The sequence below is a fragment of the Pleurodeles waltl genome, chromosome 8, assembly GCF_031143425.1.
Source record: "Pleurodeles waltl isolate 20211129_DDA chromosome 8, aPleWal1.hap1.20221129, whole genome shotgun sequence".
NCBI classification, from domain to species: domain Eukaryota; kingdom Metazoa; phylum Chordata; class Amphibia; order Caudata; family Salamandridae; genus Pleurodeles; species Pleurodeles waltl.
In genome coordinates, this window is record NC_090447.1 from 952,262,748 (window position 1) to 952,406,926 (window position 144,179).

Sequence of the window (144,179 nt, forward strand, 5' to 3'; positions counted from 1 at the left end):
AAGGAGTGTGAAGATCTTCTACAACTTCCACCCAAATGTACACAATGTTATTATACTTGAAGGTGTGCACAAGGATTGACAAGGTTTAAAAAAAATGTTGCTCACTGGTGCAAGTCAAACTCTGGTTGACCAACTAACCTTGCAGATGAATTTATCATGGTCAGGAAGGTTGGATGGCTGTGATACTCCCGTAAGACTTCTAGGGGTGATTGTGTCTAGATAAACTCTAGAAACCCTTATTTGGTAAGCCAATTATTACACAGACTGGATCATTGCACAAAAGGAACGGACAAGATTCATGTATTGTCACTGGGATTTTTCTACCAAACTGCCTCAATAAACCAATGGCCTGCCAAGCTCCTTGTCTAGGCTCTAATTTAGTTATTCAGTCTATCCTTTCCTTTGCCCATCAACACTGTTTTACGGTTCTCGCAGGTTTGTCAGGTGTAGAGTGACTGGCTGAGCTCATGGCCAACCTCCTCTTCCCCCTTTTTGGTCCTAAGTCTCATAAGGAAGAAGCCTCTAGCAAATCCCTCAACCTGGAAGGTACTCCTAGATCAAATTTCCAGGATACAGCAGGCATTATTAAAAATATAGGGCCGTATTCATACTTTTTGGCTCACAACTGTGCCAACGCAGTTGTGCGTCAAAAAATGTAACGGCGGCTAACGCCATTCTGAAGCGCCATGCGGGTGGTGTATTTATTCAATGACGTTAGCCGGCGTTAGCCAGCGGAAAAAAATGACTTACACCAGGCAGCGCCGGCGTAGGGGAAAATGGAGCTTGGGCGTCAAAAAATGGGGCAAATCAGGCTGAGGCAAAATTTTCGCCTCAACCCGATTTGCTTCATTTTTTTTGACTCCCAACTCCCATTGAAATGACTCCTGTCTTAGAAAAGACAGGAGTCATGCCCCCTTGCCCAATGGTCATTGGGCATAGTGGCATGTAGGGGGGCACAAATCAGGCCCCCCTATGCCACCCAAAAAAAAAATATATATATACTTACCTGAACTTACCTTAAGTTCCCTGGGATGGGTCCCTCCATCCTTGGGTGTCCTCCTGGGGTGGGCAAGGGTGACAGGGGGTGTCCCTGGGGGCATGGGAGGGCACCTCTGGGCTCCTTCCAAGCCCACAGGTTCCTTAACGCCTGCCCTGACCAGGCGCTAAAAAACGACGCAAAAGCGGCTGGATATCATTTTTTTTGACCCGCCCACTCCCGGGCGTGAGTTTTGCCCGGGAGTGTAAATACGGCGCACATGCCTCGGAGTCAATTTTTTAGATGGAAACGCCTACCTTTCATATCATTAACGCAAAGTAGGTGTCCATGCTAAAAAATGACGCAAACTCCATGGACTTTGGCGCTAGACGCGTCTAATGCCAAAGTATAAATATGGAGTTAGTTTTGCGTCGGATTTGCGTAAAAAAAAACTACGCAAATCTGGCGCAAACAGAGTATAAATATGCCCCATAATGACTGGCTGGAATTAAACAAAGCATATGACATATTGTATTGTCAAGAGATGTTGGTTCTTGAGGACATCTATGTAATTGAATTCCAAACTGTCTATGTAGCTGCAACATCAACCTCATCAGGCAGAGTAAAGGGGGCAAGGGGTTCTCTTCTTTCTAAGTAATAGCAACCTGTAAGTTGAAAAGCTATTGCCTAAACCCTGTTTACACATTTTACACATTTTACATCTGCTATTCCCTGGGATTTTGGATGTTTTATTAATCAATTATTATTTCAATTAATTTACTAACCATCCTATTGATTTGATAAGTGAACTGGATCAATTCATAATGGACTACTGCATAGGATACCCTGATAGAGGGGACATTCTTTGGATGGGTTATTTTAACATTTCCACTTTTCTTTTCAGAGGTGGCAGTGTTTGTGGGGTTATTGACTGGCTAGGTAAAAACATAATGCACTTTACCCATATTGCATATGAGACTGAACTGGAATGGAGTAAAATACAGTTTAATTTACTTTTTAGCTCAGATTTTTTCAATGAAGGTGCTTCTATCCTGCCAACCGTTACAGGTAAAGGCAAGGGTTCCAAAATTGATTTTATCTTCCTTTCATTAACATTGTTTTTTATGTATCGTCCCTTCCAATTTAAGTGATCACAATCCAATTTATGTTATTTTAACATGCCTTCTATATAAACCACAAATACATAGCTTTTCCTCAATCTCCAGTTTCCCAAAAATAATTGTATCTTCTTCAAACAGGAAAAAAAGTAGGCCATGAAAAATTCCTGGAAAGCCTATTTTCTCTAAAGCAAAATTAAGTTATGGGATGCTTACCCGAGGAGACAAAGGTTGAGGGTGTTAGGGAGAGCTTTGATGCTCTTTATAAATATGCAGCTGGCTTGCTGTTTACAAAAGTAAAGTGAAAGGAACCTTGCTCTTATAAATGGTTCACTTTGGCTTGTGCTGCTGTATTCAAATAGTTAAGAGAGGCCTTAAAAGTGTCTCCTTGCAATATGGATGAGGTTAGATGTTTTAGATCCATTTATAAATCCATGATGGATATTAGAGAACAGGGCATAGGAAGATCTGCAAGAGGCTTGTGTACTTAGGGACTCCAGGGCTTTTTTGGGAGTAATTAAAAGGCCCTCCTTCACAGATGACAATCAGCTCAGAATAGAACATTACATTCCTACCGAGGAGTGGGACTGTCATTTTTCAAACATTTTGATTCAAGACTCACCATCTGATGCCACAATGGAGGTACTGATTCCCTCTCCTGTTGAAATTATAGCTTTAAGTAATTCTATTGAAGTAAATGCAGCACCTTGAGCAATTTTATAATTACATGCTGGAAGGGCGTCAGATCAGGATGCGGTTCCCATTGACGTTTATAGACAAAATCCCTCCTTCTGGGCATCCCTGCTAACAAATGTTTTCCAAGCAGTGGCAAGAGATGACATCCCTAATTCTTGAAAGGAGTCTATCACCGTCCTCATTGTTAAAAAAGGAAACAGAAGCCAACCCTCATGTTATTCACCTATCTCCCTCCTGGACTCTTCTGTTCAGATACTCAGGTGGGTAGTCCTGCAAATATTGGAAGACTGAGCTGTACGACGGGCAACATGGTGTCGGCGTAGAGGAGAGGCTCGTAAGCCCCACCCACCGGAACCAAGCTCCAAGCACACAGCCGTTGCTGCTTCCCCTGTCGCTGCAACCACCGCAACGAGGATCGCCTTCGCCAGGAACCCGGTGTACCACCGCTGCCGCTGCTGCGGCTGCAATGAGGATCGCCCTCGATCCTTCAGAAAAGAACACGGGGGCGTCCGGCCGTCATCTTTTTTAGTTGGAGAAGACGCGGTCAATGCTGAATTGGCGTTTGGAGTGAGGACGCCGAAAATGCCGCGCGGCGGTAGGGAAAAAAAAAACTTTCAAAGTACAGGGAATTATTTTGAGCTGGTGAGCGCGCGGTTCCCCTAGGAGACCCCTGGACTTTGTTGTTTGTTTCAGGAAAGCTGTGAAAAAAAGGTTTTATTCTGGCTTTCACCTAAGGGGAGAAAGGGCTCGAGGAACCTGGGATATCCCTCTGGCTCCAAAAATTGATTATTTGTTGAGCTGCAGCAACCAGGCACATGGAGGACGGTAAATGATAGCTTTCCAAAAATTTGCTCAGTAACCAGCTAGTTTCTTATTCTAAAAAAAAAAAAAAAAAGGAGGGGGGGAAGAGAGATGTATCAAATAGTTGTGGAATGTTTCTAAAAATAAAAATATATATATATATTTTCTCTCCAACACTGATACAGATATATAGACATTGAGGATTGGCGGTTTCTTTTGACCATCAAATAAAGTACTTTAAACAAAGGAAAACGATATCAGCTAATAGCATCGGATTTTCCCGTTTGATACTGCTCTTTTCTCTCATTTCCGGGAAATAGAGGAGTGGGGCTAAGACTTTTAAAAACAAATAAAATCAGGGGGGGATAAAAGAAGAACTGAAAGCCTTAGGGGGCTTTAATGTTGTCGGGCATACAATGCAATGCATCTTGGCATCTGTTTACTCCCTCACGGCCTCTGAGGAGTGTGATTGAACAAACAATATCGGATGTGCTAGCGGTAGCAGCGGGAGTTACAAGATTTATTAGACTGTTATCTCATGCTGTAAAAACAAATATGGCACCCAAAACTATTCGGAATCTTGGAGACAAGAGTGAGGGAGTTAAGACGACACGTATTGGCAGGGATAAAGGAGAGACAGTAGGTGCAAATAAACGCTTGACGTCAATAACTGGGAAAGCGGCTGGGAAGAATACATTGGGATTGATGAAAGATGCCAAGATGAGTGACAGTACTACCACCCCGTCGGAAATTAAGTTGAAAGGCAAAAGCCAGTCTACTATTACGGCTTTTCTTGCAGGCGGGGCGCAAGATAGTCTTCCTGTACATATAACCCCCTCCTCGGAAAGCAATGTGTTAGGGAAAGAACCTACTCCTCCATGTACCTGTGACAAAAAGTCATGTATCGAAAATAAGGAATTCTTTATTAAAACCACACAATATGTAGAGAGCCTTTCAGAGATTGAAGACAGTAACAGAGAGATAAGCAAGAAGGTGCTTGGCCTCACCAGGAGCAGGCAGTCCCAAACACAACAAGTTGATCAAAGTGAGCAGCTGGAGTGTCAAAGTAAGGAAGGAACTGTAAGTACACCAGGACCTACAGTAGAAAAGGACGACTTAACCAACCCTTTAGGAAGCCCTAAAAAATGGGACAAAGTAACATGGAAAAGACCCCCAACTCATGGATTGGGGTAAAGATAGTAGCAATAAATTTTACTCCTTGACAGAAGAGTCCGATCTCAGTAGTGTCGATCACAGTTTCAGTGAATCTGAAGGGAGTGAGACATCCGAGGCTGGCAATAAATCTGCAAGTAATGAACTTACAGTACGGCAGTACTGACAACGGAAACTTGTTAAAACACGCCCTGGCTCTCAGGAGGGTTTCGAAAATGCAGCATCTATGAGTGGTAGGACCTTAAAGTGGGACTATTCTGGTATTGGCCTAGCAGATATTCCTACCATTGGCACCCAGGGCCCTGTTAATGATCAAATTGAAATCGACACGGGAGCTTCTGCTGGTAACCCTGGCAACGAGTATGCAATGGGCACCGAGGCAGGGATCCTGCAGTCAATATATAGTTCAATTAAAGAGCTTCAAACTGAGACTAGGATCGAAAGCCGGCGTGCAAGGATTGCTACAAAGACTGCAGGGGAAGGTCCGTAAGGTAGCGAAATCATGTACGGAGATTGAAGCTAAGCTATGCTCAATGGAAGAAAGGATAGTGGCGGTTGAGGAGGATGTGGATACTCTTAACCCCTTCGCTGCCAGGCCTTTTCTCCCTCCTGTGCCAGGACTTTTTTTGCCTATTTGGGGCAGTTCGCGCTTAGGCCCTCATAACTTTTTGTCCACATAAGCTAACCAAGCCAAATTTGCGTCCTTTTTTTCCAACATCCTAGGGATTCTAGAGGTACCCAGACTTTGTGGGTTCCCCTGAAGGAGGCCAAGAAATTGGCCAAAATACAGTGAAAATTTCGTTTTTTTCAAAAAAATTGGAAAAAGTGGCTGCAGAAGAAGGCTTGTGGATTACCCCCTGAAAATGGCATCAACAAAGGGTTTGCAGAGCTAAACTCAGCAGCTTCCCAGCTTTCAGGAACAGGCAGACTTGAATCAGAAAACCCCATTTTTCAACACAATTATGGCATTTTACTAGGGCATACCCCATTTTTGCAATTTTTTGTGCTTTCAGCCTCCTTCCCGTCAGTGACAGGAATGGGCATGAAACCAATGCTGGATCCCAGAAACCTAAACATTTCTGAAAAGTAGACAAAATTCTGAATTCAGCAAGGGGTCATTTGTGTAGATCCTACAAGGCTTTCCTACAGAAAATAACAGCTGAAAAAGAAAAATATTGAAATTGAGGTGAAAAAACCATCAATTTTTCTCTACGTTTTACTCTGTAACTTTTCCCTGCAATGTCAGATTATCGAAAGCAATATACCGTTACGTCTGCTGGTCTCCTCCGGTTGCGGGGATATATAGGGTTTGTAGGTTCATCAAGAACCCGAGGAACCAAGAGCCAATAAATGAGCTGCACCCTGCAGTGCGTTTTCATTTTATACCGGGTATTCAGCAATTCATTTGCTGAAATATAAAGAGTAAAAAATTGCTATCAAGAAAACCTTTGCATTTCCAAAAAGGGCACAAAATAAGGTGTTGAGGAGCAGTGGTTATTTACACATCTCTGAATCCCGGGGTGACCATACTAGCACGTGAATTACAGGGAATTTCCCAAATAGATGTCTTTTTTACACACTCTCCCATATTTGGAAGGAATAAATGTAGAGAAAGACAAGGGGCAATAGCACTTCTTTTGCTAATCTATGTTCCCCCAAGTCTCCCGATAAAAATGATACCTCACTTGTGTGGGTAGGCCTAGCGCCCGCGACAGGAAACGCCCCAAAACGCAACGTGGACACATCCCATTTTTTTTAAAGAAAACAGAGGTGTTTTTTGCGAAGTGCCTACCTGTAGATTTTGGCCTCTTGCTCAGCCGGCACCTAGGGAGACCTACCAATCCTGTGCATTTCTGAAAACTAGAGACCAAGGGGAATCCAAGGAGGGGTGACTTGCGGGGCTCGGACAAGGTTCTGTTACCCAGAATCCTTTGGAAACCTCAAAATTTGGCTAAAAAAACACATGTTCCTCACATTTCTGTGGCAGAAAGTTCTGGAATCTGAGAGGAGCCAAAAATGTCCTTCCACCCAGCGTTCCCCCAAGTCTCCCGATAAAAATGATACCTCACTTGTGTGGGTAGGCCTAGCGCCCGCGACCGGAAACGCCCCAAAGCGCAACGTGGACACATCCAAAATTTTGGAAGAAAACAGAGTTGTTTTTTGTGAATTGCCTACCTGTAGATTTTGGCCTCTAGCTCAGCCGGCACCTAGGGAAACCTACCAAACCTGTGCATTTCTGAAAACTAGAGACCTAGGGGAATCCAAGGAGGGGTGACTTGCGGGGTTCGGACCAGGTTCTGTTACCCAGAATCCTTTGCAAACCTCAAAATTTGGTTAAAAAAACACATGTTCCTCTCATTTCTGTGGAATAAAGTGCTGGAATCTGAGTGGAGCCACAAATTTCCTTCCACCCAGCGTTCCCCCAAGTCTCCCGATAAAAATGATACCTCACTTGTTTGGATAGGCCTAGCGCCCGCAACAGGAAACGCCCCAAAGCGCAACGTGGACACATCCAAAATTTTGGAAGAGAACAGAGGTGTTTTTTGCGAAGTGCCTACCTGTAGATTTTGGCCTCTAGCTCAGCCGGCACCTAGGGAAACCTACCAAACCTGTACATTTCTGAAAACTAGAGACCTAGGGGAATCCAAGGAGGGGTGACTTGAGGAGCTTGGACCAGGTTCTGTTACCCAGAATCCTTTGCAAACCTCAAAATTTGGCTAAAAAAACACATGTTCCTCACATTTCTGTGGCATAAAGTTCTGGAATCTGAGAGGAGCCACAAATTTCCTTCCACCCAGCGTTCCCTCAAGTCTCCCGATAAAAATGATACCTCACTTGTGTGGGTAGACCTAGCGCCCGCGACAGAAAACGCCCCAAAGCGCAACGTGGACACATCCAAAATTTTGGAAGAAAACAGAGGTGTTTTTTGTGAAGTGCCTACCTGTAGATTTTGGCCTCTAGCTCAGCCGGCACCTAGGGAAACCTACCAAACCTGGGCATTTCTGAAAACTAGAGACCTAGGGGGAATCCAAGGAGGGGTGACTTGCGGGGTTCGAACCAGGTTCTGTTACCCAGAATCCTTTGCAAACCTCAAAATTTGGCTAAAAAAACACATGTTCCTCACATTTCTGTGGCAGAAAGTTCTGGAATCTGAGAGGAGACACAAATTTCCTTCCACCCAGCATTCCCCCAAGTCTCCCGATAAAAATGATACCTCTCTTGTGTGGGTAGGCCTAGGGCCCGCGACAGGAAACGCCCCAAAGCGCAACGTGGACACATCCAAAATTTTGGAAGAAAACAGAGGTGTTTTTTTGCAAAGTGCCTACCTGTAGATTTTGGCGTCTAGCTCAGCCGGCACCTAGGGAAACCTACCAAACCTGTGCATTTCTGAAAACTAGAGACCAAGGGGAATCCAAGGAGGGATGACTTGCGGGGCTCGGACCAGGTTCTGTTACCCAGAATCCTTTGCAAACCTCAAAATTTGGCTAAAAAAACACATGTTCCTCACATTTCTGTGGCAGAAAGTTCTGGAATCTGAGAGGAGCCACAAATTTCCTTCCACCCAGCGTCCCCTCAAGTCTCCCGATAAAAATGATACCTCTCTTGTGTGGGTAGGCCTAGGGCCCGCGACAGGAAACGCCCCAAAGCGCAACGTGGACACATCCAAAATTTTGGAAGAAAACAGAGGTGTTTTTTTGCAAAGTGCCTACCTGTAGATTTTGGCGTCTAGCTCAGCCGGCACCTAGGGAAACCTACCAAACCTGTGCATTTCTGAAAACTAGAGACCAAGGGGAATCCAAGGAGGGGTGACTTGCGGGGCTCGGACCAGGTTCTGTTACCCAGAATCCTTTGCAAACCTCAAAATTTGGCTAAAAAAACACATGTTCCTCACATTTCTGTGGCAGAAAGTTCTGGAATCTGAGAGGAGCCACAAATTTCCTTCCACCCAGCGTTCCCCCAAGTCTCCCGATAAAAATGATACCTCACTTGTGTGGGTAGGCCTAGCGCCCGCGACAGAAAACGCCCCAAAGCACAACGTGGACACATCCAAAATTTTGGAAGAAAACAGAGGTGTTTTTTGTGAAGTGCCTACCTGTAAATTTTGGCCTCTAGCTCAGCCGGCACCTAGGGAAACCTACCAAACCTGGGCATTTCTGAAAACTAGAGACCTAGGGGAATCCAAGGAGGGGTGACTTGCGGGGTTCGAACCAGGTTCTGTTACCCAGAATCCTTTGCAAACCTCAAAATTTGGCTAAAAAAACACATGTTCCTCACATTTCTGTGGCAGAAAGTTCTGGAATCTGAGAGGAGACACAAATTTCCTTCCACCCAGCATTCCCCCAAGTCTCCCGATAAAAATGATACCTCTCTTGTGTGGGTAGGCCTAGGGCCCGCGACAGGAAACGCCCCAAAGCGCAACGTGGACACATCCAAAATTTTGGAAGAAAACAGAGGTGTTTTTTGCAAAGTGCCTACCTGTAGATTTTGGCGGCTAGCTCAGCCGGCACCTAGGGAAACCTACCAAACATGTGCATTTCTGAAAACTAGAGACCAAGGGGAATCCAAGGAGGGATGACTGGCGGGGCTCGGACCAGGTTCTGTTACCCAGAATCCTTTGCAAACCTCAAAATTTGGCTAAAAAAACACATGTTCCTCACATTTCTGTGGCAGAAAGTTCTGGAATCTGAGAGGAGCCACAAATTTCCTTCCACCCAGCGTTCCCTCAAGTCTCCCGATAAAAATGATACCTCACTTGTGTGGGTAGGCCTAGCGCCCGCGACAGAACACGCCCCAAAGCGCAACGTGGACACATCCAAAATTTTGGAAGAAAACAGAGGTGTTTTTTGAGAAGTGCCTACCTGTAGATTTTGGCCTCTAGCTCAGCCGGCACCTAGGGAAACCTACCAAACCTGGGCATTTCTGAAAACTAGAGACCTAGGGGAATCCAAGGAGGGGTGACTTGCGGGGCTTGGACCAGGTTCTGTTACCCAGAATCCTTTGCAAACCTCAAAATTTGGCTAAAAAAACACATGTTCCTCAAATTTCTGTGGCATAAAGTTCTGGAATCTGAGAGGAGCCACAAATTTCCTTCCACCCAGCGTTCCCTCATGTCTCCCGATAAAAATGATACCTCACTTGTGTGGGTAGGCCTAGCGCCCGCGACAGAAAACGCCCCAAAGCGCAACGTGGACACATCCAAAATTTTGGAAGAAAACAGAGGTGTTTTTTGCAAAGTGCCTACCTGTAGATTTTGGCGTCTAGCTCAGCCGGCACCTAGGGAAACCTACCAAACCTGTGCATTTCTGAAAACTAGAGACCAAGGGGAATCCAAGGAGGCGTGACTTGCGGGGCTCGGACCAGGTTCAGTTACCCAGAATCCTTTGCAAACCTCAAAATTTGGCTAAAAAAACACATGTTTCTCACATTCCTGTGGCAGAAAGTTCTGGAATCTGAGAGGAGCCACAAATTTCCTTCCACCCAGCATTCCCCCAAGTCTCCCGATAAAAATGATACCTCACTTCTGTGGGTAGGCCTAGCGCCCGCGACAGGAAACACCCCAAAGCGCAACGTGGACACATCCAAAATTTTTATAGAAAACAGAGGTGTTTTTTGTGAAGTGCCTACCTGTAGATTTTGGCCTCTAGCTCAGCCGGCACCTAGGGAAAGCTACCAAACCTGTGCATTTCTGAAAACTAGAGAGCAAGGGGAATCCAAGGAGGGGTTACTTGCTGGGTTCTGACCAGGTTCTGTTACACAGAATCCTTTGCAAACCTCAAAATTTGGCTAAAAAAACACATGTGCCTCACATTTCTGTGGCAGAAAGTTCTGGAATCTGAGAGGAGCCACAAATTTCCTGCTACCCAGCGTTCCCCCAAGTCTCCCGATAAAAATGATACCTCACTTGTGTGGGTAGGCCTAGCGCCCGCGACAGGAAACGCCCCAAAGCGCAACGTGGACACATCCAACATTTTGGAAGAGAACAGAGGTGTTTTTTGTGAAGTGCCTACCTGTAGATTTTGGCCTCTAGCTCAGCCGGCACCTAGGGAAAGCTACCAAACCTGTGCATTTCTAAAAACTAGAGAGCAAGGGGAATCCAAGGAGGGGTTACTTGCTGGGTTCTGACCAGGTTCTGTTACACAGAATCCTTTGCAAACCTCAAAATTTGGCTAAAAAAACACATGTGCCTCACATTTCTGTGGCAGAAAGTTCTGGAATCTGAGAGGAGCCACAAATTTCCTGCTACCCAGCGTTCCCCCAAGTCTCCCGATAAAAATGATACCTCACTTGTGTGGGTAGGCCTAGCGCCCGCGACAGGAAACGCCCCAAAGCGCAACGTGGACACATCCAACATTTTGGAGAGAACAGAGGTGTTTTTCTCGAAGTGCCTACCTGTAGATTTTGGCCTCTAGCTCAGCCGGCACCTAGGGAAACCTACCAAACCTGTACATTTATGAAAACTAGAGACCTAGGGGAATCCAAGGAGGGGTGACTTGCGGGGCTTGGACCAGGTTCTGTTACCCAGAATCCTTTGCAAACCTCAAAATTTGGCTAAAAAAACACATGTTCCTCACATTTCTGTGGCAGAAAGTTCTGGAATCTGAGAGGAGCCACAAATTTCCTTCCACCCAGCGTTACCCCAAGTCTCCCGATAAAAATGATACCTCACTTGTGTGGGTAGGCCTAGCGCCCGCAACAGGAAACACCCCAAAGCGCAACCTGGACACATCCAAAATTTTGATAGAAAACAGAGGTGTTTTTTGTGAAGTGCCTACCTGTAGATTTTGGCCTCTAGCTCAGCCGGCACCTAGGGAAACCTACCAAACCTGGGCATTTCTGAAAACTAGAGACCTAGGGGAATCCAAGGAGGGGTGACTTGCGGGGTTCGAACCAGGTTCTGTTACCCAGAATCCTTTGCAAACCTCAAAATTTGGCTAAAAAAACACATGTTCCTCACATTTCTGTGGCAGAAAGCTCTGGAATCTGAGAGGAGACACAAATTTCCTTCCACCCAGCATTCCCCCAAGTCTCCCGATAAAAATGATACCTCTCTTGTGTGGGTAGGCCTAGGGCCCGCGACAGGAAATGCCCCAAAGCGCAACGTGGACACATCCCAAATTTTGGAAGAAAACAGAGGTGTTTTTTGCAAAGTGCCTACCTGTAGATTTTGGCGTCTAGCTCAGCCTGCACCTAGGGAAACCTACCAAACCTGTGCATTTCTGAAAACTAGAGACCAAGGGGAATCCAAGGAGGGGTGACTTGCGGGGCTCGGACCAGGTTCTGTTACCCAGAATCCTTTGCAAACCTCAAAATTTGGCTAAAAAACACATGTTCCTCACATTTCTGTGGCAGAAAGTTCTGGAATCTGAGAGGATCCACAAATTTCCTTCCACCCAGCGTTCCCTCAAGTCTCCCGATAAAAATGATACCTCACTTGTGTGGGTAGGCCTAGAGCCCGCGACAGGAAACGCCCCAAAGCGCAACGTGGACACATCCAAAATTTTGATAGAAAACAGAGGTGTTTTTTGTGAAGTGCCTACCTGTAGATTTTGGCCTCTAGCTCAGCCGGCACCTAGGGAAAGCTACCAAACCTGTGCATTTCTGAAAACTAGAGAGCAAGGGGAATCCAAGGAGGGGTTACTTGCTGGGTTCTGACCAGGTTCTGTTACCCAGAATCCTTTGCAAACCTCAAAATTTGGCTAAAAAAACACATGTGCCTCACATTTCTGTGGTAGAAAGTTCTGGAATCTGAGAGGAGCCACAAATTTCCTGCTACCCAGCGTTCCCCCAAGTCTCCCGATAAAAATGATACCTCACTTGTGTGGGTAGGCCTAGCGCCCGCGACAGGAAACGCCCCAAAGCGCAACGTGGACACATCCAACATTTTGGAAGAGAACAGAGGTGTTTTTTGCGAAGTGCCTACCTGTAGATTTTGGCCTCTAGCTCAGCCGGCACCTAGGGAAAGCTACCAAACCTGTGCATTTCTAAAAACTAGAGAGCAAGGGGAATCCAAGGAGGGGTTACTTGCTGGGTTCTGACCAGGCTCTGTTACCCACAATCCTTTGCAAACCTCAAAATTTGGCTAAAAAAACACATGTGCCTCATATTTCTGTGGCAGAAAGTTCTGGAATCTGAGAGGAGCCACAAATTTCCTTCTACCCAGCGTTCCCCCAAGTCTCCCGATAAAAATGATACCTCACTTGTGTGGGTAGGCCTAGCGCCCGCGACAGGAAACGCCCCAAAGCGCAACGTGGACACATCCAACATTTTGGAAGAGAACAGAGGTGTTTTTCTCGAAGTGCCTACCTGTAGATTTTGGCCTCTAGCTCAGCCGGCACCTAGGGAAACCTACCAAACCTTTACATTTATGAAAACTAGAGACCTAGGGGAATCCAAGGAGGGGTGACTTGCGGGGCTTGGACCAGGTTCTGTTACCCAGAATCCTTTACAAACCTCAAAATTTGGCTAAAAAAACACATGTTCCTCACATTTCTGTGGCAGAAAGTTCTGGAATCTGAGAGGAGCCACAAATTTCCTTCCACCCAGCGTTACCCCAAGTCTCCCGATAAAAATGATACCTCACTTGTGTGGGTAGGCCTAGCGCCCGCGACAGGAAACACCCCAAAGCGCAACCTGGACACATCCAAAATTTTGATAGAAAACAGAGGTGTTTTTTGTGAAGTGCCTACCTGTAGATTTTGGCCTCTAGCTCAGCCGGCACCTAGGGAAACCTACCAAACCTGTGCATTTCTGAAAACTAGAGACCAAGGGGAATCCAAGGAGGGGTGACTTGCGGGGCTCGGACCAGGTTCTGTTACCCAGAATCCTTTGCAAACCTCAAAATTTGGCTAAAAAACACATGTTCCTCACATTTCTGTGGCAGAAAGTTCTGGAATCTGAGAGGATCCACAAATTTCCTTCCACCCAGCGTTCCCTCAAGTCTCCGGATAAAAATGATACCTCACTTGTGTGGGTAGGCCTAGATCCCGCGACAGGAAACGCCCCAAAGCGCAACGTGGACACATCCAAAATTTTGATAGAAAACAGAGGTGTTTTTTGTGAAGTGCCTACCTGTAGATTTTGGCCTCTAGCTCAGCCGGCACCTAGGGAAAGCTACCAAACCTGTGCATTTCTGAAAACTAGAGAGCAAGGGGAATCCAAGGAGGGGTTACTTGCTGGGTTCTGACCAGGTTCTGTTACCCAGAATCCTTTGCAAACCTCAAAATTTGGCTAAAAAAACACATGTGCCTCACATTTCTGTGGCAGAAAGTTCTGGAATCTGAGAGGAGCCACAAATTTCCTGCTACCCAGCGTTCCCCCAAGTCTCCCGATAAAAATGATACCTCACTTGTGTGGGTAGGCCTAGCGCCCGCGACAGGAAACGCCCCAAAGCGCAACGTGGACACATCCAACATTTTGGAAGAGAACAGAGGTGTTTTTTGCGAAGTGCCTACCTGTAGATTTTGGCCTCTAGCTCAGCCGACACCTAGGGAAAGCTACCAAACCTGTGCATTTCTAAAAACTAGAGAGCAAGGGGAATCCAAGGAGGGGTTACTTGCTGTGTTCTGACCAGGTTCTGTTACCCACAATCCTTTGCAAACCTCAAAATTTGGCTAAAAAAACACATGTGCCTCACATTTCTGTGGCAGAAAGTTCTGGAATCTGAGAGGAGCCACAAATTTCCTTCTACCCAGCGTTCCCCCAAGTCTCCCGATAAAAATGATACCTCACTTGTGTGGGTAGGCCTAGCGCCCGCGACAGGAAACGCCCCAAAGCGCAACGTGGACACATCCAACATTTTGGAAGAGAACAGAGGTGTTTTTCTCGAAGTGCCTACCTGTAGATTTTGGCCTCTAGCTCAGCCGGCACCTAGGGAAACCTACCAAACCTGTACATTTATGAAAACTAGAGACCTAGGGGAATCCAAGGAGGGGTGACTTGCGGGGCTTGGACCAGGTTCTGTTACCCAGAATCCTTTGCAAACCTCAAAATTTGGCTAAAAAAACACATGTTCCTCACATTTCTGTGGCAGAAAGTTCTGGAATCTGAGAGGAGCCACAAATTTCCTTCCACCCAGCGTTACCCCAAGTCTCCCGATAAAAATGATACCTCACTTGTGTGGGTAGGCCTAGCGCTCGCGACAGCAAACACCCCAAAGCGCAACCTGGACACATCCAAAATTTTGATAGAAAACAGAGGTGTTTTTTGTGAAGTGCCTACCTGTAGATTTTGGCCTCTAGCTCAGCCGGCACCTAGGGAAACCTACCAAACCTGGGCATTTCTGAAAACTAGAGACCTAGGGGAATCCAAGGAGGGGTGACTTGCGGGGTTCGAACCAGGTTCTGTTACCCAGAATCCTTTGCAAACCTCAAAATTTGGCTAAAAAAACACATGTTCCTCACATTTCTGTGGCAGAAAGCTCTGGAATCTGAGAGGAGACACAAATTTCCTTCCACCCAGCATTCCCCCAAGTCTCCCGATAAAAATGATACCTCTCTTGTGTGGGTAGGCCTAGGGCCCGCGACAGGAAATGCCCCAAAGCGCAACGTGGACACATCCCAAATTTTGGAAGAAAACAGAGGTGTTTTTTGCAAAGTGCCTACCTGTAGATTTTGGCGTCTAGCTCAGCCTGCACCTAGGGAAACCTACCAAACCTGTGCATTTCTGAAAACTAGAGACCAAGGGGAATCCAAGGAGGGGTGACTTGCGGGGCTCGGACCAGGTTCTGTTACCCAGAATCCTTTGCAAACCTCAAAATTTGGCTAAAAAACACATGTTCCTCACATTTCTGTGGCAGAAAGTTCTGGAATCTGAGAGGATCCACAAATTTCCTTCCACCCAGCGTTCCCTCAAGTCTCCCGATAAAAATGATACCTCACTTGTGTGGGTAGGCCTAGCGCCCGCGACAGGAAACGCCCCAAAGCGCAACGTGGACACATCCCAAATTTTGGAAGAAAACAGAGGTGTTTTTTGCGAAGTGCCTACCTGTAGATTTTGGCCTCTAGCTCAGCCGGCACCTAGGGAAACCTACCAAACCTGTGCATTTCTGAAAACTAGAGACCTAGGGGAATCCAAGGAGGGGTGACTTGCGGGGCTTGGACCAGGTTCTGTTACCCAGAATCCTTTGCAAACCTCAAAATTTGGCTAAAAAAACAGATGTTCCTCACATTTCTGTGGCATAAAGTTCTGGAATCTGAGAGGAGCCACAAATTTCCTTCCACACAGCGTTCCCTCAAGTCTCCCGATAAAAATGATACCTCACTTGTGTGGGTAGGCCTAGCGCCCGCGACAGAAAACGCCCCAAAGCGCAACGTGGACACATCCAAAATTTTGGAAGAAAACAGAGGTGTTTTTTGCAAAGTGCCTACCTGTAGATTTTGGCCTCTAGCTCAGCCGGCACCTAGGGAAACCTACCAAACCTGGGCATTTCTGAAAACTAGAGACCTTGGGGAATCCAAGGAGGGGTGACTTGCGGGGTTCGAACCAGATTCTGTTACCCAGAATCCTTTGCAAACCTCAAAATTTGGCTAAAAAAACACATGTTCCTCAAATTTCTGTGGCATAAAGTTCTGGAATCTGAGAGGAGCCACAAATTTCCTTCCACACAGCGTTCCCTCAAGTCTCCCGATAAAAATGATACCTCTCTTGTGTGGGTAGGCGTAGGGCCCGCGACAGGAAATGCCCCAAAGCGCGACGTGGACACATCCCAAATTTTGGAAGAAAACAGAGGTGTTTTTTGCAAAGTGCCTACCTGTAGATTTTGGCGTCTAGCTCAGCCTGCACCTAGGGAAACCTACCAAACCTGTGCATTTCTGAAAACTAGAGACCAAGGGGAATCCAAGGAGGGGTGACTTGCGGGGCTCGGACCAGGTTCTGTTACCCAGAATCCTTTGCAAACCTCAAAATTTGGCTAAAAAACACATGTTCCTCACATTTCTGTGGCAGAAAGTTCTGGAATCTGAGAGGATCCACAAATTTCCTTCCACCCAGCGTTCCCTCAAGTCTCCCGATAAAAATGATACCTCACTTGTGTGGGTAGGCCTAGCGCCCGCGACAGGAAACGCCCCAAAGCGCAACGTGGACACATCCCAAATTTTGGAAGAAAACAGAGGTGTTTTTTGCGAAGTGCCTACCTGTAGATTTTGGCCTCTAGCTCAGCCGGCACCTAGGGAAACCTACCAAACCTGTGCATTTCTGAAAACTAGAGACCTAGGGGAATCCAAGGAGGGGTGACTTGCGGGGCTTGGACCAGGTTCTGTTACCCAGAATCCTTTGCAAACCTCAAAATTTGGCTAAAAAAACAGATGTTCCTCACATTTCTGTGGCATAAAGTTCTGGAATCTGAGAGGAGCCACAAATTTCCTTCCACACAGCGTTCCCTCAAGTCTCCCGATAAAAATGATACCTCACTTGTGTGGGTAGGCCTAGCGCCCGCGACAGAAAACGCCCCAAAGCGCAACGTGGACACATCCAAAATTTTGGAAGAAAACAGAGGTGTTTTTTGCAAAGTGCCTACCTGTAGATTTTGGCCTCTAGCTCAGCCGGCACCTAGGGAAACCTACCAAACCTGGGCATTTCTGAAAACTAGAGACCTTGGGGAATCCAAGGAGGGGTGACTTGCGGGGTTCGAACCAGGTTCTGTTACCCAGAATCCTTTGCAAACCTCAAAATTTGGCTAAAAAAACACATGTTCCTCACATTTCTGTGGCAGAAAGTTCTGGAATCTGAGAGGAGCCACAAATTTCCTTCCACCCAGCGTTACCCCAAGTCTCCCGATAAAAATGATACCTCACTTGTGTGGGTAGGCCTAGCGCCCGCGACAGGAAACACCCCAAAGCGCAACCTGGACACATCCAAAATTTTGATAGAAAACAGAGGTGTTTTTTGTGAAGTGCCTACCTGTAGATTTTGGCCTCTAGCTCAGCCGGCACCTAGGGAAACCTACCAAACCTGGGCATTTCTGAAAACTAGAGACCTAGGGGAATCCAAGGAGGGGTGACATGCGGGGTTCGAACCAGGTTCTGTTACCCAGAATCCTTTGCAAACCTCAAAATTTGGCTAAAAAAACACATGTTCCTCACATTTCTGTGGCAGAAAGTTCTGGAATCTGAGAGGAGACACAAATTTCCTTTCACCCAGCATTCCCCCAAGTCTCCCGATAAAAATGATACCTCTCTTGTGTGGGTAGGCCTAGGGCCCGCGACAGGAAACGCCCCAAAGCGCAACGTGGACACATCCAAAATTTTTGAAGAAAACAGAGGTGTTTTTTGCAAAGTGTCTACCTTTAGATTTTGGCGTCTAGCTCAGCCTGCACCTAGGGAAACCTACCAAACCTGTGCATTTCTGAAAACTAGAGACCAAGGGGAATCCAAGGAGGGGTGACTTGCGGGGCTCGGACCAGGTTCTGTTACCCAGAATCCTTTGCAAACCTCAAAATTTGGCTAAAAAAACAGATGTTCCTCACATTTCTGTGGCAGAAAGTTCTGGAATCTGAGAGGATCCACAAATTTCCTTCCACCCAGCGTTCCCTCAAGTCTTCCGATAAAAATGATACCTCACTTGTGTGGGTAGGCCTAGCGCCCGCGACAGGAAACGCCCCAAAGCGCAACGTGGACACATCCCAAATTTTGGAAGAAAACAGAGGTGTTTTTTGCGAAGTGCCTACCTGTAGATTTTGGCCTCTAGCTCAGCCGGCACCTAGGGAAACCTACCAAACCTGTGCATTTCTGAAAACTAGAGACCTAGGGGAATCCAAGGAGGGGTGACTTGCGGGGCTTGGACCAGGTTCTGTTACCCAGAATCCTTTGCAAACCTCAAAATTTGGCTAAAAAAACACATGTTCCTCACATTTCTGTGGCATAAAGTTCTGAATTCCGAGAGGAGCCACAAATTTCCTTCCACCCAGCGTTCCCTCAAGTCTCCCGATAAAAATGATACCTCACTTGTGTGGGTAGGCCTAGCGCCCGCGACAGGAAACGCCCCAAAGCGCAACGTGGACACATCCCAAATTTTGGAAGAAAACAGAGGTGTTTTTTGCGAAGTGCCTACCTGTAGATTTTGGCCTCTAGCTCAGCCGGCACCTAGGGAAACCTACCAAACCTGTGCATTTCTGAAAACTAGAGACCTAGGGGAATCCAAGGAGGGGTGACTTGCGGGGCTTGGACCAGGTTCTGTTACCCAGAATCCTTTGCAAACCTCAAAATTTTGCTAAAAAAACACATGTTCCTCACATTTCTGTGGCAGAAAGTTCTGGAATCTGAGAGGAGCAACAAATTTCCTTCCACCCAGCGTTCCCTCAAGTCTCCCGATAAAAATGATACCTCACTTGTGTGGGTAGGCCTAGCGCCCGCAACAGGAAACGCCCCAAAGCGCAACGTGGACACATCCAAAATTTTGGAAGAAAACAGAGGTGTTTTTTGCGAAGTGCCTACCTGTAGATTTTGGCCTCTAGCTCAGCCGGCACCTAGGGAAACCTACCAAACCTGTGCATTTCTGAAAACTAGAGACCTAGGGGAATCCAAGGAGGGGTTACTTGCGGGGCTCGGACCAGGTTCTGTTACCCAGAATCCTTTGCAAACCTCAAAATTTGGCTAAAAAAAACACATGTTCCTCACATTTCTGTGGCAGAAAGTTCTGGAATCTGAGAGGAGCCACAAATTTCCTTCCACCCAGCGTTACCCCAAGTCTCCCGATAAAAATGATACCTCACTTGTGTGGGTAGGCCTAGCGCCCGCGACAGGAAACACCCCAAAGCGCAACGTGGACACATCCAAAATTTTGATAGAAAACAGAGGTGTTTTTTGTGAAGTGCCTACCTGTAGATTTTGGCCTCTAGCTCAGCCGGCACCTAGGGAAAGCTACCAAACCTGTGCATTTCTGAAAACTAGAGAGCAAGGGGAATCCAAGGAGGGGTTACTTGCGGGGTTCTGACCAGGTTCTGTTACCCAGAATCCTTTGCAAACCTCAAAATTTGGCTAAAAAAACACATGTGCCTCACATTTCTGTGGCAGAAAGTTCTGGAATCTGAGAGGAGCCACAAATTTCCTTCTACCCATCGTTCCCCCAAGTCTCCCGATAAAAATGATACCTCACTTGTGTGAGTAGGCCTAGCGCCCGCAACAGGAAACACCTCAAAGCGCAACGTGGACACATCCAAAATTTTGGAAGAAAACAGAGGTGTTTTTTGTGAAGTGCCTACCTGTAGATTTTGGCCTCTAGCTCAGCCGGCACCTAGGGAAACCTACCAAACCTGTGCATTACTGAAAACTAGAGACCTAGGGGAATCCAAGGAGGGGTGACTTGCGGGGTTCGGACCAGGTTCTGTTACCCAGAATCCTTTGCAAACCTCAAAATTTGGTTAAAAAAACACATGTTCCTCACATTTCTGTGGCATAAAGTGCTGGAATCTGAGTGGAGCCACAAATTTCCTTCCACCCAGCGTTCCCCCAAGTCTCCCGATAAAAATGATACCTCACTTGTGTGGGTAGGCCTAGCGCCCGCGACAGGAAACACCCCAAAGCGCAACGTGGACACATCCAAAATTTTGGAAGAGAACAGAGGTGTTTTTTGCGAAGTGCCTACCTGTAGATTTTGGCCTCTAGCTCAGCCGGCACCTAGGGAAACCTACCAAACCTGTGCATTTCTGAAAACTAGAGACCTAGGGGGATCCAAGGAGGGGTGACTTGCGGGGCTTGGACCAGGTTCTGTTACCCAGAATCCTTTGCAAACCTCAAAATTTGGCTAAAAAAACACATGTTCCTCACATTTCTGTGGCATAAAGTTCTGGAATATGAGTGGAGCCACAAATTTCCTTCCACCCAGCGTTCCCCCAAGTCTCCCGATAAAAATGATACCTCACTTGTGTGGGTAGGCCTAGCGCCCGTGACAGGAAACGCCCCAAAGCGCAATGTGGACACATCCAAAATTTTGGAAGAAAACAGAGGTGTTTTTTGTGAAGTGCCTACCTGTAGATTTTGGCCTCTAGCTCAGCCGGCACCTAGGGAAACCTACCAAACCTGTGCATTTCCGAAAACTAGAGACCTAGGGGAATCCAAGGAGGGGTGACTTGCGGGGCTCGGACCAGGTTCTGTTACCCAGAATCCTTTGCAAACCTCAAAATTTGGCTAAAAAAACACATGTTCCTCACATTTCTGTGGCAGAAAGTTCTGGAATCTGAGAGGAGCCACACATTTCCTTCCACCCAGCGTTCCCCCAAGTCTCCCGATAAAAATTATACCTCACTTGTGTGGGTAGGCCTAGCCCCCGCGACAGGAAATGCCCCAAAACGCACCGTGGACACATCCCATTTTTTGAAAGAAAACAGTGCCTACCTGTGGATTTTGGCCTGTAGCTCAGCCGGCACCTAGGGAAACCTTCCAACCCTGTGCATTTTTTAAAACTAAAGACCTTGGGGAATCCAAGATGGGGTGATTTGTGGGGCTCGGACCAGGTTCTGTTACCCAGAATCCTTTGCAAACCTCAATCTTTGGCTAAAAAAACACATTTTCCTCACATTTCGGTGGCAGAAAGTTCTGTAATCTGAGAGGATCCACAAATTTCCTTCCACCCAGCATTCCCCCAAGTCTCCCGATAAAAATGATACCTCCCTTGTGTGGGTGGGCCAGGTGCCTGCAACAGAATAAGGCCCAAAACTTGAAAAGATAGAAGGGATAGCACAGCGAGTTTATAAGGGCATATTCTTTTATACATCTTTAGACGGACTCTGCTTTGGGGACCCACATAAGTGAGGTGTCATTTTACTTGGGAGACTGAGGGGAAAACTGGGGAGTAGGAATTTTCTGCTGGAGCGGTGATCCTACTAGGAAAAGTCCGCAAAATATGCTTTTTTATGCAAATTTTGAGGTTTACAGAGGAGTCTGGGTAAGAAAATGTTGGGGGAGCCACACAAGCAACACCTCCCTGGACTCCTTGGGGTGTCTAGTTTTAAAAAATTTCTGGGATTTGTAGGTTTCCCTAGATGAAGGCCGCACCCAGGACCAAAAACATAGGTGGGCCCTCCCCCCCCCAAAACAGGTATTTTTGTAATATATCATATTGATGTGTGCACATACGTCCGTGATGTGCCAAACACTAAAATTGTGAAAAGAAACACACTTAGGTTATGTGAAGAAGACCCCTCACCCACCAACCAAGTTGGTGGCATGCTTCATCATTGGGGTCCCACCCGAGGCACCTACCGTGTCACAGGTGTGCTGCGACGCCTGATTACAGCGGAGCAGGTTTTGTCATTTTTACCACACATACTGGTTGCATTTGGCACGAGGGTGAGTGATGGTTCAGTGGATCAAATTTTATTAACAAGAGATTTTGCAAAAATGAAATGCACTGCTAATAACTGAAAGGCAAAAAACTGAACCAATGACTCACAGCTCGTGAGCTGTAAAGCCGCGACAAGGCACCAACCGCTTTACAGTCCATTCACACACCTTTCATACATGACACGCACAAGACCATTCACACCGCCAGCCACGGGCCCAGCACATTACAACATTCACATCGACAGACCGCGCCACTCAAGGGCCCATCACTTACATACGCCCACATGCCTGATACAAGAATCTCACCAGCTGATGGGAGTGTGGACTGGCGTTTGGCTGGCACCGCCAGCCAAGCGCCACCCCACGCACACCGCCAGCCAAGCGCCACCCCATGCACACCGCCAGCCAAGCGCCACCCTACGCACACTGCCAGCCAAGCGCCACCCCACGCACACCACCAGCCAAGCGCCACCCCACGCACACCGCCAACCAAGCGCCACCCCAGCCCACCACCAGCCAAGCGCCACCCCACGCACACCACCAACCAAGCGCCAGCCAAGCGCCACCCCAAGCACACCGCCAGCCAAGCGCCACCCCAAGCACACCGCCAGCCAAGCGCCACCCCAAGCACACCACCATCACTTTTTTTGTTTATAAACAACAAAGAAACCACTAATTATAAAATAAGCTCTAACTAAATACATGACAGAGATGCCAACCGTGAAACATATGAAAATATAAAACAGACAGCTTACGCTCAAGGTATTTCCCAGATTTTTTTTGGGGTATGGTAACTTCTGTAACAGCCGGGAACACACAGCCCAGGCTTTGAAGGGCATTCAGGGCAGTACATCCGGCTCTCCCTCCGGATTTATCTCCGGGCACATACTCTACATTTTTTTGTGGGCATGTCTTTTTTGGGAGTGGGAGGAATGTGATCTGGAAAGTGCCGATCTTTCAATCTAGCACATCCTCCACCACTTCTACTCTTGAAACTCTTGCCGGTTCAACCACAATAAGGCTTTCTATCACCGACTCCTGAAATTTAACAAATGTCATCCATGACTCAGGTGAACAATCCTTGTATACAATAAAGGCATTAAAAGTTGCCAAATGAAATAAATGTAGGGCCAACTTTTTATACCACACATAAGACTTACGAAGAGCAGTGTAAGGTTCCAACCTCTGATCTACTCTATCAACACCACCCATGTGCCTATTGTAGTCCAAAATGCACGCAGGTTTGCGCACTTCCGCAACCTGACCCCAAACAGCCACAGGGGAAGTACTCTCATCATGGATGGTCGATAGCATGTACACATCCCTCCTGTCTGAAAATTTCAGAGCTAGCAGCTCATTATTCCGCAAGGCAGTGCACTGTCCCCTCTCAAGTTTTTTACAGACAAGCTCCCTTGGATAGCCTTTCCGGTTAGAACGGATTGTGCCACAAGCTAGAGTGTCCACCCTAAACAACTCCTTGAACAACTGCACTCCAGTGTAGAAATTATCTACGTACAAATGGTGACCTTTGATAAACAGCCGTCTAGCAAGTTCCCACACAATTTTTTCGCTAACTCCAAAAGTGGCCGGACAACCAGGAGGGTCAATACTGGAATCCCTACCAGTGTAGACCCGGAAATTATACACATATCCTGTACTGCTTTCTGACAGCAGAAACAATTTAATCCCATACCGTGCCCTCTTACTAGGAATGTACTGCTTAAAAACTAAACGCCCCTTGAAAAGGACCAAAGACTCAACCACACTTATCTCTTTGCCTGGAACATAGACCTCTGAAAACCGATCTACAAAATGATCAAGGACAGGCCTAATCTTAAAAAGGCGGTCACAATCAGGGTGATCTCGTGGCAAGGCTAAAGCATTGTCTACAAAATGCAGCATACGAAGAAGAAGCAAATACCGATTACGTGTCATAGTTGCAGGAAATATAGCAGTTGCCATCAAGGGACTAGTAGACCAATAAGAAGCCAGTGATGGCTTCCTGATCAACCCCATCAAAAAAGACAAACCTAAAAACCTTTTCATCTCTTCCAGATATGTGGGAACCCAATGAGTAGCTCTAGACTGAGGCTTAAGTCTGGCAGCGTTGTCCCGCAAATATTGCTCTGCATACACATTTGTCTGCTCCACAATCTCTTCCAAAAATACATCGTCCATAAACAAGTGAAAGAAATGGACAGGCAGAAAGTTTTCCGTATTAACTCTACACCGTGGGAGACCAGTAAATGCAGGTAACTGTGGCTGCTCCATGTTTGGGGCAATCCAGGTGTCAGGTCTTCCAATGGGAAACCCTTCAGCCCCAGGCTGCTGCACTCTTGGCACATCAATGTCCTCCTCTAACACATGCCCTTCATCTGCACTGAGAGTAGCTTCCTCATCAGAAGAATACTCTCGGACAGAAAACTCACTTCCAGAATCGCCTACTTCCTCCTCTGCCTCAGATGCAGAGTCAGTGTCGTAATCATGGTCTGAAGACGACTCAAAGAGCATGCGAACAACCTGCTGAGCGGTCACTTTGCGGCTAGCCATTATCCTAACAACAAATGGATTGCCAACAACAACTAGCACTAAAATAAGTAATAAACAAAGTGTAGCTTTATCACAAAGAGTTATGTACTACAAAAAACTATACCACTCAGTTGCCTGAAATAGCTACTCACCAAGCAACTACTCTGCACAGACAAAGCAATCACCAATGATATCCCACTAAAAAGAAAAAAAAAAAAAGCAAATTAGACATATGACAACACAAACATCACTGTGCTCAAATCTAAGGACAATGTCAAACACACAATACTGCATTTAGTACACCACCTACAAAGATGTCATTCATGCATGTCAACAATACTCCTTTGGAGTAAATTGCTTTCACTTACCTAAAACATGCAACTATGCAAACCACAGGACAACTACTGCCAAAACCGCAAACATCCACAGCAAAGGACGAAAAGCGTTGAACTAGAAGAAAAAGAAGAAATAAATTGTTATAATCACAAATACAAATACTTTGCCAGTTGACAAACACCCCACCACCAAGAACTTAGAAGTTGTCCCTGGTACCTAAGTGGATCCTGCCCCCCTCGGGGGTAGATGGGCGTAAAAAAATTGGCCAATCTGCCCCCAAGGGGGGCAGAAATGGGCAACACCTCTGTACCCCCTTTTAGGGGACGACCCTTCCCAAAGGGGGCACCCCCAGCACAAAACAAAAAAATCCCTGCCGTATTGTGGTTTCTGTCCTCCTTGGGGGCAGATGGGCCTACAAAATTAGGGGAAGAGATGGCCAATACGATTTTCCCCACCTTAGGGGGGCGACCGTTGCCCAAGGGGTGCCCCCAAACACATACCACACACACACACACACACACACACAATCCCTGGCGCCTAGTGTGCTTCCACCCCCCGGGGCCAGATCGTCCAAAAAATGGCTGGTCTGCCATCGGGGGGGCCGAAACAGAAAAAAAAAATAGCTCCCCAGGGGAGAGACCCTTGCCCAAGGGGTTGCCCCCAAAATAAACAATAAAACCAAAATCCCTGGTGTCTAGTGGATTTCGCCCCCCCTCCCCCTGGCGGCAGATCAGCCCAAAAATTGACAATCTGACCCGGGGGGGGGCGAAATACTAAAAAATAGCCCCCCAGTGGGGCGCCCCTTGTCCAAGGGGTCGCCCCCCCAAAAAACTTTACAATAAAAATAAATCCCTGGTGTCTAGTGGTTTTCGCCCCCCCCTGGGGGCAGATCCGCCGAAAAAATCGGCGGATCTGCCCCCGGGGGGGGGCGAAATACCAAAAAAAATTGCCCCCAGGGGGGGCGACCCTTGCCCAAGGGATCGCCCCCAAAATACACACAAATAATAAATTCCCTGGTGTCTAGTGGTTTTTGCCCCCCCCCCCGGGGGCAGATCCGCAGAAAAATCGGCAGATCTGCCCCCGGGGGGGGTGAAATACAAAAAAAAATTGCCCAAGGGGTCGCCCCCAAAATACACATCAAACATAAACATCCCTGGTGTCTAGTGGTTTTCGGCCCCCCAGGGGAGATACCCTTGCCCAAGGGGTTGCCCCCAAAATAAACAATAAAAACAAAATCCCTGGTGTCTAGTGGATTTTTCCCCCCCGCCCCCCCTGGCGGCAGATCAGCCCAAAATTTGACAATCTGACCCCAAGGGGGGGGGGATGAAATACTAAAAATAGCCCCCCAGTTGGGCGCCCCTTGCCCAAGGGGTCGCCCCCCAAAAAAACTTTACAATAAAAATAAATCCCTGGTGGCTAGTGGTTTTCGCACCCCCTGGGGGCAGATCCGCCGAAAAAATCGGCGGATCTGCCCCCAGGGTGGGGCGAAATACCAAACAAAATTGCCCCCGGGGGAGCCACCCTTGCCCAAGGGGTTGCCCCCAAATATAAACAATAAAAACAAAATCCCTAGTGTCTAGTGGATTTCGCCCCCCCCCCAGCAGCAGATCAGCCCAAAAATTGGCAATCTGCCCCCGGGGGGGGGGGGGGCGAAATACCAAAAAATAGCCCCCCAGTGGGGCCCCCAAAATACACAACAAAAATAAAATCCCTGGTGTCTAGTGGTTTTTGCCCCCCCCCCCCGGGGGCAGATCCACGGCAAAATTGGCGGATCTGCCCCCGGGGGGGGCGAAATAAAAAATAAAATTGCCCCCGGGGGTGCGACCCTTGCCCAAGGGGTCGCACCCAAAATACGCTCAAGGTATTTCCCAGATTTTTTTTGGGGTATGGTAACTTCTGTAACAGCCGGGAACACACAGCCCAGGCTTTGAAGGGCATTCGGGGCAGTACATCCGGCTCTCCCTCCGGATTTATCTCCGGGCACATACTCTACATTTTTTTGTGGGCATGTCTTTTTTGGGAGTGGGAGGAATGTGATCTGGAAAGTGCCGATCTTTCAATCTAGCACATCCTCCACCACTTCTACTCTTGAAACTCTTGCCGGTTCAACCACAATAAGGCTTTCTATCACCGACTCCTGAAATTTAACAAATGTCATCCATGACTCAGGTGAACAATCCTTGTATACAATAAAGGCATTAAAAGTTGCCAAATGAAATAAATGTAGGGCCAACTTTTTATACCACACATAAGACTTACGAAGAGCAGTGTAAGGTTCCAACCTCTGATCTACTCTATCAACACCACCCATGTGCCTATTGTAGTCCAAAATGCACGCAGGTTTGCGCACTTCCGCAACCTGACCCCAAACAGCCACAGGGGAAGTACTCTCATCATGGATGGTCGATAGCATGTACACATCCCTCCTGTCTGAAAATTTCAGAGCTAGCAGCTCATTATTCCGCAAGGCAGTGCACTGTCCCCTCTCAAGTTTTTTACAGACAAGCTCCCTTGGATAGCCTTTCCGGTTAGAACGGATTGTGCCACAAGCTAGAGTGTCCACCCTAAACAACTCCTTGAACAACTGCACTCCAGTGTAGAAATTATCTACGTACAAATGGTGACCTTTGATAAACAGCCGTCTAGCAAGTTCCCACACAATTTTTTCGCTAACTCCAAAAGTGGCCGGACAACCAGGAGGGTCAATACTGGAATCCCTACCAGTGTAGACCCGGAAATTATACACATATCCTGTACTGCTTTCTGACAGCAGAAACAATTTAATCCCATACCGTGCCCTCTTACTAGGAATGTACTGCTTAAAAACTAAACGCCCCTTGAAAAGGACCAAAGACTCAACCACACTTATCTCTTTGCCTGGAACATAGACCTCTGAAAACCGATCTACAAAATGATCAAGGACAGGCCTAATCTTAAAAAGGCGGTCACAATCAGGGTGATCTCGTGGCAAGGCTAAAGCATTGTCTACAAAATGCAGCATACGAAGAAGAAGCAAATACCGATTACGTGTCATAGTTGCAGGAAATATAGCAGTTGCCATCAAGGGACTAGTAGACCAATAAGAAGCCAGTGATGGCTTCCTGATCAACCCCATCAAAAAAGACAAACCTAAAAACCTTTTCATCTCTTCCAGATATGTGGGAACCCAATGAGTAGCTCTAGACTGAGGCTTAAGTCTGGCAGCGTTGTCCCGCAAATATTGCTCTGCATACACATTTGTCTGCTCCACAATCTCTTCCAAAAATACATCGTCCATAAACAAGTGAAAGAAATGGACAGGCAGAAAGTTTTCCGTATTAACTCTACACCGTGGGAGACCAGTAAATGCAGGTAACTGTGGCTGCTCCATGTTTGGGGCAATCCAGGTGTCAGGTCTTCCAATGGGAAACCCTTCAGCCCCAGGCTGCTGCACTCTTGGCACATCAATGTCCTCCTCTAACACATGCCCTTCATCTGCACTGAGAGTAGCTTCCTCATCAGAAGAATACTCTCGGACAGAAAACTCACTTCCAGAATCGCCTACTTCCTCCTCTGCCTCAGATGCAGAGTCAGTGTCGTAATCATGGTCTGAAGACGACTCAAAGAGCATGCGAACAACCTGCTGAGCGGTCACTTTGCGGCTAGCCATTATCCTAACAACAAATGGATTGCCAACAACAACTAGCACTAAAATAAGTAATAAACAAAGTGTAGCTTTATCACAAAGAGTTATGTACTACAAAAAACTATACCACTCAGTTGCCTGAAATAGCTACTCACCAAGCAACTACTCTGCACAGACAAAGCAGTCACCAATGATATCCCACTAAAAAGAAAAAAAAAAAAAGCAAATTAGACATATGACAACACAAACATCACTGTGCTCAAATCTAAGGACAATGTCAAACACACAATACTGCATTTAGTACACCACCTACAAAGATGTCATTCATGCATGTCAACAATACTCCTTTGGAGTAAATTGCTTTCACTTACCTAAAACATGCAACTATGCAAACCACAGGACAACTACTGCCAAAACCGCAAACATCCACAGCAAAGGACGAAAAGCGTTGAACTAGAAGAAAAAGAAGAAATAAATTGTTATAATCACAAATACAAATACTTTGCCAGTTGACAAACACCCCACCACCAAGAACTTAGAAGTTGTCCCTGGTACCTAAGTGGATCCTGCCCCCCTCGGGGGTAGATGGGCGTAAAAAAATTGGCCAATCTGCCCCCAAGGGGGGCAGAAATGGGCAACACCTCTGTGTCCCCTTTTAGGGGACGACCCTTCCCAAAGGGGGCACCCCCAGCACAAAACAAAAAAATCCCTGCCGTATTGTGGTTTCTGTCCTCCTTGGGGGCAGATGGGCCTACAAAATTAGGGGAAGAGATGGCCAATACGATTTTCCCCACCTTAGGGGGGCGACCGTTGCCCAAGGGGTGCCCCCAAACACATACCACACACACACACACACACACACACACAATCCCTTGGCGCCTAGTGTGCTTCCACCCCCCGGGGCCAGATCGTCCAAAAAATGGCTGGTCTGCCATCGGGGGGGCCGAAACAGAAAAAAAAAATAGCTCCCCAGGGGAGAGACCCTTGCCCAAGGGGTTGCCCCCAAAATAAACAATAAAACCAAAATCCCTGGTGTCTAGTGGATTTCGCCCCCCCTCCCCCTGGCGGCAGATCAGCCCAAAAATTGACAATCTGACCCGGGGGGGGGCGAAATACTAAAAAATAGCCCCCCAGTGGGGCGCCCCTTGTCCAAGGGGTCGCCCCCCCAAAAAACTTTACAATAAAAATAAATCCCTGGTGTCTAGTGGTTTTCGCCCCCCCCCTGGGGGCGAAATACCAAAAAAAAATGCCCCCAGGGGGGGCGACCCTTGCCCAAGGGATCGCCCCCAAAATACACACAAATAATAAATTCCCTGGTGTCTAGTGGTTTTTGCCCCCCCCCGGGGGCAGATCCGCCGAAAAATCGGCAGATCTGCCCCCGGGGGGGGTGAAATACAAAAAAAAATTGCCCAAGGGGTCGCCCCCAAAATACACATCAAACATAAACATCCCTGGTGTCTAGTGGTTTTCGGCCCCCCAGGGGAGAGACCCTTGCCCAAGGGGTTGCCCCCAAAATAAACAATAAAAACAAAATCCCTGGTGTCTAGTGGATTTTGCCCCCCCGCCCCCCCTGGCGGCAGATCAGCCCAAAATTTGACAATCTGACCCCAAGGGGGGGGGGTGAAATACTAAAAATAGCCCCCCAGTTGGGCGCCCCTTGCCCAAGGGGTCGCCCCCCAAAAAAACTTTACAATAAAAATAAATCCCTGGTGGCTAGTGGTTTTCGCACCCCGATTTTTTCGGCGGATCTGCCCCCAGGGTGGGGCGAAATACCAAACAAAATTGCCCCCGGGGGAGCCACCCTTGCCCAAGGGGTTGCCCCCAAATATAAACAATAAAAACAAAATCCCTAGTGTCTAGTGGATTTCGCCCCCCCCCCAGCAGCAGATCAGCCCAAAAATTGGCAATCTGCCCCCGGGGGGGGGGCGAAATACCAAAAAATAGCCCCCCAGTGGGGCCCCCAAAATACACAACAAAAATAAAATCCCTGGTGTCTAGTGGTTTTTGCCCCCCCCCCCCCGGGGGCAGATCCACGGCAAAATTGGCGGATCTGCCCCCGGGGGGGGGAAATAAAAAATAAAATTGCCCCCGGGGGTGCGACCCTTGCCCAAGGGGTCGCACCCAAAATACACACAAATAATAAATTCCCTGGTGTCTAGTGGTTTTCGCCCCCCCCTGGGGGCAGATCCGCCGAAAAATCAGCAGATCTGCCCCCGGGGGGGGGGCGAAATACAAAAAAAAAATGTCCCCGGGGGGCGACCCTTGCCCAAGGGGTCGCCCCCAAAATACACATCAAACATAAACATCCCTGGTGTCTGGGGGGGGGAGGGGGATGCACGGGGGGGCGCGCTAGCGCTCCCCCAAGTTCCCCTGTGCCTAGGACGAGATGATCTCGTCCAAGGCACAGGGGAACTGTAGCCTTGGACGAGATGATCTCGTCCAAGGCACAGAACCGGTTAAAGAGCAGAGCGCTGCGAGAGACGGACAATTGACGGATGTGATGTGGAAAATGGAAGATTTGGAAAATAGACAGAGAAGGAACAATCTTCGATTTCTGGGCATACCAGAAGGGCTAGAAGGAAGTAATATACAGGCGTATATGGTCAACCTTTTGCGTGGGGCCTTTCCAGAACTGGGGAATTGGGATTGGGATAACGAGCTGCAGCAGGTCCATAGGTTTCCGACAACTCGACGGGAGGGGGGTCAACGGGCAGATTCTAAATATCCAAGAGCGATTTTGGTTTATTTTGGGAACTATTTATTACGACAGGAGATTTCTGTTAAAACTCGTCCTAGTACCCCACGCTCTCTGGATGGGGTTACTTTCTTTACTCGCCCCGATTTCTGCCATGCCACTGTGGAGCGGAGATGGCGGCTTCGACAGCTCATTAAGCATTCTTTGACAAAGGAGGGGAAGCATATTTGTTGGCCCCTGCCAGACTTAAAACAGTAATGAATGGAAAAGTAAAAGTCTTTACCTCAGAAATTAAGGCAAAAGAATATTTGATGGGGGTCAAGCAATATAGTGTAGAAACACAGGGGAGGTAGAGGAGCTTAGGAGACTGGTGGGTGGCTGGGCCGATGTATACACGACACCAATATTCAGACCATTGGTGGTCTGATTGCTCAACAGGGTGGGGGGCCAGTCCCGGGGAGGGAGGGAAGGATCTGGGGAGGGGGAGGGAGGAGACTGGTCCGTGGAGGTGGAAGGGGGGATGGGGAGGGGAATGGGAAGGAGGAGAGGGATAGAGGGGGAGGGATGGGGAAAAACGAGGGAAGAAAATGGAAAGGAAAGGATTAAGGGAAGTGAGAGAAATGGGGTGGAAAAATAAGAAGAGTGGAACAGGGAGAAAAGAGAACTCAAGAGAAGGTGCAGTTAGATATGAAGACCTGAGGGAGCAGAAAGAGAAAAAATGTGAAACAACAAAAATAGTAAATGGCTAGACTTAGAATTGTCTCAATCAATATATGTGGACTAAATGACCCTCGTAAAAGAAGGAGAGTGGCTGAAGAATTGAAAACCTTTAAGGCAGATATTTTTTGCCTACAAGAGACACATGTGTAATATAAAAATTCTGGGATCCTTGGTTCGCTTGGTATGAAAGTGATTGCTCGGTCAGAACAAGAGGCTAGAACTAAAGGAGCGGCAATCTTAGATCGGACCAATAAACTAAATATTACTCGGCAGAAGGCAGATACGGGCGGAAGATGGGTAATAGTAGAGTGTAGCTATGGATATAGTAGCTTTACATTATGCTCCCTATACGGGTAGTTACAGACGACCCAATAGTTGTAGATACTCTTGCCATCGAGCTAACAGGATGGGCCCCTCCCTATATTATATGTGGTGACTTCAACTTTAATGGATCTTGGGAGGGACTACAGGATTTATTAGCACCCACAACTAAGAAGTATCAGGGGCGTAAACCTCGGGTATATAAGGCAATGGTTGCTATCTAGCAAGAATTAGGATTAGTGGACGCTTGGGTGAAGCTGCGCAAGCCAGACCCTGGAAATATTTATTATTCGGCCCCTCATGTGAAACTAGTAAGACTCGATTATTTTTTAATCTCTCCCGTATTTCTGAAGCAGGGTAGGATTGAGTCACATTCACGGATTGTATCAGATCATAATCCTTTAGTTTTTGATTTAGAACTGGATGGGCTAGAACCAAAGGTTAGTAGATGGACATTTGAAAGAGGGTTCCTTAAGGACCCGGAATATTGTGAGCATATGAGAAAGTGGATAGTGGAATTTTTGGGGTTTAACCAGGGGTCAGCTTCAGTAGAGATAGTTTGGGATACCTTGAAAGCAGGAATTAGTGGTGAAACATTGAGTTTTAGTATTAAAAGGCAGAAGGATACCCAAGGTAGAACAAAAGAGTCCCAAGCGAAGCTGCGGGTGGCAGAAAGGCAACTTATTATAGCTATAGAAACTGAAGTCGATGTAAGGAGGGCTCAGGAGGAAGTTGCTATAGTAAAAGCAGCAATGAACAAGGCTACGGCCCAAAGAATAGCGGAGAAATATCTAGCACAGCGTGCACAAGGGTATGAGTATGGAGAAAAAGCTGGGCGTTTGCTAGCGATATGGGCAAGCCAGAAAACAGCATCTGGGGTTATTAGGGAGATTAAAGACTGGCAAGGTCAGATAGTATCAGAAGTGGATGGAATTAGAAAGGTGTTCCATAGATTTTATCAGGAACTATATAATGATATATCTGTATATCCTGAGGAAGAAATGTTGGAGTTTTTATACCCCATTAAGGTTGAGAAATTAGTTAAGAGTGACAATTTACGCCTGGGAGAGCGGATAGATATTTCGGAAATCGATATGGCAATGAGTGATCTACCTACTGGAAAAGCTACGGGGCCTGACGCGATCCCTTTAGAATTTTTTTAAGTATTATTACTCCCGGTAATGGCAGAGTTGTTTATTCAGGTACAGAATGGAGGGGAAATCCCCCCATCTTGGGATCTGGCTAATATAGTTATGTTCTTGAAGAAGGGGAAACCCCCGTTAAATCCGGCCTCATACCGCCCGATCACATTAATAAATAGTGATGTTAAAATATATTCAAAGATACTGGCCGCTCGATTATCGCTGGTGATCAAGAAGCTTGTCTCCCCTAGGCAGCATGGGTTTGTCCCAGGAAGAGATACTACTAATCATATCCAGAAAGTTCTAGCACTCTTTGATGCTACGGAGGTAGCAAAGGAACCTATGGTGGTCGCATTATTAGATGCAGAGAAGGCGTTTGACCGGGTGAACTGGAATTATCTATGGTATGTTATGGAATATTATCGGTTAGGGAAGAAATGTATTGTTGCAGTAAGGGCTCTATATAGATCACCAGCTGTGAAAATACAATTAATGGGAGGACAATCCGAGAGTATCCTGATCAGGAGAGGTACTAGGCAGGGATGCCCATGTTCCCCCCTCCTGTTTGCTTTGTATATAGACCCTTTGCTCAGACAGTTGGAGGCAAATGGCAAGATTCCACCAATACATAGGCAGGGATGGGATACAAAAGTCTTAGCATATGCAGATGATATAGCCATATTAACGCCCTCCCCCGATTCAGCACTGAGAGAGGTTGAAGAGGTGACGACAAAATTTGGAAGGTTTTCTGGATACCTGTTAAATAGAGCTAAAACGCAGCTGTTGGCTAATCAATATACAAATACTAAAGACACTCGGAGGGTGGATCATGCAGTATATTTAGGTATTAATATTACACCAATGGTAGACGAAATTGTTAATTTGAATATAGATCCTATACTTGCGAAAGCCAGAGAAGATATGTGCAGATGGAATAATCTACATTTGACTATTGTGGGGAGGTGTAATATGGTGAAAATGATTTTCCTCCCCAAGCTGCTGTATCTATTTCGTGCCATATCACCGAGCTTTACTAATCTCAGATTTAAAGAGATAGAAAGAGTGATTATGAGATTTATTTGGCCATATGGTAAGTGTAGAAGAGCAAGCAAATTTATGTCTCTTCCTCGAGAAAGGGGGGGGTGGTCTTTACCAAATATAAAATTATATCAAATGGCAGCAGCATTTCAGTACATGCGCCCATTATGGGGTCCCAAGAAAGAAGGAATCACGGAAGTGGATTGCCCCAATATATACGAGCTGTAGATAGGATCAGTAGCCAATGGGTGTCTGGTAACATATCATGAGCCTGGATATGGTAAGAAAACTAGATATGAGGTTTTAGGAGCGGCCTATAAGTGTTGGCGATTATGGTATAAGAAGAAAGGATTTGGTAGATATAATTATTATACCATGATTGAGAAGAATCCATTGCTCCCTGAAATTTTTCAGGACAAATATATGGCAAACTGGTCCTCTTTAGGCATAGTTAGATTAGGGATTTTTTTTAATAATTTTGGGGTTAAGGCGTTCGGAGATCGTCAGGAGCAGTATGGTCTAGAGCAAAGGGACTTCTTCAAATATTTACAGATACGGGATTTTCTAGGGAAAAAAAACAGGGGGTGTGCAGGGATTTAGAAGTAATCAATTGTTAAATGATATCCTGGCTAACCCCAATATAACCGTCAGGTCGGTTTACCCCTTACTGCTGGCGGATCAGCTAGATGATTTAGAGAAGAATAAGGAGAGGTGGAGCAAAAAGCTGGTGGATGGGAGTAATAACTTTATGAGGTCACTGGAGCTGGGATACACCATTCTATTATCTTCTTCCTTGCAAGCGCAACATTATAAGACCATGTTCGACCTGTATCATACTCCAGCTCACCTCGCCAAATGGGGGTGTTTGTCAGGAACAAACTGTCCAAGATGTGGGATGTATGGAACAGACATCGTACATATGATGGCTACATGTGGGGAATTAAAGGCCTTGAGAGAAGGTATTCAATCTGTTTTGAAGGAGGTTTTGGGATGTGATTTTGCCCTTACACCCGAGATCATGATTTTCGGGGTTGCTGGCGAAGTGGGTGGTCCACATAGAGCATTTATTTTTGTAGCTATGGCAGTATATCGAATATGTATATCATCCGCATGGCTGAATGTACGACCCCCGTCCTGGCAGCAATGGTTGGCTAGGCTGCTGTCTGTATACCATTTGGAGATGGCATTATATGAACGCAAGGGGAAACATGCTAGGAGGAAAGGGAAGGCAATATGGGGGCCATTTCAGGTCTGGATTCGGTCCCATAAAGATTAGCGTTTAAATTTAAAATTGTGCCATCCCCCTTCAATCTAGTTGGGTATTACTTCCAATCTGGATTAGTCGGGTGGTCACGCTCTGTATTATTTAGTTAGGCGATGTTCTTCTATTGTTTGTTTTTCTTTTTCCACTCTCTGTTCAGAATTTTATTTTTTCAGTGTAAAGTGATCTAAGAATATATTTGTTGTATGATTCCTTCCAATAATAAAAAAAAAAAAAAAAAAAAGGAAGACTGAGCTGAACACATTTTTCTTTGAGGCACAATATGGCTTCTGCCCAGGGGTCATTATTGTCAAGCAAGCACTGAACCTCCTCCTGATATCTGAGAAATATCTCCAAGCCAGGGTAGGGGCCCTTCATATGGCCTTCATGGACTTCTCCAGCGCTCTTGATCTGCTGGATAGGGGCAAGCAATGGTTTATGATGGAGAAAGCAGAGATTGACCCTGTCTTGATTGACCTATTAAAATATTTGCATTGTAGTATTAAGGCTCAGGTCTACTTTGATAAAAATGCACATTGTACTCCTTCCTTTTATTTTAGCAAGGGCATAAGACAAGGTTGCATTTCATCCCCCCTTTTTTCTTTTTTCATATGAACATTGTTCAGTCAGAGATTGTACCCAAAGGCCAGGATCTTCCCAGAATTGGAACCCTCCATTCCCAATTTTCCTCTACGCAAACAAAAAAGGTTTTAATTGCCCACACTGCCAATGACCTACATTTGCTCCTTGACATTTTTAATGATTTTATATGGGATCTAAATTTGAAAATAAACCACCAGAAGTCATGTATAACGATATGCAGACCCAAAAAGACCCATTCACAGAAAAACAATGTAGGTGGAATCCCTATTACTAAGGTGCAGAGCTTTAGCTACCCCGGGGTACTGATGGCTGATGATTTGTGTTGGGATAAGCTCCTTTAAGGAACAAATCACTCTGTCCAAAAGTAAATGTCTTTCTTTGGGGATCTATGGGGCTGGTGTTTGGGGTTACACTCCCCCTGGAAGTCTTCAAATGATCACAAACAACTTTGACTGCACTGCTACCACAAATTAATCTGAAGATACTTATTTAATTTTTATCCTGCAATTTCAAATTCCTTGACATTTACAGTATGTTTTTAAATGTTCAATTGTACATTTAGCCACTTTACAGAGACTTTATTAACCTGTTAATATTAGTTAATTTTCTAAGCAGTCCCAACCACTTGAGGAGGCTTTGTGGATCCCCAAGGGGCCCCGGACCACAGGTTGGAAACAACCACATTGAAGGATGTCACCAATTCTCTGTGTTTTGGGGTATCCCCTAAATACCCAAAGATCTCTACAAGTCATACCTCGACACTCCCCCAATAAAAAGCATTAAAACGTTTGTGATACCGTTTTTTTGTTCTGAGGGTCTTTATAGATGACTTTGTTGGTGAAAAGAAATCGAAATTTTTACATAACTGCTGTTGAGACGACCATGCTATACCTATGCTTGCATTAAAAAAAAATCTGAAATGAAGGTAACAATTTTTTGGTAGTGATCACATTTTTAAACTGCAAGTTGGTAATATGTAAATTCACCCACTCATTGATAATTCCATTGCTACAGTGAAAATAAATAGGGAAAAGCTTGAACAATGTAAATGACCATTTGGATGGGGAGAAAATAGTACTTCTGTAAAATATTTTGGGAATCAAATCACCAACGTAACAAAAAGACAGACAACACTTCACAGAGTACATGGGCTCTCTAATTCTTCCTAACTTCATGGCCATGTAGGCCTGAATGCAAAGTTCTTCTGTAAAAATAAGAATATTCTTTATTGTCTCATGTTAAAACCAAGTACACTAACCAGTTCTGTCACATATGGAATCACAGTGCAACAATTACAAAACCACAAAACATTTACATAAAACAACCTGCTATGTCTACCAAATATTAAACAGATCAATGGTCTAATATAGACGGGTTGGCAGGTTGTGGGTCCAGGACCAAGAGAGATCGTTAAGCAATAGAAGGGATATTTTGATATCCTAATATTTGTCTCCCACCAAGGGAACGATATTACTGTATGATCCAGAACATGTTTTGGTGTTCATTATATAATAATAAAGAGTCTAACAAACACTGCAAACAAAACTGGGGTTTTTTCAAAAAGTATGAGGTCATCAATTTAAGAGAATTAATAACCTCATATTAACTTAGCAAAATCAATGAACACTTGACACAGACACAAACAACCAGGTTGATATTATAACTAATGAAAAAAGGCTTGGCAACCAGATAGGCCTTCATTTTAACCCTGGCGGTCTTTTGACCACCAGGGTTAATGTGGCGGTATTACCGCCAACAGGATGGCAGTACATACTGCCACATTTTGAGTGTAGTGGGCCGCCACTTCTCCACTCATACCACCATGGCCATATGAGCCACCAGGCTGGAGATGTCAATCTCCGACCTGGTGCCTCACAGACTACCAGCGGCAGCATTATGAGCAGCCTATCATCATGGTTTCTGTGGCGTTAGCAACGCCGCGGAAACCATAGTGGTAGGCCCATTCCTTCCTGGTCACCGGTAGGCAGCTCCTCCACACCATAAACACTCACCAGACACTCCACCCATCCAAACACCTCCCTGACACCCCCCTTCCTGATTCAAACACCCTCCCGAATCAAACACCCCCTCACCCCCTCTGCTACGCGTATTCACCCACCACCTCTCCCATAAACGTTAGCGGCAGTCCTGTTGGCCTTTTTGTTTCCTACTCCCTATGTGTAGACGGTCTACCTGATTGTCTGCTCCTACTTTACGGGCAAGAATACATGTGAAGCTCTCTGTTTTCTCATTTTTTGCAGGATTTGCCTTTGGGCCACATCCCATCTCCTGTCTCTCTCAGTAGTCTTTCATATAGGAAGGGAGAATGGGCCTGCTGATGCTCTGAGTCAGTGAATTCAGTCCTCTGTGATGATGTGCCTGGATCTAGTGAAATTTCAGTTTATTCTTTATTGGTTCAGTGACCCATGGCTGTGTTTGTTTGCCTCTGAGGGTAATGTCGTTCTACCTGATTTTTAGTCTGATTCCTCCCTGAAGGGCTTGGGTGGCTATTCCCTGGCCCAGTAGTCTTCGTTCTTGTGTTCTGGCTATTCCCTGGCCCATTGGTCTCCTTTCTTGTTTTCCACCAATCCCTCTCCTTCCTTGGGTCATTCAGAAGGTGGTTCTGGAGATTCTGTCGCTTGTCCTAGTTTGATCGAGGCATGCTTGATTGCCTTGTCTTCTCCATCTGTCAGTCAAGTCCCATTGGGTTTTGGCATTCCACCTGTCCCCACTGCATCCATCACTTCTTCTGCTGGACACTCTTCACAGGTTGAGGATTGTGATTCGGCACTTGAGAGGCTGTCCCTCTTACAGCATGGATGTTCTTTGGATGTTGCTGGACAGATCCAACAACTCTGGCAACCATCTACCCTTATGGCTTATGGACGTCATTGGAATTATTTTTCCATCTGGTGTCAGGGGGTTGTCTTCTTCCTCTGGTATCCATGTTGCTGTGTTGAAGTTCCTTCAGGATGGTTTTCAACTTGGTCTGGTTGTGTCTCCCCACTCCCGTATTTAGTGAGCAGCTGTTCAGGCTTTCCGGGGGTCTGATGTTTTGCCTGTTGCCCCTCTGGTGGCTCGTTGCTGAGGAGCTGTTTTCTTATACAACCTGTTGTTCTTTTTCCTGGTACCGCTTTGGGCCCTGACTGTGATGCTTCAGGGTTTGCAGGAAACTCCATTTGTTCCTTTGGTGGTTAATGACTTCTTGTTTCATTAGACTATGGTTATTTTTCTGGTGATCCTTTTCTCTGGGAGATGGGTAGGGGAGATTGAGGCATTGTTGTCCTCCCCTCCGTTAGTTTATTTTTTTCCAGACAAGGTGGTGCTTCGTCCTGGTCTAATTTTTCTCCCTACAGTGGTGTCCTCTTTTCATTTAGATTCTGATGTTGTTTTGCCTACCTTTGTCTGTCTCCTGTGTATGACGAAGAGGTGCATTCGCATACCTTGATTTGCATAGTTCACTTTTCTGTGGATTTACAATGTATTCGCAATCCACTGCTATGTTTCACATGTCGTATGCTTTGTTTGTCTTGCATGGTTTGGCAAAGAGGAGTCTCGAGCCTTTTCTCACTACCTTGTCCCATTGGATTCTTTTGGCCATTTCTCTTTCCTATTCTTTGGCTGGCCTACCTGTCCCGAAGTCTTTCCTTGGGAGGTCAATTAAGGATGTTTCTGCCTCCTGGGTGGCATTTCCAGGGCTTCTCTTCTGCACATTTGTTTTGCTGCCACTAGGGTTTTGCCACACACATTTGTGACCCATTACCATTTGTAATTGGGGGTTGCAATATCCTCAGCTTTGGGACGGCTGTTTTGCATTCTGTGGGTCCACCTGCAGTTTGATGTTGTTTAGGTTAATGCATTGCATTCTTTTGTTTTCCTATATTTTTGGTGTGTTTGTGTATATCAGTTTCTTGGCTTGAGTACTTATTCATATGTAAGGACTGTGGGAGGAAGACGGGATAGGAGGTAATGCCTGGTTACTTACCGGTAATTCATTACTCTGAGTCCATGTCTTCCTTGTCAAAGTCCTGAGTTCCCATCCGTCTCTCTGTTGTTCAACTGATTTCTTTCTATGTTTGATTACTGCAGGAAGTCCTTAACAGGAAATGATATATTTATACTTATAGGTAAGAGGGCCATCTTAGATAGAGAAGGAAAAGTCAAGTTTGTTAATTATGTTCTTCATGAATGGAGATAATCTCATACTTAAGACTGTGGCAAGAAAGACGTGAACTTGGAGTAATTAAAATAACCAGTAAGTAACTGAGCATTCGCTGCAGTGTTAGGAAAAACACATATTGTGTGCCTTAACCTTCTTAAATGAAATGTAATCAAGAAATGTATTTACAAAACTGCTCTCATGTTATTTGAGTATATTTGCATTCAAATGACAGCAATTTATATAAAGTGTGCATTATTGCTTTAAGTTTCTTTAAAATGCACTTCTGTATTACATTTATGCTTATGTGTTAGTAAAGTCTGCATCCATATTAATTGTAACTTGCAATTTTGATTGAAAGAATATGTTTGACAAGTATATTAATAGAGAAATTGATATGTCCATATTATAACATTAATTTAAATGTGCATTAGCTTAACTTTAGATTGGGTAGATCTGAATTTCTTTAACGGGAGAAACTGTTTTTCATTTTCAGCTAACATCATTATATTGCAGGTGGATGCACATGAAATGTTAGTTTGGAAATAGATGTGCTGTTGTATTACTGATAGAGATCCTAAGCCAAAAGTCCTTGAAGATGGAATTTTAGGACATTGTGAGTGAAATGACTAGCCCTTATTCATGCATGTTGCAAAAGATATCCAGAGGACCAAGGACAGCAGCATTCTCAGGAGGACTGCTATGGACATTAAAGGTTATGTTACAAGTTACACTGTGGAACCAAAGAATACAATGGAACTGATAGTGGTTTGCTCAAGAAGACATGACTTGGATGAACTTTGTACTTTGAACTAGGACTTTCACTAATAAACTGTAGGACACTTTCCCCAGGACATTGAGAGGTACTTTCCCTTTTGTCCCCATGCCTTGCTGAGAGTGCCTTAGACATAAACTTAACTCTCTAAGAAGACTCTTGGACAAGCTTCTGAAATGCTGATACCTCCCTCTTCCTTTTTCCAACTCTTTTTGTCTTATTTTTATTCCTCATCTTTTGTCCTCATATTTTCAAGTTAGATTTTTCTTTTGCGAGTAAGAGTAGACTTTTATGAAGTTTCACTCAACTGCCCCTGCTTTAACTTAGCTAGATGATTTTAACTTACACTCATGTGTAAGAGAGATGGCCAGCATTTAATCTTAGAGCACCAAAATTGTTATTAATATTTTGTATTGCAGTAACTCAAATTTTGGTTTGGATTATGTTAATGTGCCTAAACATCTAAGCGTTGATCTCTCAGCCACGATGCAGGTGGAGCATTGATTTTAGCTGTGAAGCCAGCGGCACTCAGCCACATTGCTTCTGGTGCATCGTAAATGTCCCCGGACGGTATGCTGTGCATGGATTTTCACCTAGGGTCTGCAAATGTCAACTTTCAAGGGCCCATGGACTGGATAGGACTCCACCTGGTAGGGCAGGCATCTCAGCAGAGAGTCCAGAAGTTAGCAGAGGAAGTCTTTGATGGCCCTGAGACTTCAAGACAGGAGGTAAGCTCAACTCAAACCCTTAAAGATTCTTCACAAGCAGGAAAGCACAACAAAGTCCGGTCTTTGCCCCTTTTCACAGGCAGAAGCAGGATAGCCCAAAAAAGCACAGTCACAAGCAGGGGCAGCACTTCTCCTCAGCTCTTCAGATATTCTCCTTGGCAGACGTTTGCCTTGAATCCATAAGTGATCTAATTTTCACGGGTTTTGGGTCCAATACTTTTACCCTTTTCTGCCTTTGAAGTAGGCAGAATTCAAAGGAAAGTCCCTGTTGTTTACAAGATCCTGACTTGCCCAGACCAGGCTCCAGACACATACCAGGGGGCTGGAGACTGCATTGTATGAGGGCGGGCACAGCTCTTTCAAGTGTAAGTGACCACTCCTCCCTCCCCTCTTAGCACAGATGGATCATCAGGAAATGCAGGTTACACCCCAGATCCCTTTGTGTCACTGCCTAGAGGAGATTCACAAACATCCCAACTGTCAAAATGACCCAGACAGGCAATCCACAAACAGGGAGAGTCACAGAATAGTTAAAGCAACAAAATGTCTACTTTCTAAAAGTGTCATTTTCAAACTAACAATCTAAAAAATACTTCACTAAAATATGTATTTTTAAATTGTGAGTTCAGAGACCCTACACTCCTTATTCTAATCTGCTGTCAAGGGGAATCTGAATTGTGAAGTTATTTAAAGGCAGCCCCCATGTTACCATATGAGACAGATAGGCCTAGCAACAGTGAAGACTGAATTTAGCAGTGTTTCACTGTTAAGGTATGTATCACACAGCTACCAAGGACCTACCTTAGGGGTGCCTTACATGTATTGGGGAGATTTAGGCCTGGCAAGTGGGTACACTTGCCAAGTCAAATTGGCAGTTTAAAACTGTGCACACTTACACAGCAGTGGCAGGTCTGAGCATGTGTACAGGGCTACTAGTGTGGGTGGAACAACCAGTGCTACAGGGCCACTAGTAGCATTCGATTTACAGGCCCTGGGCACCTCTAGTGCACTTTACTAGGGAATTACTAGTAGATCAAATATGCCAATCATGGATAAGCCAATTTACACATACATTTTACATAGGAGCACTTGTGCTTTAGCATTTGTTAGTAGTGGTACAGTGCCCAGAGTATCAAAAACAGCAAACACAGAGTCCCAGCATACATCAACAACCTGGGAAGCAGAGGCAAAAAGTTAGAGGAGATCATGCCAAAGATGCCAAGTCTAACAATGTCTTCAGATGACTTGGTTACCTAATTGTTATTTTTGAATTTTTTAGCATGAGATCTATTTACATTAACCTGAATGTTAATTTGTGTTAAAACCCTTTAACTTTATTTCTGCATTGAGTCCCTATTGTGTGGCCAAATTGATTACACTGTAAATTAATGTTGATTGATTGTGACCTAATTTCCTAGTTAATCTCTTCGCACTGAAAGTGACTCTCCAGAGGCGCTAGGGGCTCTTAAATATGCCCCATATTGTCTCTTATATATGAGAAGGTGTTCAAAATATGTTTAATGTTTTTCTGCATTGGGTGGTCAGTTGCCTATTGCTCTTCTGGAGTAAATTGTTCTCTATTTGTTCATTACAGTCCAGGGAGACAATTGTGATACAATTTTGTGTGCAAGATAGGTGTCATAATTTCAATTATTGATTTCAGATTGTGTGACCCCTAACAACTTAATACATGCAGTCTGGTTAGACCAAAACACAGTTCTGATGGGATCTTTGCTCAACCCTTGGTACCTATAGCACAGGTACCATGTAATCTCAAGAGTAATGCTTGTTATCTTCAAACATTACTGTTAGAAACTGGATTATTGTTTGGGAGGGTGGAAACCCCAGTCAGGCAACAACCACAATACTTATCAGGGTGAACTACATAAGTCTCTAAATTAAACCCTCTGGTAGTTTGGCACAAAGTAGCCAGGGTTAACTTGGGGACAATGTGTAAGGTATTTATGCATCTCAGAAACACTAATAAAGTAAAAACATAACACAAGAAAAAATCCCAAACCAAATTAAAAAAACTGAAGAAACTTGAATAAATAATAAAGAAACCAGAACAACAAAAATCCCATCAATAGAACTGGAGTAATGATTTTTTAAATTTGTAGTGAAATTTAGTGCCAAAAGAACAAAACACGAACTGTGTGTATCTGGTCTTGCAACATAGGATCAATGTTAAGGATGACCGCAACAAAGTGCAGGTCATATACAAGGGGTGGATTGGGCCTGGTTTCAGCTTACCTTTGAAACTTAGAAGAAATATTTGAATAGTTCTAGAGAAGGTAATGTCTCAGCGGGGCACCAGGCTGTGTCCGTGGAAGAGTTATCAATGATGAGGAGCCAGTGCACAAATTCTTGGTGAGGCAGTCAAAGATGGCAGGAAAATCTCAGAGAGGAAAAAGCCATATTTTCAGGGCGAGGAGGTTGTTATCATCAATAAGGTACTGGTCATCATGGAGCCAGGTGAAAGTTTCTACCTTTGGACTTAAATGTTTTTCTGGAGCTCAAAATATCCCAGCAGGTTGAGACTGCAAGCTGTAAGCAAAAAGTGCTCCACTAGGCTGGACAAAGTTATTAAGAGACATAGCTGAAAGAGATTTACAAGAGAACAATGAAGTGAGAGCTGCAGGGAAGTCAGTCCTATTGGTGAAGTACCTTCCTTCGGATCACCTTGCAGGTATGTCCCGATCTCCTGTTAGTTTTCAAGTCAATTTCTGATTAAAAAAGGCCCAGGTTTTAGATATTGGTAGTGGTGGCTGCTTTATCACCACAACAAGGGTCCAGGACTTGTGGAGGCTCCACTTGGGAGTTCTGACTCACTCCAGCAGGAACCAGAAGCAGCAGGCATGTACGTTATAGAGTCTCTGGAGATTTGTATGCTCCTGTAGCAAACCCAGGAGGCCAGGAAGCTAGCATTTGGAGTCACTCTGCTGGTCCGAAGTTCAAGGAGCACATCCAGTGTTTCTTCTTCAGGCAGCGGGGCAGTTGGGCAACACCAGGCCTACTCCACTACCCTTCCTGGCTGTGGCTTTCAATTATCTTGGTGACAAAAGCTGGCTTTGGGTCTTTTCTTGTATGCTGCAGCCAAGGTATTTTAAAGTGTGAATCAGTCCTTGGCACAGCTGCTCCCACAGCCGTCCTACAAGGCTGGCCCCTGCCTTTCACACCAAAACGACCTCTGTCCCTATTTGTAGGAGGTATATGCATCCCACAGCAGGAGAGCCATTTACTGCCATGAGAGATGAGCTTTACAATCGTGAAAACCAACATTAGAGGCTTTTCGTTATTAGAACATGTACAGCTTAAACCCACATGTCCTACTGTTTAAACACCATGGACTCTGACATAGGAGATTTAAGGGCCTACTTTAGCACTAACCTATAAGTAATAAAAAGGTAGAGTTAGGCCAAAATGGTTTATTTTGCAAGGTAAAAATTACAGCTTAAAACTGCACTACAAGATGCAGTAGGATGCCTGAGACTTGATTTAGCGTGCTACTTTAGTGGGTGGCACAATGAGCACTGCATGCCAAACTAGCAGCATTTAATTTAGAGACTCTGGATACATGTACTACTATTTATTAGGGAGTCACAAATAAATTCAATGGTTGAATTAGATGTAGACCAATTTTAGTATGTTTTGAGGAGAGGGCACACACACTTTAACACTGGTGAGCAGTAGTAAATTGCACAGAGTCCCAAGGCCAACAAAAGGGAGTCAGCTAAATAGGAGGGGTGAATGCAACAAGTCTGGGGTGACCCTGCACAGAGTGGCAGATTCAGCAAGACCCAACAATTGCAATGTCAATGAACCAACATAAAAATTCCCCAATCTAATTTTTGGTCAAACATATCAAGACTGATATAATAGAATGAGGCAAACTGGAGTATACATATTTTTAAGGTTTTAAGTTGAAAAACACCTTTAAATAGTTAAGAGACATTGAAAAGTTTGTGGTTAACCAGGTCCTATGTGTTGTTTCAAGTCAACAGCAATTGACTGGGGTTTGAACACACCAAGCAGGTCATCCCAGTAAAATCTTTTGCTATCACAATTAGTTTTTGCAATTGAAGTCAAACTCCAGAAATAGGCCATGGTTCACGTCTGTGTTTGGCAGTGGCCCCCAGAGCCATATAACTCACTGTTTAGCTGCAGCTGAAGGCTTTGGTTTTAGCACCAAAAGCTCCAAATGTGACAAAACTGGATTTAGTGGCCATCAAGGGTGCTTTTCGGGTCTAATAGATTTCCTGCCTCTCTCCAGGGTCAGGTTTTACTTTCAGATCCCCCAGTAGTTCAAGGCAGGAGCCATAGGGGGTCATTCTGACTTTGGCGGGCGGCCTCAAGTTCCCCCGACAGAATACCGCAGCGCGGTCAAAAGACCGCCGCAGTAATTCTGAGTTTCCCGCTGGGCCGGCGGGCGACCGCCAGAAGGCCGCCCGCCCGCCCGCCCGCCCGCCCAGCGGGAAACCCCCTTCCACGAGGATGCCGGCTCCGAATGGAGCCGGCGGAGTGGAAAGGGTGCGACAGGTGCAATTGCACCGTCGCGATTTTCAGTGTCTGCTATGCAGACACTGAAAATCTTTGTGGGGCCCTGTTAGGGGGCCCCTGCAGTGCCCATGCCATTGGCATGGGCACTGCAGGGGCCCCCAGGGGCTCCATGACACCCGTTCCCGCCAGCAAGGTTCTGGCGGTCAAAACCGCCAGAACCAGGCTGGCGGGAAGGGGGTCGGAATCCCCATGGCGGCGCTGCCTGCAGCGCCGCTATGGAGGATTCCTCAGGCCAGGGGAAAACCGGCGGAAAACCGGCGGAAAACCGCCGGTTTCCCTTTTCTGACCGCGGCTTTACCGCCGCTGTCAGAATTGGCCTGGATGCACCGCCAGCCTGTTAGCGGTGCATCCGCGGTCCCCGGCCCTGGCGGTCTATGACCGCCATGGTCGGAATGACCCCATGGTCGCAATGACCTGACATGACTCCACAAGGCCAAACATTTTACTATGAGCTCCCGCTCAACTTTTCTTCAGAGTGCAAAAATGCTCCAAGCAGAAGGTACCTGATTTTCTTTGGTGTAACCACTTTGGGTAAACCTCAGCACCTTGTTCCAGTCCTCCAACTGCCAAATGCAGATAGCATGAGGACTGGTTAGGAAATATTGAAATATCCTCAAATATGATAGTGTGATTAAGAGAAGCGGTCAGAAAAAGACCCAAAATCATATACATAATGGTAATATGTTCACTTCCTGTGAGAAAGACAATTATTAACTGAGGTAAATGGTAGTCTACCACAAATAATAAGGTTGCTATCTTTGGCAGAGAGCATACAGGCTTAACTTTGAAAGGCATTTAAAAGTAACAAAGCAGTTATAAAGTCAAAAATACCACACAATAAGGCCCATATTTATACTTTTTGACACACAACTGCGCCAACGCAGTTGTGTGTCAAAAATTTTACCACCGGCTAACGCCATTCCAACGCACCATGCGGGCACCTTATTAATGGAATGATGTTAGCCGGCGCTGCGAACTGGTGTGCGTAAAAAAAAATGACTCACACCAGGCAGCGCCGGCGTATGGGAAAATGGGGGTTGTGCGTCAAAAAACTGTGCAAGTCAGGTCTGAGGCAAAATTCAGGCCTCAAACCGGATTGGCGCCATTTTTTTTGACGCCCAACCTCCATTGACATGACTCCTGTCTTAGCAAAGACAGGAGTCATGCCCCCTTGCCCAATGGCCATGCCCAGGGGATTTTTGCCCCTGGGCATGGCCACTGGGCATAGTGGCATGCAGGGGGGCCCAAATCTGGCCCCCCTATGACACTTAAAAAAAACGAAAAAAAACACTTACCCCAATTTACCTCAACTTCCCTGGGATGGGTCCCTCCATCCTTGGGTGTCCTCCTGGGGTGGGCAAGGGTGGCAGGGGGTGTCCCTGGGGGCAGGGGAGGGCACCTCTGGGCTCCTTCTGAGCCCACAGGTCCCTTAACGCCTGCCCTGACCCAGGCGTTAAAAAACGGCGCCCATCAGGCTGTGCGCCGTTTTTTAAGGCCCGCCCCCTCCTGTGCGTCAAAATGACGTCAGAGTATAAATATGGGGCACAGGCCTCAAAGTCATTTTTTGGAAGGGAACGCCTACCTTGCATATAATTAACACAAGGCTGGTTCCCCCTTAACTTTTTTTAAGTGGGTAATTTGCCTGTTAAAAGGGTTTATTTTTATAGATCGGATTACACATTTAAAACTGCTGCAGCAAGGTTAAATTGGTAGGTCTGTAGTAATGCTTGGCTTGCCTTTTCATATTAGTGAATTGCACAGCAGTGATGTATTTCATAGTGGTAGCTTTATAGTAGAGGTAAATATGCCAAATAAGATTTTTGCCAATGTCAATGTGTTTTAGGGGTCTGAGTACTTGTAATAGGGTCTGGAAATGGCAAATTGTCACTCCAAAAGTAAGATGCCACACCATTATACCTGTAATTCTTAGGGTGGTCTTACCCCAAGCTTTTTGCCTATTTGCCTAACATTCTTGCTGTACAATTTTATAGTCCTTAGGATTCAGAGCACTTTACCATTTCTGACCAGTGCTAAAGTGCATGTGCTTCTCCCCTAAATTTGGTAACATTGGTGTATACACAATTGGCATATTTAATTTACTTGTAAGTCCCTTGTAAAGTGGTATACTATATATCCAGGGCATTTGAACTAAATGCATCTAGTGGTCCTGCAGCGTGATTGTGCCATCCACCTAAGTAGTTCTTTAAGCATGTCTTAGGCCTGCCATTACAGAGCATGTGTGTGCAGTTTCATTGCCACTGCAACTTGGAATTTAAAACCTCTTGCCATTACTTAAACTCCTCTTTCATTACATATAAGTCACTCCTAAGGTACGCCCTCGGTAGCCCATAGGGCAGGGTGCTATGTAATTGAAAGACAGGACATCTACTTGTAAGTTTTTCTCCCAAAGTCGTTTTACACTGCGTGGTCTACTTCTCTCCTAGACCAGCACTGGGAATAGCTTAATATACTTTTAAGCTGTAATTCCTGATCAGAAAGGAGTAGCCATATCATGTTTTTTATCATTGGAATCATAACGATAAATCTTCTTTACTGGAAAAGTCGTATTTAACTTTACTATTTAAGAAATGCGACTTTTTACAAAGTGAACTTTTCTCTGCTCTCAGTGCTCTGTATGCCTTTCAGCCTGTCTCCAATGCATGTCTGGGCTGCGTGACAGCAACACTTTGTGCCTTCCCTTTAGACAACCACAAACATAGGAAGGTTAGGTGTGTCTGAGCACTCATCTTCATTCATATGCATTCTGATTGATCTTCCTCGGAAGGAAGGGTGGATAGGAGGTGACACTTACACTTGAATAGGGAGTGCCTGTCCCCACCCAAAGAGCTGATTACCCCTTATGACCATTTTCTGAAGCCACCACCACTTCAAAGACACATTAGGGTATAAGAACTGGGCCTCTGACCCTACCAAATTAGTACACTACTGAACCTGGGAAGAACTCTGCCAAGAGTAAGGACTGCCACACTGCTGAACTGCTTTCTACGAAGGACTGCTCTCTTCCTTGATGAGCACCCTGCTGTATGCTGATTTTTGCACTGCTGAGGAAGGACCGACCCCTTCACCTGACCCAGAGTGACTCAAGGGGCTTGCTGGCTTGCCCTCTGTTCTTCTGCAGTCTCAGGGACATCAAATACTTGCTGCTGATGGACTCTGCCATCTGTGAGTCCTACCTTTGTCTGTGGAGCCTTTCCAGTCCTGAGCCTTAGAAGTGTTTCTTTTTCAGCTCAGCTGTTCCTCTGCAAGAATCAATACATCCAAGCTGTTGCGTGGCTCAGACCTGGAGCTGTGCCCCTGACAAATTGCAGATTTGATGGTAACCCGGGACCCGACTGCAAGGTTTGACAATGATGCAGCACCAATCCAAGTCCATCATTGCTCAGCCTAAACACCACACATTGCATACATCTCCATGGAGTTTGACCCCAACACAGGACCAGACTGCGAGCCTCAAAACCTACTCATCTACCCGACTGTACGGATTGGAACCAATGCATAACTTTCACTCCTGGATGTCAAGGCTTGCTCCATCCAAGGTACTTTTCCAACAGGCTCTGCTTGAGTCATGTATCCAGCCTGTCCTCTCCTGCAGTGGGACAGAACTTTGGATCTACCCCGGTCTAGTATGACCTCAAGTATCCTTTTAGCTCTATTGACTTCTAAGCATTATTTCTGGTTTATGCTTTCAACATTGATATCTTGGCTTCTACTGAATTGATGTTTGTTTTTTTGGTCTCATTTTACTCAAATAAATATTCTCAATTTTCCTAAATCTATATGGAGTCCTTTTGTGGTTTTTGCATTGTGTTAATGTGTGTGGACCTCCACCGGATCACTACTAGAAGCTGGGGGCCCCCAAGCAATTTCTTCAATATAAATTTCAAATATTAAAACAGTAATTCACAAAAAATACACAAACAAGTTCATATCAAGTTCATATCAAACAACTACTGAAATTACTAAAGATATAGGCCCTCATTACAACCCTGGCGGTCAGTGTTAAAGCGGCAGTAATACCGCAAACAGGCTGGTGGAAAACAAAATGGGATTAAAACCGTGGCCGAAACCGCCAATATAGACAGCCACTTTAACACTCCGACAGCCACGTCGGTAGAAACAAACAGCGCAGCAGTCACCGCCAACGGACAGGCGGGAGACAAAGTACCGCCCACCCTATTACCAGAGGCCTATCTGCCACCTTTTCCAGGGCGGAACCAACGATATCAAAAGCACGGCGGAAACAGTACACAGAAGGGAAAACACTCACCTCTCCACACCCAACGAGGAACCAGGACGCCATGGAGCCCGAACTTCATGTGTTACCCATGTTGGTTTACCTACTCTTCTAGGAGGAGTTCGAACGGCGGCGGTGGAGACCACAGTGAGTACTGAACCTACAACACAGGGGAGGGGGGAGGAAACAGAGTAACACACACATGCAACACCCCCACCCTCACCACCACACACAACAGACACACAAATACATGCAGCAACATTACATATATACCCCCCATGCCCTGGAAGAACGCAAGGACAAAAGGAAATGATTGTAACCATTGTAATCAAGAAAAATCCAGTATTCAAAAGTCAAAATTCAGTATATACAAATATGTACACCAACTACACAAGTCCTGATAGTGTACTAATCATTGTTCATGGACCACTGGGCCCAAAATGCATGGGCGAGGCCCACACATGATAACTGACTCGAAACGGAGAGAACACTGCTGGGGCATCAGATCGAAAATATACAGGCACCTCAGGGAGAGGGGGGCACCTCAGCCTGATGAACGCACAATGCCACTGCTGCACGAGGATGCTCCATGCCCATTGATGTATCCTGGGGAGTGGAAAGCCACAGTCTCTCAAGTCTCACAAGTGGGTGGGTTGCCCACTGCTTTATCCTGGGGAGTGCAATGCCACAGTCTCTTAAGTGTCTCCAGTGGGTGGTTTGCCCACTGCTTTATCCTGGGGAGTGCAAAGCCATAGTCACTCAAGTCTCTCAAGTGGTGGGTTGCCCACTACTTTATCCTGGGGAGTGCAAAGCCACAGTCTCACAAATCTTTCCAGTGGGTGGTTTGCCCATTGCTTTATCCTTGGGAGTGCAAAGCCACAGTCTCTCAAGTCTCTCCAGTGGGTGGTTTGCTCACTGCTTTATCATGGGGAGTGCAAAGCCACAGTCTCTCAAGTGGATGTCATTCTCCACTGGATCTGGAGGGGGCATGGTGGCCAGAGTGTTCCACGTGCAGTGTGGCCAGTACAATTCCCTCACCTGGGTGTGCATGCCACAATATTTGCGAGGTTCATGGTACGCCATGGAGGCAGCAACATACCCCACACTGTTGTGGCTGCGCCTTCCACCTGCAGCTGTAAACAGAGATGGAAGAAATGCCTCATGGAAGCTGCCCAGGGTCCAGGAACTCTCCTCCGGCCTCAGATGACTGACCACTGGGGATGGTAGCCATGTCAGCGGTGGTGCCTGAGTCCGAGGATGCCGTGGGCCGGTGGCGGTGCTTGCGACGGTGTCTGTCTCGGCCGTGCTTGCGGCAGAGCTTGCGGTGGTGCTGGCGGCGGTGCATGGGTCAGCACCTGCAGAGGGACACAGCAGGACGTTTCCTGCAGCCTCGAATGGCTGCCCACTGGGGAAGATGCTGGGGACTGTCGCTGAGGCTGTAGACGTGCCGGGCGGTGCAGGTGGCGGTGCTTGCTGTGGTGTCTGTCACAGCGGTGCTTGAGGCGGTGCTTACAGCGGTGCTGGCAGCAGTGCATGGGTCAGCACCTGCAGAGGGACACAGCAGGACGTTTCCTGCAGCTTCGGATGGCTGTGCACTGGGGAAGATGCTGTGGACTGTCACTGAGGCTGTAGACTTGCCGGGGGGGGTGCAGGTGACGGTGCAGGTGACAGTTGTGGTGGCGGTTGTAGTGGCGGGGCAGCTAGCGGTGTTCGCCGCCGTACAGGTTGGCGTGGTCATGGACAGAAGGTGTGACATTGGTCCCTCAGTCAGTGCCACCATGCCCTCTCCTGACCTGCTCTTCAGCTTTTGGCCCTTTCCCAGCTTTGATGGTGCCGCAGTAGTCTTGCCACTATCCCCTTTGGTTTTTGCTGAGCCCTTGGTGGCTGGTACTTTCGGCTTCTCCCTCTGGGATGTTTGCACCTTTTTCACCTTGGCAGGTGGCGGAATGTCCTTGCCCTTGCTATGTGGCACACTGGCAGCCCCAATCAGTCCATGATCCCACAGTTGCTGGCACCACTGTGCCCGGGGAATTGGTGGTTGAGGTGCTGGGACCTGGAAAGCCTGGCCCTAGGGGATTGATGGGGGAGGTGTAGGGAAGAGGTCAATGTTAGCCAGGAAGAGTTTCTTAGACACACTGGGACGGGAAGATGGAGGGGGTTTGGGAGTGGAGGTAGATGTAGTGGTTGTAGGAGGTGTACGTCTGCTGAATTTGGGTGAAGGTGCATGGGCCTGCGCTTGTGTACTTTGGGAGGAGGGCTCACAGACACACTGGGAGAGGACACTGGGGATGTGTGCATGGCAGTGGGGGTGGTGAGTGCACGTGAGCGGTGTGTGGTGATCGGCGTGCTGGTGATGGAGGCAGTGGCTGAGGATGTCCTGCATGCAGTTGTGAGTGGAGCAGAGACTGGGAGGGAGGAGGAGGATGTGGAGGAGGGGGACACAGTGGAGGCTGTGGATGTTACTGTATCTGCATGGGGATAGTGCTTGTGTGAGTGCCTGTGGGATGTGTGGTGCTTATGTTTGCCTGAGCCACTCTTGTGTGTTGATGAGTGTGCATGCTGGTCTGATGGTGTGCTTGGGATAGGCTGAGGTACAGGGGATTGGGTCTGGGTGGAGGAAGTCAGAGGGGGGAGGCTGGACACAGGGACAATGGCTGCCATCAGTGCTGTGGCCAGAGCCTGAAATGCTCTCTGTTGGACTGCCTGCCCAGAATGAATGACATCCAGGTGTGCATTTGTTTGTTGCAAATGCCTCTCAACACCCTGGATGGCATTCACAATGGTAGATTGCCCAACAGTGAAGGATCTCAGAAGGTCAATAGCCTCCTCACCGAGGGCAGCAGGGCTGACTGGGGAAGGGCCTGAGGTGCCTGGGGCAAAGGAGATGCCCAACCTCCTGGGTGAGTGGGCACGGGACACACACTGAAGAGCTGCTGAGATGGCGGTGCTGGTAGGGGGGTGGTTCTGTACCTGTTGATGCGGTGGGCACAGAGGTGCCCGCCACCGCAAGGGAGCTCCCACCAGATGAGGAGTACTGTTACTGCTGTCTGCTTCTGTCCCCGCTGTGTAGCTCCCCTCGCCCACTGTCCCACTGGTGGCTTCAGACTATGTTATTTCGCCCTCCAGGGACAAGTGGGTTGCAGCTCCCTCCTGCTTCGGAACCAATGCCCCTCCGCCTGATGATGATATTGCACACAAAAACAGGGAGACCACAAAAAGGGGGGGGGAGACAGAAAAAATACATTTACATTGCACTACCTTTGGCGGACACAACACACATGGAGCAGCCCTCTGCACTACGCCATGCACTAACAGTTTCTAGACATTTCATCTGACCATGGGGTACGAAGCCTAAGACAAATTGCTGCACACCTGGAAGTCACGGGAGCCTGACTAGATGTAGATGGCCCTTAGCACTGGTGGGGTTGGGGTGCCACATAGCCTGCCTCACAAGGGACCTTGCCCACAAACTTCGCCCTGGCCTAGGGGAACCCACTGCCCACCTCCCCCACCCAGACACCTCGTAATGTGCGCTGAGTCAGCTGAATGAGAGTGTACTCACCCCCTGGTGGCTGCTGTGCTGCCCTCAAGAGCTTATCCAACTCTGGACGCGCCACCGCCAGGATCCGGAACATCAGGGGGGTCATGATGCGACGGGGACCCCTCCCACGTTGCGAGGCCATCCCCAGCTGGGCCTCTGCTGTTTTCTTGCTCCAGCGGCGCAGGTCCTCCCATCTTTTACGGAAGTGGGTGCTCCATCTGTGGTAGACCTCCAGGGTCCGGACGTCCTTGGCGATGGCACGCCAAATACCCTTCTTCTGGTGGGTGCTAACCTAGAGGAATGATACAGGGGGAAAAGGAAATTACTTACCCGTTTGGACCGTCATACTCATTGCCCCCCGTTCCCCCACCCTTGCCCTGATGCACATACACTCCCCATCCGCACATGCAGGCCTCAGCCCCCCATGTATCTTCCATCCACACCACTCAAAACAGGCATTGCCCATGCAGCATGCTCACAGTGTACTCACCTGTTTGTCTGGAGGACCGTACAGTTGCATGTACTGGGGAAGGACCCCATCCACTAGTTTCTCCAACTCCTCCAAAGTGACGGCAGGGGCCCTTTCCCCAGACACATGAGCAATCGTCGCTTCCAGACTGAGGTCACAGCAGCACTTGCAGTGTAGGTCCTCTCCTGTTGAAGGCCAGGTATCAAGTGAGTGGACAGACAGAAAATGGCGGTCACATCCGGGGCGGTGCGTACCGTCACCGCCGGCGTACCTCGTTATTAGCTCCTGGGACCCCTAGGGCCCAATGTTAACCAATGCTGATTTGCGCCGCGGTATTCGACCGCCCACCGCGACGGTTACCTCATATCCCCTTGTCCCACCTTACAGGTCAGGCAGCCGCCATTTCAGGAGGCCACATGGGATGGATGTTAACTGCGTCACACCTATCTAGGCTGGGAATATAGACAGATACAGGCACATTGCGGATTAATTACGTTTCTGAAAATAAGACATTGTGATACCTCAGTGTTGGATGACTCTCTGCTCGCTGTTCTCCTCCAGAGGGCACGTCCGCTGGGGCAGGTGATGAGGTGGCGGCATCCTCTGGTGCACAGACCACTGGTGGACCTGTCGACAATGGAAGAGAGACACATCCTGGTCACATACAGACTTGATCATGCAACAATCTAGGAACTGGGTGCCCAGTTGGAGCCAGACCTAATGTCAGCTATCCACCATCCCACAGGAATCCCCCCTCTAGTGCAGGTCCTGTCTGTACTCCATTTCCTGGCCAGTGGGTCTTTTCAAACAACAGTGCCCATGGCATCAGGGATGTCCCAACCAATGTTCTCAACCGTGTTGTCCAGAGTGTTATCTGCCCTGCTGAAACACATGCACAGCAACATCGTTTTCCCTCAGGTGGAGGATTTGCCCACTGTGAAAGGTGACTTCTATACCCTGGGACATATCCCCAACATCATTGGTGCCATTGATGGGACACATGTGGCGTTTGCCCCCCTCGCAGAAATGAACAGGTGTACAGAAACCGGAAGAGCTACCATTCGATGAATGTGCAGATTGTGTGTTTGGCAGACCAGTACATCTCCCATGTCAATGTCAAGTATCCTGGCTCTGTGAACGACACTTACATTTTGAGGAATAGCAGCATCCCTTATGTGATGGGCCATGTCCAGAGGCACAGTGTGTGGCTAATAGGTGAGGTCAAGGTCCCAATACAGTTGACATAGGTGTCTGGGTATGGGGTTGTCCCTAAGGGTTAGTGTGTGTCTAACAGTTGTCCCTCGACATTTGCAGGTGACTCTAGTTACCCCAACCTGTCATGGCTGCTGACCCCAGTGAAGAATCCCAGGACAGGGGCAGAGGAACGCTACAATGAGGCACATGGGTGAACTAAGAGGGTGATCAAACGCACCTTCGGCCTCCTGAAGTCCAGATTCTGGTGCCTCCATCTGACAGGTGGATCCCTCTACTACGCACCGAAGAAGGTGTGCCAGATAATCGTGGCCTGCTGTATGCTGCACAACCTGGCTTTGCGACACCAGGTGCCTTTTCTGCAGGAGGATGGGCCAGATGGTGGTCTTGTGGCAGCTGTGGAGCCTGTGGACAGTGAGGACGAAGAGGGATAAGAAGAGGCTATCGACAACTGAAACAACATCATCAGGCAATACTTCCAGTGAGACACAGGTAAGAAGATGCCACTGCTTCCCACATCTCATTCTATTGTTGGAACTAGCATGAGTGTGTTATTTTCATTTAGTGTATGGTCCCTGACTTGTCACTTTGAATTTCCATTTCACGGATTTTGGTCTCACTTTGTGCCCTCTGCTATGTTTACTGCTGGCCTACTGCTGTGTTACATTGGTATGTGAACAAGTATATTGACATTTCTATATTCTATTGTTATTGCAATTACACATTTGTGAAAGCACAGACTGACTGAAGATTGTTCTGTGATTGAAGTGTGTTTATTCCTGTGCTAATAAGTGGAGAGGGTTGTAAAATGGGATGATGTGATGGTGGAGGAAAATCCATGGCAGAGTCCAGTCTATTTGTTTCACAGGTGCATTGTTCAAAGGGGCATTGGAAGTGGAGCAATGGCAGTGTAAGGACGGACAGGGTGACATAGTGGGACAGAAGGGTGACATTCAGGGGGTCTCATTTCCTGGCAGAGGTCTTGGCAATGTTCTATGTCTTGTTCCTGGATCTCAGGGACCGTTTGTGGGTTGGTTTTCCATCTGCAGAGAGTGGGGTGCTGGTGTCCTGTTGTTCCTGTGGCGGTGCCTCCTGTCCACTATCGCCGGTGGAGGTGGAGGGCTGCTCATCATCCAGGCTAGTGTCAGGGGCCCCTTGTTGTGCCACTGTGTCCCTCCTGGTGTTGGTGAGGTTTGCCAGCACCCCTGCAATGGTGACCAGGGTGGTGTTAATGAACTTCAAGCCCTCCCTGATCCCAAGGTAGTGTTCCTCCTGCAGCAGCTGGGTCTCCTGAAACTTGGCCAGTACTGTTGCCATCGTCTCCTGGGAATGATGGTAAGCTCCCATGATGTTGGAGAGTGCCTCGTGGAGAGTGGGTTCCCTGGGCCTGTCCTCCCACTGTTGCACAGCAGTCCTCCCAGTTTCCCTGTTATCCTGTGCCTTTATCGTCTGAACTGTGTGCCCAATGCCACTGCCACCAGGTCCCTGATTTTCTTGGGTTGGTGGTTTTGCCTGGGTTCCCTATAGTGGTGGACACACTGCTGATTGGCGTGTCCTGGGGACAGAGGGATGGGCCCGCTGGGTGGGTGCTGTGCTGGTGTTTCCTGAGGGGGGGGCTCTGTGGTGGCTTGTGACAGTGTCAGGGAAACCGACTGTCCCGAGGTCCCAGATGGGCCGGGCTGGTCATCTTGATCCAGTTGTGTAGAGCTGCTGTCAGCACTGTGGGCCTCTTCTGTGGGAGGACTGGATATGTCTGGCACCTCCTGTCCAGTGACGTTGGGTAAGGGTCCTGTTGGGGTGTAAATGCATAATTATTGTATGTATGTTCCATCGTGTGCAATGGGTGGTTGACCCTGTACTCCAGTGCTTGCATTATTGGCTTGGTCCTTGTGTGATTGGTGATTTTGAGGCATGAGTGAGTCTCTGTAGTGGACATGCTAGGGTGATGGGTGTCCGTGCATTGGTGTCACATGCAGGGCTTGGTTTTGAAATGTGTGGGTTGTGTTGGTGGGGTATCTGTGGGTTGTTGGGTGTGAGGATAAGGGTGGGAGTATGTGATGGCATGCAGGTAGGGTGGGGGGATATAGTAGTAAAGATTTGACTTACCAGAGTCCAGTCCTCCTGCTAATCCTACGAGGCCCTCAGGATGCAGTATTGCCAAGACTTGCTCCTCCCTTGCTGTTTGTTGTGGGGGAGGAGGTGGGGGGTCCACCGCCAGTCCTCTGTACAGTAATCTGGTGTCTGGAGACCACGGAACGCACCTTCCCCCATAGGTCGTTCCACTTCGTTCTGATGCCATCCCTAGTTCTTGGATGCTATCCCACTGCGTTGACCCTGTCGACGATTCTTCGCCATAGCTCCATCTTCCTTGCAATGGACGTCTGCTGCACCTGTGATCCGAATAGCTGTGGCTCTACCTGGACGATTTCCTCCACCATGAACCTGAGCTCCTACCTCAGAGAACCTGGGTTGTCGTTGAGGTGCCATGATTGAGTGTGAGTGATGTGTGAGGTGGTGTTTGTTGTGATATGTGAGGGGGTGTGTTGGTGTGTGTTGTTTGAGGTGCGTGGATGTTGTGTAAGTAATGGCGTTGTGTGTCTGTGGATGCTGGTGTTGTTTTTGGTAGTGTGTCTCTCTGGCGTGCTTTCAAAATTCTGGTAGTAAGGTTTGTGGGTGATGTGGGTGTGTACTTTATATTGGATTGGGTGTGTGGGTGTGGTGTTTGTATGTGTATCAGGTGTGTGTATTTCGGATTGTCCAATGGTTGTGTTTTGTATATGTGTGTGTATTTTGAGTGCGGCGGTGTGTACCGCCAATGGTTTACCACGGTTGAAAGACCGCCACGTTGATTTGTGGGTCGTGATATTGTGGGGGTATTCCTGTTGGCGTGACGGTGTCGGTTTTGTAATCGCCAGTTTATCAGTGACCTTTGGTATGGCGGACTTGTGTGGGTGTCTGTATTGTGGCGGATTCCGGGCTGTGGGTCGCAATACCTGTAGCGGAATTCCACGGCCGCAGCGGTATGTTGGCGGTCTTCTGCACGGCGGTAAGCGGGATTTACTGCCAGGGTTGTAATGAGGGCCATAGTTATTTTGTATTGACAAAACATGCAAAAATGTAAATTGCTAATGGAAACGTTGGTGCTGCATCTCAGCAATTAACTTTTCAGAGTTTGGTTTTATTTAAGAAAGATGAATCCTCAGGTCAGATTCTACATTTTGTAAGAGATGTTTCTTTTTCTTTTTTAGGTACATAGGATCTGAGAAAGCTTTTTTATATAATATGTGGTATGGAAAGGAAGTAAAACCATAAGGGCATCTCATCTCTCCATAGCTCCTCTGTCACATGTATTTCATTTGTTTTATAGCACCTCTCATACCAGTGTAAGGTGTCAGAGAACTTTACAGGGGACTACAAGGTGTAGGATTCACATGACATCCTTACTGGTAGGCATTTTCCAAGAGTGCTTGGTCTGGACAAACAAAACCTCAGGATTCAGAACATAACAAAGTGGCTAGCGTTGACTTTAATTATAATATATTTCCTATGCAAGTAAATATATTTTTAGCAGCATAAGGATAATGAAAGACGGGAAAAACAGAACTTTCTAATTTGTTCCTTGCAGTTCTCTGTTGGCAGTTCATAGCTCACTGTGCTAGATTACAATTGTAACTTATGAATTGCACAATAACAAAAGAATCTCTGAGACAAAAGCAGTAATGCACTGTGCTACTGACATAAAATACTTTTCTTTGCATGACATCCATTCTTAGCAGCAGGCATATTAACCCTGTGTGCTACCTTAGATGAGTCAAAACTGTCACTAGATAAAACTCTCATCTCTCTCCTGCAAGTACATTAATCACTAGAGTTATCTTGATGCTTTTTTGACACAGAGCTTACAAGATACTTTGCAGTGCTATTAAAACTGCTCCACAAACAAACTAACAAATTCAAATACACGCATGGTTTTCTGTAGAGGCCCCAGCTGGAGAAGTGCCTTCCTGCTGGCCCAGGCCTGCAGACCCCCTGGGAATGTGTCACAGAGCTCTGGGGTCCACCGACCACAGGTTGGGAACTGCTGCTTTACACCTTGCCTTTTTAGATAAGCCTAACTGCTCTCTGCCGAGCTACCAGAGGGTGTGCACAGGTTATCACTAAGGGCCTCATTATGACATTGGTGGCGTGGTGACGGCCGCCAGCAGATCGCCACAGTGGCTACCATCCATCCGCCATATTATGAGCACTGCCTGACTTCCACCACAATAAGGGTGGAAATCCAACAGTGCTCTTGCTGGAGGATGGTGGTAAGCTGGTGCTGCTACCACATGCACCGCCCTGCCAGTAGAACAACACCAGCTATATTTTGACCAGAAATATGGCCTGGCAGTGTTCTGCTGGTGAGGCGCTGCTGGCGGTATCAGCACCCCTTCTACCTGACATCCTCGCCGGACAAGATAAGTCGAGTGTCCGATTGGGGGTGGTGGGAGGGTGGGGTTGTTGTGTGAGTGCGTGTGTGAATGTGTCTGTGTGTGTTCTGTAGTTTGCATGGTTGTATGCGTGTGAGTAAATGCGTGTAAGAATGATTAAATGAGTGCATGTCTGCATGTCAGTGTGATTGTGTAAGAATGTGTGTGAGTATGTCTGTAAGTATGCGTGTGATGATTGTGTGTATGCAGTGTTTGTATGAATGCCTGTATGCAGTGTGTGTAGGAATGCATGTATGCAGTGTTTGTATGAATGCGTGTATGCAGTGTGTGTATGAATGCGTGTATGGCAGTGTTAGTTAATGGGTGTATGTGTGGTGTATGTGGGTGTCTGTGTGTGTGTATGTGGGGAGGGGGTGGGGTGAGGGGCGCTGTGACTGGTGGGGAGAGGGGGTTATGTGTGCATGCCGTGGCTGTGAGCTGGGGTCAGTTGTGTGTGTGGTTTGTGCGTGTCTGCAGGTGTGTGCATGTATTGGAGGCAGAGGTTGTATTTTGAATCGAAGGGGTGGAGGGATAATTGAGTGGATTGAATGGGGTGGGGGTAGTGTTTGTGTATCGGGGTGGGGGTTAGTGTGTGTATGGGGTTAAGTTTGGATGTGGGGGTGGTAAGGGGCGTCAGGTGAGTGTTGGGGGAGTGGGGGAGCCGCCTGCCAGTGACAGGGAAGGAATTCCCTGTCACTGATAGGGCCTACCACCATGGCTCATAATGCCATGGGCGGTACTATGTTGGCCGCCCGGGGGGAGATAGACATCTCTGGCCCAGCGGCTCATACCACCATGGCGGTATGAGTGGAGAAGTGGCGGGTTGGCTGCCTGTTGGCGGTGCTATCGCCATATTAACCTTGACCGCCAGGGTCATAATGATGGCCTAAGTGTGTATCTAGCTTACTATGAATAGAAGTGTCCCTTCATGCTTGTACAGAGTACATTCTCTGACAAGCAGAAACCCCAGTTCTAACACATATACTGAAAACATGCTTAAGTAAATTGAAAACTAGTTGCATATTTCTTTTGTAAAGTAGCCCAGCCACCAAAGTCGCTGCTCTGTGTATTGCTATGTTGGAAGAGCAGGACCAAGCCATATCTACTTACATAATGCACTGCTGCTCTCTTCCTCTGAGATGGAACTCTTTTAGGCTGCCTAGATCCACATATGCATCTCTGCACCATAGTGAAAAGGTATATGAGTGATATCTCCTCATTCACCAATGGGAGATAGCCCTAATACTCAGGAGGAGACTTCAGAATTGCTGAAGAGGCTAACTTCTTTACTCTTGTTAAGGTCATAGCTGACCTTCCTCCGACCCACATTTATTGGGTCGGTCGTAATTCAGCCTTGTTCCTAATTTTGTGAGCAATACAGGAGAAATACAGGAAAGGAGAACATTCATCCACGATGAAATACAGTTATTTAGGAATGCCATTAGGACATGTGGCTTTTCTCAGTTTGCGTGATTGATCACATATCTCCTCCGCTTTCCACTCTGTAAGGAGTCAGCTTACTGTAATATTAAGGCATACTTAGCTCTGTGCAGGAGGAGGCAATTGTACTACATGTTCTGAGCGTTCCAAAGTGATAAAATGACGAACTGTGGATTCACAGACCTGAGCTCCAAACCACCCCATCGTCCAATTACTTATGACATGCACTCCTGCTTTCTTTCAAAGAACTCTCGCTGTTTCTAACTTTTATTTTTGCAATTATTAAAATACATTACATGTTGTAGAAATCCCTTTCCTATTAGGACACGTTTTACAGGGGGAACTTACTGAACAAATCGCGATAAACAGACACTGCGCTGGAGGAGACCATAAAATCACAGCGTTTGGAAACCTACTCTTGGACATAATTTGAAGACGCCGAGTTCTCTTGGGTACGTAATAGCGAGGCATGATTGTTGTGACTTGTAATTCAGTAGAATATCGTAAGGACTCTCATTTGAAGGGCATGCCGAGGCTATGAGGTGCAGCAAGCACAAAATGTAATCCTAATTAAAGATTGTTATTGAAAATATGAGAAAAGGTCAATGTACCATGCAGATTGCTTTTCAATGAGTCATCATTTCATAATGGAAAAAAAGAGCACTAGCCCATTCTTCAAAGATAATTACTTGTGATCATGCCATCACACTTTTGCTGCTTGCATTTCAACAGTAAATTGACGTGAAGCATGTTTTATTTGAATTCAAGTTTCTACTTATGAGACAGTCTTAGTCCTTAATCTCTTCTGGGGCAAGGAGATCGACGCATCCGTGCTGACTGCAGATAGGGGACATATGTTTCTTTCATTTTTACTCTGTGAGCAGTAAGCATTTTGAACGAAAGGAATGCTCTTTTGACTTTAATAAGTGATATTTTTTGCTTATTCATGTTTTTCAGGTTTGAAAGCAAAATGGATCTGGTTTGGGTTTCTAGCAGGTGACGTTTTCCACAAAATAACGTTATAAAAATATATGTATGCTGAGCAGAGAGCGGTATACAACCAAGGGCAATGGTTTGGGATAAATTAAACATGCACTATATTGTTTTTAAAATGTTAGAATATTCAAAAAAACTCCAGTGCCATTTTTCCAGGTGGGTATATTGGTCAAAAGACTTGACAAGGAAATGCTGCAGCTGCTGTGGCTGTGCCAAACAGACTACGGGGTCCAGTATTTTGGGGGTGAGGAGCAAAGTGGTAGGGTAGAGAAGTGGAGCAGGGGTGCAGAAATAGTGGTGAGCAGCAGTGTGTCCAGTGGGCTCAACAAACCCAGCCTGTCGCAGAAGTTGAAAGAGCCACTCACGTTCCCCACTCCCAGCTTCTAGCTCTCTACTCGCAGCCAAACCAGCGGAAGCCCAAGAGAGCATCCACACCTGCCTGCCACCAATCGCCTCCCCCTTCCCTCCCTTGGCCATCTCGGCACCCAGGACCCTGGTGTCGGACCCAGGCCTTCAGTTAAGGAAGACTCAGTCAATGCGACTGCAAGCCAGTGGCTCCCCACAAGGAGATAAAAACAAAAGAATGCAAAAGAAGTTTGGAGAGGGGCCCGAGACCCCCCTGGTTTCAGAGGAAGAGGGAAGACTTCTTGGCACCATACAGCACCACACAGTCAATGCCATAAAGTGTGTAAATTAGAACAGTGCTGTGGGGGTAGGTTCCTTTCCCTTGGTCGAGCCCTGTTGTCTGTGGAAGCCTTGGTGTGGGTTTGGCTTGCAGTCTGGGTGTGCTCCCCCACTCTCCAGTGTATACTTACCATGTGGGTGCAATTACTAAAGCCAGCCCCCATGTAAGCCTTTGTACCCCACATAAATGAGGCTTGCTCGTGTCCCTCCCCCACCTTCATTGCAACTAATATATGGGAAATGTCCTAAACAATGCATTCTAAACAACGCAGACATTTACCAGGCAAGCATAACAATACCTGCCGGTACAACAACTGTCTTTTTCCGTGCCTCAACCATGCATGTGCCAAATTACGAATATGTGTGGTTAAGGCAAAGAGCAGTCTAGTGGATCGAGAGAGGACTCGTTGAGGTAAGTGGGGCTGTGGGGCAGGGTTGGGGTAGATTGGGGGAATCAGGCTATTTTTTTTATAAAAGCTGAGGTGGCGGGTGGGGGGAAAGTTTAGTTTTTAGGATTTAGGGGGGGTGGGGGGACTGAGTAGTGTATTTTTTAGGGGTCAGGTGTGGGGTTGGAGTATTATTTTTAGGGCTTGGGTTTGGGGCAAGGTAGTTTATTTTTTAGAGGTGGGGACGGTTTAAAGAAGGGCAGGAGGAAAGAAGAGGAAGAAGGATCAGGAGAGGACGCAGTGAGGTAAGTTGGATTGGGGTGGGATTGGGGGTAGTTTTTAGCAGTCAGGTGTATTTAGGGCTTTTGGGGTAGTTTATTTGTTAGGGGCGGGAGTGGAGGGGTTGAGATAGTTTATTTTTGAGGGTATATAATGGGTGGGGGTAGTGGTAGTTTGCTTGTTAGGGTGTGGGGAAGGTTTCAGGGATCAGGGCGGGTGGGGTGGTCAGGGTAGTTTGGTTCTTAGGGTTGGAAGAAGGTTTTAGGGCTCAAGGTGGGTGGGGGTGTCTGGGTAGATTACTTATTAGGGGTGTGGTAGTTTTGGGCCTTAGGGTCGGTAGGGGGTACTTTTTTATGTTAAGGGAGGGTTGTATGACAGAAACACTCATGCCATTTCCACATATGCCTTTACTAAGCATGTTTTTACAACAAAACTCATCGTAAAGGCATGCGTGGAAAAGGTGCAGTTGAGGTTCTGACTGAGTTGTTAAGGCATGCTTTGTTCTGGCATTTGTGGTTCTGTCAAACAACCCTCATACATGTCTGCGGGTAGGTGAGGCGGCACCCTGTGGACTGTCACCATGCTACCGGGATGAAGATTCCAGTGTTAAAGGGTGTGCTATTGCTGTGGATCCTCTCACCAACCTCAGCCCCCATAAATCTTCTTACCCTACACAAATAAGGTGTGCTTGTGCCCTTCTCCCACCTTCACTTGCACTACAAAACATGTGAGGGGAGGTGAGGCATCGCTCAACTGACTAACATCAAGCCACACAGATTCCATTGTTAAAGGGGGCACTATTATTGTGGATCCTTTTACTAATCTCATGCACCTGCAAGAGGTGGGCCAACCAGGGACCAATAAGGTGCCTACAGATAAACAGCCCATGGTCAAAATCTTGAATACCCTTCAGATGAGAGGGCAGGCAGAGGGACAAACAGAGAGGAGCAAACTGAATGGCACAAAAAAAAACAAGTCACGCGGACACACATAACACATCACGAAACACCCTCCAAGGATCCTAGTAGTCCGCACGAAAGCTTCCTCAAGAAATGCTAGGATAACTAGACCCAGCAGGGGTTTTCACCCTTTTGCCATGGAGACTATACTACAGGATCATCTTATACAAGGGCCCTGTTATAATGCCCAAAAATAGGACACAGAACGCAGCAAAAAAAGAAAAAGGCAAGGACATAGAAAGGCACAGGAAGAAGTCCCCTTAACAAAGCCATGGCACAGGGTAAAATGGGTTGAGCTAGGTGGGCCATAATGTCCATCCCGGCTGACCTCCAGAGAAAGGGGAGCCCTAGCAATGTCAAGCATCATCAATAAACATGACACAGGGACAAAGACACAAACCTTGTTCGGGGTCTTGGGGCCCAAGGCACTCCACTCTCAGCATATATTCAACCTCAAGGCATGCCAGCAAGGCCAGCCATTCTAGTGGAAGAAAAAGGACACTCTCTTGTCCAAAACTAGGAGACCTCAATGGAAGAATCTGAATCATCGAGCTCTCTTCGAGTACATTAGATCTCTCAGCAACACCTCAGACGAGGAAGAATTCAAGTAATGTACTACCAGATCAACCAGTGATCCCACTCCTCAGCCTCAGCCCAGCTTATTGACGGGAATTAATCACTGTTCAAGTCCATCATAAGTTCCAGATTCATGAAAATGTAGTATAGAAGAGTGATTTCCCTGGGAACAGAGTGCAACCAGAAGACCTTGAAGCAAGTGGGGGCCCCTCAAATATCTGTTCATCTTCCAATGGGCAATGAAACTGGCCCAGCAGCCTCACCTCTGTCAGAGTCAACCGTCTTTGTACAAAGATTCGGAACCTTCCTACTACTCAAACTTTCCTACATGCAGGACATCCTGCTAAGGTCAATCAATACCTCCCTAAGAGAGACTACAAGTGACCTACCATGGCAATCACAAAGGTCTGAAATACAGATGGATATGCTCCAAGTAATGGCACTCACCATGGCGGACATGGCCAAAATGATCGATAAAATCAGTGAATCCAACAAAAGAGCAATACCAACACTGGAATGTCTAAATCCTGATATTGTGGACAAACTGGCCTTGCTTCCATTGATACTCGCCACATTAGTCACAGAATTGCAAGTCATAAATAACATGCAACTCTGTCCCCACAACCCAGGGGCAACCATGGATGGTGCCTACAAGGCAGACACAGGACTTATGCTAATAGTAGCCCACTCAAAAATTCAATCAACCACACAAACAGATTAACAGGAGGAATCATCAGCTCAATTAATTCCACATAGCCTCTCCAACAAACCAGGGGGCATATTTAGGAGTCCCTAGCGCCACTGGCACGCCACTTTTACATAACGCTCCAGTAGCTCTAAATTGTGCTCCATATTTACAAGGAGGTGTAACGCCACTTATTGTGGCATTATGCCTCCTTGTAAACATGAGCCCATCCGATGCAGTTCTCTGCATCAGAGGGGCTTGCAATGGGTGTTGGTGTGGGCATGCCACAGCAACTCACATTGATTTTTGACGTTGCCTCAGATTTATGAGATTTCAAAAATCTCAAACAGCACCAAAATCGAAGGCCTCAACGGGGTTGGCATTAGCAAGGCACAACGAGGAGGAACACTTTTATTCCTCCTTGTTTTTTGCTTTTTAATGCAGCACGTATAGAAAGAGCAAAATGACAGACATGATTGTTTATGTGCGGGAAGGTGTCCCTTTCTGCACATAAACAATCGTTTTAAAAAAATGACCCTTTGGGACTTCTGTGGGTGCAGCATTCTGTAGCACACACAGAAGTGCCAAATTGCCATTAATGATTGTTTATGTGCAGGAAGGGACACCTTCCCACACATAAGCAATCAGACCCCTCAACGCAGACATCGTTGCACAATGGTGCAAGTATAGCTCAATTTAGCACCAGCACAGGGGACAACACAGGGGTGCGCTGTATTCAATTACGTACGGCGCATCCCTGCATTGAGAAAATGACGGGGCACTGCGCTTTCTTTTAAATATGGTCCCAAGCGCGGTGCCTCATGCAGCTAATGTGGGGTGGGACAGTAATGAAGCAGGTGCACCCCCCAACAACACCTCCCACCCGATGAGTGAAGAAAAGATTAAAGAAATGTCAGAAGCAAGCAAACTAACAGACAATGAGAATGGCCTTGAGGAAAACCCGTGATAAAGCCCAAAATGAAACAACAGCGAAAGAAACTCACCCACCAATAACCACCTGATCTATCCTACTACTGTACCCAATATTTCAAACTGGCCCCACCAAAGGAAGTAACTATGGCTCTTCTATCAACAAATAAGTCAACCTTCTCACAGGTCATCCAGGGTCAGACCAGTGGCCACTGTGATCCAGTGCCAAAAGATGCAACTTCGGCTCTCATGCCATCAAACCAGCTGACTTATTCACAGGCGGTTCAGGGTTATACCAGCAGCCACCTCGACCTAGGGCCTTTCGGGGAAACATAAACTCCACATAGACAGGACACATCTCACGCAGCACACAGGCAGGTTGCCTAGTCATGGCACCCTTGGCAGGGATGTCCTCACTCAGGTAGTACACTGCATGACAGGGGCAGTAGCACTGGACCAACAGTGAAATGCTAGCCGTCTGCTCCATCAGGGATTTATTAGACCAACACGCACCTGGAAAACTTTACATAATTCCATAATCCGGAATACAAAGGAACCACCATGATGGCACGCAGTAAAGCAAACAACACAGGGAGGCCAGCAAAGCCCAAGGGAGGTACTGGGTGTGGTGAAATTGCAGTGAGAGAGTGGAACTGGTATCTCTCTGGCACAAGCAACACAGAATAAATTACATTAGAAACTGTCCCACAATCTCAAACACTCTGCTCCCATGAAGCCACATCAGGGATTCTTCAACCACATCTTCATTCCGACTTCCCAGAACAGATGTTTATTGCAAAACACTTCCAATGCCTTCTTATAATGCAGAAGGAGGTGGTTTCTCCCAAAAAACAATATTTACTCCACAATACACCTCTACAGGCAACACAGACATTCTTATTAGAGCTAACCTTCTAAGACTTCTGCCAAACATACCATCATTGTCGTACATCACCAGCAAAGACATGATCCAGGTACAGTTTGATGCCATTGCTCCAGATACAGGAGAGAGTCGACCATGGTAACGGTGCAATATCAGCACGCCCATAAAGGTGCTTAACAAAAAGGGGCAGTTTCCAGAGTGAGGGACTCAAATTCAGTTGATGGACAAATAAAACACACCAGCTGATTCTACTGTTCTAGCCTAAAAGTAGTCAGAAGAAGGGCATTTTAAAAGGGATGAAGAGAGGCAAGACTCTTCATGGCTGAGAGAACATCAACAGTCAGTGCAGACTAGACGGTCAGGATGGGGCTTGGCAAGTAACCACCCCCCAGAGCTCTGCAACCCATCACACACCAGACTCCAGCTACAATGGTTGGGTTGCCACAAGCCTTGCCTGAGACATTCATAGCATAGCACGCATGAATGACCAGGTCATGGCAAGCCAAATTACCGTCATCAACATTGAGACATGGAAAGTGGCCGGAATCAGAAAGATCCTCCAGAGCATGGCAGCGCTTGCACTTTTAGACAGAGAAGACATTGTCTGCCTACAGGAGACTTGGGCATTCACACCCACCCGGCTATGTGGAATTTCATACGCCCGCCAAAAAAACACACCTGTTCAGAAGGCCCAATAGAGGGATCTCCACTTACATTAAACATTCAATAAACTTGACTTTCTTCTAAACAACACTTTGCAAATGCTCCAAGTAGGCCTCTTAAAAGGCTTCATTGCCTTCCCTACCATCCTACCACCCGTCCACACTAATCACCAGTGTCTACTTCAATGCCCATGGTATGGGTATCCTAAAAAAAATAGCCCCAGCTGACCTGCCACCTGGAAAAATAATAACCCAGCACACAGGCTCGGAAATCATCTTATTGGGAGACTTCAACATGCATCATTTGGGAGAGGATGACACAAATATCAGGGCTCTCAGTGAATCAGTGAAATGTAACACCTTCAGACATACAATCTTTAGTCAGTGCATTCCATAGCTAAAAAGAACAATCTGTGGACTATATATCCACCCTACTTTAATAATCATACTACCCTTGACTATGTCTTCCTGCATCAGGGTTTAAGCAAACTAGCTATGAGGTGACCCAACTAAATAAAAGCTATCATGCCACCTTGCTGGTGTGCGTGGACATATCAGCTACAACCCACAACCCTCTATGCACACTAGGAAACAGTAATAGCGAAGAGCACTGCAAACTCCTGCAGATGCTCAAATGGTCAACAATGTCCATAGGTAAGTTCAAAGGTGGAAAGCAAGTTAGGAAGGTTGGCCCCTGTGTGCATCAAACAACAGCTATCATCAATGGCTGGTCCAGGCTGACATCAGAACTGCGTGCATTCCTTCAAGGAAAATCGTCAATCACTTTGAAAAACAACAAAACTGACATGCTAGGTCCAGCCCCAGAGATTAAAAATAGCACACAATGTTTAACCTATGCACAACTGACTTGGGCATGGCCCTATCTGGTGCGACTCTACCCACACCAAAAATTGGAGACAAGAAAATCCAACTCATGCAATACGCTTCTGATTATTAGTCTTGGATCACTCGAAAATCAGCCTACAAAAGGCTCCAAAAGCCCTGAACATATAAAACCTAAAGAATGATCTTGTACCTAATGCAAGCAAAACAAAAATTATGATCTTAGGAGGATATCCAAAAAACAGGTCTACAAGATGGTGGTTGGGAACACAGAGGCTAGAATGCGTAAACAAATTATAACTATCTGAGAGCATGGCTGCATGAAACCAGAAGGTCAACATTGCATCTACAAAAAATGAAGATTAACCCCTTCGCTGCCAGGCCTTTTCCCCCTCCTGTGCCGAGCCTTTTTTTGGCTATTTGGAGCAGTTCGCGCTTAGGCCCTCATAACTTTTTGTTCACGTAAGCTACCCATGCCAAATTTGCGTCCTTTTTTTCCAACATCCTAGGGATTCTAGAGGTACCCAGACTTTGTGGGTTCCCCAGAAGGAGGCCAAGAAATTAGCCAAAAAAAAGTGAACATTTCGTTTTTTTTTAAAAAAATTGGAAAAATGGGCTGCAGAAGAAGACTTGTGGTTTTTTCCCTGAAAAGGGCATCAACAAAGGGTTTGCGGTGATAAAATCACCAGCTTCCCAGCTTTCAGGAACAGGCAGACTTGAATCAGAAAACCCAATTTTTCAACACAATTTTGGCATTTTACTGGGACCTACACCATTTTTATGATTTTTTGTGCTTTCAGCCTCCTTCCAGTCAGTGACAGAAATGGGCATAAAACCAACACTGGATCCCAGAAACCGCAACATTTCTGAAAAGTGGACAAAATTCTGAATTTAGCAAGGGGTAATTTGTGTAGATCCTACAAGGGTTTCCTACAGAAAATAACAACTGAAAAAGAAAAATATTGAAATTGAGGTGAAAAAAACATCAATTTTTCTCTAAGTTTTACTCTGTAACTTTTTCCTGCAATGTCAGATTTTCGAAAGCAATATACCGTTACGTCTGCTGGACTCTTCTGGTTGCGGGGATATATAGGGCTTGTAGGTTCATCAAGAACTCTAGGTACCCAGAGCCAATAAATGACCTGCACCCTGCAGTGGGTTTTCATTCTATGCCGCCGGGTATACAGCAATTCATTTGCTGAAATATAAAGAGTAAAAAATAGCTATCAAGAAAACCTTTGTATTTCCAAAATGGGCACAAGATAAGGTGTTGAGAAACAGTGGTTATTTGCACATCTCTGAATTCCGGGGTGCCTATACTAGCATGTGAATTACAGGGCATTTCTCAAATAGACGTCTTTTTTACACACTGTCTTACATTTGGAAGGGAAAAATGTAGAGAAAGACAAGGGGCAATAACACTTGTTTTGCTATTCTATGTTCCCCCAAGTCTCCCGATAAAAATGATACCTCACTTGTGTGGGTACGCCTAGCGCCCGCGACATGATATGCCCCAAAACACAACTTGGACACATCACAGAAAACAGACCTGTTTTTAGCAAAGTGCCTACCTGTAGATTTTGGCCTCTAGCTCAGCCGCCACCTAGGGAAACCTACCAAACCTGTGCATTTCTGAAAACTAGAGACCTAGGGGAATCCAAGATGGGGTGACTTGTGTGGCTGGGACCAGGTTCTGTTACCCAGAATCCTTTGCAAACCTCAAAATTTGGCTAAAAAAACACATGTTCCTCACATTTCTGTGGCAGAAAGTTCTGGAATCTGAGAGGAGCCACAAATTTCCTTCCACCCAGCGTTCCCCCACATCTCCCGATAAAAATGATACCTCACTTGTGTGGGTAGGCCTAGCGCCAACGTCAGGAAACGCCCCAAAGCGCAACGTGGACACAGCCAAATTTTTGAAGGAAAACAGAGGTGTTTTTTGCAAAGTGCCTACCTGTAGATTTTGGCCTGTAGCTCAGCCGCCACCTAGGGAAACCTACCAAACCTGTGCATTTCTGAAAACTAGAGACCTAGGGGAATTAAGATGGGGTGACTTGTGTGGCTCGGACCAGGTTCTGTTACCCAGAATCCTTTGCAAACCTCAAAATTTGGCTAAAAAAACACATGTTCCTCACATTTCTGTGGCAGAAAGTTTGGGAATCTGGGAGGAGCCACAAATTTCCTTCCACCCAGCGTTCCCCCACGTCTCCCGATAAAAATGATACCTCACTTGTGTGGGTAGGCCTAGCGCCCGCGACAGGAAACGCCCCAAAGCGCAACGTGGACACAGCCAAATTTTTGAAGGAAAACAGAGGTGTTTTTTGCAAAGTGCCTACCTGTACATTTTGGCCTGTAGCTCAGCCGCCACCTAGGGAAACCTACCAAACCTGTGCGTTTCTGAAAACTAGAGACCTAGGGGAATCCAAGATGGGGTGAATTGTGTGGCTCGGACCAGGTTCTGTTACCCAGAATCCTTTGCAAACCTCAAAATTTGGCTAAAAAAACACATGTTCCTCACATTTCTGTGGCAGAAAGTTCATGGAATCTGAGAGGAGCCACAAATTTCCTTCCACCCAGCGTTCCCCCATGTCTCCCGATAAAAATGATACCTCACTTGTGTGGGTAGGACTAGCGCTCGCGACAGGAAATTGCCCAAAACACAACGTGGACACATCACATTTTTTCATAGAAAAGAGTGCCTACCTGTGGATTTTGGCCTCTAGCTCAGCCGGCACCTGGGGAAACCTAGCAAACCAGCGGATTTTTGAAAACTAGAGACCTAGGGGAATCCAAGATGGGGTGATTTGCGGGGCTCTGACCAGGTTCTGTTACCCAGAATCCTTTGCAAACATCACAATTTGGCCAAAAAACACTTTTTCCTCTCATTTCGGTGACAGAAAGTTCTTGGAATCTGGGAGGAGCCACAAATTTCCTTCCACCAAGCGTTCCCCTAAGTCTCTCCATAAAAATGGTACCTCACTTGTGTGGGTAGGCCTAGCGCCCACAAAAGGAAATGGCCCAAAACACAACGTGGACACAACATATTTTTTCACAGAAAACAGAGGTGTTTTTTGCAAAGTGCCTACCTGTGGATTTTGGCCTCTAGCTCAGCCGGCCCCTGGGGGGGGGGAAATGCCCTAAAATAAATTTGACCCCCACGCCCCCCCAGAACCCCCTGCCCAGGAGCGACCCTCGCCTACGGGGTCGCTCCCCCTGCGTGACATTGGCGCCAAAAAACTAATCCCCGGTGCCTAGTGGTTTATGCCCCCTTGGGGCAGATTGACCTAAAATCGACCAATCTTCCCCCAAGGGGGGCAGAAATGCTCTAAATAAAGTTTTCCCCTCAGGGGAGCGACCCTTGTCTGATGGGTCGCTCCCCATCTCTGAAAAAACGAACAAACAAAAAAAAAAAACACACAACAAATTTTTGCCCTGGCGCCTACAGGTTTCTGCCCCCCCTGGGGGCTGATCGGCCTAATAATAGGCCGATCTGCCCCATGGCCTAAAATAAATTTGCCCCCTGAACCCCCAGCCCCCCCGGGAGCGACCCTTGCCTACGGGGTCGCTCCCCCTGCGTGACATTGGCGCCAAAAAACAAATCCCTGGTGCCTAGTGGTTTCTGCCCCCTCTGGGCAGATTGACCTAAAATCGACCAATCTGCCCCCGAGGGGGGCAGAAATGGTCTAAATACAGTTTGCCCCCCAGGGGAGCGACCCTTGCCTGATGGGTCGCTCCCCATCTCTAAAAAAACAAACATACAAAAAAAAAAACACACAAAAAAAATTTGCCCTGGCGCCTAGAGGTTTCTGCCCCCCCTGGTGGCAGATCGGCCTAATAATAGGCCGATCTGCCCCCAGGGGGGGCAGAAATGGCCTTAAATAAATTTGCATCCCCAACCCCCACCCCCCCACCAGGAGCGACCCTTGCCTACGGGGTCGCTCCCCCTGCGTGACATTGGCGCCACAAAACAAATCCTGGGTGCCTAGTGGTTTCTGCCCCCTTGGGGGCAGATTGACCTAAAATCGACCAATCTGCCCCCAAGGGGGGCAGAAATGCTCTAAATACAGTTTGCCCCCCAGGGAAGCGACCCTTGTCTGATGGGTCTCCCCCCATCTCTAAAAAAAAAAAAAAACAAACAAAAAGAAACACACAAAAAAAATGTGCCCTGGCGCCTACAGGTTTCTGCCCCCCCTGGGGGCAGATCAGCCTAATAATAGGCCGATCTGCCCCCAGGGGGTCAGAAATGGCCTAAAATAAATTTGCCCCCCGAACCCCCCGGGAGCGACCGTTGCCTACGGGGTCGCTCCCCCAGCGTGACATTGGCGCCAAAAAAAAAATCCCCGGTGCCTAGTGGTTTCTGCCCCCTTGGGGCAGATTGACCTAAAATCGACCAATCTGCCCCCAAGGGGGGCAGAAATGGTCTAAATACAGTTTGCCCCCCAGGGGAGCGACCCTTGCCTGATGGGTCGCTCCCCATCTCTAAAAAAACAAACATACAAAAAAAAAACACACAAAAAAAATGTGCCCTGGGCCTAGAGGTTTCTGCCCCCCCCTGGTGGCAGATCGGCCTAATAATAGGCCGATCTGCCCCCAGGGGGGGCAGAAATGGCCTAAATAAAATTTGCATCCCCAACCCCCACCCCCCCACCAGGAGCGACCCTCGCCTATGGGGTCGCTCCCCCTGCGTGACATTGGCACCAAAAAAACAAATCCCCGGTGCCTAGTGGTTTCTGCCCCCTTGGGGGCAGATTGACCTAAAATTGACCAATCTGCCCCCAAGGGGGGCAGAAATGGTCTAAATACAGTTTGCCCCCCAGGGGAGCGACCCTTGCCTGATGGGTCGCTCCCCATCTCTAAAAAAACAAACATACAAAAAAAAAAACACACAATAAAAATTTGCCCTGGCGCCTAGAGGTTTCTGCCCCCCCCTGGTGGCAGATCGGCCTAATAATAGGCCGATCTGCCCCCAGGGGGGGCAGAAATGGCCTAAATTAAATTTGCATCCCCAACCCCCACCCCCCCACCAGGAGCGACCCTCGCCTATGGGGTCGCTCCCCCGCGTGACATTGGCGCCAAAAAAACAAATCCCGGTGCCAAGTGGTTTCTGCCCCCTTGGGGGCAGATTCACCTAAAATCGACCAATCTGCCCCCAAGGGGGGCAGAAATGCTCTAAATACAGTTTGCCCCCCAGGGAAGCGACCCTTGTCTCATGGGTCTCTCCCCATCTCTAAAAAAACAAACAAACAAAAAAAAAAACACAAAAAAAAATTGCCCTGGCGCCTAGAGGTTTCTGCCCCCCCTGGGGGCAGATCGGCCTAATAATAAGCCGATCTGCCACCAGGGGGGGCAGAAATGGCCTAAAATAAATTTGCCCCCCGAACCCCCACTCCCCCGGGAGCGACCCTTGCCTACGGGGTCGCTCACCCTGCCTGACATTGGCGCCAAAAAACAAATCCCTGGTGCCTAGTGGTTTCTGCCCCCTTTGGGCAGATTGACCTAAAATCGACCAATCTGCCCCCAAGGGGGGCAGAAATGCTCTAAATACAGTTTGCCCCCCAGGGAAGCGACCCTTGTCTGATGGATCCCTCCCCATATCTAAAAAAACAAACAAACAAACAAAAAAAAAACACACAAAAAAAAATTGCCCTGGCGCCTACAGGTTTCTGCCCCCAGGGGGGGCAGAAATGGCCTAAAATAAATTTGCCCCCCGAACCCCCAGCCCCCCCGGGAGCAACCCTTGCCTACGGGGTCGCTCCCCCTGCATGACATTGGCGCCAAAAAACAAATCCCCGGTGCCTAGTGGTTTCTGCCCCCTTGGGGCAGATTGACCTAAAATCGACCAATCTGCCCCCAAGGGGGGCAGAAATGGTCTAAATACAGTTTGCCCCCCAGGGGAGCGACCCTTGCCTGATGGGTCGCTCCCCATCTCTAAAAAAAAAAACATACAAAAAAAAAAACACACAAAAAAAATTTGCCCTGGCGCCTAGAGGTTTCTGCCCCCCCCCCCTGGTGGCAGATCGGGCTAATAATAGGCCGATCTGCCCCCAGGGGGGGGCAGAAATGGCCTAAAATAAATTTGCCCCCCCGGGAGCAACCCTTGCCTACGGGGTCGCTCCCCCTGCGTGACATTGACGCCAAAAAACAAATCCCCGGTGCCTAGTGGTTTCTGCCCCCTTGGGGGCAGATTGACCTAAAATCGACCAATCTGCCCCCAAGGGGGGCAGAAATGGACTAAACACAGTTTTCCCCCCAGGGGAGCGACCCTTGTCTGATGGGTCGCTCCCCATCTCTAAAAAAACAAACAAACAAAAACAAAAACAAAAACACAAAAAAAAAAATTGCCCTGGCGCCTAGAGGTTTCTGCCCCCCCTGGGGGTAGATCGGCCTAATACCAATAGAGCACTGTGCCGCAGGACGTAACCACTACGTCCGCGGCACAGAAGGGGTTAAAGGGAAGATGGCAACATGCGTACTCTGCAACTTAAAGCCTACTCTCAGTAGCCCAACGACCATGGCTAAACGGCGGGTGACTCAGGTTAAATTGCTCCTCTCAGTCAATTACCCACAACAGGCATTCCCCGGAATGTTGGTAACCAAAATAGAAAAGATTGAATGCACAGCCTGCAAGAAATTGTTTCATCTCCCCTCTCTTACAAGGAATACATTGATCAGGTTGGAATTCGGTCTTGTTCAGCCAAGCAAAACATTTCTTACAGGCAACAGCCGCTCCTGTCAACATCATAAAGGCTCTCATGAAAAGAATTTTCACAAGAGCCAACAACCTCTGGTCCAAGCATTTTACTACTGCAAGGGACAACCTGCAACTGGCTGTGGAGAAACTGGGGCACAAACTGTATCAATTACACAAGCACAGAATCTGCAATAAAAAAGCAATTATATTTCCATTCACATGAATTGGACATGGAAGCCCTTCAGACCAAGGCATTACATGACTCCCTAATGATGCCACACTTTATTCATACTGCTAAACTTCATCTTCATCATGGTCTACATAAAACTCTATTGGCAAAACTAGTGCCACTCCCTGTCGTAGTTGGACTCTTGCTCTAGGCAAGACTGTTGGTCTAGGGATGACAACACTTTTGTTTGTAGGCGACTAGGCCAATCCTACAACAAATCACAACAGTCGACCCAACCCTCCCAGGTCACAAGCAGTACCTCACCAAAAACCCAAATACTAAAAGGTGATTTGTGGTAGCCTTGACGCATGGAGTCAAGAGTGCTACATCTCAGGGGAGTAGTGGTTGAACTGAGATTACCCTTTTCTCACATGAGCAACAAGCTTCAGTCATGCACAGGCAATGAAGGAGATGCAGTAATGTTTTCAGTAGGTCTTATTAACAAGACTGCAATCTACTGTAAAATGCATGGGCTGCAATGATTAGGATAATGAAAAATGCAAGAAACAGAACTGTGAAAATGAGAGTCATGAATATAAAGACCCCCACCATCTTGCAATAACATGAAATGTGAAATAGGCCCTAATGACCTAGCATGATTAACCTAACCTCTAACCTATAGAGAGCTAGGTGTGTTAAACCTAATCTGCCAGTACCATGTCCATGAGAAGAGCCCCCCAACCCTCATTACCTTAGAATGAGATCTCTAGATCAGACTCTGTGGGGACACGAAGGCTAGGTCTGCATCAAGGCAATGTGAAGCATAGATAGCGTTAATGTCATTTGGAAGGAATCCCTCTGATAACCCTGTCTGCATTTGATGTATTTATACAGATCTTGTAGGACCCCTGATGCAGGTATGTTCCCAAACAATAGATAAGGAGGCATGCTTGGGGCAGCAATTATATAAACAATTCCCTGAAAAGGTACATTATGTTACTGTCACTCGTAAGTGGGAAAGTACATGATGTGAATACCTGCGTATATCACTTATCTTTGATGCTGATAGTGACGCCTTCACAGAGTGGCACTGATAACGTGACATTAAAACATCTTCCTAACTATAAACATAGCATCCATTTTGGAAGAAATAATTAAGTAAATGTGCTAAAACAGAGCAGACTAAGGGGGTTATTCTAACTTTGGAGGAGGTGTTAATCCGTCCCAAAAGTGACGGAAAAGTGACGGATTTACCACCAGCCGTATTACGAGTCCATTATATCCCTCCAAAGTTAGAATAACCCCCTAAGTAGGTTAACAGTCACTGAGTGACAGGGGCACAGGCCTGCAAGCCAGAAGGCTAAGCTAAACTCCTGATTACCATTAAAACTAAATAGGATCCACTACATCCCAATGAGAAAACTGAATCAGACTCGGAGATCACTGGAAACCATCATAAGTTTCAGGCTGTGTAATTACAGAAGAGAGTCAATTGTACACATACTACTTTGGTGTCCAGCATTATTACACACCAGCTGAACTCTACTGAGGTCAATATTCCTACAACAGGGCACCCGCTAGCCTAAATAGGCTATTCACCTCTTAAACACTTTGGAAGCAGTGTCAGACATGGCCAAATTTGGGAAATGTATATCTCACACAGTCTTTGTTAAGGGAAAAAATGGGTAACAGTTCCAGCAACCAACTGCTCAACACTTTGTACTATTCAATGGATTTAAACAAAGTACCTTGAATTTTAACACTTGCCTATTTGTGCTCAAAATTCCAATTGCCGCCTGCACTGAGGAGAAGTGTCCCTCATGGTTTTACAAATATACATTGCATTTAAGCAGCCACAAACTGGAGTACACTACAGCAAACTGTTGTGAGTTTATTTTAGCATTTTACACGGGCACATTATTTATCTCTAGGCCTGATACCTGTGCCCTTTCACCTACTTACATTTCACTTTTATTTCTTTTATTATTTTATCAAGGCTTCATTTTAGTGCAGATGTTTTTTCTTCCTTTTATCAGTTGTCCTACCTTAAATGATCTGTTATTCATTTCTTTGCACAACATTTTTCATTCTGAGTTCAACCCCCAGGCTGTACACCTGGTATTAGTGGTCAAAAGCGAGCATTGTCTACCCTACACAGAAAAATATATTTTGTCACATTAGTGCAGACCATGAAACATCACACTGCCCACATCATCTTAGAGGGGACATTCCAGCCAGTTTGCCATCTTATGCTGCACACTGTTGCAAAACCTTTTGGTTTATCTTCATCTACATGGGAGGACTCTCAGCAGACTAACAGACCTCTTCTTTACCTCTGCACAGGTATTTGAGTTGCACTTCCTTCCTGGGACCAGAAGGGCAGATTAGGGCTACCACTACTATTTGCTCTCATGAAAAAACTCATGTAGAAACATAGGGTCTCATTTCAAGGCTGGTCTTCAAAGGACCACCAGCCTCACATTGATTTTGGACTGTCACAACTGTGGTGGTCCAACCACCGCATTATGACCCTGTCGGGAACATAGATCCTGATGGTCCGATGCTGAGTTCAGTGCTGCCTGGTTGATTACAACTCTACTTACTGCAAGCCTTTCCATAGGGCCTTGGAAAGGCTTACAGTAAGCCAGTGCTGGGGCCCACGTAGGGGCCTGTGTACTGCCCATGCCCCTGCCTACCACCATCAGAATGATGTACAGACAGTGTGCATTCTGAGGGTGCTTGGGTGGTCCCACTGTGCCCCCATGTGCGATGGCATTGGTCTCAATGTGGAGCCATGGCCAATACTGCTGCACAGCTTCCACTGGGCTGACCGGCAGAAACCTTGGTTACTGTTCATCAGCCCAGTGGAAATCTTGTAATGGGGCAGGTGGGGAGACAACCATCTCTGCGCGGTCCCCTCACTGCAAGTCTGGCAGTTGTCTTTTCTGACCGCTAGACTCATAATGAGGCCCTAAGTAGTGTAGGTGGGAATGTTAAGCACACTATTATGACAAGATGGTGGGACTCTTCTTGCGTTTTACTTTTTTGGTCACTGTTGTAATAACGCTGTTTCATTATCCTCATAATCGCAATCCATGCCTTTCTACATAGAATGCAGTTGCTTCAATAAAACCTATTGAACTAAGATTGAGTTTCTATTTTTGTCCTTGCATGTTTGAGACTTGTATAACTAGGAGAAAGGGGTAAGATCTGTTTCATCATGACTTCCCTAAGGAGTCTGAGTGTCATGCGATAGGCTGCACAAATCACTTCTACCTGTAGTATTTGTGAGGTGCTGCTAGCTAGCCAGACATGGTTAGGCCGACAGCTGTTACTTGGTGTGGGATCTGACTTAGTCCCCCACGTTCAGTGATGCTACCGCCCAGAATCCAGCAGTCTTGTTACCATAACGGGAGCCTACAAAATGGGTCACCACTGTTGGTTAGGCACTGACTTTGTGGATAGCCCAAGTAACTCTCTCTCATTACGTGCAAAAGACTCCCTAATTACCTTATACAAAGACGTCTGCGTTATTAGCGAATATTATCCTTAGTAGATAGATAGTACCAATTTGATGCTGTAGGTTGTTCAAGGTTGAACCTTTAAAAGGAATCCCCAGTTGGTGTTTCTATCTCTGAATGATTATATTCCACTTTAAAAAATGGCTGACCAAACAGGGACGTAAGTGCAGCAAAAATGAGACTCCCCTCTCACTACACACTTAACTAATAATGGCCTCACAGATGATGGGGGAGAAGTCACATCGGTCATTGAGGCACACGAAGCATACATAACAGAAGTGTTTTACTCTTGGGTCACCTTTCCAGCAGCAGAGAGGCAGGAGTTCTGAAAAACTACAGTGTATGTGAACCCAGGAAAAGACTCACAATGCTCATCTGAACCTTACATAAAAAAGGAAGAGAAACTATTCCAACAAAAAGCACAATTCAAAAAGAAAAAGGTGGCAGCAATTTCGTCTAGAAAAGCCACACATAAGAACAACTTTACTGAAGAACAGGAAGTGGGCACTGACTCTGCTAGACAGCGTGGCAGAGGTCACAATAGTTCACCGCAATCTTCAAGAGCTTCTGGAGATGACAGCAACAAGCGACATTTTAGAAGTCGAAACTGCAGACGTGCGGGTCTTCCCCCCCAGATAGGGTTTACAAAGTGAAAATACAAATTGAGGAAGACATAGGGGGTCATTCTGACCCCCGCGGGCGGCAGAAGCCGTCCGCCTGGCGGGAACCGCCAGAAGACCGTACTGCGGTCAAAAGACCGCGGCGGTCATTCTGACTTTCCCGCTGGGCTGGCGGGTGACCGCCAAAAGGCCGCCCACCCAGCGGGAAAGCCCCAGCAACGAGGAAGCCGGCTCCGAATGGAGACGGCGGAGTTGCTGGTGTGCGACGGTGTCTATTTTCAGTGTCTGCCAAGCAGACACTGAAAATCTTAATGGGGCCCTGTTAGGGGGTCCCTGCAGTGCCCATGCCAGTGGCATGGGCACTGCAGGGGCCCCCAGGGGCCCCACGACACCCGTTCCCGCGATCCTGTTTCTGGTGGTGAAAACCGCCAGAAACAGGATGGCGGGAAGGGGGTCGGAATCCCCATGGCGGCGCTGCTTGCAGTGCCGCCGTGGAGAATTGCCTGGGACAGCGGGAAACCAACGGGAAACCGCTGGTTTCCCTTTTCTGACCGCGGCTTTACCGCCGCGGTCAGAATGTCCCCAGAAGCACCGCCAGCCTGTTGGCGGTGCTTCCGCGGTCGTTGGCCCTGGTGGTCCATGACCGCCAGGGTCAGAATGACCCCCATAGAGTGAACAATTACATTTATATTTTTGTAAAAATTAACATTACGTTATGACATCCCATTGGCAGAAAAAGATTGACCACCAGAATTTGTCCATGAACTCCCACTAGGGGAAGATCTCATTATGCCATCTTTCTCAATCCTGCTCCCTGAAGAAGTGAGACAGGCTTATGTACTGGATTGGGCACTGGCAATAGCCCCGGCGCTGTATCATAACCATGTAGGAAGGGACAAAGACCTCCTGAAAAATACTGATTAGATCAACACCACTTCCACAACTACAATACCCCGCTAAAGCCCCAGTGAGAGAAGTATTCACACAACTTGAGTATCATGGTGTAATAGAACCCTGAATATCACCAAAGAACGATCCTTTGTTTCCTGTAGCCAAGCCATACCGTTCATATAGAATATTTTTTGACAACAGACACTTAAACAGTCAGAAGTAAAAAGTTGCTATACAACATGCAGACAGCGCAGCACTCATTAACAATCTAGTGTGAAAAAAATACAAAACCACCCTAGATATTTCAAACGGGTTTTTCTGCCAAAATATAGCACCTAAAAGCATTGATTTGACCACCTTCAGCACATTAGGCTTGAAGAGTTTTCTTTATTCCCACAAAGGTATAAGAATATTCCTGGACGGTTCTGAGCACATGTAACATCTATACTACACGACATTGACCCTGAGGCATTGCCCTGCATAGAAGACATGTACCTGGCAGATGATGACAAGGTCACACACCTAAGAAGGTGGGACTCACTGAAATAGGCTACAAATGTAACTTAATGAAAAAAAAAATATTTTCTCAGTGCCCTGTTTTTTTGGATACAAGTTATCAGGTGAAGGAAAGAGCTAGGTGCTATGCTTTCTAGAAAAGTGCACATAATCGCAAACACCAAACACCATCAAAAAGTTACAATCATTATTGGGCTTTTTTAATTGTGGCAAAACTTACATTCCAGATTATCCACAATGCATAAAATCACTTTATGACTTGACAAGTCCAAGCTTTTCAAGTAAATATTGGATGGTTAAAGACGCATTCTCAGAGCATTACAGCAGGACATGCTTGAAGCAAAACACTTACAGACATATGAGAACCAAATAAACATGGTCATCAAAGTAATTGCTGGTGCGATTGGGTTCACCACAATAACATTTAATGATGGTGATACTGTTCCCATAGGAATATACGACGAAACAACGACTGCAAAAACAACTACTGCCTTAACAACGAGGTCGGAACACCGACCTCGTTGCTACTACTAATGATTTTACCACGAATGCCTTAACAACGATATTTCGATGTAAAGGCATTCCTGATAAAATCATTAGCAATAGGCACCATTCACCCTACATCCCTCACCCCACCTCCCCAACCCCACCCCAAAACCTAAAACCCCCTGACCCCCACCCACTCCCCAAAACCAAAAACGCCCCACCCCCCCAACCCCACCCCAAAACCGAAAACCCTGTGACCCCCCACCCACTCCCCAAAACCAAAAACGCCCCACCCCCCAACCCCACCCTAAAACCTAAAACCCCCTGACCCCCCCACCCACTCCCCAAAACCAAAAACGCCCCACCCCCCCAACCCCACCCCAAAACCTAAAACCCCCTGACCCCCCACCCACTCCCCAAAACCAAAAACGCCCCACCCCCCCAACCCTACCCCAAAACCTAAAACCCCCTGACCCCCCACCCACTCCCCAAAACCAAAAACGCCCCACCCCCCCAACCCCACCCCAAAACCTAAAACCCCCTGACCCCCCACCCACTCCCCAAAACCAAAAACGCCCCACCCCCCAACCCCACCCCAAAACCTAAAACCCCCTGACCCCCCACCCACTCCCCAAAACCAAAAACGCACCACCCCCCAACCCCACCCCAAAACCTAAAACCCCCTGACCCCCCACCCACTCCCCAAAACCAAAAACGCCCCACCCCCAACCCCACCCTAAAACCTAAAACCCCCTGACTCCCCACCCACTCCCCAAAACCAAAAACGCCTCACCCCCCCAACCCCACCCCAAAACCTAAAACCCCCTGACCCCCCACCCCCTCCCCAAAACCTAAACCCACCACTTACCTTCGCCAAGTCCCTTCTTTGTACCTTAACCACGCATGTTCGTTGTTCAGAACATACGTAGTTAAGGTACAAAAAAACAAAGTTGTGGTTAAAAAAAGCGTTGTTGCGCTTTCGTTAACCACGACCTTCGTAAAAAAAAAGTCGTAAAAAAGGATGTTTCCCTTCCCATAGCATACAAATCACATTTGTATTTAAAGCCTGAACCACACTTTGTTCCACCTGAAAAAAGTCTGACTGCTGATCAGGTGGCTGGCGTAAAAGAGAGACCTCTAGCCCAGGGAAAACACATTGTTGTTGTGACCCAATACCAGCCTTCGAGGTTGTGGAAAAAGCCACTCTTCCAAAAAGCAAAAGCAATTCATCAGTGTTAGATCTAATGTGCCACGCTTCTGACAGCCACTGATGTTAATTATGTTTTTGATCCAATACTTCAGACTCAAGAGTTCCTTCAATATGAACTTTAATATCCAATTCCTACAAACATTTTGCCTTTTGATCAGTATCTAATGATAATATTTACTGATGGTTCATGGCAACCAGCAGTAGGCACCAAACATCAATACTCCACCTCTGCCAGGTTGTCAGGGGATTCATAAGGGATTGTAAGTTCCACCCTCAGAACACATAGATGCAGACCTTAGGGGACTGCACAACTGGCAGAGCTTAAGTCTCTATTATTGCCTCTGGAACATACTGATCCTGACCCCCTGACACTCATTGTGTGTGATTTGTATTATTGTGTCCAGTCCTATAATGAATACCTGCATTACTATTGCCAGAATTGATTGAGAGATTCAAAAGGGAACTCAATCATTCACAGTGGGACTATGGGGGAAGGTAGCAGATCTAAATTAGATGCTACCAAATACCCATGTAGTGCATACAATGGGCCATCAACTTGTGGGAATAAATGTTGCAGGAAACACCTTGGCTGAAGAAGCAGCCAAGTCAGCAGGAGCCACTGCTTCTGCTGCTGCAATTACTCATTCCAAGACCAGGTTGCATGATGAAACACTGGCTGCTGTGAAAGCTTCACCTGAAAGCAAGTCCTTGCCAAAGTCATATCCTGCCAAATATTCCAACCATCTCAATGCCCAAAATGTTGCATCTTTAGTAATCCCAGGGGTGGGTGATTGTGTGATCCCTTAACAAGACCAAAGACTAGACCTAATAAAAGCAGCGCAGGGGTTGCTTCTGCCCATGCAGGTGTGGTGGCTACAATAACATTACTACAAAAAGACCATTGATGGGCGCGTCTATACAAAAAGTCCAAACAGTATGTCCCACGTTATGTCATTTTCATAAACTGTCCTAATCGTGATGAGGTTGAATACTTAGATTTAAAATTTTATCAGATTGAGGGTGTGAAGCAAATTGCTTGATGTGTTGTATGGTTTTTACTTGTAAAGGACTTAAATGTGAGACAGAAGCAGTTCCCACTTGTATATCATTTAGCTATCCACATATCTCATGGTTGAAATATAGATGAGACATTTATTAATATTGGAAGTAAAGTCATTAAAAAAGGTGTCTCATATGTAGTATTGTCACGAGTTTGAACACTGTCCTTTTTGTTTCTGGTTGATGTTGATGATAAAAAGGTTGGTGGAGACGCAAGTTGTGTTCAGAGTATAACAGATTAAGAAGTATGTATGTTCCTCACGTGGGGCAGTATCCTGTCTTTGAAAAACCAATATAATGTCCTGAATGAAAACTTTCTGTACCTGATAATATGCCACAGAAGGAGAAACAACAAGGTGTTAAAGAAAAATTGAAACTGATGGAGATCTTGTAGGTTACCAGTTGGATAACACTAATGATGTAAACTGTTATGCAAATGTTGTTCTGAATGTTCTGTTCCATTTCCCGCTTGTTGTAAAGGCAATTCATTTAAAACACGGAACACATTGTGCACAGTATTGTTTCTTTGCCTTCAACAGTTATCTCTTGACACAAGTGTAACACATTTTGCTTTAGGCTTTCGAGAACTTGTAGACAAATATAGTAGATCTATAGTATTTTCACTAAACACTCAAAAAGATGCACAGGAATTTATTATGGTGATTCTTTGAGTTTTAGATGAAGAAGAGGACTGAGTTACGCATGGAACCATGAGTGTGAAGATTGCTCATTCTTATCTACAACTCAAATCCACTCTCACCGATTTCTCTACTTAACGTTGCAGGATTCCAAATTTGTTTCTTTTGATCAATTAATTTAAAAAAACAGTAAGCTAAACATGAGCTGTCCTAATTGGAAATCAAATATATTCTCTACATTACTTCTACAGAGTGGTGGTAAATACATAATAGCAATGTTGCAATGATACAGAGAAAATGTATCAAAAATTGAGACAGAGGTTACATATTCCAAACCTTGACAAGTATAAGTTTCTGGGAAAACATACTGTACCTTGCCTATCATCTTCCCTAAAAGTCTGAATAGTACATCTAGACATAATACTGTATGTTTATTGATCCAAACTGAATGGACAGAAGGCATTGACAGTAGTCGGCAATTCAAACAAATACTACCTTTCAAACTTCCGAATTTTCTCTTATTGTTTCTTCAACCAAAGTTCTAAGGTGGATGTGTGGGAATATATTGGCTACACTCCTCTGTCTATGTGGATTAATGAAGAGGGCCTAGATCAATCTGTAGCCTTCATTAGCAGGAGGTTACTTCCCAGGGAACGCAGGTGGAGTTCAGAAGAGCATGAAGCTTTTGCTGTGGTCTGGGCGCTGAAGAAGCTATGACCCTACTTGTTTGAGCTTCTCTTCTGGGTTCTGATGGGTCATAGGCCCCCCCAGATAGTTAATGCAGATGAGGGGTTAGAATCCAAAACTGTTGAGGTGGTACATTTCCCTATAGGGGATGGGCTTTACAGTGGAACACCACCCTGGTACAGAACACGCCAATGCTGATGGTCTGTCCAGATTATTTCGCCTTAGTGAGAAGAACTCCCATGAGATTGGGTAGTTGCTCCCCACATTCAACTGGGGGGACATGTGTTAGACTTGGCATCTTTGGTGTGGTCTCTCCTAACTTTGTGCCTCTCTTTCCCAGGTTGTTGATGTGTGCTGGACCCAGTTTTTGCTGTTTTTGTAACTCTGGACACTTTACCACTGCTATCCAGTGCTGAAGTGCAAGTGCTCCTATGAAAAATGTATGTATAATTAACTTTCCATGATTGGCATGATTTGTTCACTAGTAAGACCCTAGTACAGTGCATTAGAGGTACTCAGAACCTGTAAATCAAATGTTACTAGTGGGCCTGTAGCACTGGTTATGCCACCCACATTAGTAGCCCTGTAAACATGTTTCAGACCTGCCACTGCAGTATCTGTGTGTGCAGCCTTAAACTGCCAATACAGCTTGGGCTTGGCAAATGTATCCACTTGCCAGGCCTAAACCTTCCCTTTTTATACTTGTAAGGCACCCTAGGTAGGCTCTAGGTAGCCCCATGGGCAGGGTGCAGTGTATGTAAAACGTAGGACATGCACTTATGTGTTTTATATGTCCTAACAGTGAAATACTACCAAATTTGTTTTTCACTGTTGCAAGGCCTATCTCTCTCATAGGTTATCACAGGAGCTGCCTTTAAATAGTATTAAAGAGGAGATTCCCTTTGACAGGAGATAGAAATGTAGAGTTTGGGGTCTCTGAACTCACAATTTAAAAACACATCTTTTAGTGAAGTTGCTTTTAGATTGCGTGTTTGAGAATGCCACTTTTAGAAAGTAGGCATTTTTCTTGCTTAAATCATCTGTAACTCTGCTTGTTTGTGGATTCCCTGTCGGGGTCAGTTTGACAGTTGGGCTGTTTGTACCTCTCTTCCAGACAGTGACAAAAAAAAGGAGCTGGGGTGTAGCCTGCCTATCTTGATGGGCCATCTGTCCTGAGGGGAGGGGAGGAGTGGTCACTTACACCTGAAGGAACTGTGCCTGCCCTCACACAATGCAGTCTCCAACTCCCTGGTTTGTGTCTGGGGACTGGCCTGGGCAAGGCAGGATCTTGAAAACAACAGAGACTTCTCTTTGAAGTAGGCCTACTTCAAAGGCAGAAAGGGTATAAGAAGAGCACCAAAACCCCTGAAAATTGGATCACTTCTGGAATCTCGAATCTGCCAAGGAGAATAGTTCAAAAGCTGAGGAGAAGTGCTGCCCCTGCCTGTGACAGTGCGTTGTTGGGCTATCTTACAGTTGCTGCTTCTGCCTGTGAAAGGAGACAATACTGGACTTTGTTGTGCATTCCCGTTTGAGAAGAATCTCCAAGGGCTTGAACTGAGCTTGCCTCCTGTTGTTGAAGTCTCAGGGCCATCAAAGACTTCCCCTGCCAGCACCCGGTCGCTCTGCTGAGACTCCTGACCTGCCAAGTGGTACCCTATTGAGTTATGAACATTCCTGTGGGCCGGCAGGCGGAAACATTGTTTCCGCCTGCCAGCCGAGAGGAATGCCTGGCTGGGACATTAACGGCAGCTCCACATGGAACTGCCGGCACTGCCTCAGTGCGGCGGGTGCAGATGCACCTGTTGCGCAGATCACTGCCCGTAAATCGGGCCGTGACCTGCACGATGGGTCACTGCACAGGGGCCCCTGCACTGCCCATGCCAAGTGCATGGGCAGAGCAGGGGCCCCCAGGGGTGCCCCGGTGCACCCCTTCCACCAGCCTTTCCCACCAGGGAAAGGCTGGAGGCTGAGGGATCATTATCCGAGGGGCAGCACCGCTGCCCTGTCGGATGATGATGCCGACTGCAGCCAGGCTGCCGGACGTAGGCAGCCTGGCAGTGAGTGAGGGGCGCCTATGGCGGCACTCCATAAGTTCATTATGTGGCGGTGTGGGTGGCTATGCCGGCTGGCAGGATTTCCCGCCACCGCCGGCATGGTGGCCTACATCGCCATGTTCATAATGACCACCTAAGACTCTTATTCTTTTTTAAATTTCATAACTTGACTTGTGCATGTTTGATTTTTGTCAATTTGGTCTTGTTTTGTTTAGATAAATATTAACTATGTTTCTAAACCTGTGTTGTTTCATCTTGTAGTGTTTTCACTGAGTTACTGTGTGTGTTGGTACAAATACTTTATACATTGCTTCAGAAGTTAATCCTGCCTGCTCGTGCCAAGCGACCAACCTTTACCCTGACTAGAGTGAGGGTCCTTACTTGGACCTTAACCTGACTGCCAACCACAGACTCCATTTCTAACAACCCCTAACCCAGATTGGTTATGTTCCTACTGCCCAAGATGGAGGAAAAAAATAAAATGGAGTGCAACTTGTCACAACAGAGGGGTGGTGTAGGCTGAGGATTGCCACTCCTCCTATTCTTGATAAGCTTCCCACCAGTTTCCCACCTATAGTTGGGGCAAAACCATTGGGTGGCCATCTGCTGCTAACTGTGGAGGCGGAGGTCAGATTTCAAAGGCGGTAAAGCCTTTAAAGTTGACTGCTGGTGCAGGGTGCCTTTCTGGGGGAGGAAGTGATTCACCTCTGCCCAGGAAAGGCTTTATGTTCTGTTCCCTAAGAGCACAAGCCCTCTCCTCAGGAGTTTAGAATCGTGTCTGGTGGTGGCACGTAGGTTAGAACAAATCAGCAGCCATGCCACAAGTGTTAGACTTTGCTGGGAGCACCTCTAAGGGGTACCATCTAACAGGGACTTACAAAGGTGTCTGAAGTACCATTACATAGTACAGTTATGGAGAAGACATCCTGCCCTGGGAACCTGTTTAGCAGGGGCCCAGGGCACCTACAGTTTGAAACCGCATCATTTTCCAGGACAAAAGTGGGGGGAGGTAACCATGTCAAAAGAGGTCCTTCTCACAACAGTCTTCTCTGCACCTTGATCATCACTGGTTAAGACATCTTTCGGCCTATCAAAGGTGATGTCAACAAAAGAATATAGAAAAATGAAGTGTGGATGATTACATTCACACTATTTCTAAGAAAAAATAACTATACTGTCTTTATTGTACAGAAATCATGTCTGTTTAACACAATATTCAGCCTATTGGGAGTCATGTCTAGAAAAGGAAATCCAAAATTTAAACAGTGGATTATATCTTTTCATAGTGTTGACTGTAGTATAATATTAAGCTACATGTTTTCCCATGCATACTTTTGTTTAGCCTAATAATTGTAGCTTAATTGAATTGTTTACAAATTATAGTTAGTGTGACTCACATAAACACGTATTTGTAGTAAAATACTGTGAAGTTATGAGTGTGATGCATAGCAATGTTTTTTTAACTAATGTGCTATGTGCTTACTGGTTTTGTTTATAGTCCATATGACTGCTTTACCCCCACTGTTCAGTGATGAACATCTATACAAACATGTTTTACAGTGAAATTGTATAGTGAATATGTGTTATTGCTATATTAAAAGATAAGCTGCTTCTCTTTTCCTATTAACAATGTTTTTATTACAGATTAACATGTTTGAATAGGCATATTAATAATATCAGACTTTAAATATTATTTGTCTTCTTTCTCTTTAAATACAGATTGAAAGATGTATTTTTCATAGTAATGAAGGTAACTAATTTCATTTTGGTTCATTAATACATGATCCATACATATACTTTCTACAATTATTTACTAATTCTACAACATGAAAACAGACAAATTAAAACACACCCAGACATACACATATCTATACACTGTCTCACTCAGAGAAACATGAACATACATAAATAAACCCAGAGACAAAGGGAGTCATTCTGACCCTGGCGGTCATTGACCGCCAGGGCCAACGACCGCGGAAGCACCGCCAACAGGCTGGCGGGGCTTCCTGGCCAATTCTGACCGCGGCGGTAAAGCTGCGGTCAGAAAAGGGAAACCGGCGGTTTCCCGACGGTTTTTCCCTGGCCAAAGGAATCCTCCATGGCGGCGCTGCTTGGTTCTTACCGCCAGGAACTGGATGGCGGGAACGGGTGCCCATGCCACTGGCATGGGCCCCCTAACAGGGCCCCATAAAGATTTTCAGTTCTGCTGTGCAGACACTGAAAATCGCGACGGGTGCCACTGCACCCGTCGCACCCCTTCAACTCTGCTGGTTCCATTCGGAGCCGGCTTCATTGTTGAAGGGGCTTTCCCGCTGGGCCGGCGGGCGGCCTTCTGGCGGTCGTCCGCCGGCCCAGCGGGAAAGTCAGAATGACCGCCGCGGTCATTTGACCGCGGTACGGTCTTTTGGCGGTTCCCCAAAGTGATGTATACAGTGTCTAACACAAATACACACTTATACATAGACTAATGTACTGTGTCATGCACCCATATAGCCTCTGATGCAGCCACTCACTCATCTATAAACCAATTTGCACATCCTATCACTAACTAATATAGCCACTCATATACCCAGTCACTCATGTATAGAAGCACTGATGTGCCTTCTCACTCACCTATACAATCAGTCATACACCTACTCACTCACCCATAGAGCCACTCACACACCCAGTTACCCACCCATACAAGCAGTCATACATCCTGTAACTCATCTATACACCCCCTCATGGAAACACTCATTAACCTATACAACCAATCAGGCACCCTCTCACTCGCACATAGAGCCACTCATGTACCCACTGACTCACCTATACAACCAGTCATGTACTCCCTCACTTATGTATACAACCACTTATGCCGCAACTCACTTGCTTTTCTCAGACACCCTATCACTAAACTAGATATTTATTCTAGCACCCAGTCAGTCACACATTCGCCAGTAATCTACTCAGATACCCATGCAACCACTCACTCACCCAACAAAGCACTCATGCAACCTATCACTCATCCATACACTGACTCAAATACCTGGTCACTTACCTAGACAGATAAGCATGCCTTGTATCTCTCACCATGCACTCACTCATGCACTCAGGTGGTCATTCTGACTTCAGCGGTCTTCACTAAAGACCGCTGAATAAGCGGGCACTGAATGACCGTCAGTGATGCCATTTTTTTACGAGTGACCAACACAACACAGAAAATACCAACAAAAATTACACCATCAGCCTAAACGAAGGCCTGAAAGAGGTGTTTTTCACTACGAGCACCACCACGCCAAGAACATCCTGCTCAGCAAATCACGAATCACAAATCAGCACTGCGGTCTTAGCATGGCAGTAATCGATTGGTAGTCCAAACCGCCCCGGGAAACAAGCACCTCAGCCAGACCATTGCACCACATTGGACAATACCAATACCCCACACCTGATACACATACACACATCACACACACTTGACCACAGCACTAAAAAAATACGCACCCACACCTACCCAGGACTCTTTGAAACCAGAAAGTTTGACATAGCGAGGCAAGAGCACATGATCTACAGAGGAAGGTACGGGCCATGGTGTCCATGGCACCAAATCGCCATCATGAGGACTGGTGGTGGGTCCCCATCACCCCCCCAGAATTACCATCATGGGAGAAGAAGGTCTTGGCCATCCTACACGCAGAGGGGCTGATGGGAATACCTAGTGGACTGGACATCGATAAGTCAACTACCTCCCCCGGCCAACATGTACCCCTGCACAGCATGTACCCCCACCACCCTCTCACACCTCACTAACATGCACAAACTCACCATGGACCCAATACCCACTCTTGCATGCCACAGCTTCCTACTAACACTATTCCCTCACAGCCCATCCTAGTGCACAGATACTCCACACTGCAGCAAGTACTAAAACTACCATAATGCAACACTCCCTAACCTTGCATGACTTCTAAATCCACTTCACATCTGTGCACCTGCGCGTAAAGCCATGGCACCCCCTTCACCAACAATTGATTGGAATGAACATCAGTACATGACAATGACAGTAATAAGATCAATACCAGCTATTGAACAAAATAGGACCATTGCAACATTCCACTGATGCAAACACAATCAGAAGGCTAGTAAATATCAATGCCATTACTGCCCTGCAAATCCAGGCAATGATGGAATACAACCATGTGTATTACTTGTACAATACCAGTATGTGACACAAAACCTCTCATTCCACAGGTCTCCCAAGTACTGCCACACAGCAGAGGATGTCAGTGACAGAAAGCCCAGCCATGGAAGCAGTTTCAATAGAGGAGGAATCCCCTAGATGTCTGGTTAGGGATGATGTACCTCGCTCATCAGACATCAGTGGTCAGTCCACCAACACTAGCCTCACCCTGCCCACAACTGAAAACACCCCCCCTGTGGCCACTAGTGGACCACAGAACCCACATTCCCAAACCTGTATCCCAAGGTCACATCAAACATCAGTGTGACCCACGGGACAGGTGCATGAGTAAACATTGTAATCCCAAGATAATGATGGTCCTCGTTTCAGTGGGAGGGGCACACTGCACCAGGGGCACAAGGGGCAAGGTCCAGTGGGAGGGCAATCATGGGCCAAAGGACAAGTCAGCAACAGGATCCAACTGGGCAGGAGGCTCTCTGCATAGTACTGGGTGCCTACCAGCAATCCAAGGACAAGATGAGCCAGATACTCACCACTTTGCAGGGAACCCACAGGCTGCAGGGAGAATACCACCAGGAGGCCATGCAGCAGTGGCAGGTACTCAATGCCACAATGGTCTCCATGTTAGGGAATTTCAAGGAACTCAACACCATCCTGCGCATATCTTCCACCCAACAGCAGGTCCCATCCAGTAGTCACACAACACCATTGTCCTCTACTTCTACACCTGCTACTTGAATGGAGGCCCAGCAGGAGGACCCACAGGCCACCAGCACCCCACCCCTGCAGCTGAAGACCCCCCGTAAAAGAGGTCAGCCATTCAGATACCCTGCTGGACTTCAAGCAAAGACCAATCCCCCTACCAGGAAGTGAGTGATCCCTCTCCTGAACTGTCACCCTTGTGTGCCACTGTTATAAACTGTTGGCTGTCGATTGCCAAGCTCCCATCATCCCAAAGCTTATGGATACAGGACCTGTGAAGCATACAGCTGGACCACCCACTCTGATCTTCACCTAAACCAAGTCCCCAATCCTCTGGACAGTGATGTAAAGCACTCAATATACACCAATTAGCACAAGTCATGGTGCATGTGTCTTCATTGTTTAACACTTTGGGTGCCCTGGACGTAACTGTTACGTCCTCGGCAGCATCACTCAGGTGCCGCGGACGTACCCGTTACATCCAGCACCCTGCCCTCCCCTGGGCAGGGATGGAGGGGGAATCGCTTCCCCTTCCACCCCTTCCCACCCTGCTCCCATCTAATGACATCAGCGTACGATCGTGCGCTGACATCATTGGAGGCCGCCATCGCACTGGAAGCCATTTGCTTCCAGCGCTACGAGCGAGAAAGAGGTAAGTTTCTACTGTGGCCAGGGGAGATTTTCTGTAAAAGGGGCATTGGGGAAAGGAAAGGCCTTTCCTTTCCCTCAATGTCTCTTCCAGCATTCCTGCTGCCCGATCGCGCCGCTAGACACCAGGGATTTTAATTTTGTCAATTTCATGTGGTGGGGAGTGGCTCCTTGGGCAAGGGTCTCTCCCCTTAGGGAGGTATAATATAGTATGCCATTTCTGCCTCCCTTGGGGGCAGATCAGCCTATTATTTTTAGGCTGATCTGCCCCTAAGGGGGGCAGAAGCCACGTTGATGCCAGGGATTGTTTATGGTTGTTTTTTTTTGCGTGGGGAGGCGGCCCCCTGGACAAGGGTCACCCCCTAAAATGGGAACAGCACTGTTGGACAGTTCTTCTCCCTTCGGGGGCAGATCAGCCTATTTTTTTTTAAGGGCAATCTGCCTCCAAGGGGGAAGAAGCCACAAAGACACCAGGGATTAATTTTTTTTTTGTGTGGGCGCTGGCCCCTTGGGCAAGGGTCGCCCCACAAGGGGGGCACACAACTGTTGGTCATTTCCACTTCGCTTGGGGGCAGATCAACCTTTTTGTGGCACAAAAACATGAGAGATTATTTTATTTTATGTTTTTTCTTGGTGTGGGGTAGCTGCCCCTTGGGCACTTGACTGTTGGCCATTTCTACCCCCCCCCCCCCCAGATTGGCCTATTTTTTTTCAGGCCCATCCGTGCCCCGGGGGGGCAGAAATGACTAGGCACCAAGGAACATTTCTAAATATATGGTAGTGGGGTGTTTGTCAACGGGCGAAGTATTTGCATTTGTGATTATAACAGTTTATTTCTCCTTTTTGTTTTAATTAAAAGCTTTTGCTTCTTTTGCTGTGGCTCCTTGCGGTTTTGGCAGTGTTTGACCTGCAGTTTGCTCAGTTGCATATTTTAGGTAAGAAAAATCAATTTACTCCAAAAGAGTATTGTTGCCATGAATAAATGACATGTGTGTAGGTGGTGTACTAAATGCAGGATTGTATCTGAAATTGTCCTTAGATTTGTGCACAATGATATTTGTGTTGTTTTATGTCTAATTTTCTTTTCTTTTTTCTTTTTAGTGGGATATCATTGGTGATTGATGTATCTGTGCATAGTAGTTGCTGGTGATTCTAGCTTTTTCAGGCAAGTGAGTGGTATAGTTTCTGAGTACATAACTCTTTGTGATAAAGCCACACGTTGTTTATTACTTATCTTAGACATGACTGGTTGTTGTTGGTCCATTTGTCAAGTTACTTTTCTTAGAAAGGATCAAGGCTAGCTGCAGGGTGACCGCTCAGCAGGTTGTTGGGATGCTTTTTGACTTGTCTTCTGATCATGGTTATGAGACTGACTCTGAAACTGAGGCAGAGGAGGAAGTGAGAGACTTTTGCAGTGAATTTTCTGTCCGAGAGGAATCTTCTGATAAGGAACCACGTTCAGTGCAGATCAAGGGCCTGTTTCAGAAGAGGACACTGCCCTGTGGCTGAAGAATATCCCATTGGAAGACCTGAACTCTGGGTTGCCCCAAACATGGAGCAGCCAGAGTTGCCTGCCTTTACTGGTCTCCCAGGGTGTAGAGTGAATACAGAAAACTTTTTGCCTGTCAATTTCTTTTAGTTGTTTATGGACAATGTATTTTTGGAAGAAATTATTGAATATACTAATTTGTATGCAAAGCAGTACTTGAGGGACAACGCTGCTTGACTTATGCTACAGTCTAGAGCTACCCAGTGGATTCCCACAAATCTAGAAGTGATGGAAAAGTTATTGGGTTTGACTTAAGGAATCCTTCACTGGCTTTTTATTGGTCTACTAGTTTCTTGATGGCAATGGCTGTCTTTCCTGCAACCATGACTCGTAATCAGTATTTTCTTCTTTTCGGATGCTGCATTTTGTTGAGAATGTGTTAGCCTTGCCACAGGATGACCCTTATTCTGACCGTCTTTTTAAGATTAGGCTTGTCCTTGATCATTTTGTGGATCGGTTTTCAGAGATCAATGTTCCAGGGAAAGAAATATCTGTAGATGAGTCTTTTTTCCTGTTCAAGGGCCGTTTCGTTTTTAGGCAGTACATTCCTAGCAAGAAGGCATGGTATGAAATTAAGATGTATATGCTGTCTGAAAGTAATCCAGGATATGTTTATAATTTGTGGGACTACACTGTTAGGGATTCCATTATTGACCCTCCTGGTTGTCTGACCAGTTTTGGAGTTAGTGAGAAAATTGTGTGAGAACTTGGTAGATAACTGTTTAACAAAGGTCACCATTTGTACATAGATAACTTCTAAACTGGAGGGCAGGTACTTGTTAATAGTGGACACTGTTGCTTGTGGCACAATCCACTCTAACTGAAAAAGCTTTCCAAGGGAGCTTCTCTGTAACAAACTTGAGAGGGGCAGTGCCTTGTGGAATGATGACCTGCTAGCTCTGAAATTTGCAGACAGGCGGGATGTGTACATGGTGATTACCATCAATGATGAGCGTACTTTCCCTGTGGTTGTTTGGGGTCAACATGTGCAAACCTGTGTGCATTTTAGAATATAATAAGCACATGGGAGGTGTAGATAGAGTTGATCAGAGGTTGGGACCTTACACTGCTGTTCCTAAGTCTTACATTTGGTACAAGAAGTGAGCTATTCACCTTTTCCATTTGACAACTTTTAATGCTTTTGTTGTGTTCAAGAAGAGTTCTCCAGAGTCAAGGATGACATTTGTGAAATTTCATTAGTCTGTCATAGAGAGCTTTATTCTGGTGGAACAGGCAGGGGTTCCTAGAGTAGCAGTGGCGGAGGATGTGGCTAGATTGAAAGATTGCCACTTTCCTGATCAGATTCCTCCCACTCCCAAAAAAGACTTTCCCACTAATAAACGGAGGCCCTGACTTATACCTTTTAACGCAAACCTGCTTTAGCGCAGGTTTGCGTCAAAAAGTATAGCACTGTCTAGCGTCATTCCAGAGCGCCAGCTGGGTGCCATATTTAAGGAATGGCGCAAGCCTGCACTAAGGCCCGGTTAGTGTCAAAATACATGACGCTAACTGGGTGGAAGAGGCGTAGGCGGAACAGGGGGTTTAGCGTCAAAGAATCACACTAGTATGGGCAGAGGAATAATTAATGCCTACAACTAGACTAGCATCATTTTCTGATGTTAAAACCCCATGGACATTACATAGGTCTCCTGGGCATGGCCATTGGGCCCAGTGCCATGTAGGGGGGCCCAAGTTAGGCCCCCCTATGGCACTATAGAAAATTTTTTTTTTTACTTATGTCTACTTACCTATACTTACCTGATATGGGGTCCCCTATCCTCCGCTGTCCCTCTGGTGTGGGTGGGGGTGACCCTGAGGATACGGAATGGCACCTGTGGGCACTTTCCATGGTCCTCTAACGCCTGCCCTGACCCAGGTGTTGAATAATGGTGCTAAGCAGGCTTAGTGCCTTTATTTATGCCCACCTCCCTCCCATGCACCATTTTTGCACTGGAGGATCAATGAGACATCTGAGCCTTAGAGTAATTTTTTGCCCGTGAACACCTACCTTGCTTCTTATTGAGGCAAGGTAGTTTTCTGCAGGCAAAAAATGACTTTAACTCCAATATTTTGACGCTAGACAGGTTTAGCATCAAAATATAAGTACGAAGTTGATTTTGCACTGAAATAGCATTAAAAAATTACACTATTTCAGTGCAAACAGAGTATAAATATGCCCCATAGTGTCTGTGCCCAAAGAGGTAACTGGAGGGATACTCCTGTGTACTGCCCCGATTGTCCTTCAAAGCCTGGGCTGTGTGTGGCCGACTGTTTCAGGAGTTAAGACCTGCAAAATATTTATTGGGAACTACTGTGAGCGTAAACTGTCTGTTTTATATTTCCATATGTTCAATTTTGTGGTTGGCATTACTGTCATGTATGTAGTTATAGATTGTGTGTTTGTAGTTGGGTACTTAGTATTAGTTAGTGTTTTCTTTTTTGTAAAAAAAAAAGGCGATGGCGGTGTGCTTAGGATGGCGCTTGGCTGGCAGTGTAAATAGTGATACTGTTAACCAAATGCCAGTCCACAGACTTCATCAGTTGGTGTGAGTGCTGTGTCAGGCATGTGGGCGCATGGAAGTGATGGGCCTTTAAATGGCACAGTCTGTTGATGTGACTGTAGTTTGCTGGCCCCAAACTGGCGGCATGAATGGTCTTATGAATGTCATGTATGAAATGTGTGTGAATGAACTGTAAAGCAGTTGGTGCCATGTCGTGGCTTTACGGCTCACAAGCTGGGAGTAATTTGTTTAGTTTTTTGGCCTGTCAATTATTTACAGTGCATTTCATTTTTGTGAAATCTCTTGTTAAAAAAATGTGATTTATTGATCCAGCACTCACCATCGTGCCAAATCCAACCAGTATGCGTAGGAGGCTGACCTGGTTTGTAGTGGGTGCCTAAGGTACTTCTTATACCAGGTCCAGTTATCCCTTATTTGTGAAATGTAGACAGTGTCTATAGACAGGCTGTCTAGAGGTAGTGTGGATGAGCAAGCCAAGGCCTAACCAGGAGACATGCAAAACTCATTTAATACAACTGTAGTCACACAGAACTCCTACACATAAAAGAAAAACTCAGTGTTACAAAAACAAAGGTGTTTTTTTTAGTGACACAAATGACAAAAATACCATTGAAACTATAATACCTTAGAAGGTAAGTAAACACAAATTATATACACTAGTAAGCAGATATAGCTGTAAAAACAGATAGAAAACAGTGTGAATAGTGAAAATCCCAATAGTTAGAAATGGGCCTAGGGGGAACACAAACCATAAACTAAGAAAGTGGAATGCAAAAGTCGGTTTCCCACCTACTCAAGTGTAGTGTGTAGAGAGGTGCTGGGAGTATTAGAAAACACCAAAGGTAAGTAATATAATCCACCTCAGAGTCCAGGAAAGCAGGAGTAAATCACAGTAACTTTCCTAGAACACACAAGAACACAAGAAAGAAGAATATTTAAGAACCAGAAGAGACTGCAAGCTGATGGATTCCTAGACCTGAAAACCTGAGGAAGAAGGGGACCAAGTCCAAGAAGCACTGAAGAGTCCAGGGAGAACAGGAGCCCCTGCTAACCCGGATGAAGGTGCAAAACAGGAACCACCAGTGAGGGGCATCAGTCAGTATTGCACCCAAAAAGACAGATGCAGGTTCCTGGCTATTGCAGAAGGTATCCCACGCCAGATGGATGAATGCAGTCTGGTTTGAGTCGCTGGAGTCCGCCAATAAGCCTTGGCACATGCAAAGAACACAGTTAGCGGAAAATGGCGCTGTCTGGGACCAAAAGGGACGTGGTGGACTCTTCCCAGGAAGGAGAGACAGAGGGGTCTCTCAGCAACTCACAGAGCCCTCAGAAGACCCAGCAGCGTGCACATGAGTCCACAGCGCGGGGACAAAGAAGGTGCAAAAGGAGACCCATGCAGCAGTACACAAAGGGGTCCCACGCTGTCGGAGAACCACTCAGGAACCTGTGTATCACAGGATATAGTGTTGGGAATGGAGCTGCACGATGCATGAAGAACTTCATGGAAGGATGCCAACAAGCCTTGGCAACTGCAAAAAATGCAGTGCACAGGGGTAATGTCTTACATGGGGAGGCAAGATCGTACCTCCACCAAAGTTGGACAGTTAGATGTCAGGACCATCAGGACCTCTTCAATCCACCACCTGTGTTGCTGGATCCATGCACTTCTTCAGGAGAGGGGACCTAAGCCACCGGTCGTCGCTGCAGAGGTGGGCCTGTTGAAGCAGGGAAGTGACTCCTTCACTTCAAGGGAGATTCCTTTGTTCTTCTAGTGCAAGCTAAAGACAGGCAGTCTTCGGAGGATGCACAACCCGGAAACAGTTACAGTTGCTGGCAGGAGCTGAAGATTCAATGTTGCAGAAGTTGTCTTTGCTTCTTTGTTGCAGTTTGTAGAGTTCCTGGAGGGTCCAGATGCAGTTTCTTCAGTACAAAGGTGAAGTAAAGGATACAGAGGATTCCTGCTGGAGTCTTGCAATCCAAATCTGAAGAACGACCCAAGAGAGAGACCCGAAATAGCCCTGAAAGGGGGATTGGTCAGTTGCACAGGTAATCATACAACCAATGCTTGCAAAAGCATTGAGGTATGATTCCAACATATTTGATGCCAAACATGGCCATATTCAGAGTTACCATTGTGAAGCTGTACATAGGTAGTGACCAATGTCCACTACACTCTTAAAATGGTGTCCCTGCACTCATGAAGCCTGGTGAAATGGTTCTGGATGGCATGGGGGCACCTTTGCTAGTGCTGGGCTGTCCTATTACACAGGTACTCTACACCCAGCCTTCAGGGTTGGAAGGCCGAACATATAGGTGACTTATAACTGAGCTGGTGCAGTGTAAATGGCAGTGAAAGGGTGCATGCACCATTTCACACAGGCTGCAATGGCAGTCCTGTAGAAGCCTTTGCATGGGCTCCCTATGGGTGGCAAAAAATGCTGCAGCCGATATGGATACCCTGGAGCCCTAGTGCCCTGGGTAACTAAGTACCATATACTAGGGACTTATAACGGTTGACCAGTATGACAACATCGGGTGAAATACTGGGTTACCAGTATGCAGTGACAAAATTTAGAGGCGATACAGCAAAAGTACTTGGGTCCTGGTTAGCAGGATTCCAATGACACAGTCAAACACACCGACATCAGAAAGAAATCGGGGGTAACATGTCAAATAGAGAGTACTTTCCTACAGTAAGTGTGGTGAAATTAAAAATGAAACAACCTTTTCCGTTGTATTCAGGCATCGAATCACATTTGTGACATGCTAGGCATCTAGGGTGGGATCCCGATGATAAAGCATACCACCAACTAGGTTGGTGGGTGTGGGTTCTTTTTAGCATTACCTAAGGGCGTTTCTTTTCTTAATTTGAATGTTTGGGACATCTCAAAAGGATGTGGACACATTAAAAGGATCTATTGCAAAACTACCAGTTTTTGCAGAGGGGACACCCATGTTTTTGATCCCTTGCTGTGCGGTCATCTAGGGAAACCTACCAAACCCAGATATGTTTTAAAACTAGACACCCGGTGCAGTTGAGGGAGGTGTGGCTTGTGTGGAATCCCCCACATTTTCTTACCCAGACTCCCTCCAAACATCCACATTTGCTTAGAAAAGCATATTTTCCTTACTTCTCCTTGTAGAATCACTGTGCCGGTACAAATGTCCTACCACCCAATGTTCGCCTCATACGTTTTTGACCCTTTATATTTTACCAAATAAATTGCTGTATACTTGGTATACAATGGAAGCCCATTAAAAGGTGCAGCCAATTTATTGGCTCTGGGTACCTGGGGTTCTTGTAGAACCTACAAGCCCTATATATCCCAACAACCAGAATAGTCCAGTAGATGTAACGGTATATTGTTTTAAAAAATCTGTCATAGATTGAAAAAGTTGTAGAAGAAAACGTGGACAGAAATGGCTCTTTTCTTCACCCCAGTTTCAATATTTGTTTTTATTTTAGCTGCTACTTTCTGTAGAAAACTTTGAAGGATCTGCACAAATTACCCCTTGCTGAATTCAGAATGTTGTCTACTTTTCAGGAATGTTTAGCTGTCCAGGATCCAACATTGGTTTCACACCCATTTTTATCACTAACTGGAAGGGGCTAAAAGCACAAAAATAGTAAAAATGGGATATGTCCCAATAAAATACCAAAATTGTGTTTCTGAAAGCTTGGAAGATGGTGATTTTAGCACCACAAACCCTTTGTTGTTGTCATTTTCAGGGAAAAAACACTTGCTTTCTTCTTCAGCCCTTTTTTCCTATTTTGTTCTAAAAAAAAAACATTTTAGCAGTATTTTGACCAATTTCTTGGTCTCCTCCAGGGGAACCCACAAACTCTAGGTACGCAGAATGTTGGAAAAAATAGGATGCAAATTTGGCATGGATAGCGTTTGTGGACAAAAAGCTATGAGGGCCTAAGCACAAACCACCCCAAGTAGCCAAAAAAATGCTTGCCACAGGAGGGGGGAAAAGGCCTGGCAGCAAAGGGGTTAAAGTGGCATTTCTGTTTACAAGCAACAATCAAATACACATATTGGCACTACAAGAATGTCATAGTGACAGATGTAGTAGGAATTCCCATCAGGTGTGTAAGAACATCCATATTGTAGTAACATCCAGTGTCAAGGGTGCCAACAGGCATTTCAGCTTGCTAACAGACATGTGATCTGAAGAAGGAAAATGACATGAAATAAGGCTCAATGTTGTAAGGCATGTAGTCCATTGTAGCCGGGTGTCGGAACACCGGCTACCACCAATAGGGGCCTCCAGGCAGGCCGATACCCAGGGGGCACCACCAGGGAGGAACTGGAAGGCCAATGCATCGGGAATCCGGATGTCCGGGTTCCCGTAGTCCAAAAAGCCGATTGTCCGCAGCACCGGAGGGGGAAGAAAGAGAAAATGCAGAAGCAGGAGAAAGACGGGCAGAACGAGAGCGCGACAAACCTCGATGGCCAGAACAGCGGACTCCAGGAGGAAACACCGACGACGGGCAAGGAGGCCCAGAAACGCGAGAACTCCGCCACGTCCCTGGAGGGGTGTGGCTCAAGCAGGTACGGTCCCGCTTACAAAGAGGGATAAAAGCCTTGGTGGCGAGGGAGCAGGGAGTGAGGGGTGAAAAGGGGTGAAAGGAGGAAGAGGGAGGAAGGGAATGGACTCAAAAGAAGTACAGTCAAAGAATTACCAGATAAAACATTTCCTTGATTGTTTTTTTTTGCTTCTGTTTTATTTGTTTTGTTGTCTTGGAAAATTAAGAGCAGAACTATTCTCTAAGTGACCCTTCCACTAATACCCACAGGTACCTTTCTTACACAGGCGGTGTGAGTTTGAAGTGCCTTCTAGAGAGATCTAGCTCACAAAGGTGATTGTACTATTTGGTTACCCCTCCCTTCTATACACCTCCTTCCCTATTACCTCACCGCACTCTCTCTAGACTCTCCCACCATACTAAAACGACCGAAGAGCAAATCCAGTGGTAAGACTTGCCTTACCTTCTTTTCTTTCCCGGTTTTCCCGACAACGCCACTCCACCACGAGACCCTTGACTGGACCAAAGAAGACCTGAAAGAGAGAAGAGGAAAGAAAGAGTTGTATTCTCTAGGAGAGAGAGAGAGACTCATGGACTGATAGAAAGGACTTGTGTATTGCCAATAAACACCCATCTTTCACACCACCTAAACCTGAGTTGTCTTATATGTCCTTGCCGCTACGCCCGCCGCTACATCCATGTAGTCCATATCCATACATCAACAGCAGTAGAACACAAACACAGGATGATAGCCCCAAAGGCTATAATACCACATATGTAAGGGCCTGCATTGTCACTCACACATGTGTAGGAAAGTAAAGATTTCACATAGGTGATATCCCATACCGATCACCTCCTTGAGTAGTCAGGAACAGGTAGTTGTCACACAGCAGCTGACAATGCAGCATGATAGGCGTACACAGCAGGACAAGACTGATAAGTCCCCCTTACATTGATACAAACACATAGACTGAGGATCCAAAACCATCAGTACAACAATAAGGATGTTTCGTTATGGCACGGGCCCATGAGGCAAGCACCAGCAAAGCCGAGGGGAATAGTGGGATAGAGGGGGAGGGGAGTACCATGGGGGAGACTGGAGGTACCACCACATCTGATTAAGATTCCTCCTCTGATGGTGGCTCCCTGGCAGTGACAGTCCCATCTGGGACCACCCCAGCACCATCCTTGTCTGCCACCCTCCTTACCAGCACAGCCCACTCTATAGCTCTCCACCCAGTTGCCTCTGCCTGCTCACCCAGGAGGGTGGGTGTCTCCTTCACCACAGGCACCTCTGCCCCTGCCCCAGTCAGCCCTGATGCCCTCAATGAGGAAGCCTTTGACCTCCTGAGGTCCAGCCTTGTGGGGCAGACAACCATTGTGAATGCCTACCAGGGACTATCATCCCAGATGCAGCAGCTCAATACTATCTGGAAGGCATTCACAGTGCCCTGTCTGACCTACAGAGATCGTTTCAGGCTCTAGCCTTCTCATTGACAGCAACCAGTGTCCCTTTCATCTTCCGTCCCCCCTCCAGCTACCTGTTTGGAACCCACAACCCCTCTCCCTTCACCCGTCCAGGGCACACCTCCAGACCAGCATATACCCACTACAACAGACAAGGTGTGCAAAGACAAACATAAGCACCACAAACAACCCCACAGGGACGCACACTCAACACACATCTGTATACACAACAACAGACACTTCCCATATTGCCTCCGTTACAGTCACATCACCACTCACACCTGCCAGCACTGCATCATCACACACTGGTCCTGTTAGCATTCCTGTCATACCCTCAATCACCACAACAGCAGACTCACAGACCACATCCACACTCACCATAACCACCTTCTCTGCCACATACAGCACATCCACCTCACTTGCACATACCACCCCAACATTCACTCACATGTCTTCCATCGCCTCTCCATGCATCTCTACCCCTCTCCTCCCAAGATATACACATGCACCCACTCACCCACCCAACATACACCCACCATACACATGCACACATTGCACACACCAGCATCCACGTACAGTACACCAACATGTCACATGAGTACACCCTCTACCTCCACTCTCATCCCTCATTCATGTGACTGCCCCTGTGTACCTAAAAAAGTATTCCTTGCATCCCATGACCTTTTCCCTACTCCTTGCCACCCCGTGTTGCTCCAAACGTCATGTACACCTGCCCCTCCCAGGCCCTTCCACCTTCCATTCCTCTAGTGCTCCCTCTAGTGTTTCTTCTGCTCCTCCACCCAGCAAAACGTCAACCCCCCAGAGCCAAAGTCCCCCCTCCCAAGCCCAAACAGAGACGTCCTCCTTCAAAAACCAAGCCACTACCACCACCCCCAAACCCCTGAGGTACCTGCATGTCAAATTGATGCCCCTATGACTTGGAGGCCAATTCTCTGTTAGGAGTCAAGTTGAGGCCATGAAATGTGGACTGTGTATTGTGCAGTTCTGCATTGGACTTGCCATTTGGCACCCTCTGTATATAGTTAATATTTATTGGTTTTTTTTATGTGACATCGGCCCACATTGCTGTGGTAGGCAAGATGAGATGCCTGTCCTGGTTTCCTTCTACATGGTGGTGTGACCACTGTGTTCAACGGATGTGTGAGGTCTGTGTATGACATGTGTCTGTGTTGTTTCATGGGCTGGGTAGATAGGTTTTGCCATGTGCATGTTGTTATGTGTCTGTCTGCTTGCTTGTCGGATTGTATGGTGTATTTTGTGTGTGTGTATGGTGCTGCATCTTTGGATTTCTTTGTAAGTTGGTTGTACATGATGTGCCACCTGTGTCATTGTTTGGATGTGTGTTCACTGCTATTGGTTGCGTGTCATTGCTCCACACAGTTTTTTGTGTGTGTTTGTGTGGTATTTCACAAAATGCCTGTCTATGACTGTGTTGAAGTGTTTGTGGTCTAGATGTCATTGTGTGATTATCAGGTCTTGTGTATGGATGTGTATGACTGGGTTGGTGGTGTGTGTGTGTTTTTCTGTGTGTTTGGCATGTATCTGCTTGGCTTTGTGTACTTGGCTTTTACATATTTTGTGTGTGTGTATGTATGTGCATATGTGTGTGCTGGTACGATACATTTGTATTTGTGTGTGTGGCCTCTGCTGCCTGTGACGGGAGTGTGTGTTTTGTGTCTCACTGCCATTTCCTCCAGTATGTGCTAGGCGTACGTACGGTTGTTATCTTTGTTGTTGTCACTGGCCCTGAAAGTGTATGGCGAAATACAACACTGGGAGGACTTGCAGTTCATTGACCATGGCGCCCGCAAATGTGTCTGTGTACCTGGATGTGAGTCTTTCATTTTGTACTTTCTGTTGCCGCCAAGATTTTCGTCTCGGTCAGCCAGCCCTGGACATCCTGGCGGTCTGGTGACTTGTAATATAGTGGGTGGGACATTGGTTACCGCCAACCTGAAGTTGGATACTGCTGCCGGCTGCTAATCGTTGGCAGTGGCGGTACTGGTGGTAAGTTGTCTGTGTTGTGTTGGGTTCACTGCCTTACTCGTTATACGGTGGTCTGCACCACCACCGTGGCGCGGTCTCACTGCCACCCCCAGTGTGGCAGTCCGGTTACCGCCAAACTCAGAATGACCACCTCAGTCAATCAGCCGGGCACTCACCATACAGTCACTCATGCACTCCCTCACTCACCCATGCCCCCATGCATGTGCCCACTACGTTACACATATACCCACTCATACAATCACTCACCCATTCATCCTTGTATACACATGCTCACTCACTCAATCAACAACTTCTACACTCAATTATCCATACAACTACTCATGTACCAACTTACCCACTCATGCAACCACTCACACAGCCTCTCATTCACCTATACACACAATAATGCATCCACTTACCCACTCATGCAACCACTCACATAGCCTCTCACCAATACACACAATAATGCACCCACTCACTCACCCATACAACCACTCAAACAGCCTATCAGTTACCCAAACATCTACTCATGCACCTAGTAACACACCCATACAACCAATAATGAACTACCTCACTCATCCCATATGTCAAATCACCCAACCATTCACTATTCCATGCAGATACTCAGACACCCCATCACTCACCCAGACAGCCACTCATACTCCCGGTCATTCAGCCATTCAGACACTCATGCACTCAGATATCCATACAACCACTCACTCACCCATCAAACTACTCATGCACCCACTCACCAATAGACACTCTCATACACTCACTGACCCATACATCCACATACTTACCGATATAACTACTGTTGCACCCACTAACTCACTGATAGAGCTACTCATGCACTCTATCAGTCACCCATACATGTACTCATTCTACCACTGACTCACCTGTATAGCCGATCATGCACTCACTCATTCATACAACTATCCACATACCATCTCACTCATCCATATACCCACTCATGGATGTATTCACTCACCCATACACCCACTCATACATGCTATCCCTCACCTATGCAATCACTCATTCACCCACTCACTCACTGACACAGCCACTCAGACACCCTATCATTCACCCATACAACCACTCACACACCCAGTCACTCACCCATACAGCCAGTCAAGCATCCTATTATTGACCCACACAACCACTCATGCATCTAGTCACTAAACCATATAGCTACTCATGCACCCATTCAGTCACATATACAACCAATCAAGCAGCCTATTACCCACCCATATGGCCACTCTTGCAACCACTCACTCACCACCACAGACACTAATGGAGATACTCATTCACCAATACAGTCAGTAACACACTCACCCACATCCACATCCCCAGCACATGCACTTACTCACCCATACAACCATTCACACTCTGCTGTTGTCTAATCAGAATGAGGTGCCTCATGGTCAGCAGTAAAGACCTAGCTAATGGGAAACAATGTAGAGCGAGTCTAGGTGCAGTACAGCATAGTTTTGTACTGAATTTATGAATGCACAACCAAACTTAGAAGTACACAAACACAAACATATATACACAAACATCTACAATATTAATTAGAATCTGTATGGCAGAAGTTCACGAAAACATTAGAATAATATTTAAGCACAACGTATGAGTGAATTGGGACCCTGGGTATGCACACTATATTATTCTGCATAATCTCCCACTCATGTGCCACTCACTCTCTCATAAAGCCAATCACACACCCAGTCACCTATCCATTCAAACACTCATACATCCAGTCACTGGCCCATACAATCACATTTGCACCCACTCATTCACCCCTACAAGCACTCATTTACCCAGTCACTCATCCATACATCTACTCACATCCCCAGTCTCTCACGTACTCAGTCACCAACCCATAGAGGCACTCATGCACCCGTTCACTCATCCTTACAACCACTCAGCCATTCTATCAGTCACCAATACAATCACTCATACACCTGCTCACTCACTCACACGCCAAGTGATGGACCCAGTCACTCACTCATATATCATCTCATGCACTCAGTCACCTATAAACTCTGTCACTCATCCATACAGCTAATGACACACCGACTCACTCAGACATACAGCACCTCATGCATCCTATCAGTCACCTATACAGGCACTCTTATGCCCACTTATTTACCTCCACAGACATTCATACACTCATTCGCCTATACAAACACTCATATACCTGTTCACTCACCCATACAGCAATTCAAGCAGCTAATCAGTCACAGATGCAATCACTTACACACCACATCACTTAACCATACAATAACATTCACCCACCCACTCACTCACACAAACAACCATTCACAAACATACTCACTTACCTAGAAAACTACACACACAGCCTATGACTCACCTATAAAGCCAGTCATGCACCTACTCACTTACATATACATCATTCAAATACTGTCATCCATATAACCACATGTGCAACTACTCTCTCATTAGTACAAGCAGTCATACTTCCTCTCATTCACCAATACAGCACTATTACACTCACTCAGTGATAGACTCAACCAAGCATACAGCAACTCGTCCACAAAAGAAGTCATGCATTTCTTTTTTAAAGTGAAAAATGTGGTTCTAAAAAGAACCATGTTTTTTTGAATTGTTATTTTATTTTATTTTTATTTTTTTAAACTATTTCGATTTTTTGTTTTTTGGGGGTTTTCAGGGAAAAAGCAACATCACTTGCAATGGCAAACAGTAACTTGCAGAGTCTGCAACAACTAATAAATAAAAAAAAAAAAAATAATAACATTTGTGTGCATTGATAGTTTGCACTAGATTTTGGACAGTTTGTTCCCCCGCACTCAAACTTTTGTCATATTTTGGGCAACACATTCCAACTTTCCCAAATTCTGATATAGGTGGAGGAACTCCAGAAACATGGCATCCAGCAGATAATGTTCCTGGCTGGTCAGCAGCTGCACTCGAACCAGATTGTTGAGTTTGGATGTACCACATTATTTTTTTTCACTCTCTTGTGACAATCTTTTTCACAGGTAACCTTTTTTGCAGGTAATCTTTCTCACTTTCACTTTTTTTCACCCTCAGGAAAAAACTCCAATACAATACTCTCTATTCTTCTTTTAGGGGCTGTTTTTTCTTCCTCTGAAATATTTTGATCTTCCTCTTCCAGGTGTTCTCTTGACAATGCCATATTGTGAAGAATCAACAATCAAAGAAGGTTGGGAGAGAAGTGTCAAAACACACAGCCACTCCCAAGGTAAAGAAGATTGGGTAGGACCTTTCACTATTGAAGATAGAAAGGAGATTAGCCAATGGAATTATTATATACTAGGTCACATGGGGTGTGCGACACGGCCACAGCTCCTCCACAATGGAAACACAACTCCGTAAGGACTATTTATATGTTAGTTCAAATGTATTTCTTATCTACAGGCACTATTTTTCTATGTGTGGTATTAAACCTCTTTCTTTATTCTGAAAATTAAAATTGTATATATATATGTTTTGAATGAGTTTTAGAAACATTGAGTTGCATACCCTGCTTGATTCTGGAAACATGTATCGGCACTGTGCGCAACAACATCGTGTCTCCCAAAAAATTAGCACGAACACAATTATAATATTTTTATGTGCTTCTGTGATAGTTAATGAACAATATTAATAAACCTTGGCCCAAATTTAAGAAATGTGGTGTTACATTATATGAAGCACCACTTTCCTTGCACCTATGAGCGCCCCCCTAACGTCAACATGTGTGTGGCGTATTAAATATATGGCACACCACAGCACAGGTTAGAGACAGTAGCATTGCAGGATTAGTGGCAAAATGTTGGCAATAATCCTGCAAGGTACATAGGGGCCCATTATAAATAATGGTGTGCCCCCTTTTAATGCCTACTCTTTGGGGGCATTAAAAATAGCAGCTAAAAATGAGTCAGTGGAATCTTGCACGCATTATGCCACTTTGTAAATCTGGCGTGGGGAGTTTGGCCTTGTTGGACCACATTTGCACCATAAAAAATGACGCTAATGTGGCGCAAGGAGGTGCTAGGACGTCTTAAATGTGGGCACTTTTATCTTAAACTCTATTTGTAAAATAATTCTGTATATGTGTACTCTATAAACTTCTAAATCACACTCAAGTTGCATACCTTTCATAATGGTTTGCATACAGTCTGCAACTCCTAAATATATTTTAAAAATATACCATTACATTATTATTAATAGTAGAGAAACAACAGTAATTTTTGCATGAAGCCCCATGCCAGTAATGAATGGGTGGCATTAGTATATCCATCTTGTAGGGCAGTAGGACTTCTATTTAGTATGGGCTGGCCTTATGTCACCTCTCATATGTATTCCCAGCAAACAAATATTGTAGAGAGAGTTGCAGCTGAAGCATTAAACTGACCGGAAGCAGTTATTTTAAGAAGACGATGGGGCAGTGAATTTAAAAGACGAAGCACCCCTAGGTTACCCTTGTTGTCACCTTAGGTCCTGCAATATACACTGAAAACAGGTCTGTATAACAATACAAGGTGCAGCGTAGCATTGTTTAGCAGCACCACCTGGCCGTGTGAGGTGGTGTTTAGATTAATGTATACTAATGTAAATACTTGACATTAGAAAACCTTAGAAATTCACTGAAAAAAAGCAAAGGTAGCAGGGACATTATAGTAGGGAATTAGAATTAAAAATCCTTAGAAATGTATGATAAATCCAACGGGTACGTAGACGTTATAATTAGGCTTCTATTTGACATGAACAAAACCATAGAAATTCAACAGCTATAGTTACCTGAGCTAGCTATAACTTGCACCCATGTAATGCACTGCTTATGACCTCACATATTACATCACTCACTCTTGTACATCCACATACAAACACAATTAATCACATACTAATTTACAGACAAATAAAACCACTGACACACTGACACACAATCACTCACTCGCTCACACACACTGACACAACTACTGACCCACTCATACAGCAATAACTCAGCTATTCACACACTCATATAGCTACTCACACATTCACTCACAGACCCATGCAGCTACTCACATATATATTCACATACCCATACAACCACAAAAATGCCTACTAACAGATCCACATAACCACTCACTCACTCACTCACTCACCCAAAAGCTACTTGCACACTTACACACTCAGCCATTAAACCACTAACACACGCACTCAGTGATAAAGTCATGTACACACCCACTTACTCACTGGCACACACTCTCTATCACCCATGTATGCACTCACAATCCCACACACTCAGTTATGCAGTTACTAACACATCCACTCACTTATTGATGCAGCTATTCACATATCCACTCTCCATATCTCATATAAGCAGTCACACACCCACTCACTCACTCATAGAGCCACTCACACCCACTCACGCAACTAAGTTTGCTTACCTGTGCAGCTACTTGTATATCACTAACTCTTCCATTTAGCAATTTACTCAACCACTCACTCACTCATAGACCCACTCAGATACACAGTCAACAATCCATACAAACAATTACACACATTAGATGACGTAATCAGAGATGTCATCAGTGATGTCATTTGAGATGTCATCAGTGATGTCACTGACGATGTCATGAGTGATGTCATATATGAGGTCATAAGTAGTGCGTTACGGGGTGCAAGTTATAGTTAGCTCAGGTAACTATAGCTATTGAATGTCTATGGTTTTAAAACCTAACTCTAGCGTCTCTGTAACCTTTGTGTCTTTCTTTCACTGAATATATATATCTATGCATATAAATATATTAATTGAATAAATCAAAGGTTACAGGGACGTCATGGTTAGGAAATATAATTTTTTTTAAACATAGAAATTCACTTAAAAAAAACAAAGGTTGCAGGGACATTATAGTTAGGTTCTGAATTTACTCATACGCAACCTGAGAAATTCAGCAGTTACAGTTTGTTATCTTAAGTAACTATAACCCATGCCCTAACTCCCGCTCCCACCATGCACTGTTTTTTCTTCATTAATTTGACTGCTAATTCTTCATTGATATTTTCAATGACGTTATAAAAGTTGTCATGGTTGCTGTAATGTCTGGGGTAAATAGCAGTGCATGGCCAAGGCGTGAGTTATAGTTACCTCAGTGTGCAAGTTATGGTAACTTGAAATAACTATAACTGTTGAATATCTGAAGTTTTGTACTAGTAAATTCAGAACCTAACTATAACATCCCTTTAACCTTTGGTTTTTTAAATGAACTTCTATGTTTTTTTAAATCTTATTTTCTAACAATAACTTCCCTGTGACCTTTGTTTTATTCAGTACATTTCTATGTTTTTAATGCAAAGTAAAGATTAATCCAACCACTGCTGCACATGGCCTTTGGCTGTGCCCAGTGGTGTTGGCACCGGCGCCCGGCCTATGGCCATGCCTTGTGCCCAATCCCCTGTAGCCATCCAACCCCCGTCATGCATGGCTGAAGGGTCTGTCTCTATGGGAGTGTGAATAGGTGTGAAAGAGCATAAGAGCATCTGTCTGGGTGTGAGAGCGGGTACATGAGGATGTGAGTTGTTCTGTAAGTGGATGTGTGATGGTATGACTCTGTCTGTGTGTGTCAATGACTGAGTGGGTCTGTGAGTGGGTGCTTCAGTTTCTGAGTGGGTCTGGGACTGGGTGTGTGATGGTCAGAGTGGGTCGGTGAGTAGGTACACAAGGGTTTAAGTGAGTCTGTGAGTGGATGCATGAGGGTCTAAGTGGGTCTGTGACTAGATGTGTGACCATCTGAATAGGGCTGCGAGTGGGTGCATCAGTATTTGAGTGGATCTGTGAGAGAGTGCTTTAGAATCAGAGTAGGTCTGTGAGTGGGTGCATCAGTGTTTGAATGGGTCTGTGAATAGGTGCGTAAGGGTCTGAGAGGGTGTGTGAGTGGGTGCATTGTGCCTGGTCGGGTCTGTTAGTGGGTGTGCAAATGTCTGAGTGGCTCTGTCAGTAGGTGCATGAGTGTCTGAGTGCTACTATGAGTAAATGAGTTAGGGTATGAATGAGTCTGAATTATTTTTAAAACATGTTCACTGCTATTTTGCAAACTCGTCGCAACTTTACATGGAGATCGCGTTGAGCATCGCAACATATTTGCGAATATTGTGCATCATCAAAAAAACATATTTTTAAGGTCATAGTTTCACTGTCACAGCCCTAGAGTCAGGGTACCAGTTTTCATTTTTATTTTTGAGACCTGCGGATCGTGTTCCAATACCTAAAATGGCAGCTGCAGTTTTCTGGTCAGGTTGCATCCAGCCAGTCACAGCATTTCTATTGGTGCTCGCATTCACATATTCACTAGAATAATCACAAAAAATGTCACAATGGATCTGTGGCCCTAGAAGTACAATTTTTTTCCCCTTTAATATTGCAAAAACTACTGAATGGATTTACTCCAAATATACCAAAGTGTGATTTACATACCAAAACCTACCTTCTGCTAAATTTGGTGTAATTTTGCCCAATGGTTCGGGCTGTAAACATGTTAAAAAATACTATGGGAATTAACATGAGAAATGCATTTTTTTGACCCCCCCTCTTTTTCTCAGCCCCCACTTGATAGATCACCCTGAAACTTTCGATGCTCAACAAGAATAGATAGATAGATAGATAGACAGATAGATAGCTAGACAGATAGACGGATAGATAGATAGATAGATAGATAGATAGATAGATAGATAGATAGATAGATAGATAGATATTGTTAAACCTAGCATCCTTGGTGTGTTTTCTCTTAATGTTTTCACTTCAGACTTCCCATTTTTGCTGACCTTGTTTTTGCAAGCCTTAGGACTCAGTATACTTTACCACTGTTAACCAGTGATAAAGTGCATGTGCTCTCTCCAAGACACAGTAACATTAGCTTTTAACCAATTGACGTCTTCAATTTACATATATTTCTCTGGTAAAGAACACTACTTATGCCCAGAGCCTATAAATTCAATGCTACTAATGGGTCTGCAGCACTTTAGTAGCCTTTTAAACATATCTTGAGTCTGCCAGTATAGAGCCCGTGTGTGCAGTTCTAACCTGCCATGTCGACCTGGCAAAGTAGACCTGTACCTTTTGCCAGGACCACACCTTCCTTTTTAATACATTTAGGAAACCTCTAAGGTAGGTCCCAGACAGCCCTAATGATAGGGTGCAGTACATTTAAAAAGTTGGACATGTACTTGTAAGTTTTACATGTCCTGGCAGTGAAAATATTCTTACATTCCTTTTTCACTACTTCAGTGCTATTTTCATCTGGATCAAATACTCAAGAATTAGAGGGGGAGATAGAGATAAAAAACTGCACCAATTGGAGTCCAGGTACATAACAGGTTTACATACAAGTGCCCCAGCAGGTTAAAATAGTGACAAGGAGATATGGATCAAAAGGTGTACAAAACCTTTAAATGGAGTATTTAGAGTGAAGTGTCAGAAAGTGGAGTGGCTTATAGTGGATTGTTGTAGAGTGGAGTGGCATCAGTGGAACATCATAGAGTGGAGTGGCATAGAGTGGAGTGACAGAGGGTGCAATGGGATAGAATAAGAGTGTCGTAGAGTGGAGTGGTGTAGAGTGAAATGGTGTTGATCAGAATAGCTTGTACTAGAGTGTTGCAGAGTGGAGTGGTGTAGGGTGGAATGGTGCAGAGTGTAATATCATAGAGTGGATTGGCATGTTGTAAAGTGTTGTGGAAGGAAATGGCATACAGTTGAGTGGTGTAAAGTGGAGAGGCTTACATTGGAATAGCATAGAGTGGAGTTGCGTAGAGTGGAGGAGCATAAAGTGAAATAGCTTAGAGTGGAAATGCGTAGAGTTGCGTGGAGTTAAGTGGTGTAGAGTGGAATAGTCTAGAGTGGAGTGGCATAAACTGGAATAGCATACAGAGGCATATAGTTAACTGGTGTCTTATCACCACATTTATAAACTCTAAAGATATATGCACCATATATGTACCTATATGTGGAGTTAGGTGTGTAAAATCTAGACTTACCTACTAATCTATATTTTTTCAATATTTTGTTGTTGATATTTTGTCCCCCCCATATTGTGGGTTTGATATACAGGGTGCACACGATTTGTTGTGCTTTCCTTCTTGTGAGAAAACTGGTCTTTTTTTAAAGAAGTCCCCCTCACTTTATTCCACCTTTTTTGACTGATACTGGTGTTTTCTGACTCTGATTGTGCCCTGGATCCTGCTTATCAGACCCAAGGCCAGTGCTATGATTGAAAAGGTATAAGGTATTTTAGGCTTAATTTTAATTTGCTCTGACAACCTACCTGTAAGTCCCTATTATATGGTAGGGCATGTATGTTTTAGGGTCCCCAGTTGAGTTAAGGCACTTATACGTGCACTACTGTGGTGTCTGATGTAATTTTAAAGGCAACCCTGTCTTGCTGGCTGCTTTTAAAATAAAATTAAGCCCACATTTGACTTTTAAATTATAAGCACTTCCAAAGTCTTAAACAACCTCATTTTCACATGTAGGTCACTCCTAAGGTCTACCCTAGGTGCCCCAAGGGTAAGGTGCAGTGTAATTATAAGCAGGCCATTCTAAAAGTTGTTTACCATCCCTGGTGAGGGTAAAGCTGCCAATTTATGTTTCCCTATTGTAGTGCATGTTCCCCCCTGGCTAACATGGGAAGGTTTTATTTTAAATTTATAAATTATTACTTTTGATATGAATGAGCTAAAATGTCATTGAAGGTGTCAAATTAAAATTTAGAATATATCCATCAACTTGTCAATGTTAGATTTAACAAACCTATTACAGTGAAATAGTTTTAGATCCTCTTTCTTGAAGACACCTAAATTCAGCCATGTAATAGTATTTCCTGATAGGCCAGCCACTGACAGATCGAGCTAAGCTGCCTTAATGAGGTGTGAATTGGCTTGGACTGAGACAAAAAAGCATTTGATGGGAAGAGCACTGCTGTAGCAGATGCCCGAGCAGGAAGGGGGGTTGGCCAAACTGGTCTTCAAAGGACGGAAAGACAGTTAATACAGAAAACAGATCTCCCCCATTTCTGCACCCCTAGCCAGATAGGAGCCCTTATAATCGAATTAGCAGAGAGGCTGGAAGGTGAGTGTTTAGGGAATGCTAGCTACACCAGTGGGTGGGCTTAGCCAGACCTGACCCTCCAGGAGAGATTTTCTCCATCTTAAATTTTTTAGAACCAGTGCTTTTTGCCCCATTTGTCAGGAGTGCCTCCTGCCTGTCACCTAAGTAGCATGGATAAGGGAGGAGCCAAAATGGCAGCCGGGACGGTCGCTTGATTTGAGAGCTCCGTTCCCGGCTACCTCGAAACATCCTGGAAGGCGGCCCCCCGCGGCCTGGTATCGACGGCCGGGACGGCGGCCCGACCGGGGGGAGACTGGGGCGTCCAATTCGGGCCGCGAGTGGCCCTCGGTGTGCGGGCAAAGCGGGGGTTGAGACTCGCGAGTCTGCGCCGGGTGAGGCGCTGAGAGGGAGGAGCTGCGACTACGGGCCCGCTCGCGCTCTTGCCTGGCGCGGCCGCCTCCCGCTTCCAAGCCTGCTAGTGGCCGGGGGGGCTATAGAGCCGCGGCCAGAAGTGGACCGCACGACAGATTTCGCTGGGCGCCTCGGGCCTGTGAAGCTGGTACCGGCCTGAGGAGCTGGGGCGCCATCTTGAATTTCACCGCGGCAGTAGCCGCGTGTGTAAGACGCAGAAGAACAAAGAAGGGGCACTCCAGCCCGGCAAAGAAGATGCACAGCGGCGACGGCCCAGCAAGCTGCGGGGGTTCAGGTGCAGTGCCAAAGGAACGAGGTGAGGAGGGCACCCGCGAGGGGGGGGAACACCAAAACTAAGCTGTGGGGAAAGACTCCTGGAACGTGGGGCAACCCCCCCCCCTCGCCACTCCATTAACGCAAGAGGGCAAGATTGATGTGGACCGCGTGCTCCTGTGAGCTCGGACTAATCAACCAGCGCAGAATGGACGGCTGGGTTGGTCCGCGGACGTGTGGCCCGCCCTGGACTCCCCTGCAGTGGGTCCCTGCCGCGACTGTCCCTAGCTGCACAAAGCCTATCTGCGGCACCCTGCGATCGCCCTGACCCGCGATCTCTCCCGAGTGTCGCCGCCTCTCCGGGCCATAAAGTATTTCTACCCTCTATCTGAGGAAGCCTCTGGCACCAAGCCATTCCATCCCAAAGAAGGAGGCGAGTGATCCCCCCCCAGCTTTTACACCCTTTGCATACTCCAGTGGGCCCGGAGAACAGCCCCAGTAGAACTCAAAGCTGGAACATCGAATTCATTAATGACTGCAGCATTTGTCATTGAATATCCAGGCCACAATAAACCTGAATAAGACTATGGGCCTGATTACAACTTTGGAGGAGGTGTTAATCCGTCCCAAATGTGACGGATATACCACCAGACGTATTATGAGTTCCATAGGACATAATGGACTCGTTATACAGCTGGTGGTATATCCGTCACTTTACCGTCACTTTTGGGACGGATTAACACCTCCTCCAAAATTGTAATCAGGCCCTATATGTCCATTTGCTTTGCTGGCCAATCTCACGCTCTTAACGCCGGATGTGCACTCCATGCCCAGGCCACTCAGTAAAGGTTTAAAACAACGAATCAGGAAGATTCAAAGTGCGTAATCACTGCAGATTGGGAGGTAATCTCAGAACAGCCAAAATGGCCGGCAGAGCCAAATCAACCAAGAATCCAGACCGAATCACCCAAGTGATAACGCCCACCGACCAACTTCATGGCCCTTCCCTACAGTCACTGGAAAGCACACTCCTTGCGCACTCTGCTCAGTTCGAGAAAGTATTGCAGGCAATACTGGACACTAAGTCATCTCTGGAAGGCAGAATTGATGCAGTTGCGCAAGACTTGAATCTATTACGAGTGGATCATCGTAGCCTAGCCGAAAAAGTAAAAACAACTGAAGCTCAAATTGCTGACCTAAGTCCAATAGTGCAAGGGAACCAAAAACAGATTCAGCGCATGGATGAGGAGCTGAAGATACTTTGGAGAAGATCGGAGGAAATGGAGAGTAGGGCACGCCGAAACAACGTGAGGTTTCTGGGCTTTCCGGAAAGTATGCGTCAACCGGAATCAGAAATTTCCCTAGAGCAGTGGCTAATCAAGGAGGTGTTAAATGGGGCTCCATCCAAGTTTTTCTCAATTGAAAGGGCTTACAGAATCCCGGGCAGACCTCCGGCCCCCGGCCAGTCCCCCAGACCATTGATTGCCAGGTTCTTGAACTACAGAGACCGAGACGCAATATTGCAACAATTCCGCAGTAAGGGCCCGTTCAAGTATGAAGAGTCGAACATTAACGCTTACCCAGACTTTACGCAAGAGGTGCAGAACCAACGCAATTCTTTTGTTAAAATCAAGCTACGCTTACGAGAACAGAACATAAAATATGCCTTGCTATTCCCAGCCAAGCTAAGGGTAGTGATGGAGGACCGTACCCACATATTCACCAACCCCGAAGATGCCTGGACATGGCTCCAGGCCAAGGTCTTTGCACATCCCCGGGAGGACGACGAGGGGGACGAGAAATGGCAAAAACCTGCTGCAAGGAAAAGATCCAAACGGCGCACAAGAGGCCAGCCCAATGACTGGCAAGCAGCAGAGGAAAGAGCAAAAGTGCTAAAAGAGACGCCAATACACATGCAAAGTCGCAGTACAATTGCAAGTGATCTTCCAGAGCTGGGATCAGTTTTCAGACTCGGCCAGCTCCGCATCCAAAGTAACAGGAGAACGGGCCGAAGGTCACTCCAAGAACCGCTGACGAACTTTAAACTATTCGTACAGGCCCACTGAGACTACCAGGGATGATGCCTGTAACTTGAAGATCTGCAGAGACTTTGCGGCACTGCCGAGACGTGGGGACAAAGAGCCTTCAACAATTTGCATGTTTGATATAAATGCTAAGCTAAGTGATTGGGGGCATAAGAAGGCGGTACATAGCGGATGAGCGGGCCAGAGGGAACAGATTTATGCCAAGGGGGGGGCGCCTGACGATATTGGCAGACTAAGTCTGCGGCACGATGTGAGCCCCTTACAAGAGCCACATCTGTACAATATGAGAATCCCACTATGCAAATCCAACCGGATAAGAGCTATTTCACACACTTTTAAGTTTTGTAGTTTCACTGTAGTTGTTAGTAGTATAGGGGGTTTTACTAGGGGGGAGGGGATTCACAGTTTAGTAGAAATGCAAGGACCGGAACTACTTAATACACAAAAAATAGACCTGCACCCGCTATATTTAAATCTCAGCTACAAAAAGGTAGATACCAGACGGGCCACCACTAAAGCCCAGACCCAAAACACAGCAACACATCCCCAGGACCCCATATGATGTCTTCCCGAAATAATATGAAAAACCAGTATATTATATTAACATGGAATATGGGGCCTCAGGGCGCTGAGCAAACGGGCTAGAGTGTACGCTCGGCTTAAAAGACTCTGAGTGCATATCGCTATTTTGCAAGAGACACACATGCTAGAGGGGGACATACGTGACTTGCGCACGAAGTGGGGAGGCGAGTTGATAGGCACAACATGCTAGGCCTTTGCAAGAGGGGTGTTGATCTGGATAGCGGCAGGAGTTCCATTCCTCATGTCATCACACAAGATAGACCAGGGAGGGAGGTACGTAGTGGTGGAGGGCAGACTAGACGGCAGACAAATGGCGGTGGTCGGGGTATACGCCCCAAATAGTGGCATCACAGGCTTTCTTACCACTCTCACCCCAACGTTGCTGTCCCACCCCATGCCCCTAACTATCTGGAGCGGGGATTTTAATAGTACCCCATCAGTAGCAATGGACAGAACCAGTGCCCACCCGAGCGCACCAACTAGTAGGAAGCCCGTAAGTCCCCTGCAAGAATGGGCAAATGTTATGGGACTTCATGACGTATGGCGATTAGGCCACCCAGAGCAAAAAGAATACTCATTTTACCCGGTCCCACATAACACCCACACTAGAATAGACATAGCATGGGGTACCCGCGAAATAGGGGCGCTGGTCACTGAATCTGAATACCTAGCAAAAACAGTCTCGGATCATGCGCCTCTGAGAGTAACACTGAATTGGGGCAGGACACGTCAGGCAATTCCCACTTGGAGATTCTAGGCGGAGGCTCTACGAGACCAAGCATTTGCCGCAATATTGGGGGAATCTATAGGCCAATACTGGGAAATAAACGCTATGACTGCAACAACTCAGGCGATAGAATGGGATGCCCACAAGGTAGTAGCACGCGGAGTATGCATGTCCACTATGTGGGGTGTGAGACGCTCTTTACAGGCGGAAATTAGCAAACTAGAGAAGGAGCTAAGGATTGCGGAAAAAGCGGTAGCGTTGGGGGAAATCTCTAGCACTGTCCTCAAAGAAAAGCGCTCAAAATACAATGAGGCAGATAGCAGGCTCCGCTGCCACGACTACAACTACTACTTAACTAGGCTGCAAACGGAAGGAGATAGATCAAGTAGAATGCTAGCATGGCTACTCCGTGAAGACAGACAGCAAGCTCCAATAGGTGCTATCGGGGTGGGCGCGCGTGAGATGGCTACTACACAAGTAGAAATAAACGAGACGTTTAGGAATTACTACTCAAACTTATACACTAAACGTACCTCGTGCACAGCTACACAACTTGAGGCTTTTCTGGCGGACTCCCTCCTACCCCAACTACCACAAACAGATAGAGATGGAATTGAAACCCCCATAACAATAGGAGAAATAGAACTAGCCCTTGCACAGCTGCCCAGGAACAAAGCGCCGGGTGCAGATGGCCTCCCCTCGGAGTTTTATAAAGCCTATTTACCCAGCCTGAAATCCCATCTGCTAGGAGTGTTCCAAGAGGCGTGGACTAAAGAAAGCTTACCTATATCTCAAAGGAAAGCTATGATAGTGGTACTCCCTAAACAGGGTCGAGACCATACGGATGTTAAATCTTATAGACCACTATCGCTGTTAAATACGGACTGCAAAATATTAGGCAAAATATTAGCAAAAAGGTTGGCTCCCCTCATGCACTTATTGATCCATGTAGATCAAAATGGCTTCATCCCAAATTGTAACACCTTCCTAAATTTCCGCAGATTGCTGAGTATAATAGGAGACACCCCCAAGAATGCACAGGAGGAAATGGTGCTCTCACTAGACATAGAAAAAGCCTTTGATACGCTGGAATGGGACTTCCTGATGGCCACGATGGCCCGTATGGGAATAGGCCCTAATTACATACGCTGGGTCCGAACATTGTATTCTAATCCAAGTGCAAGGGTGAAGTCAGGCGGGGTGATTTCTGATAGCTTCCCGATCTCCAGGGGGACACGACAGGGATGTCCCCTATCCCCGCTACTGTTTGCCATAGCAATGGAACTGTTAGCGGCAAAAATACCCCTCATGGAACGCGAATGGGGAATTATTAGGAATGGGTGATATCACACGATTTCACTATACGCAGATGATGCTTTGATATATATCAGGAATGGTTGTGCAGCTATTCCACCTGTAATATCTTTAGTGGCTGAATTTGGAGGCCTGTCTGGCCTTGTGGTAAACTGGGAGAAGTCCTGTGTGTTCCCCCTGGCAGAAAGGGCCTCCAACAATCAGGACCCCCCAGAGGTAGGGCACCTAAAGTGGTGCCCGACAACATTTAAGTATCTTGGGATAAATATATATCATGCCACAGAAGACTTAAGAGACGGGAACCTGGGGAAGGCGCTAACTTCCATTAAAGGCTCCCTACAATTTTGGAACAAGCTCCCGCTCTCGCCACCCGGTAAGGTGGCGATTGCCAATATGTTGATTCTACCTAGGCTCTTATATTACTTTGCGGCCCTGCCGATAACCATTCCCAAAAGTTTTTTGGGCAATTTAAATACAGCACTGCTGCGGCTCATCTGGGGAGGTGGCAGAGCACGAGTGGCGCTAACCACATTGCAATGCCCGCTAGACAATGGTGGCCTGGGAACTCCGAATTTTGAAAGATACTATGCAGCCGCACAACTTCAGTGGGTCCAATATTGGATCCACAGACCAGAGCAAGCGGAGCCCATGAGTCTAGAGCCTCGGCGGAATAGTACCCCCCTCATAAACTGGCTGACGTCTAAGCCCCCCAAAGTGGTACTGGTCAACCCTTTGCTCGCAGCCACGCATGCGTGTTGGGCTAAATATGTGCAAAAAGGAGCGGATACGCTTCCTTACTCCCCACACATACCGCTAAATTATCTATTGGCGGGGACTGCAGCAGGAATGCAAGCTGTAAAGCTGTGGAGTGAAGCAGGAATACAGACAGTAGGAGATTGCTTTGAAGACGGCAAATTAATGACGTTCGAGGCTCTCCAGGCCCTTACGGAGATAAATCCGGGTCAGTTCCTGACATATCATGCCGTATGCCACGAAATCAGAAAAATATGGGGAATAGGCACTTCGGAACCAGAGACCTCCCCAGTGCTCCACCAGCTACTACAACACAGTGATCAAACAAAAATAATATCCAATTTATATAGAATCCTCAACAAGACACCTGAGGTACAGGTAGGGAAGGCCTGGGGTAGATGGAATGCAGTCCTCCCCACCCCGATCCCACTGAAAGACTGGCCTAAGGCCTTGTCTCACATTAGAGGTGTGTCAAGGAATCCCAGATTTAGATATTCCCAATTCAATTACACGCATCAAACATATCTTTCCCCAGCCAGAATAAAGCGCATGTTCCCTGATTCAGTACCAATATGCCCCAGATGCAAAACACTGTCAGCCCCCTTTTACCATATGGTATGGGATTGCCCTAATATACAAACGGTCTGGGCGGAGGTGGTAGGGGAGGTATCTAGGCTAACGGGTCTTGCACTGTTAGCAGACCCTGAGTCCTGCCTGCTGGGGCTGAGAAAGAGACCCAAAAAACAGAGACACCTGCACAAATTTATAGACTTGTCCTTTTTAATGTACAAAAGATAAATAGCAATGCATTGGAAAGCCCCCAAAGCTCCCGATCTGAAATCCTGGTACTCTCTAATAGTACGTTGGGCTTGCACTGAATACCAGGTACTAAAAAGAATGGTGTGTGAAGGGCGACAACACACAGGATGCTCCACCTGGGAGGATTTGGTAACAAAATTGGAGGCCAAAAACGATGAGATGCCTCCTTGAATTGGGGTACATATACTCGCGAGAACCACAACATAAATCCCCCTGCATCCCCGCTACGGAAACAAAACCCATAGGGCACTCAGGCACCACAGTGCATGTATATCACTTCTTTCCATCTTTCTAGTAATAATTGTCTATCAAACCTTCGCCACCACAGTACCAGCGACACGTGTGGTGCAGGAAATCAGGGGTGCTATCTGCAAACACTAATCCGGATGGCGCCCTCATCAGGCAGCCAGGGAATTCATGCATGCAAAACAAGGCCCACACTGGTCATGAGCGAATACCTATATAAAATAAATAATAAAGGATAAACCCATAGAGGGTGCAGCCAGAAATGATACTGTAAAACTAGAAGTCTTCTGTGAAGTGCATAATGGGGGGGTGTGTGATTGTTAAATGACCTAGATATTAGTTATTGTATTGGTTTATCCTGTGATTGCAAACTGAACAATTTGTATTATATTTTGAAATATAAAATCAATAAAAAATATTTAATAAAAAAAAAGTAGCATGGATAAATGTGGAATAGTTACCAAGCAACTCAGATCCCTGCCTGGAAATAACAGAAGAAGAACTGCCCTGCTGTACTCCTGATCTGCACCACAAAAGGACTGCACTCACTAGGACTGAACGTGCTGCACTCTAGATTTCACAAAAGAGGATTAAAGATTCAGGAGAAGGTGTCCTGTAAGCAAACGGTAGCAATGAGCTACTAAGAGTCACCTGCATCAACTCCTGCCAAAAACGTTCAGCTGGACAGCATTTAATGGGCTTGTAAGGATATGACCAGGTGCATTGTGGGAATTGAAGTCCCAAATTCCCAAGGGGCAACTGAGAGATCCTGGAAACTTGGATTAGTGTTGTGGACTTCCAAAGACCCAAAGTAAACAAGTGGAGAAGAAGGACTGCCCTGCTAGACCCCTGGACTGCACAGGAGAAGACAGCACTCATAAGCACTGCACCAAAGCAGCACTCACAAGGCTTCACAACAAAAGGACCTTGACTGTCTTAAAGGATAAGGAGTGCGCTCGCTGATCAGCAAAAGGTTGAAAACTGCTGGAAGGGCTACCTGCAACAACAACAACAACAAGGACAACTCTAACTGACAAGCTTCACCTGGATGTCACTTCAATTGACCAGGTGCATTGTAGGAGTTGTGGTCCAAGACAGCAAGGAGCAACCCAGAGCTTCTGATCCCTTTGACTGGTGCGCTTGACCATTTTTTTGCATCGAGAAAAACTTCTGGAAGTAAGAGTAAAAATGTCACATCTTAGACGTTTGGAACTCTTCAGTTTGTCCTGGTCCAGCGTGACCTGTTTTTTTAACCCTCTATTGGCTTCTAAGCATCGGTTTTTGTTTTAATTTTTAAACATTCCTATCTCTTGTTTCCTAAATGGATTTTTGTTGTTTTGTTGTTATTTTAGTCATAAAAATATAAGCTAGTTTTATAAACTCATGTTGGGTTTTTATTGTGTCTTGTGTTGTTCTTTTTTTACAGTTTTTTTATATTAAATGCCTTACACATCTCAGTCCTAAGTTAAACCTGACTGCTTGTGAGCCATGCTACCAAGGATTAAGCAAGGGTTAATTGTTTGAGACTTTGACTGGACATTATGTGTGATTGCTGTCTTATTACTTGCTGCAGAGAACTACCTTTGTCTACTAATAATCAGCTTTCCAACTCTTCTATACACCTGCCCACAATGAGACCACTCTGGGATGGCTCAATTAGGAAGTGCCTACGGCGTGTCTGCAGAAGATAAAATGTAAAAAATGTAGAAAATGGGGAAGGGATGAGTTTCTGTTCAGCATGGAATTCAAAAGTGGATATGAATGCTACTATTGGAGTGAGTGAGTAGAAGAAGTGTGCTCATTCTCATACTGGAATGCATGGGGGCAGCCAGCACCAAAAAGATCATCAGTCTGTGCAGCACATATGCCAGCAGTCCACCATTTTCTTCACAGAGTACACTGCCAAACATTCTCTCGCTCACACACACACTACATTTATTCATGAATATTTCACTTAAAAATAAAGCCAATTACCTCAGTTATGGGGGAGTCAAGTGTCTTTTTCCAGGGGAGAGTCAGTATAATTTGTCCCAATAGGTTTACTTGTAAACACAATCCCAAAATATTGTGAATCCTGGGCTGAGACAGCGGTAAGTGCTCTCACAATAAAGAGGTATGCTTTAGCCTAATTCCGATGGCAACTAACACAGTATAGTATTAAACCTACTGTGACAATGCATAATTATAGGGTCATAAGGAGAAAACATTTTGGGCTGCCCGCAAAGAATATCTGGACAGGACAGCAAAGCGTCTCAGGGATTTACAGAAGAGGAACCATCTAGATTGTCACAATTTCTCCATAGTGAGAACTCTGCCCTTCCTGCTAATTGCATTTAAGAAAGGTTGTAATGATCCAATCAACTAAAAGCATGATAGCTACTGGTTACATCGGGGAAAGCAACACAAATATACATGAGCTTTTGTCCAAAATAAACATGGTAAATGAATGTGAAATGTAGACACATAAAGAAGAAAATCCTGCTCCTGTGTCAATGCATCCAGACTTCACTCTCCCTCTTAAATTGGTCAGCCCTTGGTATCTTGGTGGTAAGTATTATTCTTCCCAAACCTCGCAGGAGGGAAAATAACTCCCAGCATCAAAACTTGAATGTAGCTAGATGTTGGTGAATCCTTGATAACTCTTGCAAATATACTCAAAATGCCTACAACATTAGGAGTTTACCAGGAACTAAAAACATAAAGGGTCATGTTCTGAGCAGTACTCGACAGTGAGTTCTTGAACAATATGGTCAACACATACCCAAGCACTCCCACTGCACAGACCTTACTGGTGTTTCTGTAGACTTGGGCACCTACTGATGGGTTCCACAAAGTGTATGAAATGTTGGGCAGTAAGAACATAAGTGGAGTTGCAGGGTACAGTGCGGTACAAAGGATATCAAACATGCATTTCTTCAGATACCTACACTCAGCCAGGTTTTCCGCATGGAAGCACTGATAAGCCTTATGATCTGCCCCTTCCAAGTTTGTGAGGTTAGCAAAGCAGCCTACCTCACATTCGGAATCCAAGATGGAAGAATGGCTTCTCCTTTGAGGTCTCTGTTTAGGCCATATATAAAGTGAGAGCCTTATAAGGAGTGGATGAGTTGCAACACGTTTTTCTTTGTTTTTGGTAGCATTCATGGCCCATTTGTTTCTATTTTTGTCTCTACTTTTTATCTATTGTAGATTGAGGTTCTGCTGGGTTTCTACTAGATTTTTCTTGCTTGGTTCTTCCTCCGTCCGGATGCCAGGAGGATATTGGTTCATTACCACTCATCTTTACATTAATCTTTCTCTACAATGGCTATGAGATTGGCAAGGAAGAATGTTGCCCTTTGTGCTTTTTTACTTCTTTTAGAACCCTTGTATAGAGATTCTTGACACCTTCCATATACACTATTTAGTGCAGAGAGACACATGGGCTTTATGGAGGAGTCAGCATTTCTTTGAGCAATCAAGAATGCTTTTTAACATATCTTCTCAATGGTGCCCAGTCCTTGACAAAACCCACCAAAATAGCCAGAAAGCAGTATCTTTATACTCTGTATTCACCTAGGATCGTGTGCTCATAGGATACTCTCACAAAATAATTAAGTTCTCACTGAGGGTAGGCAGGTGCACCTTTCACGCATGCAACATGCCTGTTTGCAGAGCTAATTTGTGCTCCACAAGTCAGGTAGCTAAAGTAACATACAGCAAAACGTAGGTATTTTTGTCTTGCTTCTTTTGAAAGTGACTTTTCAGAAGCATTCCTAAGTAATACATTATCAGTCATTCACAGATAAGGAAAGAATTACAAGCTTACAAGTAAAATCGAGATCTGGAATTTTTCATCAACCTCTCTGTCCTATTGTTACTATTTTCAAAATGTATCTACTTTATCTAAACACTTCACATGCAAAAAGTATTTAGTGAGCACACCATGATACCCCCTGTAAAGATATAGACACCAACACAAACACAGCTGCCCCTCTCCTCACGTATCACCATTATCCTTGCCATGGAATCTCTTTTGGAGAGTTTGTGCTATACATGCAATGCAATACATCCAGGTATACATACAGAATTACAGCTGGAGTGGTCAAGATCAGAGGACAGGCTGGGTAAAGGGTACAAAATTATCTTGCCCAACAGCATGCCTCCTTGGGCTCCTAGTAAAAAGGTAGGGTGATTATGAATAAGAGAGATGTTTGCTGCATGTTGATATGGTTCCCAAGGGTGGATGTAATTGTTAAAAAAACATAGGCTGCTTGCTGAACACCTGAGGTTAGTGAGTGTGAGCCAGTCACTACATTCATCAAGAAGACCTGGAAAGTACGATCTGTCAAGAAGGAGGTTAGCCAAGCAAGTGCTGCACCTTGGACACCCACTTGAGTCAGTCTTTCAGCAAGAATTTCAGGGGACACAGAATCGAAGGTTGCGCTAAGATCTAGTAGAATCAGTGTGGGTGAATATCCAAAATTATTTGTATGCATGCATCTCAGCAAATTAGAAGATCAGTCTGCTATTGGTAGTTGCTCTTGTACCTTTGTCTCCACAGGCACATGAAGAACAAAAAAACTTTAAAAAAACAGAACAGATACCAGGAAAATATAGCTGCACAGGAGCAGGTAGAAGGTACGGAAAAAAAGCCCTTATAGGGTCGCAAGATGTGGATCAGAATGAACCGAGAAAAAAAGAAGTCAAGAGCAACAAGACCAATGAGTAATCAAGGTAAGTAGGGTATTAGGTAATGAATTACAGGCACAAATTGGTTCCCAAGGGCAGTTTTTATGCTGTATTGTTCATAAACCTGACCACAGCTTAACACGACTTTTGGGGAGGGCGGACTGATGCAAGGAATCACATGAAAGCTAGACAGTGTCCCCTTCCTTGGCCTCCTTCGTCCTTGCTAGGTTTTGGTTGCACCGCTCACCATAAGAAGTGATCTGTGGCTGCAAATGTGACACACCTTCCTTAAACTTTATCCTACTATACATGTACTTTGCACTTTCCACCTCCTTAACATGGCTGAATGTCAGTATATTATTATTAAAATCACTGATTGACATAGATATTGTGCCCCCAAATATTCCTAAGCACAACTCATCCCAATGGCCAGCAGATTTACTTGTATTAACTTCAATACAATTATATTTTTTTAATTGATATTTAGGACACAATATTCTTGTGAGACAATATTTAGCCTATGATATTCTGGTGCCAAACACTTCAGCCCATTATCATAACCCCCTTGGTCCATTCAACCCCCCACCTTAATTATGCCATATGTATTGTAAATTAGAAGGTATCCATCAAGATTCACTCATGTAAAACCAAGCAAAAAAAACAGTGACGGCATCAGTGTACACTTCCCTAGAACAGTTACAGGACAGGCAACAGCAGTATGTTATTTCTCATGCACACAGAACCACAATAACCTCTGTAGTTGAAGTGCGTACTTCCTTGTGCTTAAAACAGGCAACACTAGTGCTATCCACATGCTGCATCTTCTGCATGTTACTAACAAGTGTAGATATCTCCAGTCAACAGAAGACAATACTATTGCCACTGCCATTCTTTTTCCTTTGGCTGGGTGTTGTTATGCTGGATCACAAAAAATTTCCAGGTAACAAACATAAATATGTACAACTATGCTTCAGACATAATCACTTCACAATACACCAATATTAATGATGCTTTGTTTCAGATGTGGTTTCCATTCAGATATCTTCTTTGTTTTTTCATAGTACACTTCAACTTTGAAATGCAAATTTGTAGAAGGATCTTACAAAGAAATGCATGCAGATTAAGTTATAGATCATCTCCGGGAGCAAGGTGAAGACTGATTTACCTATGACTGGGTCTAAACTGAGGTAGCATAGTGTGCTAAACTACAATATTCTGGGATGCAGCCTCAAGTAATGACCAGAGGCTGAGATTACTTCAAGCACTTCATCCATAATGATTTGTACAGTTCATTATGGTTTGGCAGTCAAGTATATATTTCAGTATTTGTCCTACTGAAAACAGTGATATTTAACAGTGTTACAATGGCCTTTTGCCCAAGATCCAAAGTACTAATTTGCATGATCACCACCTGTGACCATGCCTAATGGGCACTGGATACAAGGTGTGACAGTTAGCCATGCTTTGCCCATGAAGCCTACATCTGTGTTCTGTGTCCAGTATGCCTAATGCCACCTCCCATAGGGTATGAACTTCAGCTGTGTCAAGCTGGCTATGAACAAAGGGCATGACAGACAGTTGCACTCTACACAAAGCTTTTCACCCCAAAGCTGCAGTATATGACTGGGTCTAGTACACATAGGTTTCATGTATGGCCTTTCTTCATTCCCTGTGTACAACACAACATCCATAGAACCTTCACAGCATGGCTTTCATAAAGGACAAGCAGGTCACTGGTAGACAGCATGGCCGAGTGTCTTGTTCCACTTTACACAAAGCTATTAGGCCATAGTATTTTACTACTTTCAGCAGAATCTTGATGTATGGCTTGGATTTTGAATTGGTTCCCCTTCCCTAAGACATGTCTCATTTTTTAACAATGTTCAAATGGTTCTGGACATATTACATTGATATTAACAAAAGTCTATATCCACTCCAGCTACTCTAAGAGTCACCTTGATATGAATTCAGACTCTTTCTACTGAGCTGGGGGCACACAACATAGTATTCATCTGGACCCTACATCTTCTCATCTTGCCCTAGATCCATTTACTAGCAATGCCCATGAACCTCTTCATGTAAGGTAAGGTTGTTTTGCATAGCCTGAATTAGGTCTTCATTTTAGACTCACATTTTTAGCTTGCCTTCTTTTTGTAATGGTGACTTTTCACTTACTTTCCTACTAACACAAGAATTTGATGCTCCTACATTTATTCCTAGTACACATTGTCACCCTGTAGTCTGTACATTCAGTCCACGGACGAGAAACCAGAACATAATGCTCTTGTATTGCTTTTCTTTGGTAGCCAGGAGACAACCCTTTTTTGCTAGACAAACTAAAGTTGCTATTCTGCACCTCTGTCACAGTGTGTTAGACCTGGCGTCCTTGGCATGGTCTCCTTTGTCTTTTTTCCTCTGCTTCCAATGTTTTGATTCTGTGTTGGACTCTGTTTTTGCTGTCTGAGGTACTCTGAGTACTTTACCACCACTGACCAGTGCTAAAGAGGAAGTGCTCCCTGTGTACGTTGTATGTGAAATAGGGTTTTCCATGATTGGCATGTTTGAGTTATTAAGTACACCCCTAGTAAAGTGAACTAGAGGTGCCCAGGGCCTGTAAATCAAATGCTACTAGTGGGCCTGCCGCACTGGTTGTGCCACCCACATAAGTAGCCCTGTACATGGCCCAGACTTGCTTCTGCAGTGTCTGTGTGTGCAGTTTTAACTGCCAGTTCAAGCTGGCACCCACTTATATATTTTACCTCACGGTGGCTATAAAAGTGTAGAATAATTATAGGCTGATTCATAAAGGTACATTTACATTTCTGGGTGTATTTAATATTTATTGGGTATTCACATCTATGATTTTAAGTTTGCTAAAAGTAATTTTGAGATTGCAGGGACTACACAGTCGGGACAGGGAACTCCCCATATAAAAAGAGAGGACAGCCTCATATTTTTTGGTTTGATTTCTCAGCCATGAGTGAGGGGCCTCTGCAGTCATAAAATTACTAGTACTAAAATAAACGTGTACTTTGTGAATGTCAAGACAAATAGTAAACTTACATCAAAGTGTAAATTTACTTTTGTGAATCATCGCTTAGGGGCCAATTCACAAAGGTAATCTTACACCGAAAGACCAGAGGCCTAAGTTTAGATTTTAGGTGTTAAGTTAGGCTTCAGCTCTAACACCAAACCTCAGGTAAAAACGTCAGGTCTAAGCTTAAGCTTCCAGTCTAAGTTTGCCTTTGTGAATCTGGCCATTAGTGTATAACTTTGCCACTAGGCTTTCCAGACACATTACATGTACGTTTTAAATCAGGGTTTAATTGTCTTTTTTATTTTTAAGATACACATGAAATACAATGTTATATTTCTTGTGGCAGTGCTTATTGGTTGCCAGGAAAATATGCTATTAAATTGCAAATTTGGGTTTTATAAAGGGCTGTGTCAAACTGCCCTTCATTGCCCCTTAACAAATCTGTACACTGCAGAGCTGAATGATACAAGAGTTGAAATTAGGCAATTTAGAGACCTAATGATGCACACCTACCAACAGAACGTGTATGGCTAATTCTGAGGAGTAAGATGCGGCTACAGCAAACGTCAGAATAACAGATGTCCAGAAAAAGAAGTCACAGGCCACAATCTGGCTAGAAAGGAAACACAACTTCTATTGTAACTGAGAAGCCTAATTTCATAGAGGTCTGAAAGAATAAATTGCATGCATATAATAAGGGTCACTGTGAAAATCTGTAGGTCTAGCCCCCCACTTTTTCCACATGAGCATGAATATGAATTTGCCACAATTACATCTGTTTCATGATTAACATATGTTATTTAAAAATATGGTAAATCTAGCTCAAATGGTTTGAAATGTTTTCTATATAATTGTGTCACTTTGGAAACTCATTGCCACCCTTCAGCATTCAGCCTATTTGTTCATGCATTTAAAGGGTTCCCATCAGTGACACATTTTCCATTAATGGACTGGAGCAAGTTTTTTTTTCTGTTCACTAGGGGTATTTTACAGAGGAAATATGTGGTTCTACAAGCCTGAGAATGTAAACATAGGTAAACCAGAAACTAAAGATATACATTTTAGAACAAATCTCTGATAAACTTAAGAAACAAGGCAGATGTAGAAGGGACTGGTTCACAAAAGCATTTAGGTGAAAGTAGAACTACAGGAGTGCACTGTTATGTAATGTTCAATTCTTTTGTGAATCAGTCCTGAAACTTCCAACTACCTAGAAGAAATAACACAAAGAAGGCATGGTAATTTCTATTTGCACTAACTGTAGTGAATTATCCATAAATATTCTCATTTTATTCCAGTTTCAGATGTTTTGGGGAAAATTCACAAATGCATGGAAGAGCATGTAAATCAGTAGTACAGGAGTTTTACTTTTTGTGCTCGAAAATACCCCTGTGAATACGCCCTGATGTGTTTAAGTGTAGGCTTTTTTGGTATCAGAATGAAACTATATAATGTACAATAATTTTTGTTAATGAAGAGTGAAAGAACAGTATTAATAAAATAGTTCATCTGTGCCTTAACTTACTTATGCCTAATCTGCCAGACCTGAACTCACCTCCTTCCCGTCTGCACTGCTAATCAAAATATTCAAACCATCATTGCACTAACCCACCTCCCTGCCTTGCCTCTCACTCTCCCTCTCTTTCTGTGCCAGATTTAAGCACCTGCATTGTCCTTGCATCACACAAGTTGACACAAAGTGCCTTGCACTGCCATACATTACCCTGCATTGGGGTGATATTACATGGTGGTTTGGGAGCTACTATGCATCCTATGTATTTAGTGCAAACAAACACATGCAAAAAACAATAAACCTGGGTTTCTGCCAAAATGGTGTACCTACCCAAACTTAGCATAACAAAGAGAAATATCTATATTTCTACCTGTTGCTTCCTTTGTGCATATGTACTGCATTCTGCACCACACATTCAAAGAGAAATATGCCTTTAAGGATAGTTTTTGTGCAGTAAGGTATCCCTTTGTGCACAAACCTAACATGCACGCACCCTTGCATCATAACACAAGGATGCCTGGATTAGTGTTTGCCTATGGTTAGACCAGAAAGCATCAGGGTGGTCATCTCCCAACTTTTTGCCTGCCTCCGTCCATTTCTCCAACACTGTTTTTGCTTATTTTAGGGCTCTGCGCACTTTACGACTGCTGACCACTGCTAAGGTGCATGTGCTCTCTCCCCTAAACATGGTAACATTGGTTTATACCCAATTGGCGTATTTAATTTACCTGTAAGTCTCTTATAAAGTGCACTAAATGTGCCCAGGGCCTGTAAATTAAATTCTACTAGTGGGCCAACAGCACTGCTTGTGCCACCCACAAAAGAAGCCCCTTAACCGTGTCTCAGGCTTGCCATTGCAAGGCCTGTGTGTGCAGTTTCCCTGCCACTTTGACTTGGCATTTAAAAGTACTTGCCAAACCTTAAACTCCCCTTTCTCCAAATACAAGTCACCCCTAAAGTAGGCCCTAGGTAATCCATAGGGCTGGGTGTTCTATAAGTAAAAGGCATAATTTACATGTCCTGCTAATGAAAAATTCACAAATTCATTTTCCACTACTGTGAGGCCTGCTCTTCTCATAGACTAGCATTAGAATTGCCTTAGTTTAGCCAAAATGGCAATAGAACATCCTGCTTACTGGTGAAGTTGGATTTAATATCACTATTTTAGAAATGCCACTTTTAGAAAGTGGGGAATTCTCTGCACTTACTTCCATCTGTGCCTTACAGCCTGTCTCCAATCCACGTCTGGTCCATGCTGTTTGACGGCTCCCCTTGTGCATTCCACCCAGACAGCCATAAACACAGGACACTCAGTCATATCTGCATTCATCTGCATACTGAATGGATCTCCCTTGGTAGGAAGGGTGGAGGGGCACTTCAAAGGCCAGTCGCCTGCCCTCACACAAAGTGCACAAAGGACTGATAACCCCCCACAGGGATCCTGGAAGACAGAACTGGGCTGATAGGGGAACATGTGCACTTCAAAATCACTCTTTGAATTTTCCCCCACTTCAGAATACTTTTGGGTATATATACTGGGTCTCAGACCCCAACAAAACAGACATTTTTGGCTCTACACCTAGACTCTGCCAGAAGGATTGCCTCCCTGCCTAAAAGAGCTAATCTAGACTGCTTTGCTGAGAAAGACTGCTGCCATAATTGTTGCCCTGTTGCCTATGAGCCTCTGACTCTACTGAAAGGACTTGCTTTCCTCCTTAAGTGCTCTCCAAGGGCTTGGGTTGAGCTTGTCTCCTGTTATGAAGTCTCAGGGCCAGACTTTACCCTAGAAAAAGAAAATCCAGGTGCGTCAAAAAATCAATGCAGCACCTGCAGAAATCCACAGTGTGCCTGCCTCGTGGCTGACATTTTGCTACATCATCTACCAGATCGATACAGCGCCTGCTCCTTCTATTAGTGCATCAAGGATTTTCAGTGCATCACCCCTGGGAGTCAAAATATTTCAGCATTGCAGTGAGGAACCGAAGCCTCCCTCCTAGAAAAAGCAACGCATCACCTTGCAGCATGGAAGGGAACGATGTATTGTTGGTGCCGCTCCGGAAAATCCAAAACAGGGCCTTATTTTTCAAAGCATCTCCTCCTCCTCTACAGCCACCCTGCATTGTTATTTTAATTGCATCCCAGATACTGTGTGTTACAAGGTACTGTGGGGGTCATTACAACATTGGCGATAAAAGCCGCTTATCGCCATGCATAAGACCGCCAACACACCGCCGTGGCCAAGGAACTCCGCCACGGTCATTATGACCCACAGCTCGGAATCCGCCAAAATCCAGACACCCACAGAAGTCTGCCACACCAAAGGTCAGTGATAAACTGGCAAGAACAAAACCCCCACCGTCATGCCAACAGGAATACGCCCACACTTTCACGACACACGAATCCACGCTGTGGTCTTTCAACCACAGTATTCCATCGGCGGTACCCATCGCCGCGCTCAAAATACACACACATTTACAAAACACATCCACATTGGACAATTCAAAATACACACACCTGATACACATACATACACCACCCCCACACATCCAATACAATATAAAACACACACCCACATCACCCACAAACCCTTACGACCACAATTGCGACAGAAGGCCAGAGAGAGACACCACCAGAAAGAACAATAGCATCCACAGGCACCCAACACTATCACTCACACAACATCCAAGCACCTCACACAACACACCTCTAAATATCACCACACATCACAACACACACCACCCCACACATCACCCACACCACCCCATGGCCCCGCAAAGACACCCCAGGTTCTCTGAGGAGGAGCTCAGGGTCATGGTGGAGGAAATCGTCCAGGTAGAGCCACAACTATTTGGATCACAGGTGCAGCACGCCACCATAGCTAGGAAGATGGAGCTATGGCGAAGAATCGTGGACAGGGTCAATGCAGTGGCACAGCACCCAAGAACACGGGATGACATCAGGAAGAGGTGGAATGACCTACGGGGAAGGTGCGTTCCGTGGTCTCCAGACACCACCTTGCGGTTCAGAGGACTGGCGGCGGACCCCCACCTCCTCCCCCAGAACTCACTACATGGGAGGAGGACGTCTTGGCTATACTGCATCCTGAGGGCCTTGCAGGAGTAGCTGGAGGAATGGACTCTGGTAAGGCAAATCTTTCACTACTTCATCCTCTACCCACCTGCATGCTATCACATACCCCCACCCTCGCCCTCACCCCCATCACTCCAACTACTCACGTATGTCCCAATATCACAAACCACACATCCCAAACCCAAGCCCTGCATGTAACACCAAAGCATGGACACCCATCACCAAAGCATGTCCACTGCACATACCCCTACACCACCCCAAACCATTATCACACAAGGTCCTACACAGGAATGCAAGCACTGGGGTACAGGGTCACCCACCCATTACACACCATGGCACACACAGATGCAATAATCATGCCTTTACACCCCTGCAGGACCCTTGCACAACGTCACCGGACAGGAGGGTCCAGACATGTCCACTCCAGCCACAGAAGAGGCCCACAGTGATGACAGCAGCTCTGTCCAACTGGATCTAGATGACCAGCCTGGCCCATCTGGGACCTCGGGACAGTCGGTTCCCCTCACACTGGCACAGGCCACTACAGAGCTTCCCCCCTCTGGAAACACCAGCACAGCACCCACCCAACGGGCCCATCCCTCTGTCCCCAGGACACGTCAAGCAGCAGTGTGTCCACCACTACAGGGAACCCAGGCTAACCCACCACCCCAACAACTCCAGGGACCTGGGGGCAGTGGCAGTGGGCACACGGTTCAGGGGACAGAGGCCCAGGAACACAGGGGACCTGGGTGGGCTGCTGTGCGACAGGGGGAGGACAGGCCCAGGAACCCACTCTCCACAAGGCCCTCTCCAACATCATGGGAGCCTACCACCATTCCCAGGAGATGATGGCAACGGTAATGGCCAAGTTTCAGGAGACCCAGCGGCTGCAGGAGGAACAGTATCTGGGCTCCAGGGAGGAACTAAAATCCATCAATTCCACCCTGGGCACCATTGTAGGGGTGCTGAAGGAACTCGTCAAACACCAGGAGGGACATTGTGGCACAACAAGGGGCCCCTGACACTAGCCTGGAAGATGAACTGCCCACCACCTCCACCGGCGCTAGGGGACAGGAGGCACCGCCACAGGACCACGACACCAGCACCCCACCCCCTGCAGATGGAGAACCACCCCGCAAGCGGTCCCTGAGATCCAGGACAAAGACAGAGAACAATGCCAAGACCCCCGCCATGAAATGAGACCACCCTGAATGTCATCCTTCTGTTGAACTTTGTCACCCTGTCCATCCTTCAACTGCCCCAGCTCCACTTCCTATGCCCCTTTGGACAATGCACCTGTGAGACTAATAGACTGGACTCTGCCATGGACATTCCTCCACCATCACCCCTGACCATTTTAAACCCCCTCCACTATTTTGCACTTAAATAAACACACTTCAATCACAAAACAATCTGGAGTCAGTCTGTGCTTTCACAATTGTGTATTTGCAATAACTGAGGGAAATAGCAATGTCCATTGTATTGCCAACATACCTATGTCACACAGCTCTAGTCCATGCGGAAACAAAGCAGATGTCACACAGTGGGACCCACATCTGTGAAATCGTAAGGGAAAGTGACAACTCAGTGACCATACACTGGGTGAAAATGACAGACAAATGAGAGGTAGTAGAATCAAATCAGCTGTAGCAGGCAGTGTTATCTTCTTACCTGTGTCTCACTGGAAGTATTGGTGGATCACTGTGTTCCTGTTGTTTAAGTCCTCTTCTTCTGCTTCCTCGTCTTCATTGTCCACAGGCTCCACAACTGCCACAACACCTCCATCTGGACCATCCTCCTGCAGAAAAGGAACCTGTCGTCGCAAAACCAAGTTGTGAAGCATACAGCAGGCCACAATGATCTGGCATTCCTTTTTTGGTGAGTAGAATAGGGAACCACCTGTCATATGGAGGCACCGGAACCTGGCATTCAGGAGGCCGAAGGTCCTCTCTGTAATCCACCTGGTTCGCCCATGGGCTTCATTGTAGCGTTCCTCTGCCCTTGTCCTGGGATTCCTCACAGGGGTCAGTAGCCATGTCAGGTTGGGGTAACCAGAGTCACCTGCAAATGGCCAGGGACAACTGTTAGACACACACTAACTCTTAGGGACATCCCCATACCCAGACACCTAGTCACACTGTATTGGGTCCATGTCCTCACCTAATAGCCACACATGGTGCCTCTGGAGTTGTCCCTTCACATAAGGGATGCTGCTATTACTCAGAATGTAAGCGTCATGCACTGAGCCAGGAAATTTGGCATTCACATGGGAGATGTACTGGTCGGCCAAACACACCATCTGCACATTCATCGAATGGTAACTCTTCCTGTTTCTGTACACATGTTCACTCCTGCATGGGGGGAACAAGGCCACATGTGTCCCATCAATGGCACCTATGATGTTGGGGATATGGCCCAGGGCATAGAAGTCACCTTTACTGTAGGCAAATCATCCACCTGAGGGAAAACGATGTAGCTCCGCATGTGTTTCAGCAGGGCAGCCAACACTCTGGACAACACGTTGGAAAACATAGGCTGGAACATCCCTGATGCTATGGCCTGATGCTATGGCCACTGTTGTTTGAAGAGACCCACTTGCTAGGAAATGGAGTACTGACAGCACTTGCACTAGAGGGGGGATTCCTGTGGGATGGTGGATAGCTGACATTAGGTCTGGCTCCAACTGGGCACACAGTTCCAGGATTGTGGTACGATCAAGTCTGTAGGTGATGATCACATGTCTCTCCTCCATTTTCGACAGGTCCACCAGCGGTCTGTACACCGGAGGATGCCGCCATCTCCTCACCTGCCCCCGCGGACGTTGCCTATGGAGGAGAACAGCGAGCAGAGAGCCAACCAACTCTGAGGTACGTAAACACAACTTAATCGGAAAATGTTTGCAAATTGACATATGGCTGTATTAGTGTTTAAGCAAGGCCTAGATATGCGTGACACAGTCCAAAATAATGCCATGTGGGCCCCTGAAATGGCGGCTGCCTGACCCATAAAGTGGGACAAGGGGATATGAGGTAACTGCACTGGCGTTGTACACCGTCGCAGTAGGCGGTCAAAGACCGCGGCGCAATCCTGCATTGGTTAACATTGGGCCATATGGGCCCCAGGAGCCAGTGACGATGTACACCGGCGGTGACGGTACGCACCTCCTCGGACGTGACCGCCATTTTCTCTCTGTTCAATCACTTGATACCTGATTTTCGACAGGAGAGGACATACACTGCAAGTGCTGCTGTGACCTCAGTCTGGAGGAGACAATGGCTCGTGTGTCTGGGGAAAGGGCCCCTGCCTTCAGCACGGAGGAGCTGGAGAAACTAGTGGATGGGGTCCTCCCCCAGCACACGCTACTCTACGTTCCTCCAGACAAACAGGTGAGTACACTGTGAGCAGGCTGTATGGACAATGCCTGTTTGGAGTGGTGTGGATGAAAGATGGGGGGGGAGAATGAGGCTTGCATGAAATGACGGTGAGTGCATGTGCGTCATGGCAAGGGTAGGGATTCTGGCCAATGACTGTGACGGTGCCGATGGTTATATCTTCTCCTTTTCCCCTGTACTGTTCCTGTAGGTCAGCGCCCACCAGAAGAAGGATATTTGTCATGCCTTAGCCAAGGAAGTCTGGACTCTGGGGGTCTACCACAGACCGAGCACCTACTGCCGGAAAAGATGAGAGGACATTCACCGCTGGAGCAAGAAGATGTCAGAGGCCCAGCTGGGGATGGCCTCCCAATGTGGGAGGGGTGCCAGTCGCACCATGACCCCCCTGATGTTCCGGATCCTGGCGGTGGCGTACCTGGAGTTGGATTGGCACTTGAGGGCATCACAACAGCCACAAGGGGGTGAGTACACACTCATTCAGCTGATTCAGCATGCATTTCGAGGTGTCTGGGTGGGGGAGGTGGGCTGTGGGTTCCCCTAGGCCAGGGCGAGTTTAGTAGGCAAGGTCCCTTCTGAAGGCAGGCCCTGTGGCACCCCACCCCACCTGTGTACAGAGCCAACTATACCTAGTCAGGCTCTTGTGACATCCATGTGTGCAGCAATCAGGCATAGCCTTGTAACCCATGTCCCTGTGATTGATTAGGGAACTCCAAGTGCACAGCGTAGTGCAGGGGGCTTCTGTGTCTGTAGTGTCCGCCAACGGTAGCAGTATTGCATGCACTCAATATGTCTTTCTTCTGTCTCCCCCCCCCATTTTGTGGTCTCCCTGTCCTTGTGTGCATTAGCATCATCAGACGGAGGAGCAGTGGCACCGGAGCAGGAGGGAGCTGCATCCCACATGGCCCTGCATCCCAAATGGTCCTGGATGGTGACACAATGGAGTCTGAATTCACCAGTTGGACGTAGGGTGAGGGGAGCTCCACGGCGGGAACAGGAGCTGACACCAGCGATACGGACTCCTCCTCTGATGGGAGCTCCCTTGGGGTGGTGGGCCCATCTTTTGCCCCCCACATCTACAGGTACAGCCGCCACCCACCCTACCAGTACCGCCCTCCCAGCAGCCCTCAGCTTTTGCCCCGTGCCCGCTCACCAAGGAGGGTGGGCATCTCCTTCGCCCCAGGCACCTCAACCCCTGCCTCTGTTACCCCTGCTGCCCTCAGTGAGGAGGCCATTGACCTCCTCAGGTCCCTCACTGTTGGGGAGTCTACCATTTCGAATGCCATCCAGGGTGTAGAGAGGCAGTTGCAACAAACCAATGCATACCTGGAGGGCATTTATTCAGGTCAAGCAGTCCAACAGCGAGCTTTTCAGACTCTGGCCTCAGCACTGATGGCAGCCGTTGTCCCTGTCTCTAGCCTCCCCCCTCCAACTTCCTCCACCCAGACCCAAACCCCAACCCCTGTACCCCAGCCTATCCCAAGCAAACTATCAGACCAGCATGCACACATGTCAACACACAAGGGAAGCTCAGGCAAACATAAGCCCCACACATCCCACAGGCACTCACGCAAGCATCATACACATGTAGACATACCAACATCCACTGCCTCCACTGTGTCCCCCTTCTCCTCATCTCCCTCCTCCCTCCCTGTCTCGCCTCCACTCACACCTGCATGCACTACATCGTCAGCCACTACCTCCATCACCAGCACACCCACCACCACACCCCGCTCACGTGCAGTCACCACCCCCACTACCATTCACACATCCCCTGTGTCCTCTCTCAGTGTGTCTGTGAGGCCACCTCCCAAGGTACACAAACACAGCCACACACCCACCCAACAGCCAGTCACCTCACGACAGCCTCCAGCCCAAGCACCTTCACTCAAAGTCAGCAAACATACACCTCCTACAACCACTACGTCTTCCTCGACTCCCAAACCCCCTCCATCTACCCATCCCAGTGTGCCCAAAAAACGTTTCCTGTCCAACCTTGACCTCTTTCCCTCACCTCTCCCACCCCTTCAGTCTCCTGGGGCCCGCCACTCCAGGTCCCAACCCAGCGCCTCAGCCACAACATCTGCGGGAACAGTGGTGCCAGTAGTAACCGGCTTCTGGAGTGCGCCACTTAGCAGGGCAGCCAGTGTGGCAAGGAGCCAGAGGACGGACAGTCCCCCACCTCAAAAGCATAAAAAGTTGGTTAGTGCCCGGCGGGAGAGAGGAAAAAAATCTGCCACCAAAGCCACTCACAGGGGTACAGATGGGAGTGGTGAGCCAGCTGCGCCACCATCTAAGGTGGGGAAGGGGCACAGTAAAACCGGCAAGTCTGGGAAAACCTGCATGGTGGACAAGACCGCAACAAGCACCGCTGCCAAGGACACCGGTGCCACCAGCACAGCTGCCAAGGATACCGCCGCCACCAGCACCGCTCCCAAGGACACCGCCGCCACCAGCACCACTGCCAAGGACACCGCCACCACAGCACCTCTGAACAGAACACCTCCGCCACCAGCACCGCTGAACAGGACACCGCTGCCACTAGCACCGCTGAACAGGACACCACCGCAACAAGCAGTGCTGATCCTTTGGAATAAAAGTTCCCCCTTGGGACACCATCTGGTGGACCGACATCCACACCGCCCCAGCCAAGCATGCTAGGAACATAGGACTCAAACTGGGCAATAACCTCACCATGAAATCCCAGGTCAAAGTTGTCAATGCCTCATGTGTCCAAATCCTCTGCATGTTACGTAAAATCTTCATTGGAGATCAGACGTCCCATCACACATGCCCTTATCACAAGCAGATTGATCTACTGCAACACACTCTACACTGGCATTTCAACTCACCTTCTTCACAGACTTCAAACCTTCTAACACACTGGTGTCAGGCTTGTCCTTGACCTCCCCAGCTAGACTTCCTCCCACCCACAAGTAAACTTCACTCAACATCAGACTCATTCGCATACATGCACACCCATCCAAATAAGCAGAACGGAAGATTGATCCTTCTACTACCAAGCTGCTAAATCCTGAAAGAACCTACCCAATACATCAGGGCTTCCTCTTCACTAATTAAATTCTGCAAGCAGCTAAACGCCTGGCTACTAAACTGGACGTCTTGCAGGACCATGAAAACTACATGTATTCAGACCCAGTTTCACCAGACACTTACCTACTGAGCACCTGAATATGGGTGACAAGCAGCTTACATTGCAACTAGCATGAGACGTAGGTGTGTGTGCACCTTTTTCTGTTCATCATTCCCAGTTGTAGAGGTCCACCTGTGTAGGCTTTACATGTCTCCAGTTATTTTGTAGTGCCTTCGCCTACAGAATGTATACGTGTAAAGCTACTACTGGTAGCTTTTCACATCTAGGTGGAGATCCGTGCTAACTGGTAGAGACCTCTTTATGGGTAGTATGGGGAAAAATATGAAAGTTTATAAATCTTTAAAACCATTATTAAAATGTTACAACATTATGCATATAGGCAAGTCAAAAAATGTTTTCAAGGGAAACTAGGTCCCAACTATAACTCCCTACAATTAAAATATTTATTAGTCACCCAGCCCTAATAAAATAAAATATTACAGCACAACAACTCATTGAATTACATGTATGGTAAATAATGAATCAATTAATTAAAATGTACTTATTTTGTTTAAAAACACAGCACAATTTTTACTTAAAATGTGTTAAATTGTGGTAAAAGTTCCATGTTGAATGAATTTCAATTGATTAAAAAATGTTAACATTTTAATTTGAATTTATATATGCAGAAATCATTGTATGCGTCATTTTGAAATATCTCATTTACAGTTTTGAAGTTGTATTATCTTTTTGGAAATATAAATATTCTTTCATTAATATTTATTAAAACAATCAATTTTAATATTCAATACATAATTAAGAATACATGTTTTATCTTAAGCTGTTTTTTTCTAATTAAACTTCAAACATTAATTCACATTAAATTAATAATATTCAAAATAATTACATTGTTGTAAAATTATGTTAATAATACAGTAGCACCTTTTACATTATTCAATATTTAAAATAAATATGTATTATTTGTTATCATTAGTATTTAAGAAGACATTTTTTTAAAACTTTTTTTTAAACTTTGGGGCATACTTACAAGCCCCTAGAGCATCCTTGTTCTGCCTAGTGTCATTTGTTTTCATGCTAAGCGAGCATTAAGGAGCACTTTCTCCTGTGCCGTATTTACAAAGTGACTCAATGCTTGTATTGCACCACTTTGTGAACCCTTGTGCCACATTATGCCTGCACCAGGCATAATGTATGTAAGGGGGGCTTTCCGACTCAGGGAGGTCTGAGAAAATGGTGCAGTGAAATTTACAACATTTCACTACCCTATTTTTTCCATCATTTTTAACACCTGCTCAGAGCAGGCGTTAAAATGATGCACCCATTTTAATCAATTGGCCTCCCTGTGCTTTCCTGCACTAGCGTAAAAAATGTTGATGCTAGTGCAGCAAAGCGCAACAATAGTGTCAAAAATGTTGATGCTATTGTCCTAACGACTGCTATGGAACCACGATATTGTAAATTTGGCACAACCATGGTGTTTTTGGTGGGGCAGGGGCGACGCAAGAAAAGTGTAGCATCAGGACTGATGCTCCACTTTCTGGTAAATATGTCCTTTGTTTTGAAAGTGTCATGAAGATTCATTAAATAGTTCAAAGGTATAAGCAAAACAAAATCACTGACAGTGAAAATAAATGTGGACCACTTCTGTATTATTATTTTGAGCAACTCTCTAAAAATTCAAGTCCACAGTTTAACTGTGCTGTGGTCAAATTTGTGTTTATTTACCACAGTGTAGCAAAATTGATTTGAGAAAAACACCTTTCACTGCTTCATAGATTGCAAATTACAAATATTTCACATATGAAAGAAACTCATTTGATGGTCGCCAGGCCTCTTCAATGTCATTCTGAGTTACTGCAAATATTTTACATATTATAGTTTTTTGGTTAAACATCATCTTTTGAAACAAATATACATAAAAAATGTAATGACATAAACCCTATATGCGGATGATCAGACTATAATATGCTATTTGGTACAGTTGTTGAGAAGAGTGCTTACTTGACCCACTTGGGGCTTTGATCAACCATGGTAATAGATATCATATTAATTATTATGTCTATGTAAATAGTTACATTCCTGCCTACAGTGAAATAGCTGATGACCATATATGTTAATTTGTTTGCCATAAGGAACATGAAAGTACACACAATGGTACCACAGGACACCACAG